The following is a 121,896-nucleotide window of genomic DNA, read 5'->3' on the forward strand; positions in this document are numbered from 1 at the left end:
GTGCATCTATCATGTGACCTCAGCTCTGGGTAAACGTGGTACGCAATGCTAATGCGTTACTGTTGCATGAATCCCATTTATTGAACTTCGTTCTTTTTCATTCGAACTAAAATGAAATATTAGATATATTCCAGTAGCATAGCAGGGAGCAAGGGGAGGGGGTCAATAGAGGGAAGGGATGAGGGGCTACGGGCGCATTAGCCCAGGGACCCCGTTTTTCTTAATCCAGCCCTGCGATGATCACCGCAGTATTCAGCGATAAGGGAGACCTCAAAGGCAATCGGCACAGGCAGATGCAAACGCAGAACGCCGCTCGTTTCGGTCTGTCCTTCAACCGTATCCCTTTGCGAGATCTCATTTCTTCGTATCTGGACAGATGGGCTCAAGGGAAAAAGAGGTCAATGTTTTAAGAGTCAAAAGAGTGACTCGTCCTAGCGTGCTTCTTGCACAAATCGATGAAGCTGATGTTCGTTAACTTGTCCATGTGAGGAAAAAGTTAAATACAAAGTCGGGCGGAATACTTCATCGTCGTCTCTACTCAACTCCTATTTTGTTGCAGGCCAGAGAACCATTAGGGGGCCTCTGGATTACGTTTTCTTTTGCGACATGGCGAGACCTCTGCGAAGGAGAGTGGTCGCTTAATTAAGAGCACCTTTATAGCTGCTTCGACGCTGTTGGGCAGAATTGTTGACAGCAATTTTTGTACCACAGTTTTGTTGCACTTCATCTCCCTTAAGCCATGAGGAATGAGCTATAATCTCTCGCTATTTTCAAAATCGTTTGCATATCCTGCGATAGACAAACGACGGCCTAACCTGAAGGTGGCTTCAGTATATGACGCATACCTCTTTAGGACTGGCAGTGGCGGCTGATTTCTGACCGTGTCATTCGCGCCACCTGCAAACAAGATCTAGCGTAGTGCTCGAGCACTTCGCCACTCGCGCAAGACAAGGAAGAAGACAAGAGAACAGCACTGCGATCGCCGTTGGGTAAGCGCTGATTTTTCCACTCCCATGGTCTAGCGCATTTTGAGGGCTTCTCGGATTCTGAGCGTCGCTTTTGCCACGGTTATCGCTAAGTTCCACGCACTCGCAATGTTACAACAACGCAAACATATGTGGCACTTCAAACGCACGCCAATGATCCAGTAGCAAGCTTTGCTTTCCTATGGCGTAGTTCCTAAATCACGCGTGATAGCCAGGAATGTCGAATAGCTCCTATGACGCCAAAGCTTCACCGCAGTGCGCAATCCACAGTCATTTGATGCTGCTCTTACTGGGGCGGTGATGAGACAAAGTACGATAAGAACCCGAAACAGGACTTAATGTTCTGCAATTCGCTGGATACATGTACCTCCTAACAGGCCTATTTTTAGCCGTTTATTGCAGAGTTCAGAACCATAAAAGGCGCGTTTGGACGGTTTGGGCAGAAACAACGGATGCATTTATCGAAGGAAGATTTTTTGAAGGAGGTGTCACATCCATCGAACCATTAAAAGGCGTATTCCTTCGCCGTTTTTGTAATTTGCTCATCTTGGTTGAACACGAGGAATACGCGCCGTCCGTTGTTGTTAATAATGGATAGACGAGGCGTGCTGGCTTAACTCTAATTTGGAAAGTTCTTGCTAATGAAAAAGAGACGAGCACCGATGGAGGGCGCTTGTGATAAACCAAGTGATTTACTACAGCGGCGATAATCATGCAGCACGCTTTGAGCTCCTAATTCTGCAGTGTGATAATTATTTCACGGACGTAAGTAATGATTCGACGCGTTCACCGATTTTGCAGCTTCATGCGCCCATTTGGGGCTTTAACAGTTGCGGTACTTGTCGAAGTGATCATATCATCATCATCATCATCATCATCATTATCATCATCAACCTTACTACACCCACTTCAGGGCAAAGGCCTCTCCCATGTCTCTCCAATTAACCCTGTCCTTTGGCAGCTGCATCCACCATTTGCCTTTGCCTTTGAAGTGATCATATAAGCAGTACAAGGTCACGCACACCACATTAAAATCCGGTTAATTCGAACTCGCTTAATCACAATTTGCGGGCATTTCAATGAGCCGGTACAGTCACGTCAACCTTACGCATTCCTTAAAATAGAATGCCCGATAATTCGAATGCATGACTGAATGGATCTGTTAATTCCAACATTGCGCGTAGCCGACTTACCTTACCGGTGGGGCGCGACTGCGCACTGCTTCCTCCTCCAACAGCGCAGTAACATGACTGCCCTAAGTACGCAGTTATCACTGCATTGCTCGGGATATGTGCATGCGCGAGTCGCCGCTATCGTCCGTTATGAAGTCAACAGTTGGACGAAAACACGCCTAATCGGGGATAATCATTTTAAATACTGAAATTAAAAAAAAGAAGTGCGCTTCATTTTGTGAACAAGGCTCCTAAACTTCAGCTGGCACTCATTGTTTTTGCTTTTCTTTATTTTACGGTCGGTGTCTTCATTTTCACGTTTTAATCGGCCTTCACCATCTTCAGTCAGCGCGCTCTGCGTAACTCCAACTTGCATGACATGGTTTACGCAAAAAGCGTACTGGCTCTAAAAGACGGAGACAACACAGGCAAGTCAGGACTGGCGCCAACTTCCAACTAAGTTTATTCATGAAAAAATCACTTAATAACCACACAAGCAGGCAAAAAGATAAAAGCAAAACAGATACAAAGGATCACTTAACAAAGGCACACGTGCCAAAAGACCGAAGCAATGATTTTAACGCTGACAATGACCCACTAAGAAAACTAATCTCTTCTGGCAGCGGCACAGATGGCTTCCTTATGCAGATATGGCCCCTCTGCTTGATGTAATGTGCTTCGATTATTTCACGCTCTATTCTGTCTTTGGACCTTGCAATGAATTTAGTGTTTTGAAAACAAGGAGGACGGCGTTTGCAGCTTTTGCAGTGAGTGGCCAGGTGGTTGGCATAACCATTTTTACAGCAATCTTGTGGTGCCTCACGCTGTCAGAAGATATTAGTTTTCGTAGAGGGCCATTGTCAGCGATAAAAAGATTGCTTTGATACTTTCGCGCTTGTGCCTTTGTTAAGTCACCCTTTGTATCTGTTGTGCTTGTATCCTTTTGCCTGCTGGTGTGGCTATTAAGTGGTTTTTCGATGAATAAACTTGGAAGTTGGCGCCATTCCTGTCTTATGTGTGCTGTCTTCCTCTTTTAGCCCCAGTACGCTTTTTGCGTAAACCATGTCATGCTACAACCAACTCGCTCCAATGAAAGTCTTGCTCCAACTTGCACTATGCACGATGTCTTATCTATCCGTCCGTCCGTCCGTCCGTCCGTCCGTCCGTCCGTCCGTCCGTCCGTCCGTCCGTGTGTATATATGTATTTCTGCATGTGCATGTGCGTGTGTATAGTTCGCGTTTTTCCGTCGTGTTTAGAAGGCAGGGCATCGCAGAGGATTTCTCCCTGTTACGCAATCGGATCTAATCCAGTCGAATCACAAATGAAAGCCATTCAACATTGCCCCGGTTCGCTTCGGAGCAGACCTTGAGTTCCTCTTTGCCATACAATGGCAGACATAACGCGTCACTACCTCCTCGTTTTGACTTGGAAGAGAAAAGGGGTGTACAACGGTTTCCGCTTCTTCCATGCTGAAGGAGTTTCGGCAGCGAACGCACGTAAGGCTCAAAACATGTAGGCTATAGTACAGTTTTCTCTCGCTCAGTTTTTTTTACCTAGGGCATGCACCTACTCTGCGAGACCATAAGGAGCTGATCGTACCGTTGGAGGGTGTCGCCGTATGGTTTCACACCTGAACGACATCGTCACTGAGGAGGTCACATATGATGATGTTATTAATGATACCTGATGCATGGCCATGACATGAAAGTCATGTATAACTGAGCGATTGATGACATATACCACGTGACGTCACCAAACGAAGTGGCGACAAGAAGAGACACTCGAAAGGGACGTCAAAGAACCGGAAGTTCTCCGACAAGACAACGCCACGACGGGCTCCTTGTGCTATCGCAACCCACGCTGCACATTGTCTAGGCGTCCGATATTTTTTCAGAGGGAAGTTTTCTTATTAATCGATGGGAGTACTCGTTAAACAATGGCAAAACAAGGACTTCATCGGGTGCTAGTGTGACGAATTTAGAGTAATGAGAAAAGTGCAAAACGCTTGTTTCCGCTGTATCAGCATTTGCCTTTGTCTTTGTGAGGAACACAGATTCGCTTCACATATATTCTGGTGATTGACTGGGCACGCTGAACAAAGTGTACCAACAAAGAAGAAAGTTGAGCTGGTTTGCCCGTGTCATACGCGGTCACGCAAAAAAAAGAGAGATAACATAGTTGATAAACACGCGGGCACCTCCGTATTGTTCTGGCTTGATGCACTCAAAAAGAAAAGAACCAAAAAGTACATAAAGTGGTTCCGCTTAGTTACCGCGTTTTATTGTGGATTGAATAGTAAAGCTAAAACGAGGCGATTTATCCTGTGAAGAACTTTTTTTCAATTCGTGTTCGTCAAAATATAGCCTATGTCGAAGCTTTTGAAATATTGCAAACTATGCATTCAGGAGCCTGATGCATGGAGGTACTTTTAAAGCATATGAATCGAAATATAACTTTTTTTCTGTATGTTCCTTTCAGGCTGACTTAGATATGAGGAAAAAGCCTATTTCCCACGAGGGCAGTGTTACTGCCGAGGAGTCGTGAGTATTAGTATTTTTGATTACGCTGTTAAGAATATATACAGACACACTGAGAATTCTGGCAAGTAATATGAATGCATGCTGCACAACGGTTTTGTGGTGTGTAGTTTTTATGGGAGTTAACGTCCCAAAACGACTCAGGCTATGAGAGAGGCCTTAGTGGAGGACTGCGGACAATTTCTACCGCCTGGGGGTCCTTAAAGTGCACTGGCATCGCACATTACACAGGGCTCTAGCGTTTCGCCTCCGTCGAAATGCGACCGCCGTGGCCGGGATCTAAGCCGCGTCTTTCGGGTCAGCAGCGGAGTCCCATAACCATTTCTCGGGCTCACTGAACCAATTTATTTGACATTTAGATGGAGCTGTCGGAAACTAACCGGCTTCTTTGTCTCCATATACTTTGTTTTTCAAAATCAGCCTTTCAGCCTAGAATTTTGAGACTGAACTGTGCGCGCATTTGCGGACATCTTGGGTAACACAGGAGTTTTTTAGCTTTCACTTCGTAGAAAGATCTTCCCGATGACCCTCGTGAAACGCACACCATTATAAGTGCTATTATAAGGTAACTCTCCTCACTTCAGTGTCTTGTGACACTTTATTTTCTCTGACGTGTGCTCAAAAGGGTTCCTTATGTGTGTAGCGAACGCTGAAATATAGGTGTAGGAACGCGCTAACGAGGCTACTGTCTAACATACATGGGAATTAAAGAGACCTGGAAAGAATCTTGGTTTAGGCGCCCATTTCACTTGCTCTGTTGTGTGATTGGCCGCTGTCAATCACTCAATCATTAGTGCCCTCTGCCGACGCGCTGCGGATGGTTGCATGCCATTGTTGCCTTCCCGTGGTTCGTGGCGTATTGCCAGAGCAGGTCACATTAATTCAAACCCACTCTTAGCCAAAGTAGTGAATATTTGGTGGTTTCATCTTACAAAAGACGAAAAATAAAGTTCTTACCATTCGGGCTGATCTGCACTGCGCATGACGCCAAGCCAGACATTTCGCAATGAGAGTAGGTACAAAAAAGTCGTCCTCCCCGGGCTTTGTCTTGTTTTCACTTCCTACCGGAAAAAATAAAGCCGCATGTACTCAAAACAACATCTACTTCCAAAAGCGCATTGTTTGCCGGACGTATCTCAAGACAAAAGAATTTTAGTACTTAAAGATCTTGCAGGCCAGGATAGTGAACCGCGTCAGATGTGGCTTTTCACTTGCTCAGACTACCAACGGAGCCAGCTCGAGTGTGCATGCTTTCTCGTCGCGCTGGTTGTGTTGTAGGGCGGCGCCGTACCAGCCAAGGCACGGCGGTGTTGGCTGAAGGGTAGGAGGGTCAGTCATTACTTTTTACACAGCTTTTGTGGCCGCGAGAAAAAGTTTCCGACTTTAAGGTGGAGAAAGGGAGATCGTGGTAGGGTGCACGAACAGTGAAGCGCTTATCTGCGCGCGAGGGAAAACAGCTTAAGGAAAGTGAGTAAAACCACAATTAATGAATAGTGCTTCGCGGGATACGGGATTAGAGAACTATCTGGAAAAGGGCGCTGCCGGGAGAAGAGGTGGGGAGATACAGGACTTGAAAAAGAGCGGGGACGGGGGCTGCAACATGTGAAAGCGGTTTGCAATTCTCGAGAATGAGTTATGGGCAGTTCATAAGGCAAACAAGGGCATAGGAAACGCGGAAGCGTGAAAGTATTGTTGAAAAAGTAGCAAGAAAAGCATCACGTTCGGCGCCTTAAAACATTCAAGCGAAAAACGTGGAGCTTCGAGATTGAGTTCGCGAAAACGACTTCAGACGCTCACGTACTTTGTGGGGCCGTGTGATGTGGCTTCTTTTAGTTGAAGGTGACATAAAATGCTACCATAAAATAACAAATATATAAAACAATCAATAAAATATTATGCAAAGAATACGCGCTCTTTCATAGTTTTATACACGGTACTTGTGGCAAACAAGATAGGTTAACATGTGATGATGCGTCTAAGGGCAAACAGGTTTATTTGCTGGTCGGCGAAGAATCCTGAAGTTTTTTGTTGCTGTGAACGCAAGAAAAGCAAAAACGAACAAAACCTGTTGAATTGTGATTAAAAACTGCTTCCGATGCTTTTCATCAATAAAGGTGATGTTCGAAAGGAAAAAAAAATCAAGTAAATAATCAAAGAGGTGTGCAAGAGCTATAGCCCTCAATGCAAATTACGTAATAGAACAGAAAATGCACAAAAAACAACAGTTTGCAACATTACGATTCGCAGAAAAGGAACAAGCAAATCGTAAACCACGAGGAAAGACGCCATCACAGAGCCCGACGTACGCATGAGAATTTCTCAGCAGCGCGGGGCCGCGTTTTCTTATGAGGCGCCGGCCTAATATTTCGCACGTGCGCAACGTATAATTGTAAAGTACGAGGCCACTGCTTCGTTTCTGGACGCTTCTAAAACTGCACACAAAGTCGGTTAAGTGAATACATTTGCACTAAGCTATTACGTTTGATTCAGGATCTCCATCAAGCCGACACCCGCTGCGCAGTGTGGCAGTGAATTGTTTAAATTTAAGCAAAAAAGTGCTTTTTTAATTAAAATTTATCGAAATGAAAATTAGTTACTTTTTTAATAGAAGGAACCGCCTTTAAGCTGGTTTTCAAACATTCGAGCGAGCAGAGCGTGCAAAAACACTTTGAAATGCACAATGTTCTCTGACAAATACGCGGGTTATTATGCCCAGAAATAAAACAAAGAAAGCAGTGTGAGCTCTGTGTGTGCACTTCTCAAAGAAAGAATATATTTTGTTGGTTAACGGCTTGGCTAAGTCATATATAATTACACGAATCATTACCACTGGGTCATGCTCGCACGCATTCGTTAAGTACTAAATTTACGCGAACATTTAAAGGAAATATTAGTGGTTAGTTGCAGCCGCTTCTAGTTGCCCAGTATTAACGGTAGAATTCTATAGATCTGTGGTCGTTGGTCTGGATTGTGTCGTCGTAGGTCGCATGTGACAGACTGGTTCCTCTGTGGCGGAATATGCACAGCCCACTGACTACCACTGAAGTTGTCGTCACATCGTTGTACCACTGAAAGTCATTGAACGGACAAAAACAAAACTCGACGGCAGCAGAGCCATTGCGTTTTGAATTCTTCTGAATGCGTTTGGAAATTGTTGTGAAGCACTGCACAACTGTATTGGGTCCGAATGCCATTCGCAGTGTCGAATACCATTTCACTCAAATTCCAACTTAGATTTCCGCGTAGCACGGGCATTACGATAGAATTGCAGTAGTAGTAGTAGACTAATAGCGCAGCGCTGCTACTCTAACACTGCTCGAATGGTATAAGAGGGTTCAGGAACATGTTTTGATCTTAAGGATCAATGTAAAACATATGTACTTGGACAACGTATATTTGTCAATTATAGTTAAACTGAGATGAGACAGACCTATACAGGTCTCAAGCCTCTTCAGTCAGTTTTTACGAGTTGAAGAATTATAAACTGTCTCCCTCTGTTGTGACAATATTGAACGTTGCCATGTATTTTTAGCAGATGGCACAAGGTTTTCCAGCGTTTGCCAGTATACGTTTAACACTGGATGATTGATGACAAGGCTAGGCCAATATAGACAGCTTTCTAGAATGCCATAGCCAATTCTGGGAAGCAGTGGACCGTGATAGACAGAATTTTACTGTGGAACAGCCAATAATAGGAAAGCGACGGAAACCAGGGGAATCATTGGATGAATTAATGAGTGGTTTAGTCAGATACTCATTTAGAACTCTGGGCCAACTTAGGGCCGCGCTTTACCAAAGAATTGTTAATATACTGGCCTGCTGTCATGTGCAACCTGAACTTGGGAGAGCGCTGGCGTCCGACCTTGTAAACGACGGTGACGTGAAACTCCTCGAGGCGCAGGCTCCACCGAGCAAGGCAGCCGGAGGGGTCCTTCGATCTGGCAAGCCAGCACAGTTCGTGGTGATCGCTGACCACTTTGAAAGATCGTCCTTACAGGTAGGGGAGGAATTTGGACGTAGACTAGATGATGGCAAGGCACTGCTTCTCAGCTGTCGAAGAGTTAGACTCGGCCTTGCAAAGGGAATGGCTAGCTTATGCGGTTACTTTCTCCAGCCTGTCGCTTTTTTGAACGAGGACGGCGCCTAGGCCCACGCTGCTTGCGTCGGTATCAACTTCAGTATCGGCGGTTTCGCCAAACTGCGCGAGTATCGATGGGGACTGTAAACGACGCTGAAGTTCCCTGAAGGGTTATGCTTGCGGCGCTTACCATTTAAATGGCACGTCTGTCCTCGTCAGTTTTGTCAGGGGCTCGGCGATGCGCCAAAAGTTCGTGGCAAATCGTCGGTAATACGCGCACAGTCCAAGGAGTCTGCGCAGTTTTCTTATCGGCTGGCGGTAGAAGACGTGCATGTCACATGTCGAAAACGTGCTTGTGATCTTCCTTAGTTGAATCTTCGGAGACTCGATCGGAGAAGGTGAAGTTGGCGAAGACGCCCTGAACGTCGGATAGTTCGTCGATGTAAGCAATCGTCGTTCCTTTGTTAACATGCCGGTATGTTCGTGAGCATCAATCATTTCAGCTTGCCCATTGCTGAAATATGCGATTCCTCTTGCGATGTCGATTCCTCGCTCTGGAAGCAACTCAGTGTTCCTCTCGATGAGAGCTTCCTTGTTTTTGGCATTCGTGGCATCTGCGGTGGCCGTGACGCCTGGTAGGGGTGGGACGCTCACTTGTTCATACAGGAGAGTCAGGGCAGCATGCTGCTCTATGGTCGTCATTGAGGGGATGGCTTCGCCCGTCGAAAGCGTGATGAACTTGGAACGCAGGTCGATGATCGCCTCAAGCTCATGCAGGTCGATGATCACCTAGTATCATGCACTTAGGTCGCATCTTAGGTATGTCCCTTGACGGTCACTCGCACTGTGCATCGCCCTGGTGGCGTAATGGGGTGGCCTCCGGCGGCGCGAATTTGTGGGCCATCCCAAGCGGTCGTGACGTTCCTCAACTGCGCAAGGAATGCTGCATTAATCGCCGAATAATCGGCGCCCGTGTCGACCTGGTGTAGTGCACTGCCGTACATGGTGGAGACGCCACCCTTGTGGCCGCCATTTTCGGGCAAGCGCAAAAACACCGGGCTATGAAGCATCGGCGGCCATCTGCCAGTATTCTGGTTCAGCATGCTTTCGCGTTAGCAGGCTCATATGTATAAAGATTTTGCGCTTATACTTACAAATGTGAGCACTCTTTGCTCACGGACAAAAGAGAAAAGCGTATGTTTGCACGCATGGCTCTCAAGGAAAAGGAGCACTGTGCACCTAGGTCAGCACGTACTCTTTGGCTCTCTCAGATGCTCAAAGCGGTTATTTTGATTTGCGACCGCTTTCTTAAGCAATGGCTTTTGGTATAGCTGGGTATGAATAAGTTTATGAGGTGCATAACATGCAGTAGGCTTCATCTGCGTCTCTTGCTGCGTAACTAGCTTACATTCGAGTGAGCCGTCTATATCGAAAATGCATTGCATATCATTGGTATATCGTGAACTGTAAAACAGACACAGCAGGAAGTAATGAACCTTAATGAGTAGACCAAACCTTGACAGGTGTCTCACGCTAAAGTACGCGGCACTTTATTTCAAAGCAATTCTCAGCAGCCTTTTGAAGCTTCCTCAGGCTGCACGCCTGGAAGGAGCATTTCCTAAACCGGCTGTCTAAGATTGGTGCCAACTACACTTTTCTTGTCGTGCAGTTTTAATACTGACATGAAACAGGCAATTTTAACTTCACTCGAATTTAGCTTAACCTCAGACGGGCACTTGCATGCTTGAAATCGGCGCAATTCGCCTCAAGACGTGTCACAACACGGGGAAGAAAAATCTGCATTCACAATGAACTATTTTACTGCACTGGCAGCTTGCTTCTTCACGACCGCTTTCGCAAGGTGAAGCCACTGCACCTAGCAGTTGACGACTGAAGTTTCCTCGCGACTACTCGAACTGCGAGCCATATACTGTAAACGATTCATTTGCGCGAGGACCTAGCTTTCGCGTTTGGGCCAATCACAGAGACCTGGTGAGAAATTTTTCCCAAAGTAATTTGAGAAAAAGCAGGTATGAGGGAACTATCACCTGTGCTCCGCGTAATTTAGTACTCGCTAAAAGAGCGGCTGTGGAGCAACTAACCAAGGCGGCGGTCACACCTGTGACGTAGCGGAGCGGGCTAAGAATCTCTGGCTCCGGACAGGCCGCCATTGGAATCTGAACCAGGCAACGTTTAACGCTAGAACCTTATCTAGTGACACCAGCCTAGCAGTGCTGTTCGAGGAACTAGCGGGCATTAAATGGGATGTCATAGAAACGTGGAGGCTAATGAAAAGGGTTCAGCTTAAGTTAAGGTCAACGCAGCGAGCCATGGAAAGAAAATGATAAGTGTAACGTTAAAAGAACGTAAGCGGGCAGAGTCGGTGAGTTAATGATGTCCTCGTCGAAATCAAAAGGAAGAAATGGGATTGGGCAGGGAATGTAATGCGAAGGCAAGATAACCGCTGGTCCTTAAGGGTAACGAAGGGGATTCCAAGAGAAGGCAAGCGTAGCAGGGGGCGGCAAATGGTTAGGTGGACGGATGAGATTAGGAAGTCTGCAGACATAGGCTGGGCGCAGCTGACAAATGACAGGGTTAATTGGAGAGAGATCGGAGAGGCCTTCGCCCTGCAGTGGGTGTAGTCAGGCTGATGATGATGATGAAAAGAGCACTTGCTAAATTGCAGGACGGCTGGCTTACAAGGCGGTTTTTTGCAAGTGAAAATGCTTGTTCAGAGACTGCATTTTCATTTCCTACTCTGCCCACAAACGGGATCAGCGCGAGGGGAGGTGCGTGCGACGCCCTCTATCATAGTCTTTCTCGCAAAGCAGAGAGGGAGACGCCCCTTATTTTGCCTGAATTTGAATGCGCGATGGTTGCCACCAGCTCTCCAGATTGAGTGTCAAGAGCAGTTGTCGAAGGGGCACACCAGTGCATTCCTTTGACAAATACCAGGCTCGACTTGCTTCCCGCGTTCGCAAATGGGAGAGCGCTTGCACATGATTCTAAAGTCGAGAGTCATTCATTGAAAGGTATGTTAAATTTTATCGTCTTTCAGGGATATAGCGGGCGCAATTGTCCATATATTACATTATAAGCCTTCATACACCTCTGAATTCAAGTTCTCCGCATCGAAAACAAAGCGCACTACCCCACACAAAATAATTTGATGCAACGCATTTCACATTCACGTTTGTAACAATGCTTCAAACTGCTTCAACGTTTAAGAAGGGACACCAAAATCCTTGTTGTGCACAGTGCGCGATTAGACGGGTGAACAAGCTAAAAAGTTATTCAATCGACACAAAGCAAGTGTGGTAAGGGAATTGGTGAATTGTCATTTTATAATTTTATTGCTACCGGAAGCGCACAATTGCGTGTGACATGTTCAGAAAGAGAACAGGTTTTATGGCTTACTTCGCAAATCTTCACATTCTCATTTGCCTTTTAGATTCATCGCTTCACTTTCGCCTCCCACACTTTTCTCCGTGTCTCATCCCGTTGGAAACGATAACATCGGGCGCCGTCTGTACCGAGCCGGCACACAAAGAAACACAACAGCCCAGCATGATAGTTTTCGCGATATCAAATTCATTTGCCCAGCCTCCGGTGCACAACACAACAGTTTCGCACCTTCACAGCCATGGCATCAAAAGCGGCTTGCCCCAAGATGGCGACCGCGAAGAAGGCGGTGGTGGGGGTCTTGCCAAAGCTTGTCACCACCCTGTACGGCGGCGCTGGCATCGAGGCACCCTACTAGAGAGATAACTTTCTGGGCGTCTGCAGCCTCTTCAAAGTCGGATGTCCTGGCTCTTGCGTTGCATGTCGTCCTCGGCGTCGGGTCAGGGCTTCGCCGGGTATGTGTTCCGTGGGCAGTTCGTGTCGTCGGGGCATTTCTGTTTGGCGGAGTTATTCTGAAGCCCGTTCCCGTTGTGGCCGAGCATGTGTTTGTGCGCGGCGTCGGCATAACGGGTGCACTCTCTTCAGGCCGCGTGGTCGGTGGGGGATCTTCGTCCTTTCCTCGACAAGCAAACTCACCCCAATGTTTACTTTATTTAGTTTTCCCTGCCGAGGCTGGGGGACCTTCCGCTAACAGCTCCTTCGAACCTGCGGTCCGGCGACGCAAAACGTGTGGTGGACGGCGACGAGGAGCGGTACGGACGGCTTGACGGCACATACTCCCCTCTGCGCAGGTATTTGTCGATTTACTGTGGTCACTGGCTGGGAGCGGTCGTGGGGCGTCGATGGCGAAACCGCGCAGGCCTAAGCGTCTCCACGGGCAGTGGCGAAGTATGTGGCCGGCATAACCGCAATGGAAGCACAGTGGCCGGTTGCCCAGAGTCCTCCACTCGTCGCATTTCCTACAGCCGTTGCATCTCCCTTAAGGTGGGCGTGCGGGAGCCAGGGGGCGTCGTTCTGGTAGAGTTGATTCCGGTTGAAGAGGGCATGGGGTGTCTCGTCGGGGCGCATGACTGCTTAGTGCGGCGACGTATGTCATGGCCTGTCGTTCTGTGGTCGTCGGAGTCGTGGTGCCAAGTGCCTCTTGCACTTCGCGTACCAGAGCCATGAGAGTCACTGCTTGCGGCTGTAGGGAGGATGGCAGCAATCGTCTTATCTCTTCGCAGACGATCTCAGGTTGTTGTCCCGTAGGCTGTCATCGATGGTCGTTGAGCTCTCTGCATGGCTCGTGATGAAGGCTGGTAGTGTCCGGTCGTAATGCCGAGCCTTGATGTCGAGGGTCTTTTGGATAGCAGACGTTTCGGTTGTGAACTCAGCAACGGTCTTGGGTAGGTTTTGGACCAATCCGGCTAAAAATTCTTCTGACACCCCGCATCATGAAGCGCGCCTTCTCCTCTGTCATTTATTTGAGGGTCGGTGCGTCGAAATAGGCGGCACATCATTTCGACGTAGACAAGGATGGTGCAGTTGGATGCGCGTCTCGAGCTGTAATTCGTCCTTTTATTTGCGGACGATTCTTGTTAATGTTTTCACGAATTCTTGAATAAATTCGTTCCACGTTCGTATGGAAGCTTCGTGATTCTCGTGCCAGATTTTAGCTGGGCTATTCAGGACGATAAAGTCGTATCATAGTTTTTCTTGGTCGTCTTATCCGTTAAATATCTCCACACGCTCAAACTGGTTCAACCGTTCCTCGGCTTCTTCTTGGTGTACCCGACTTAATACAGGAGGATCACGTGGCTGCTTAAGAACCAGCGGTGAGGATGCAGCGTCGACCTCCATCTTCAGAAGCGTTGCAGGTCCCCGGCATCCAGCACCTCTACCAGAAGTCACGTAGTGGTGACGGCAGTCTAGGCAGTGAGGAAGACAACGAAAGAATGCTTCCAAACGAAACTTTAGCCCACAACAAACTGAATGACTCGGCGGCGGTGAAAGTAACAAGTGTGCTCGGCGGTCGTCGAACAGAATGCCTGCCGCTCTAGGCCGTGGTCAATTTAAAGCTGATAGCGAACTTTCGAGATGCGGCGTACAAAGTAACCACAACTTTCTGGAGCAACTTAGAAACGGCTCCGCTTGGATGCGATCAATCGAGATAAATCTGGTCGCGTCTTGCATCATGAACAAATTGCTAAAACCGCGTTAAAGAATGAACAAATAGTGCAAAGATTCGCGGCAGCACATTACGCTCTGGGATCCAGCCTCGCATTGTGTACGTTTGACACCTTTTCGATTTAGCTGTGCGGTAGCCAACAAGATGTGTGTCCGCATGTTTCGAATAGTTCCGGCATCATGAGCTATATTTTGGTTTGACAAAATATAAGTGAGTTACTAACGATCCCAGAATACTGGTATTGAAGAGAACTTGAAGGTTAACAATCAACCAGAATTATATGCTTACATTCACAGCGCAAAGACGAACACGGACACGAGGGGAGACACCACAAAGCGCCGTCTTCAACAACGTTTATTGCTGCGCGCAGCGAATACATATACAGTACAGCGGGCATGCGCAGCAACGAAAAGGAAAGTCATGTGAGACTGGTAGCAGCGCCAAACCGCAAGGGAAACACATCATCATAAGTACAAGGAAGAAAACATAAACCTAAAACCTAAATGTCAGGACGCAAACAAGAACAAACATAATACCCTAGTTGGAAATTCCTAAGAGACGACCTTCTTTATCACTTAACAACACCGATGGGGTGCTGACACAGTAATCTCCTTTTTCAGCAATCTCACCAGCCTCAGCTATCTCTCTGGCAGTTTTTCTGCCATACTTATGAAGGACTGTTGTTCTTCCAAGAAAAGGACCACGTTCCTTACACTGTTGGCAATCACGGCAGTGTATGCCTAGATGACGGGATGCCCCGATGACGCTATTTATGTGTTCCATGAGCCTCTCGTTTAGACATATGCCAGTTTGGCCAATGTAGGCTCGGCCACAGGGCAAAGGTATAGAGTAGACTACGTTTTTTGCGCACCCTACAAATGGTTCCCTGTGCCTAGCAGTGCAGAAAACGCTCCCAGTAATGGTGGAATTTACCCTCTTGCACAGTTTCGACAGCCTCTCTGGTGCGGAAAACACATGCACACCTGCTCTTTTCCCAATTTTTTGAGCTGGTGGGCGATGGTCTGCATGTAAGGTAGTACCGCCACATTTTCCCTCCAATTTGTGTCAGCCCCGCCGGTGTCTACTACTTCGCTGCTTTCTTTGAGCATGTTCTCGGCAACCGGCGCTTTGTGGTGTCTCCCCTTGTGTCCGTGTTCGTCTTTGCGCTGTGAATGTAAGCATGAAGTACCAATTCGCCCAGCAACTGATTTTAAGCAGAATTATATGCCCGTGGATTATTTTGCACATAACATATTTGGTCCTAAAGAAGTAGAGATTAGACGTCCGACGGCCAAAAAAGTCGTGTAGTAAATAGGGGACCCTATTCCTGACCGTCAAGCCATAAGCAACGTCTACGAATTGCGCCAAGGCGTAGATTAATTTAAGACGCATTGACACGCCAAATGCTCCGTAGCGGCGTCGCTCCCGGTGGTTGTGCTACAGTCTTGAGCTGTGCTGGCTAATATTTTTAAACAGGCTGCCGAAGCAGCTCAAAGGTTATGTCGCAGCTACGGCTTTTAATGGCATAGTGGTTCCAGCGCTCAGGCGCACAAGCGTCGTGGTTGAAGCGGGCATGAACACTGCGTGGTTTCGCTGTCCTTGCATGATTCCTTGGGCAGCAGTGTAGCGGGAAGTATTTCTTCTGCCTTGTCTTCTTTTCTCGCTTTTTATCTCCTTTTGGAATGCGATAGCATTAGGAAGGTGAAAGCTGTTCGGCGGTGTCTGCGTCTATGCGAGGCCTCCGTCCGCCATAGGTGGTGTTTAGGCGGATTTGCCTGCATCCACCTGTCATCAGCCTCCCTGTCCCCGCCGCCTTTGCACTTACAGGGAAGAGGAGGGAGACGCAGGACGACGATTGACTTAGCGGGAATCAAAATGCCAAAAAAGAATATGACTCAGGCAACAGCAGGCCTCCGTGAAAAATATACAGCCTCCCGAAGAACTATCTTTGCAAAAAATTAGCTGGGGTTTAATCTTTGGTTAACCCTGGTGAGAAGCGAAAGCTTCCATTGCATGGCTACGTTCACAAACGCCACACACACTGCCGAATGGATTGTCTGTAAAGCGTCGATGAAGTGCCCGATGGGGCAACTGCCACCTGCTACGGTGCGCAGGTTGTGATGACGTCAGTAGGTCACACTACCTGCCACGTGACACCTGTCACGTAACTGCACTGACGCTGTCCTCTTGAAAGCCTAGCGTAGTGAAGATTTAGCTTCAAAGTGAAGCTTACGGGAGCTATTTCTTCTCGCATAGCTCGGAAAGAATAATCTGGGTCTTACAAGCACCACCTGTGGCTGTGTTTGAAACATCCACCTTCTGAGGCAGGGGCTCATTGCTTAATTGCTGCAACACTGCGCCAGTAGGGGTTTGAATACTCCAAGGGAACTATGCATTTAAAGAATTGCCTATTCCACATATACGAGCATTAGCTACAAAACAATCAGGAGGAGCAGAAAATGCCAACGCTTTGAAACGATGCACAGAGAATCGCCTAAAAGCTTTTTCTTGTGCGAGGATGCTGAGCACAAACGGTTAAAATGTATAGCTTTTTTTCAAATTTATTCCTGGAACATGAAAGCAGTAGTGGAAACTGTACGCCCTGTTCATAACCCAATAAATAAATTTTCTGTCTCAAACCCTCTGCCCAATATCACAGCTTCGTTCTGCCAACATCGGTTTTTAATGAGGATTTCTATAGCGGATCAGTTTAATAAATAGTACAGTTATGACTTTCATTGCAGGTTAAGGAGCCATCATGACACGCATACAAAGGACAAAAAGGGGACAGACAAAGCTAATTCTGACTGATTAATTAGGAGACTTTAAGCAGGTGGGAAATAGCGCGTACAACACGGACATGGAAGGGTTTGATAAGCAACTAGGCTGACTACCAACATTTTTTCATTGCCACAGGCTGAGCAGCGATATATAGGGCGTTCAAAAGGAGGCGTTCCGTAATTTTGACAAAAAGACGGAACTAGTTTTTGTGCGTAGGGCATGTGTCCGGAGGGATACAAAGAGAGTATTAATATCGTATTCGCGCCATAATTGCCTGAAATTAATAAACTTTCCAGATATCGCATTTAGCGTTTGTTTGCATTGGAAAGTTAAGAGACTCGTACTAAAGCCATCCCAAGGCACCCGTAAATTGTAAAACTTTGAGAGCACTGTACCTCGCGTGATATCGTAACTGAATTCACAGTTTCTTTAATTTGTCAACGCTGTACTATCTATTACTGACTGCACCGCGTTGTAATACTGAAGAATTTGCTGTCACTCTTCGCAGAGGTGATGATGGAAGCAGGACAACAGGGACCGCTGCCGAAGACACCGAGAAGTCCCACTCGGAAGATAAGTACGTGCCTTGTCAGCTACGGATTTAACGTGTTCCATATTCTGCATTACCGCGTTCAAAACATGAGCGTCTAATGGGTTCGCGAAAGGCTAAACGGCACTTTTTTAAGAGTACGTGACCTCGTAACCTCGTAACAAACATAACCTCGTAAGAAACGGGGGCGTGAGTTCGGGCGAGGCAAGTTCCTGACAACTGGAATTCCATTTTACAGAACAGAAATACATTTATAGCATGCTAATAGTCGTCCCATGTGTGTTCCGACCAGTTTTGTTGTCTTTGTTATGGCGCATAGGTTTAGGATACAATTGGCAATTATGCCTCAAGCAGCTTCGCTTCCCGCGAAGAAGAAAGTGGCCATACGCCAAGGACGGCTCCTGCTCACCGGGTTTCCTGACTACTCAAAGTCACAAGTAGGGATGAAGGCCTAGTGCGTGGCATCAAATGCTTTGGGACCGCGGGCTAATAGTGCTCGCGACGCGCCATAGGCGGGGTTTGGAAGGTTTCATGTTCGGCCGTCACATGCAGGGTACGGCAAATAATTGTTTTCGATTTTTAATCCTTATTTATCGCACATGTTCAGGTTAGCATTTCCGTGCGCTAACACTCAAGCTGACATTCGCAGAAAAACCCTTCTGTCGTTCTTCGGTTACCAAGTGTTTGCGACCTTCCAGAATGGACAGGCTGCGATGATGTCACGAGGTCACGTGACTTGGGTGGCTAGTAGGCAACCCACTTTTCCGCTCACAACGCCAACGCCCGCGAACCCGGATTTTCTGCAGAACGGGAGCCACGAGTTTTATATCCCTGTCAAGCGCGCAAGTTAAGTGCACTTACGGGGAGTGCGCTTCGGCATCTGGACTGACACTTTAGGCTACGCGGTGCTGAGTGGGAAAGCAGAGTGCGCTCATAGGAGAAAAATGGCGACAGAAAATGAACGGAATTTTTTGAAGAGGTAGATGAAAAAGAAAAGGGATGGGGGACTCTTAAATATTGTCTGTCTGAAGTGATAGCTCCCCAAAAAACAAGGTTAAACAGTTTTAATCAATGAAAAAAATGATAATGAAGGAAAGCCATGATCAGCCAAGACTATCCAGAATTTTGGCAACTAACAAGATGGCGGCGTGCGACAGAGTTGCATCTTGTTCTTTTGCTGTTCTACTTCGATTGTAGCTCTAACGAAGAAATCGTTTTTTAAACAGTGTTAGAACAAGTAAGAGAAACTGCTGAGTACGTTTTATGCACTCACGTTTGTGCCTTCGAAGGCGCTGCTGGCGAGGCTATGCAATCGGCCCACAAAGTGTTCTGTGAGCGCACTTCGACCTGAGTGCGCATTTCGCTGAGTGCACTTTTGTTACGTCGTTTAGTTCTGCTAGAGTGCACTTTTAAAAAGTGGCACTCTTGATAAGTGCACTTGATTTTGCGCGCTCGACAGGGGTGCTTATAAAAGGAGTGTAAGAAACATCGTGTTATGTGTCTAGTGTGCTTCATCCATGCCGTGCAAAAGCATATAACACACAGAATACACTTGATATGCTACTTTAATCACGCAGCAATATCATGAATAACTAAAGCACAACTACTATAAACAATGCTAATCCAAGATAAACAACGGCCACACAGAGATAGGGCACCTAACTTGTATTTAACCTAATTCCGCAACTTGACCGTCATTTTTTTTCTACGTCATTCTCTGGGGAGCGCAGTAGCCATACTTGCCTGATGTGCAGGGGGCTGAATACGCGCTGGAGAGACTGACCTTATGGAAATGCGGACGACCGAATTCAGGTTAATTAGTGTTCTTATTCGTGCTTCCACTTCCCAGGGATAATGCAGCGTCCGGAACAGGGTCCACGACAAAGAAGACGACTTCCCTGCAGCCAAATGAGGCACCGGGTGCGGCCAGCTCTTCCCACCGTTCGACCAGGTCTGGCTCCAAGGATGAAGGCAAGGTGCGAAGCTAAGGTTCACGAATGAGTTCGCACGGTCGCCTTTTTTTGGAGAAATAAATGAGACAGGGTGGGATGTCAGCTGCAGTACCTCCCGTACATATTAACATGGGTGAGTACATTTTTTGCAAGCTGAGACAAAACTGAGACATGCTGAGACAAACGTCTGTTGCGCAGTGTTTCTATTAAAACGTTCAGCCCAAATTTTGTGGACTCAGGAGCCACACTATACTGAAGGCGGAGTGCAGGAACACCTGTGTGCCGATACTTCTTAACTTTTTGGAGTGTGCTCTTAGCCGCTTATTGATATTCGAGAAAAATGCTCTCGGCAACAGTGACAAGCTTCGTTTGCAACCGAGGACTCGTGCCATTGCGCTAGGCCTCAGTAAAGCTATTGGAAACCCAGGTCAGGCATTAACCATGAACTCAGATGGGAGGAGTAGCCGCGAAACTAACCCCAAGAGAGCACTATTGTCTACGAGGGCGAGGTGGTGTCGCCTCCCGCAACATCTACCCATTGCACCTCTGAATTATTCTCTTGCAAGTAGGGAATTGCATCGTCATGGCCGCTGACAACTGCACAGCCAAAGGTTGCGCAGAGCTTCGGCATGGTGAATTCTCTACATCACACGTATTCTGCCTGCTTGCACTCCCAAACCATCAAAACACTTAAGCTTTGGAGATAAACAAAGAAAAAGCCACTCTCAGCTGATCATGGTGTTGGCTGAACAGCAGACAGCTATTTATAACGTCACTTAGCTGGTTTGAATTTTTTTCCGCCTCCTCCGCCAATGAAAGAAATCTACAGCAGGTGTGCCTTTAACCGCGGGACGTGTGTGGGACTGCTTCGACCCGCGCTCCATGCGATTTGTTATAGAGTTACGCTAACAGTTCATTGTCTTGATAAACGCGACAGGTTACAGTCGAACTTACTTATAACGAGCCTGATCCTCACGCGCATCGAATTCGTTCTATTCGACGTTCGTAGTAAATGGACTTCCCACTTTGCAGCAAAAAATATGAAGTCGGACTGTGTGAGTCCCTTATGCGCGCCTGCTTATTCAAACTACAGCTTATTACAGCCCTCTCCCAGCTCTCCAGCGCAGTTACATGCTACTCGCCGATAGCCTTGCTGCCAGTGAGCTGTTTAGGGACGCGGTATAACTAATCGTGGAGGAAGCACTCGCGACAGCAGGTGGTAGTTTGACCTCTTCGTCATCGTCCTCATTAGATTCCTGGCACTGGGAGAGTTCGCGAACTTCGCGTACTATTATTTTCGTCAGTGTATGGGAGGCTGTGGCATGTTGCAAGTTGCGCGTCTGCGCCGTGGGCGCCGCCACGGTCGAAACGATTGCAGATCGGCGGTAAACGCGGCTGAAGTTAAGCCTAATAAAAGTAATATTTCTCGACCCCAAGCAACACATGCACTAGGAGGTACGTAGTAGTAGTGGCTGGCATGTTATATTGGACTACGTGGGGTCCTTTAACATGTGCGGACACTGTACAGTACAAGGACCACTTACAATTTACCATTTAGTAAATCACCCGACATTGTTGCAGATACAATATTGTTACGTGGCGACCAGCCGACGAATGAGGCGAGATGAACGATGGCAGTGAGATGATGTTAATGGCTGCTGGGCTAGCGCGAGCGCCCCGTCCCGCGCCACTGCCAGCTTCGTCGTCTACGTGAGATCGTGACACTACCCGGGACTGCCGAGCGATCGTCCCGATCGTGAATAGAAGACACCGACGAAGAGATGCGCTCGATGGTGATGGGTTCAGAGGACGGTACAACAGAAAGGGCACGGGGCGAAGTGCTAGCCGCCCCGATGAAAGCTATGGCCGAATGAATCCTGGTCCACGAAGCTTCCGGGCCGCAGGTATAGCCAGGAGCCGACGCCCGAAGCCCTTGGACGCACCGAACGGCAGGGGCAGGGGGGCCGTGTCCTCACGTGTGGGCAACGTCTCGGGTCGGTCGGGCCATGGGGTCGGGTCACGGCAGCGTCGTCAAGTCGTTGTGTCTTGTGATCAAGGGGGGGGGGGGGGGGGGGACTGGGCTGGGTTGAGCGGCGAGGTCGGTTCGGCCCCGTACGCCCTCTAATCTAATGGCTAGAGGCACACTGGTAGAGTAAAAAAAAAACGACCCGCATCATTCAGGTTTGTGCCATGCTTGCAGCGTACGAGAACGCATCTTCCAAAAATTGTTTTGTTTTAGGAACGGAAATGGCGCAGTAACTGTCAAATCTCGGAGGACACCTGAACGATGCCTTAAGGGAAGGGATAAAGGATGGATTGAGAGAATAAGGGAAGAAAGAGGTGCTGTAGTCGTGGGTTCTGGAATAATGTCGACCCCCTGGAGATCTTTAACGTGCTCTGACATCGCACAGGACACGGGCGGATTTTGCATTTCGCCTCCATAGAAAGGCGGCCGCTGCGGCATTGTTCAAAGCCGGCAACTCCTACTCAGTAGCCGAGCGTTGTAACCACTGAGCCACTACGGCGGGCAAAGCATTCGCATTGCGGGTCTTCTCGATGACCAGGGGCGACTGCGATCGTCGCCACTCACGCTTGTGCGCAGAGAGTCGAGCTTACTGCAATTTCCACCAGCGCTGGCGCCTCCTCTCAAGACATCTATTGTTGACGACTGCATTAAGTACGTTGTTTACTCCTTATTTGTTATCTATTTTCACCATGCTTGCTTTTTGGGCTGCCTCGTTATTTCCGTACTAAGCGGGTGACAAGGTGGCTAGGAGACGCTCGTCGCTGCTCGCTCCTCTAAGGAGCGATGGTATTCGACTGCGAGGCAAAGTTTACAGTGCCTCCTCGTTTGCTGTAACCGAATATTGCGGCCACAGGTGTTCATTGAATCTGAGAACCAATACCATTGCCCCAATACACAGTTAGACGGCAGCACTGCCCTCGTTCGTAGTAACCGAGCGTTCGTTATATCTGCGACCGTTTTAAGTCGCTCGACTGTACCTCGTTGATGAACACATTATTTGCATGGCAGTTCGGCATTTGTCACATCATTCGCCACCGATGCGACTTCGTGTGCAAAGAGGCTGGCATAACGAAATAACTGAAGTATTACAAATAAATCATCATCATCATCATAATCTTCCTGACTACGCCCACTGCAGGAATAATGACTCTCCCATGTTTCTCCAATTAACCGGGTCGTTTGCCAGCTGCACCCACCGTGCGCCTGCAAACTTCTTAAAGGGACTATGCAATGAATAAAAAATTGCTTGTAAATGTTTTCAATGCTTAGAAATGATGCTAAGAAGCATTCACATCAAGTATAAGTCTTCAGAACTGAGCCGGCAATTTATTATGAATTTTTAAAAACCGTGTTTTTTACAGTTCGCTTGCCGATTGGTGTGCCCGTAGTGACGGATTTTTAAACTAAAATCGTGAAAAAAGACGTCACTATACCCATGATGTCAGCAGGCCACCAAACGCTGTCATTCGCTGGAGCCATGGCAGCCACGACGTCACGGGAACACTTCCGGTAGCCGGGAAAATCGTCTGCTCGTGCCGCTGCGCGACCCTCTCGGGCAAGCGCGAGCCAGGGCTTTGCCTTCGCGCATATAGATAGATAAAGAGGAGGAGGGAAAGGCAAGGATGTTAACCAGAAAGGGGTTCCGGTTGGCTACCCTGCACTGGGGAAGAGGGATTAGGGGACTAAAATGAGGAAGAGCGGTTTCAATTTTCCTCTACCGCCTCCTTCTGTCGGGAGTTCCGGAGCCACTCGCAGTGGCTCCCCGAGTCGCTACTGTCGTCGCTGGCGTTCAGCCGGTACGGCGTGAACGCGTAGGGCTCGCTGCCCATAGCGGCTGTAGGAGCGAGCAGTCGCGCCTTGAGGGCCGCGTCCATTACTGCTACCTACAGGAGACGACAAGCAAAGAAACCCGACGCGGGCCGCAATCACGCCGCCGACGCTGCTGGGGGTACTAGGAGCGACAACCGGAAGTCGCGAAGCGAACGTCAGCGGATGACGTATTCATGGGCGGGGCCCAGTCCCAAAGCTGTTTTCTTTATTTTCGTCTGGTGCCCCGCGTGTACGAGTTGAAGGGGGAGAGGAGGAGCGTAATTTTTAATCGTCTATATCTTGGCTGTTATTGACGCTAGCTCATAATTTCTTGCACTGGGGTGACGAGTGATCGAATGCAAATCTCTCGTCTGCTTTACGTAATTTTAATTATTTTCTGCCGCTCCCTGCTACGCTTACTTTCTCTTGGAATCCACTCCGCTACCCTTAAGGACCAGCGGTTAACTTGCCTTCGCATTACATGCCATGCCTAAACCCATTTCTTCCTTTTTGATTCCGAGTAGGATGTCATTAACACGCGTTTGTTCCCTCACCCACTCTGCCTGCGATCTGGTCTCATGGGTTGCAGCTATGATAAACTGCCTACATATGTTGCATTTTGGCAATGGATCCAATACTAGCCTTTGGCTAAGGATTTATCTTCCTCTATCAACGTAAACATTCTGTATCTTAATTTTCTCAGTGCATTGAAAAATGTATGTATGTATGTATGTATGTATGTATGTATGTATGTATGTATGCATGTATGTATGTATGTATGTATGTATGTATGTATGTATGTATGTATGTATGTATGTATGTATGTATGTATGTATGTATGTATGTATGTATGTATGTATGTATGTATGTATGCGCCTGTGCGTGTGCGCGTGAGCGCCTATGTTAGTGCGTGTGCTCGCGCGCCTGTGCATGCCACCGATAATGTTTTCAAGAATTGTGTCTACTGCAATGTCCACCATCGCCGACTCCCGACGTATTCTAACGAATAACAGTGTACGTAGCGGCGATATAAAAACGGACAGTCACTTAGACGAAAATAGCAAAATTTCGCTTTACCTTACATTTAATGTGAAAATTTCTTGTCGATATCATTCGTCCGGATAAAGATCATACTCAAAAAAGCAAAGCTGTGTTTTTGTCAGCGCTAAGAGTGAAACGTCATTTCATCCAGGATCAAACACCTTACCAACGTAGTACCCGTTTTAAACTGCACATATGATCACAACAGTACAAGTCACTCTGCTAGTGAAACACTCATCATCATCGTCAGCCTGACTACACCCACTGTCTTTTGCCAGCGGCACCCACACTATGCCTGCGAACTTCCTAATCTCATCCGCCCACCTAACCTTCTGCCGCCCCCTGCTACGCTTGTTTTCTCTTGGTATCCACTCCGTTACCCTAACGGACCAGCGGTTATCTTGCCTTCGCGTTACATGCTCTGCCCAAGGTCGTTTCATCCTGTTTATTTCGACTAGGATGTCATTAACCCGTGTTTGTTCTCTGCCCGCTTTCGGTCTCTTAGCGTTACACCTATCACATAGCTCGTTCCGTTGTCCTTAACTTCAGCTGAACCCTCTTCGTTAGCCTCCGCGTTTCTGCCCCGTATGTGAGAACCCGGTAAGAAACAGCTGATGTATACTTTTCTCTTGTAGGATATTGGTAAACTGTCATCCATGATCTGAGAGAACCCGCCATATGCGCTCCGCCCCATTCATATTCTTCTAGTTATTTCCCTCTCATGATCCGGATCAGCTGTCATTACCTGCCCTAAGTAGACGTATTCCCTCACCACTTCCAGCCCCTCGTTGCCAATTGTGAACTGCTGTTCCGTTGCTAGACTGTTGAACATTACTTTGGTTTTCTGCATGTTAATTTTTAGACCCACCATTCTGCTCTGCCTGTCTAACTCATTGATCAAGATTTGCAGTTCACCTCCTGAGTTGCTCAGCAAGGCATCGTCATCAGCGAATCGCAGATTATTTAGGTTTTCTCCATGTACTCTTATTCCCAACTGTTCCCAATTTAGGTCTCGTAATACCTCCTGCAAACAAGCGGTGAATAGCATTGGCGAGATCGTGTCCCCTTGCCTGACGCCTTTCCTTATGGGAATTTTATTGCTGACTTCATGGAGGACTATGGTAGCTGTGCCGTTCCTATATATATATATATATATTCTAGCATTTTGACATAGGGCTCTTCTGTACCCTGATTCCGCAATGCCTGTATGACTAGGTTTCTACTGAGCCTAACGCTTTCTCGTAATCAATGAAGGCTATATATAAGGGTTGGTTACATTCTGCGCATTTCTCTATGACCTGATTGATAGTGTGAATATGATCTATTAAGAGTATCCTTTACTAAAGGCTGCCTGATCATTTGCTTGATTGAAGTCTAGGGTTGCACGGACTCTATTAGCGATTATCTTAGTAAATAAATTTTAGGCAACGGCTAGTAAGCTGGTCGACCTGCAATTTTTCATGTCCTTGGCGTCTCCTTTCTTATGAATTAAGATAATGTTAGCGTTTTTCCATGCTTCTGGTATGGTCGAGGTCATAATTCATTGCGTATACAGGGTGGCTTGTTTTTCTAGCACTATCTCCCCTCCGTCCTTCAACAGATTTGCTGCTACCTAATCCTCACCAGCTGCTTTTCTCTTTTGCATTGCTCCTAAGGCTTTCTTGCTAGTGTCTCTCTCATTAACGTTCTGATTACTTTGGCTACTGTATAGGTTTGAGTAAAACTCTTCGGCTACTTTAACTATCTTATCCATATTGCTATTGGCATTGCCCTCATTTTCTCTTAACGCATACATCTGGTTTTTACCTATGCCTAGTTTCTTCTTCGCCGCTTTTAGGGTACCTCTGTTCTTTAGAGCATGCTCGATTCTCTCCTGATTAAAATTCCTGGTGTCGGCTACCCACTTGCGCTTATTTATTAACTTCGATAGTTCTGCTAGGTCTATTTTGTTTCTTCAGCTAGACGCCCTCATGCTTTGGCATTTCTTAGTCAGATATTTCGTCTCCTGACATAGCTTGCCGGTATCCTGTCGAACCATCCTACCATCTACTTATCGGGCGCACTCCGTAACGATAGTAGTGAGATTATCATTTGTTGTTTGAACATTAAGATCGTCTTCCTCAGTTAAAGCCAAATATCTGTTCTGAAGTGAAATCCTGAAATCCTATACTTTCCTTCTAAAAGCTAATCCGTTAATAGGCTTCCGCTTTACTAGTTTGTTGCGTTCCGTCTTGAAATCCAGGCTGATTGTAGACCTTACTATTCTGTGTCGATACACCGCAGCTTTCCGACGACCTCCACATCCTACAAAATGCCAGGGTGAGCGCATAGCATGAAGTCGATTTCATTTTTAGTCTGACCATTGGGGCTTTTCCAGTACACTTCTTGTTCTCTCGTTTGGGGGAAGAAGGTATTCATGATCCGTAAATTATCTCTATCTGCGAACTCTACAAATAATTCTCCCCTGCTATTCCTAGAACCTAACACGTAGGCGCCAACCGTCCGGTCGCCAGCCTGTTTCTTTCCCACCTCCGTATCAAAATTGCCAATAAGTACAGCGTACTCTGGTTTTTCAACCTTTCAACGATGTGGTCACCATCACTGGATGTAGGCTTGAAGGCCTGGACCACCTCCAGCTTGTACCTCCTGTTGAGCTTAATTACGATAGCTGCCGCCCTCTCGTTAACACTATAGAATTCCTCTATGTTCCCAGCTATATCCTTATTGATGTGGAATCTCACACCTAGTTCTTGTCTATCCGCTAATCCGCGATAGCGATATCACCCTCCTGTTAGTGCTGTGTACGCCTCACCGGTCCTGATAACTTCGTTAAGCACTATGACATCCCATTTAATGCCCGAAAGTTCCTAGAGTAGCACTGCTAGGCTAGGCTCACCGCATAAGGTTCTAGGGCCCGTTTCACATGCTGCGACTGGACCGAAAATATCCGGTGTAGTCGGTGAGGTCGCAGTGCGATTTTCGGTCACTGCTTTCACACGCGACACCGACACAACGAATTCGGTCAGAGGAATAGGCAAGGTTCCTTGATGTTTGCATAGACAACCCATTATTAAACGCGACAGAAACATCACAAAGAATGTGTTGATGATTTTATGACCAGCGTATTTTTAGATGCAAGGCATTATTCCGTATGTTTTGATTAGAATAAACACTTTTGCTTCCACCGCGGTAACAGTGCCCACGTGACCGCACGTCGCACGCCGTCTCGGCGCTCCCCAATGGTCAGTCGCAGAGCGAACACACCGACGCTGCGACTGAGTTCCAACCGGACGGAACTCGATCGCAAGCCGTCTGCGACTAGACCGAAGGCCCTCCCCAGTCGCATACCGACAGAATTCGCAGTGTCGCAGGTGAAAATCGCATGCATGTGAAACGGGCCTTAAGCGTTACCAGGTTTCGGTTCCAACGGCGGCCTGTCCGGAACCTATTATTCTTAGCTCCCTCTGCGGCGTCACAGGTCTGACCGCCTCCTTGGTTAGTTGCTCCGCAGCCTCTGGGGACTGAGGGCCGAGGGTTAATTGGTTTGTTCATAGAAGGTTGTGGCCAAGTAATACACCAGGGTGGCCAAATCCTGTTCTGATGAGGGAGCGCGTTGTCGGTTCTGGTCCCCGGGATAAGGCCGCACCCCAGGCCTGCATATGCAATTCCATCGACACGCGGAGTTTTTTTAAAAAACCCGGTCGAGAATTGCGCAGCCCCGTGATTCAAGCCCTGGTCCTCTTGCACGCGAGGCGGATGTTCTGCCTCTACGCCCTCGTTGCACCAAAGAAATATTGGTATGTATTTAAGCCTTGTGTTCGTGCTAAATACACTTCATGAAGCAGACAGGAGGGGAAACCAGAGCACAAGACGGAACAGAGTGTCCTGTGTTCTGGTGTCGTGCACACTCAGTTATCTGTCGTTTATTTATCGTTCATGCAAGCCGAAACTCGGCCATGTTTCTTGTTCTTCAGTCTTTAGGTCACATACAACTCTTCGTGACCCTATGTACCACAGCACACATACTGGTCCTCCCACTGTCTCTCGGAGTTCACACGAGTTCATCTTTGCATCACGGATGCCATCAAAACATCTCATCTAACCGTTTACGTTCCACCCTTAGTTGCGCGGATCTAAGTGTGAGTGTGGCAGCTTCGTCCGTCGTCTGCCACCAGCGATAGCTATAGCAGTACCGCGCACATCCTTCACCTTATGCGTGAACTCGCTCCCAGTCCCACCTGCACGACACAACTACATGTGACGCGGTTCTCCGCACCTCGCACATTAGAAAAATGTACTGGTGCTTGAGTTAAAAGCATTTTTGCCTTAAAACCATCCCTCAGGGTTCGACCGGAAGAGTGAATTGCTGGGCCAGTTGGTTCATGTCTACTAGGAAAAAGAACCAGCGAAAAAAAAAACACAGGACTAGAAGTAGCATACACACGCACACACAGTTGCCGGCGACTGTGTGTTGCGTTTCCTGTAGTCCTGTCTCTTTTTCTCGCTGGTTCTTTTTACGAGTAGAGTTTGACCGGAGGCAGCAAAGTATTTCGTTCTTGTAGCCACTGCGAGATGCATATAGAATATGAGACAGTTGTTGTTATTTCTTACGAAACTGTTTGAAAGCTACTTTCACTCTGTCTCTCATCTTGATGATGGTACCAATCCTCTTTTCATTCATAGCTCGGAACACCAGTTGCCCAACCTCGAAATAAGTTACGCTGAGGTTCACAATCTGCTATTAACAGTTGACACAACTAAAAGTGCGGGACCAGACGCCAAACCTAATATGTTCTTAAAGAGGTACTCGAAATGGAGTGCCCGTTATCTTACAGTCATTTTAAATTAATCACTGAACACGTCCTCTGTTCCCCAGGCTTGGAAAATTGCCAATGTCATCCCGGTGTTTAAATCTGGCGATACACAACAAATCAGAAATTACCGACGGATCTCCCTAATTTCCACTCGCTGCAAGCTTCTTGAGCACATTATTTACAAGCACATTGTTCAGTACTTAACTTGTGATAATCTACTGTCACACTGTCAGCACGGTTTTCGATCTGGTTTTTTCACTGTTACACACTCGAATTTACTCACGACATAGCTTCCGCATTAAATAACCGGGATCAAATCGATGCATTATTTATAGTTTATTTCAAAGCATTTGACATGGTCTGCAATAATAAGCTTCATTGTCAACTACGTACCATATTTAACGGCAATAAGTTACTCGATTGGATAACTGACTACTTATACTTAAGATCCCAGTTCGTCACTTCAACCATGCACTGTCATCGTCAGTCACTGTAACTTCATATGTGCCCCAAAGATCGGAGCTCGGGCCTGTATTATAATTTTCATTAATGATGCAGCAAATGTTATTAATGACACCGCAGTGAAGTTACGCTTATGCGCCGATGACAGCGTGCTTTATCGCAACATTGCTAACGCCCATGATCAACAGCAACTAAACAAAGTGTTTTCATTGTTCTGTGAATAAAGGAACGCATGGCAAATAAAAATTAATTTCACTAAAACAGTTGCGATGGACTTCGGTAACAAAAAAAAATCCGCTGCATTTCTCTTACAGCAAAAACGGTAACTGCTTGACCCATGTCAGCGAGTTCACATATCCTGGTGTTATTTTTTCTTATAACGTAAAATAGAATGCTCATATTAACAACATTTCTAAGAAAGCATATCGCAAACTTGGCTATTTCAAACGAACCTTAAAAAATGCCCCGAAGGTATGTAAATTAACTGCTTACAAATCACTAGTTCGACCGACCCTGGAATACGCCTTAACTGTTGGTCCCCTCAACACACGCGAGACATTGACCGTTTAGAATCAGTTAAAAAAAAAGCAATACGATTCATCTTCGGCCGGTACGATCGCAACTTTTCAACTTCTTCACATGTGCACACTTTATCTTTGCAAACATTAGACCATAGGCGCGCATGTGAACGCATCATCGTGTTGCACAAGGTCGTTCATTCGTCATCTGCATTCAGGCACCTTTCTCATTTGTGCCCTCAAGCGCACGTGCAACGCGACAGAACCACCCATTAAACATTGTTCCTTTCAAACCACATATAGATTGCTTTAAATTTTCCTTTTTCCCGCTAACTGTTGAAATTTAGAATCGACTGGACGGCTCACTTCGCCCATTGTTAATTGAAGAGTTCGTTAATCAGTTGCCTGAGAATTTGACCTGTTGATCTGTTTTTAATACTTATATGTTATCTATTTCTATGCTAGCCATGTTATTTGTTTTTACTAATGTATGTACCCCCCCCCCCCCCCCCTGCTATGTCTCTCCTCCGAGACAGCGGTATTTGTAAATAAATAAAATAAAGCCATGAGTATTCTCCTAGAAGAGGTAGTATTGTCCCCAGTTTGACTTTCGTATGCAGCCTGTGTTTGTTCTTCAGATACTGAGACCTCGCTACAGTGGCTAACCTCCTGTGGCGTTCGACTGCTCAGCCTAAGCAGGCGGTATTAAGTTCGGGCAACGGTTTCCGCATTTCGATGGAGGCAAAATGGAAGAACGCTTGGGCACTGTGCAATATCAATGCTCCTTAAAGAATCCTAGGTGGCCTAAATTAATCCCAAAGCCTCCACTGCGGAATCTCTGACAGTCCATCTGACCTTAAGCCCAACTTCCATACCGTACCGTACCGTACCATGCCATACCATGCCATCAGATCACGAGAGGTGGAATGGAAGAACTCTGACAGTAACCTAACTTTACCGAGGAAGAAACTCATCTTTATTAGTGAGTGCCCATGTCTAGGTTTGAAGTGACAGTATGATTCAAAAACAAATATATGCCTTTTAAATGTTCATACTTGAGTAAAGACCATCACAACGAGCACCAATGCCACTGCCGGTTTCAGTTAGGCTTTAAAACATCTACGAGTGTGGACAAAGCTCCAACGTGACCTAATGCACAATTGCGCGTCCTCCTTCAGGGCACTGGCAGCGGTACCGCAAGCAGGGCGGGCAGCGTTCCCCACGAACAGAAAGTGAAAAATCTTGAACAGGAGAGCGAAGAACTGCCTCCCCATTTCGATGTGCCGCCTGCTTTCGAAATGGACGTGGCTGTTCCGGCCGAAGCAGTGACTACCTCCGACTTGCCTCCACCTCTTGACCTGGACATGCCGCTGCCTCCTCCTCTCGACCTGGACATGCCACTGCCTCCTCCTCTCGACCTGGACATGCCCCTGCCTCCTCCTCTCGACCTGGACATGCCCCTGCCATCGTCACCACGCAAAGGCAGCGCACCCGGCGCGTCCCCTCGTCCAGTGATGGACGAGCCTCAGCCGAAGCCAAAGAAAGGATTTTTCAGGTTTCCCTTTTTCAAGAGTGGAGGAGAGCCGCCACCTCAGCCCCCACAGCCAGAGGAGCCTGCGTGAGTCAGCGGCGTTTAGCTTGCCTCTTTGTTTGTAGTCAGCAGTGACCGCCCTTCGAATCAGGAGTAAGCAGTAACTGCGGTATTTGGAGCTACAGTAAAACTAAAAAAAACTCTTGGGCGATCCGAAAGTACGCCGAAAGTACAGCAGGAGGTAGTGCTTGCCTAGGAAGACAACGGAAATTCAATCTCGTGGGATGGTTACCGCTTTGTGACGCAATATTCTGCGACCGCTGTTGAGGTATTGTTTTTCACAATTTATTGAGGTAATACATTTTAAATCAGAATAAATAAATAAATAAATAAATATAAAAATAAATACCAGTGCAGACATTGTTACAGATATTATTAGAAGGAAGGCCTGAAACAAAAAGGTGTTGGGGAACGGGCCATGAAAAACAAAACAAGAAAATCGGTTCACTATGTGATCAGAAGCGATCGAGGGAAAATTCTAATGACGCAACTAAAAAAAAAATCCACCGATCCACTGCAAAGACCGAAAGAAAATGCACAACTAACTTTATTAAATAGTAGATAAGAGGTATTATTCATTTTTTGGGTTCAAGAAGCATGAAGTGTTTGAGCATTTGATATTATTGTCAGGTGTGTTCCACAGGCCTATGACTGGACACGTCAACGCCTGCATTGCATATTTTGCTTTATATACAGGAAAATACAGGTCATTATGAGATGAAAATGGTGCAATATTTATGGTTTATTACAGAGCGCTCTATTTAGTTTTCCACACATGCCCGTTATTCGATGAGCGCTGCTTTCCAGTAAGCCAGTCTAGGTGCGCCTCTTCTCGGGTGGTGCGCTTCGCAACAGCCGTTGCGGACGGACACAACTACATTCCTCCGCTCTACTCTCCTCCCTCTTTCCACGACCGCCACTCTTCGGATGGCTTCCGTGGCAGCCACACTACGGTTGCGCCTTCATACGCTCTCGCCATACCGTACTCCTTCCACGGCGGCCAACCTCCGGTCACGCATTCGTCCACTCTCGCCACAATTTCTTCCTTCCACAGTAACCACACTATGTGTGGCTCCCGTGGCAACCACTTCCCGGTTACGCAATCGTGCGCACTCCTCCATACCCTACTCCTTCCATGGTAGCCGTCCTCTGGCCATACGCGCCTCCTTCTACGATAGCCACATTCGGATGACTCTTGTAGCAGCCATCCTCCGGTTGCTCATTTCTCCGCTCGTCGTATCCTCCTCCCTCTATGGTAGCCACCCTGACAGTGGCTACCTTGGCAACGCACCCCCCCGGTTACGCCAACTACTACTAACTACTAGTACTAACAACAACAACAACGATGACGACGACAACGACAACGACAACAACAACAGCAACAACAGCAGCAGAAGCAACAACAACAACAACAATAGGTTAACACCTGTCGTTGTAATAATGTCCTTAACTTTACGATCACTGTGTTGACTAAAGGTGCCAGTGCGTAAAAAGTTTTGAAATCCTCAAACAACACCAGCGATCAAACAACACCAAACAATCAGCGTGCCACAGTGGCATAATCTGAATGAATGTCAACGACATTACGCTTTTTCAGATGCATCGAAATGTCCTCACATGGGCGTTTTTTGGGGGGGGGGGGGGGGGGCTATACAGTAAACCTATGGCACTAATAGATGTTTCCTGTCGTTCCGGAAATAGCCAGCAGCAGCGAATTCGTGTTGCAGCAGCAGCAGCTATTTAGTGTTAGCATAGCTCTATGAAGTTTGCTCATCTTGATCTAAGCCACTAGCATGCTGAATTTCATTACTGCTTCACCCGAGCGATACTACAATCTCCTTTGTCTAGTGGAGTGAGGCTCCCCCTCAAACCAGGTCCACTTTGCTTCGTGCTGCCCCATGGTAGTCTGCTATCATTGCTCGCAGTGCGAGAGGTGCTATTGTCTGCGCTTCTGCCATTTTGTGTTTTCCTTTTCCTTTCTGAGGCGAGGAAACAGCAAAGTGTACCAGCTCCGTGGTGCGGGACCTTCGTCACGGGAGCGCGCCAACTGAAGCTATATATCCCCTTCACAGGACGACGACGGGTGAGCCTGTGACGAGCTCCCAGAATCCCGTCGCGGTGTTCAAGGACCAACCTCCTCCGAAGCCCTCCCTATTCTCTCGGTTACGGGGCTTCATGAAAAAGGCGCCCCCCGAAGCCAACAGGTGCGTGCTCTCCAATTTTGCTCTGTTGCATTTGTATGCAGGGGTGGGTACCCGAGCTGTGGGGCTCCGTGCTCGAAGGCTTGACCTGCGGTTAAAAGTATATGAAGGAACCAGGTTTTGCTAATTTGGATCTGCACTTGATTTTTCAAATGGCCGCAGGCCCCGATGTGCACCTCATGCAGCCAGTGGCGAGCTGGAGAACATCTGGGTGATTCGTGAAAAATTTATTTCTGTCGCTGGCCATGTCATTTTTGCGAACTCCTCGACTTGTGACTGGCGATAAATTTGTTTCTAGCGAGCATGTCTAGGCACGTTGAAAGGAAAAGCGAGGACTTCTGGCGCGAATTTGTTTTGACGGTTACAAAAACCAGTTTCGTGCTATTGAGGAGGAAAAACGTACAATTTAGGCGATAATAATAATAATAATAATAATAATAATAATAATAATAATAATAATAATAATAATAATAATAATAATAATAATAGTTGGTTTTTTGGGGGGAAAGGAAATGGCGCAGTATCTGTCTCATATATCGTTGGACAGTGAACCGCGCCGTAAGGGAAGGGATAAAGGAGGGAGTGAAAGAAGAAAGGAAGAAGAGGTGCCGTAGTGGAGGGCTCCGGAATAATTTCGACCACCTGGGGATCTTTAACGTGCACTGACATCGCACAGCACACGGGCGCCTTAGCGTTTTTCCTCCATACAAATGCAGCCGCCGCGGTCGGGTTCGAACCCGGGAACTCCGGATCAGTAGTCGAGCTCCTAACCACTGAGCCACCGCGGCGGGGCTAGGCGATAGTGCAGAAGATGAAATTAAAAAAAAGATGGTAAGCATGCTTCCGCTTCTTGCGTGCAGCGTTGGCGCAAACTCACTTGCATAGCTAGGGGAACGTAATTATAACAGCAACAGTTGATTGCATGAAGAGTATCATTTTTTTTAATTACTATATCCTAGTGTCAGACGTACTATAGAGGCAGAATGCAGTTGGCCTCGAAGGACAGACTACCGCTATGTGCTGACAAAGAGGCTGTTTTGAAAGCTTTTGTAAGCTAGAAAGGAACGAGAGGGAAGTTTAGCAGCTGCCACCACCAGCCTTTTCCACGAGTACGATTTACGATGTCAGTAAAATGTTTTTGAATAAAAGTTAAAAAAAGGAACTATAACGAGTCTTAGTGTTCGGCAGCTTTCGCATTGCTATCGCTAATGCACTTGTATGTTATAAGGAAGCCAAAAGTCACCGGAACCAAGTCAGATAACGGTATGTTTCTTTTTATTTTTAGTTTCGGTTATCTGAGGTAAATTAATAGTGCAACTTTTCCATTGCTGAAAGTTCACTTTTTAGAAAGCAGTAGATTAGGCTCTCAAGGTTAGGTTACACGCAAACATAAATACCCCCCAATGCAGAAGTTTCAACAGCCGCCACCGTAGCTCAGTTTGTAGGACAGCGGACGCGAAATTCGAAGGTCGTGGGCTCGGATACCTCCGGCAGCTTGCGCTTATTTTTATTCTGTTTTCTAATAAGTTAACCTTTTGTGATAAGTTAACCTTGAGTCACTTATCATAGATCCCCACAAATGTAAAAAACAAAACACAAACATTTTCTAAAGCTGCTTGGTTTCGGTGACTGTTCGCTTCCTTCGTATGTATGCCTTAATGAGTTCCTCATCTTTCTTCCGTTGTCTGCTTTTATCTAATAAGGAAGACAAAAACAAAAAATTATGAACCTCATGACGCTCGGCTTCACTGGCGGCGTCCCAAGTTTGATGCGCACACGCGTGCGAAAACATTCCAAGTTGGACTCGAAGTTTCTCTACATTCAAGGCATATGGTAACTAGCGTTAAAGACAAGGACAGAAGAGAGGCGGACACCACGAACGCTAGACTGGGAAAACGTCTTTTCAAGTTTAGAAAACGTCTGCGGAGGTATCAAATGCCGAGTTGCTGGAGTTTAGCAGCAGGAAGAGCCTGGCGGGGTTGTCCTCATTGTTTGTTTGAGTTTAAAATAGTGCGTGCACACAATCGGCGCCCGAATGACATTCAGAAAGCTTAGATTCAGTCTGCATTGAAGCCTATATTACTCCTCAATATATATTGAGCGTTCCATCGCTGCTATATATCTCCAAGCGGTATTTTATGAGAAGAATAAAGCTCTGGGCACACGAACCTCACCATAATAAAACCATCAATGTGAAATTTATGCAGAAGTCGTTTATTTAGTTCGTGAAACGTCCCCTTAACTGATGTTCTCGAACAGTTTGTACACTTTTGAGGAAGAAACTTGAGGGGTACTCTGGAAGACTGCCTAGCGAACTTAAATCGGGGGTAGGTTTTTATCATAACATTAGAAATAAAATTTCCAGCCCTTCTTAATTGCGGGCACCCTTCCTACGTTCCGAATGGAGTGCATTCAAATCTGCACGTACTGCGCACAATCGACTGCTGCGGTTTTCCTATGAGGATAACAAAAATTAACATCGCAGAAAATAATGTACCAAATTACCCTGACATCATCGTGTGCTTTCAATTTTGTGGGAGCTGCATCAGCATCGTCGGCGCTATCACTTCTGCTACATCAGGTGGCACTGCCGCAATCTGGAAGCCATGTATGTCGTTAAATTTAAGGCATTGGTTTGCGACATTTTTATGTTGGATGCTCATTTTCGTCATGTAGACGTTCATTAATCCTAGTCTCGAACTGAGTTTATTAAGTAATGAATGCTTCCTTCATAGAGCCGAAGGCCGGGAACAATATTTATTAGGTTCTTTGCTCGCTGAACTAAGACAATATATCTTTTTAAGTGCTTATTACGTCGACCTTTGCGTTGCGATTGTATTCGTCTACTGATTTATGCACTACCTTTTTGCGCAAGACATCTCTCTATATAAGTAATTATAAACAGGCATAAAGTGACACTCCGCTCGCTCTCAGGGATTCCGACCAGACTCAGGACCACATGACGACCATACCCGAGGGCTACCCGGTCACCGAGACCGTCCAGGCAGCGGAGGTAGCGCCGACCGCGGCGGCACAGCCGGTCCCCGAAGAGCTGCCGTTTTCCTCGCAGCCGCCGGTGCAGGTTTACCAGGCCATGTCCGGTAAGACTGAGGCTGACTGCGCAAAGGACGCTGTGCTGCGATCGAAAACTAAGCGAACACACGTACGAAGAAGGCACAAGTACAGAACACAGGAGAAGCTCCCTCTACTTGATCTCAGCGATATTAAACTACATGTTCTGGCGCAAGTTCGGCTGGCGCATCGCGCTTCTGGGTGCAGGAAGCCGGGATAACCCATGTGTCCCTCGCTTGGGAAAATGACCAGAGACCCCTCTCAGTTTTCACAAAAGCAGCTGGTTGGATAATAAATATTCCAAGTTATGTATTTGCGTTCTGAATTAGTTGGACAGCGCTCGCCGGAGTTCTCCCCGGCAAAAGCAATTCCAGAATTTTTTCAATGTATTGAATGGGTAGCGTTGAGATTGTACTAAGACTTCTGCTGACTAAGCACACGCTGGGCTGTGCTATGGCGATCATCTCAATTTCAAGATCTGTAAGCGAAGTCATACGAATTGAATTTGTATTTTGCTTCCGAAATATTATTATTCACGGTACAGCTTAGAGGCCTCGTAAGGGCTGAATATATTTAGGGCGGGGTGAGAATTATAAAATATACAGAAACTGAAAAAGAGAAGCAAGGAAAGGTATGCTGTCAAGGGGGCTCGGAAATAATGAAGCATAAAAGTGCAGCACAAAGGAAAGGTTGTGAAAAACAAGTGATGGTACATAAACGTCAAACATGGCGGAAAACGCAGCCTTAAATGCCAAATTGTGCAGAACAAAAAGTAAATAAAAATGGTACAAATAAAAAATAAATATCCCCCTCCCACCCCCCACCCCCCTAAAAAAATACAAGTAACATCCCGACGAAAACGAACCCAGTAAGAAATAAAGGCAAAACATGATTACGGAGCAATAAGGAGGCGATTGTAAGCAATGAACGAAAATATACCAAGGAACAATAATTGAAATAATAAAAACGAAGTACACAATCCCAGATTTTCGTTAACACTGCGCGACGTTCAACTGCGCGGCATGTCACCGCCGTATAAAGGCGGCAAGCGAAGAAACAGGCGAGATTTCGCGCAAGCCCTCAATCCTGGCGTCTGCGTTCTCTTCTACGCTGTTCTTTTCGCTAGGACACCCACACTGCCAGACGATATGTGTCTAAAAAAAACGGTAAAAAGTAGAATACGTGCAGGACTAAGATAAGTCACTGTGACGCGCGTTCTCTTTGTCTTTTGTATTCCTGCAGCTTACGCACGCGAAACGCAGTTATCATAAAAATAGCAACAAGGAGATTTGTCAACATGCGCCAAGTATTGCCTGGAAAGTGAACCATTTGGTTTCCACTAGCCTGCTTTGAAGATAGAACACAATAACGGCGGCATGAATTGCTTTTGTAATTTTCGAGTTGCTAGAAGGCGTAAAATATCGGAATCTTTCAAAGGCGCTTTTCTGTCTTTCTGTTTTCCACTTAAGACCTTTTTTGTTTTGCAAACAGTGTGTTGCATAGCGTGTGTCCTTGTGAAGAGAGCAGCGTAGCAGACGACGCTCGTACTGGAAAGGACTTAGTGTGCTTGCGCGAACTCTACCTATTTCCCCGCTTATCGCCGCCGGTCTCAGTGCGTTAGCAAGCTAAGTTGTTGACGGCTGCGCGATATTAGTTAGTTTTTGAATACGAGGACTCTATTGATTAGGGGGATAGGGAAATTGCGGGGCGCAGTGCGCATAGGCAGAACAATAACGCCCTTCGAATTATTGTCCCGCGCATACGCACTGGTGCCTCATTGTTCACCTATCCCTCTAAACGATAGCGTCTTCCTGTTTTAAAGGTCCCTACTAGCGCGACGGCGTTAGGGGTAGCGTTCAGCGGAGAACCCGGCGTAGGTGACATGGTCGCCGGTGTGTGCAGAAAAGCCGTATTGGTCGAGATGGTCGTGATGTCACATGCAGAGATGTGGAATGTGAAGTGTTTAGAAGTTGAAAGACTGATTGTCGCAACATGACGCAAAAGTCATTAGGACATGTAAGTACACACAGGAAATGAACTGCGCTGAAAAAAAATTGCGGTTATTAGTCGGGAATCGAACCCCTAACGCTTGGGTCGCAACTTACTCTACCCCTAGGCCACGCAGGTATGTTCACGCCACTCAGTTAAAGCGGGGCTTTATATTTATTTCACGTAGTCTTTCACATTATGCGGAGACTGTGACCGTGCCCACGTGTGCAAGAGGAGCAGGACGCATTAACGATATCGCGTCATACCCTTGACGACGAAGTTTAAGCGTCCCACAAATATTGAGTACAATCCGTAGGGCTGTGCAAAAGGAAGCCGTGCAAAGGAATACAAAGATAAATAAGTACCTATATCCGAGCAGAGGAGCTCGCGGAGTCGAGATAAGTTTATTTGGTAAGAAAGGTTCGTGTCTTCAGCTGAGAGACTAGTATTTTAAAGATGAAATTCCCATGCACTTACTGTCACATTTTGAATTCGTGGTGTCGAGCTTGAAGTCACAAAATTGCGCCGACGATTCGGGCCGGTTATCTGTGACGCAAACACAGCCGCCTTCGTTTTCGCCGTTTTGACTGTGTTCGTAATTTGCGCGTTTTTATTCAAACAGAACTTCAGAAAAATATATCGAAGCCAAATAATTTCTCACTTTAACACGTTCTGAGTCGTGTTCTTCTTGACAAGTAATGACCCAGCATTTATACCCTATAGTCACAAAATAATCCTAATTTGCATAGAAGAGCACTGTGAGTGGCACGGGAACCTGACCGCATTACGAATTCTCTCTCGTATCGAAACGTTGCTCTTGGCTTAATCTGCATAACCGACTTCCTTGCACGCTAACCTATTACACTATAAACAGGAATATGCCTATGAGGGACTAAAAAGGGGAGTAAACTGTCCTCTATTGCACTCCCTTTCATAAAAAATAGAGTGCGCTAGAGGACAGCCTCTCACCTCTTTAGTCTTTTCTGTTTAGAGTGTAGACATAAACTCGGCTTTAATTGAGGTCAGTCCCATTAAACAAGCCCCTAGGTGATTTGCGGCGAAGAACGCCCGGCTGAATCAGAAGCAGTAAAAATTACTATTCCTGGATGACGTCTTTCTTATTTCCGTGCCGCGTATCGCTGTGTTACGCACTGTACTTTCAACAAACAATTGGCACCACAACCCTTGCAATGATTTCCTATGCAGCGGTCGTTTGAAATGATTTCTTTTATGAGAGGTAAAACTACTTTTATATTTTATGTTTCATTTTCTCAGGATTCTATATATATGACAAGCGTACTTTTCCATAGCGCGATAATATGTTCTGAAACGCGGAACACTTTAGAATACAGAGAATAAAACTTAATTTTGTAGGGGACTCCATTTCCAAGCACGTGTCTACTTTTCAACTTGGCAACGTCATACGTAGTGACAAAAGACTTATGTCCGAGAAATTTTCTCTCAAAATTTCGAAATTGTTTTCGAAGCAATGAAAATGAAACGTCTAATTTTTTTTATTATCCTGTTAAGTGGCGCCCATAGGGAGACATAAGAAACACATGCATTACATTGTTTTCTTTTGAGCAACCTGTTCAGTTCATTAGCGCATGATTTCGTAAGCAGTTTGTGAAGAGAAATAATTGAAAAAAGCAAATTCAACTCCAATGCTTTAAATTCTTCGTAACCGTATCAACTGTGGCGTTTTAAGTAATCAGAGGGCGTAATAAAAAGAAATTTTTCACATAAACCCGGGTTGAGACTTTTGGCTTGCGAAAAAAAAAAAAACAGTAGGACTCCAAAGCTGAATTTAGAACTGCATGTAGTCATTGAAGTACCCAGATCGCCGTGTGGCTAACTTCTTCGAGAAAGTAGTTAAAAAGTTTTGTCCTGCTGATTCAAGAGTTCACAGTATGAAAAGATGACCACGAAACCATAGGGAACGTATAATACGCCCAACTTAGAACTACACTTTCAAATTGGCTTCAAACGGCAGTTCTAACTGGGTTTACAAAAGAATTATCTGATATACTGAGTTGTAAATGGAGCTTCTGTCCTGCGCTTTTCCTCATTCTACATCGCTCTGTGCTTGCTTAGTATAACGAGTCCTAACCAAACTGCCCAATCAACTGGTATGTTCCGCCTCTATATGTAAAGCAGGATTCTTGCTGATTCTTTCTAGTTCACGTTTAATTTTTGCAGGAGAGGCGAAGAATACTCGCATTAACTTCCACTGTACTCACGTACCTGTCGGGTAACTACGTGGTGGACTGCAATCTATTTCAGAAAGATTCGGTTGTTTTCAGCAGCATGCTTGCAAGCTGTTTGCGCCTTTCGAAGCGCCGTCTCGTTGCCATGCGCCAGCGCGAGTGATCGTTCCGTAAATTTCGTGCGCTCCAGTTACGCCATTCCTCCGGAGTTCCTTTAAACTGCGAAGAATGGGGAGAATTGAGGTCTGTTGTTGTGTGCTCGGTCGCGACGCGGTAACATTCGAATCGGCGAGAGCTTGAGCTGCAAAGATGCTGGATGGCCAGTTACGAAACGTGGTTGCCGACGAGGCGTTCGAAGGGCTTCGGTGGACAACGTGCGAATTATTCCAGGCCCAGAACCACCACTGGGGTGGAGGAAGTCGCCTGTCGGGTCCCGCAGGGGCTCTGGTCGGGGGTCTGACAAGGTATCGGGGCAAGAAAGCCCCATCTCTCCTGCTTCTCGGTCCGGCGCTGGCTCCGCAGCCAAGTCGGGCCAAGAGAGTGGGTCCACCCGGTCGAAGGAAACCAGCAGCCGAGACAAGTCTGACCGAAGGTTCGTGGCCACATTTATTTTTTCTTGCCCAATAAATATCTTGAGGACTGGTGTGCACCTTCGAAGGTGGTTCGTTGTATATGCATATCTGAGCATAGTGTCGGCTGGTGGATCCAGACTGTGCTGACGCGTGCAGCATAACAAAACTTAATTGGGCGTGCTTACACCACGTCGTTAGTCTCGTTCCAATCTGCGGCATTATATAGGACGGAAAGCCTCGAACAGGATTGTGGTTGACCGAAAAGCCTGAATCAATGCACGCTTATGAGGGGAAGCTCCCGCAACATAATCGCAGATGCATTTAAAACTAAATTTAACGAAGTGAAGAGCAGGCACCAAATGTTTCTTTAAACACGGAAAGCTGTGAAATCGAATAAGGCGATTTTTGCGCCCTTCGAAACCTAAAATTGTGTTGTAGCAGCACCCAGAAGCTACCGCGGCTGATTAGCTAATATCCGCGCCTGCGCATATGAAAAGTCCGCTCAGGCGGCGTGAATCACTCGTGCATGAAAACGCCAACTGATAAAGCGGATTCCAAGCCAGCTAGGGAAGTGTCGCCGACTGCCGAGTCCGTTATTCCATGCAGCGGCAGAGCTTGGAGCCACGTCAAAACAAAACCAGGGCCGTGACTTGGGTGCCAAGATTTTACTGTTAGCACGCTGCCAATAATCTGAGACATCGTGGGCAAAATAAGAGAGAAATCACCCGCCTTTTTTGTTTGCTAATTTCTTCCCGGGAAAAAACTTGGCTAAATCTGGTTTAGTGGTCGTTTGTGCCGGTATTTCGGCTGATTGAGAACATCGAACCCTACGGGTATGTGGAAAAGAACTCCAGACACAAATCGTCGGGTCTCCACATATATATTTGACGGCACCCGCTCAACCAGACGGGAGCGGGACAGCGTGGCGAGAGCATTTGGTTGAGCAGCCACGAAATAAAATGTTGGCAGGTGTGCTGGGGTGTGTCATCATCTTCTGCGGCCGACCACGCTACAGGTTCTTCCCAGGGACTCAAAATTTGTTCGTTTGGTTTGCAACGTCGCAAAAGCCGGGTTTCGTTAGATAGAGTTTTAAATCTATTTCCGCAACTACATGTGGAAGCTGAATAAACTAGTAAGGCATGTTGCTGGGCTAGTGGTTTAGCATTTTTTGAAGCTTGGAAAAAAATCCACCTTGGCGCAAATAAATTCACACAGACAAAACAAAAGAGGCGCCTATCCGTTGTCTCCTTGTCTCTTTTGTTTTGTCTGTGTGAATTTATTTGCGCCAAGGTGGATTTTTTCCAAGCTTCAAAAAATGAATAAGCCAGTTTTTTTAGCTGTAGGAGTAGTAAGTGCAAACACTCCTGGAAAAAAAGGAATCAGTTTTATGTCATTCATACCTAAGGAAAACACAAACAGTGAAAAAAGGTGACGAAGGCACTCGGCGGCGATTGCTCGCATTCGATAAAATTACTCTGAAAACATTGATTAGAAGATCGCTGGCGTGCTCTCACTGCACCTGAGTTGAGTTTCAGTCAATAATGCTAACACTTGAAGACGGTTGCGGTTTGTCCTCGCGGAAAACAATAAGCGCACCCAAAAGAACGGCTGAGTGCGAACGCTTCAGCAATTCAGAAATGCACTGTTCCGGAAACATAGTCTTTTTGATATCTAAGGCCCACAAATGTTAGAGGCTAAGGACTGCAAATGTGAGCATAAACCACTTCTGCGAGATTTGCTTCAAAAGAAACTCGGTGGTGGGATAATGAAAAGCTTGACAATGCGCCGTTGAGTGCGATTTGCGGACAACTGTTTTTGAATGCGTTACTATGTACAATAGAGAAGTCGGCCGTTGTCAGGAGAGTCCATGGGAGGGGCCATAATAGCTGAGGCTGAGGTAGGAGCTGAGAAACTTTTCAAGCGTCTTTGGCAGAATACATGGTAAACACAGTTCCAGGGCGACCGACATCTAAGAGACTTTGAGGCGGAATGAAGCGCTGTCCTGCTCTGCTGCTTGTCATACTCGCAAGGGTGAAAATCAGTCACGAAACCGTGACTACACCGCCTATTTCTCTCTGCATCCTTTCACTCCCGCATTCATTCCTTACGCGAAGGCGCGCTTCAGGCGACCAGCGAGGGTGGCAAGAAGGGCAGCTTTCCTCTCTTGAAAAAATTGAAAAACCTGTTCGTCCGTTCTTGCGTTAATGAGCCTCGATTGTGTGCAAAGCGAGCTGTCATGATCTTTTCCGTATACACGTTGTGGGCACTGCGAAGCGTCGGGACTCGCAGGTGACGGCGTGAAACACTGAAGCTATTGGCAACCTACACAAAGTTAGCCGTACCGATCGCAGCGCCGATCACAGCGCAGATCACAGCAGACCGAGAGGAGCAAACAATGTTCGGTTGCACCCTTAGTGCGTATCTGCCGCACTTGTTTGCGCTCAGAGGTGTGCGTGCGTGTGTGTGTGTGTGTGTGTGTGTGTGTGTGTGTGTGTGTGTGTGTGTGTGTGTGTGTGTGCGCGTGTGTGTGTGCGCGCGCGCGTGTGTGTGTGTGTGTGTGTGTGTGTGTGTGTGTGCGTGTGTGTGTGTGTGTGTGTGTGTGTGTGTGTGTGTGTGTGTGTGTGTGTGTGTGTGTGTGTGTGTGTGTGTGTGTGTGTGTGTGTGTGTGTGTGTGTGTGGCACCTTAAATGTACAATTGCATCAGCTCACTGGACAGCGTTGAGAGGGGCTAGGCAAGGAAATATGCGCCGAGCACGCGCTTTTAATGATCTATAATTTCGTCTGGCGTTTAAAGGGAGCCAAGCAGCTGATGGCAGCAGGTTTTAGACGCCCAGTGGTACAATTTCAGCACCGGGGGACAGCAGATGGCCTGTATACCTCTGCACGATAGCTGAGCAGGGCTTTCCTTGTGGTTTTGACAGCCGTGTTGTAATTAAGTAGGCGTCACAAGTATGTCCGCTCAAAATTTGTTTCGGCAGACACCATCGCGCGCCGACCAGTGTTGTCGTCTGAAACCGGTGAAGCGAGCAGCGATGGCGAGAGGGAAAGAAGGCACTGAGTGGGTATGGACGAGCACGCTGCGTTAGCATGTTGTCCGAGGCGATCAGCACACCGGTGGACACCGAGGAAGCGTTTTAATTTATTGAGATTGACTTGAGTTTAGGTGCAAATACGCATTGGTGAACAAATTGTTCAAGCATGTGCGCCTGGTTGCCGTCAGTGTCACAGTGTAACCGAGAAACTCTTCAGAACTGATATATGGGGGGCAGATGACAAGCGTTTCTCCATCTCTCTTCCTGCAGCACCACAGGCTCTAGGCAGCGTCCCCCTGTACCTGGTTTCAAGAACCCGGATAAGGATTCGAAGTCCAGGTGATCACGTCTATCTGAATATTAACTCTATAAAATGTTTCCATAAAGTTTACTAGGCCAGAGCATCACTGTACAGATAAACCAGGAAGACGGGATTCTTGACAATATAAACAAAGTGAACAAGGGTCGAGGTGGTGCCTCATTCCCCTAGTCAACGTCTCGAGAAGAGATCTTGTCTTCGTCTGGACAAGACGAAGGTATATCCTCCTGACGATACGTTGGCTAGAGGGCTGAGGCGCCCCCTCGACCGTTGTTAACACATTTATTTTCATCTAGGCTAATGCTGTTAATAGGACAAGCGCTAACTTCTTTTTGCGTCAAGAACGAAAGCCGTATACAGATGTGGAAGTTTTTCCTTTATTCCTACACACGCTGTGTCACCTAAAGTGTTAACCATAAATAAAGACAACAGCATCTATGTAGATTCGACTAGTGCAGCTGTTTACGCGGTCATCTTGACAAGGTCCGAACATTTCTAAACGCGCCAGATTTTCAGTCGTAAACATATATTAGGGAACTGTTCTCTCCATCTTACAGCAAATTTTTTTATGTGAGGTTGTAGATCATGTGGAGAAACACCTGATTTCAATTTTTTCTTGAAAGAGACTTTAGCGTGCTTAATCTTTAAAAAATTATTAAAGCCCGCAGTATTTAAAAATTAATCCGTGATTATGCGTCCCCGCACCGGGATGCTAGCAAGCAAGGCGGACCGATTGAAGCAACACAATTGTACAAACCCCCAAAGACGCGGGTTCGATCCCGGCCCCGGCGGTCGAATTTCGATGGAGGCGAAATTTTAGAGGCCCGTGTACTGTGCGACGTCAATGCACGATAAAGAACCTCAGGTGGTCAAATTTCCGGAGCCCTTCACTACGGCGGCCCTCTTAGCCTGAGCTGCTTTGGGACGTTAAACCTCCATGGACCCATAAACCTAAACAATTGCACAAACCTGCAATGAACACGCAGAGACAGTTCTGCGGTTAGGGTACGCGGTCCTTCAGTTTGTTCGTATCACAATGCTGCAGACAGAGGGGTGAACGTTGGACGGCACGATATATTGCCTCGAATTCTGGTATTAATTGTCTGTTCACGCTCAAAGCCAACGGAACGCGGATTTATCTCTTTGTGACGTGATATGCAACCACACTTATCTCGAATGATCGCAGCCACGCTCAACTGCTTGCGCTTTGTTCCAGTATGTTGAAGTTGCCGTTTCGCCTTTTCCCGATGATTCGTTGCCAGCTCTGAATTGAGAGCGGTCGAGAGCGACAAGCATTATGTTCGACGTCTGCCGAGCATGCTTGTTTCTGTCGCCGCCGCCGAGTCGTATAATTATTTGTGCGCGCAAGACCGGCCAACAAACAGCTTTTTTTAATTTTTCGCTTTCTCCTTGACTTCCGGTCCGCCGTTACCACTACGTGACATTTGGTGGAAATGCTGACCTGCTGTTCTGCTTAGCCCGCCAAGATGGACCCTGGTGCCCAGTCAATGTGCGCTGTGCTTCGCCAGCCTCGTGAGCCCCCGATGTTCAATGGACAACCACACGTAGATGTAGAGGACTCGCTGGAGGTGTTAGACAGTGTGGCTGCGCTGAACGCTTGGGATAGCGAAGCAAAACTTCGGAATGTTTTTTTTTGCATTGGACGGCGCAGCAAGAACGTGGTTTGGAAATGAAAAGCTTTCCCTCACGACCTAGGAGACCAAGAAACAGCTACTATTGACGCTAAGGAGCGTCGTCCGGAAAGAAAGAGCAGATGTTCTGCTCCAGTCACGAATTCAACATCCAAATGAGGCCGTGACTGCGAATGTTGAAGAAATAAAACTTCTTTTTTCACTCGCAGGTCCCATCACGAGCGAAGAAGGTGGGTTTGCTAATGTAGGTTGTTAAGGAGGCTTCTTTCATAGGTATGGTCCTCAGTTCACCGAGGACCATCACAGAATTCAAGACAGAAGAGGCCACCATCGAGAGGATCCTAGATGCCAGAGCTCGGCAATGCAACTGGCAGCTACACATCTATGGCAGCTACCCCAATATAGTGTCAGCGACCAGTGGGAACTTACAGGAAGTCATCCGCGAGGTTGTGCAGGAGGAGCTTCGCCGACTTCTACCTTCCTCACCCCATGCTGCTTTACTAACGAACCTCGTTCGTGAAGTCTATAAGGCCTTGGGCGTCCTTAAGGCAAGAACCTCGACCGCACTGCCACATGCCATGACTTGTGCCGGCACGGTACGTAGCCAAAGACTTCCGGCCAGCCTGCGCCAGGGGCCCTACGTTCTTCCCGAATGACAACAGTAACCCGCCTGTCAGTCCATGTTCCTGCAAGCTTCGCCAAGCAAATAAAAACACCGGAAAACCCCGACCAGCGTCGCCCACTCTGCTTTCACTGCGGTCAGCCCGACCGTATCCTCCGGCACTGTCCATAGAAGCAAATAGGGCTTCGTGGCTTTTCTTTTGACACTCAACGACCACGCCTCGACCAAAGACTTCGAGAGATAGACAACTGCTTCCGTCGAGAGGAATACGCGCCAAGCTGTTGGCCCCGCTCACAGTAGCCACCAATCGCACGCTTCGTATGCCAAGCCGCAGCCACGCAGAGGCCATCCATAGATCCCCCAGACCTCGCAGAAGAAACTAAAGACAGTAACCTTTGGAATGATGTTGCTCACGAGCGAAGCGTCGAATATCCTCCACCGACAGTGCACGAAGACGCCGTCCTCAATACGCCGACACCGCATACAACGATCACCTCAACCACAACGAGACCCGTCTTCTGATTGATACTGCCACCGAGCGAATTCACGACATACCCTAGCTACGTTCACAGCACCCGAAGAAACTAAGACCAGAAATCAAGACCAACTTTTAGTGCGTGGACACGAAGCACCGACCTTGAAGTGGCTGTCGACAGTCGCGCGGTAATTGTGTTAGTGAACGCAAGAAAGTACTGCTCTGTCATCAGTGGCACCGTTTGCAGCTCAGCTTAAGGACGGGACGACCACTTGGAATGGCCTAAAAATCCGCACCGCCGAAGGCCACCTTGTTGCGTCGTCAGGAAACTGCACCGCAAGGCTAGCAGTCAGCGCATATACTTATACCCTGTAACTTTCATAATCCGGCAACAGTGTTCCTGAGCCGTCATCTTACGCATTATTGGCGCCAGCAGGTCTCGAGGATTGCCACCAAGACAGAATCGCTCGCCAGGTGTCTGCGGGGTGCATTTACTGCGCTCGCCTGGTAGTTGCTGCGTAGGACAAGCGGGGAGCAGGGTTCTCCGAAAATCCGTTTAAGGAGTCGCTGTCGCCGGCAACGAAGTGGTTCCGGCTGTCTTCCGATTCTCCCCGACGCCTCCACTGACCCGACTACTCCTGGGTTCACGGGCACATCACCAGCGTGGGAACGGATTGCCACAGTGGCTCATCTGCAGGCTTCGCCGGCCATCGCTGGCAGAACCACTGGGGAATTTCTCCCGACGGGACGCTCCGGATTTGTGCCTTTGCTTCTTCGAAGTTCACCGATCGGCGGAGAGCGGGCCGAACACCTGACGTCTCCTGCCAGCTCGGCGGGGTCCTAGCCGCATACCCCTCTCCCTCGGGCTCAACTTATGCCAGCGGCGTGTCCATGTGTGCGGAGGTGTCTGTTTGTGTGTGATAGTGAAAGTTTTGTCCACACCCACCACGGCGAGGGCGTCCCGTACCTGGGGAATTTAGGGAAGACGCAGTCTATAAAACTGGTCTGTAGATGCAGTTGAAGCAGCTTACTTCGGAACTCAAAGCCTTGTGATTATGTAAAATAAACCAAGTCTTCTTTCTCCACTAACGAACCCTTCACTCAGCGGCACTCCTGTCCAGGTCGGAGCGGGCGTCATATTGACCGAGGTTGTGTCGAGAAGGGACTCCGATCCCCACCTTCAACAGCATATACTTTTTGACTGAGATTCGTTCGGTAATCGGCCTTCAAGCCAAATTCATCACTTTTCGACAGAGGAAGCCCTACCTTCGAAGACAGCACTAGAGTATCCCGTCAGCTTGAGTGTGCTCGATGAAGAAGTGAGCGTTCCACTCCGGTCATGCGTCATCGTGCCGGTGGGTGCTAGGATTTCCGAAAACATCCAGGGCATCATCGAGGGAAACACGCAGTTGCTCTTAGATCGAGAACTGGCCATCACTCGAGGCATCTCCCATTTTCGAAGTGGATGAGCTGATGTGCTGGTGTCAAACTTCAGCGAATAATACTGATACCTCGACAGAGGAACGACAGTAGCCTTCATAGACGAACTATCCGAGGTTCGAGACCACACAGCATGCTTTGACCGATCCGCAGAAGATTTGCCTAACCAATCGAACTCGCCTACCTTCGGCATCAACACAGCTCTACTACGGAGCCGGCAGCAGCAAATCAGCGCTCTTGTACAAAGTTACAGCGAGTGTTACGTCGTCATCGAAGGTGCAACAAACGCCCATTGCCGAACATCGCAGTGTAATCGACAAACACGCCCTAACTCCCCGCAAAACACCGAGTCATCCGGAACCAAGTGGAAGAAATGCTTACTGATGACGTCATCCAGCCATCGAAAGAAAGAAACCTGGGTTGGGTTACGACCTGGGTCTCAAACCAACCCAAGACGCCCAAGTTCCACCCATGGCAACACCATCAATAGCACCTGCCTTGTTACACCAGCACCAATAGCACCAATGTTCCAATAGCACCTGCCTTGTTCCACTCACCTGCTTACTTCGGTGGCTCACTTGCCAAGGTGTAGCCAATCATAACCAGGCGAGAACCTGGGGTGCTAATCAGGTGGCACCACCCCTAACCGCACCGAGCTAAACGGAATGAGCAACAGCGGTTAGGAGGAGCACGTGATTCGTATGATGCTTGCACATCGGCTAAACGAAAGAAGTTGGGGTGGTTCCTTGCTTCTAGTGGGTGATATTAACAAAGACATCCACAAGCATCCCAACTTTGTCAAGGCGTTTGAAGACTACTTTAGCCTAAGACTGGCTAATAACAGTGGCATGCTTACGACGCAGGAGGGGGGGGGGGACATGCATAGACTTAAATCTACAACAAAACCGTGGTGTCCAGCATCAATGCCCTCTCCAACTACTTTACGGACCACAAGACTGCGCTTATAACCTTAGATGAAAACGGATGCACCGAACACAGAGCACATTTCTGAGCACAGTGTCCAATATTTGTCCAAATACCCCCTTATATTTGTCCAATTACCCCAAAACAAAGCCTTTTGCGCCACGGCGCCTCAGAAGTCTCATCATGGAGAGGGGACGGACGCGCTTATCCAAGCCATTTTGTACAGCCACACAAGCCACCGACGAACTACTGCGTATCATCCGCATACCAACGGACTTACGAAGCGTCCGAACAAAACTATCACTGACATGCTCGCTATGCATGTGGACAGTGAACACAAGACCTAGGATGACATACCCCCTTACGTCAGTGTTGCGTACAACACCGCTGTGCGGGAAACTCCGCAGATGACACCGTTTAGGCTCGTCCACGGCAGGGAAGCAACTACCACGCTTGGCGCCATGCTCCCAAACATAACCGAAGAAGAGAACATAAACGTCACTGCCTATCTTCACTACGCAGAAGACGCGCTATGGCTTTCCCAGCTACGGGCAAGGACCACCAGAGCACCGACGCCCAACGCTACAATCTACGCCGACGCCACGCGGAACACAAGCCCGTTGAGCGTTTCTGAGTGTGGATGCCCATTGTGCGCGTCGCACTGGGAGAAAAACTACTGCACCGCTATGTCGGCCCGTACAAGGCTATTCGGTTACTAATTGAACTAATCTATGAAGGAATGGGAGCATCCCAGCGACGCCGTTCAAAACCAGAAGTTATCCATGTCGTCCGTAAAATACCGTATTACGAGCGCTAAAGGACACTGCGTTTCAATTCTTCTCATGTTTATTTTGTACTGTCCCTCTTAACTTTTTTTTTCTGCTGGGGCTCGGGTTTTCTTAAGCTCCTGGTTGACGCTTTTTCGAGCGGTAATGCCGCGAATATTGCATTGCTTGCTTGTTCACGCTCAAAGCCGCCGGCAGGCTATTTTATCAGTTTGTTTGTGATGCTATATACGATTAGACTTATCTCGAATGTTCGCAGCCACGCGCAGGTGCTTCCACTTTGTTCTCTTTTGTTGTAGTTACATTGGTGCCTCATCTTGATAGTTCCTTGCCAGCTTTAAATTGAGCGCGGCCGAGAGTGGCAGGCATTCTGTTCGACGACCGCCCAGCACGCTTACTGATCGCCGCCACCGCGTCATTCAGTTGTTTGTGGGCGCCGGTCTGTCCAATAAACAATTTCTTTTGGAAGCCCTTCTCGCTGTCTTCTTGCGTGCCAGGCTGCCGTCACCGCTACGTGACAATATTTGCCATGATCACGGCCATGCTGCAGCATTATGAATTTAACAAAACTAAGAGCCGACGCATAAGCCAACGGTTTAATCATCCAATATTTGTAGAAACCAAATACAGCGTTGAGATGACCCTTCACTGTTAGCATCCTGGTCACTCGGGTTCCCTCAAGTTGGAAACATATGTTGGCGAACGGGTATGTTGTAGAATTCACCTGCTGAGGTTGCTCCTCAGTCTAGATTAGGAAGAAGAGGTGACACAAAACAGTGGCTCAGTACAAAATGTGACAACGAAGCGGTTACGAATTCCGAATGCTGACGCAGGTCTTCTGAACGTGGGGAAAATATTGCATCAAGATTAAATGGGCTTATTTCAAAAGTACTAGCTTGTGGGAAGCCTGATCGAATGTTTCCGAAAATCTTGAAAAATGCAGTTTTCAAGGGAGCGGTGGTCGAGGATTGGAAGGGCACGTTAGATGGATTTCCTGATTTATAGTGTGGAACTATCTTTGTTACTTTCAAGCGAGTAGGAATTTCACCGATATTAATCTTACTGCATTAACTGTTCTTGCGGTTAAACAGCGCCCCGCTATCGTGTTTTTTTACCAACCACAATCATAGGCTCTGACCGAACAGCGCTACACGATATGCCTTAAATCGTCCACTCTCGCCTGATGCATTTCCGTCCAATTTTATTAATGTTTTTCCGGCTCAAGCGCCATGGCTGCATAGCTAAATATAACCTGAAGTTCTGTAAGATAACGCCGCTTTTTCTTCGAGCAGTTCCGGCGCCGGGACGCTGCCAGGAGGCCTCAGGAAGCAATCGACGGGATCCAAATCAAGGTGACGCTGGAAATTCCTGGCTTTTAGAGGAAGCCTCTACGGCCCATTAAGGCGTTTTAAGCGATAGATTAAGCAGCTCGTCGGCTCACTAAGTTGAGATGCACCGTAACGCTTGGTCTGGCAAAACCTACAGCTGCACCAGAGTTCCCCGCTAAATTTAGCGGACGTGCTGGTGCTTTGTAGCGATGGCTTAGGAGCTCGTTGGCTCGCCGGAGAAAGAGAGAGAGAGCTTTATTTGTCACAGGTGCCGGGAATTAGGGCAGGTGGGTCCTGTGTGGCCCCCAGGGGGGAGGGGGGCGATGTCGTGGGCCCAGGAAATGAGTGCAAGTTGAGTGGTCTACCCAGAAATAGGTTGGAGCGCCGAAAAGAACAACACACAGCAAGTGAGACTTGACAGGCACAACTTTCAACTGTTTTTTTTTATTACCGCAAATGCGAATGAATACAAGGACAACAATCAAGATCGGTAGCAAGAACCACACATGCGCGTGTGGGTTTTACAAAAAAAGTGGATAAAGATAGGTGAGGCACACCGGTATCTCACCCCTGTGTATCTAAAAAAGCAGTATCATTCTTATAAATGGTGATGGATGGGGCACTAACACAATCACTACAGTTGCTTTTAATATAGAAGGCCTCGAACAGTTTACAGGCTGTCTGGTCCTTACTTCTGTTTAAAACTTTCGTTTCTTTCAGCCTTTCTTCACACTTAATCTTTCTTGCGTCTCCGCTGGCTTTACAATGATGCGGCAAATCTGAACCAGTACCATTTTGTAAATCCCTATTATGTTCTGCTCATCGGTCGTTAATACAGCGGCCGGTTTGTCCAATGTATTTCCGCACGTGAAGGAATCTGACAGACGACTGAGTGGCCTTGTCTAGCTTGTTTAGGAGTTGGTCCTAGCTTTCCGCAAAGGCTCGCCAAGATGACGTGCGCAGCAACTAGGCTATACTGTAACACTTGGGAAGTCTACACGGGTGCTGCGACGACGCGGGAGAAGGCTCGCCAAGATGACGTGCGCAGCAACTAGGCTATACTGTAACACTTGGGAAGTCTACACGGGTGCTGCGACGACGCGGGAGAAGGCTCGCCAAGATGACGTGCGCAGCAACTAGGCTATACTGTAACACTTGGGAAGTCTACACGGGTGCTGCGACGACGCGGGAGAAGGCTCGCCAAGATGACGTGCGCAGCAACTAGGCTATACTGTAACACTTGGGAAGTCTACACGGGTGCTGCGACGACGCGGGAGAAGGCTCGCCAAGATGACGTGCGCAGCAACTAGGCTATACTGTAACACTTGGGAAGTCTACACGCGTGCTGCGACGACGCGGGAGTCGGCGTCCTTGAGCCAGATCGGCGCCATTGATGGCAAGCTAAAGTTTCTTGTAGCTCGGAGAGGTAGTGGTCGTAGTTAGCAGCCCAATGAGGGTGCTAGTCTTAAACGAAACCTGTCTTTGCGACATCGCGAAAGAGAGGCATTGATTTCTTTTTGTCCTACATCAGGTGTTGGTCACCACAAGAAATTTTTAGCAACTACTTACGCTCTATGCATTTGAGAGAACTGTAAATCAAGTGTGTTTTTAACACAAATCTTTTTGGCCACCATGTTTTTCCAGAGGCCAGCTAGGTGCTAGAAGATGTTGGCTTGAAGTCACTTTTAGTGTTATGAAATTAATACTTTTATTCGAGATTCTTTTCACGCTTATGTTTTCAGATTATTTTAATTTTATTTGAATCGTATGTCGCATGTCGTTCGTTCTTTGTGGCTTACGTTTGGAGTAAGCATGCCATGTTGTAACCTCCATTTGAAGGAATTCCCTCGAGTGACGTAGTTACCTTGGAAATAAAATATGCGGAATCTGCCGTGGTGCTACGCTGGATGCCGTATGAAGACCAGCGCCTAAAAGAGGTAGCAGTGGCGAGGAAAGAAAGGGTGCTAGGGGAGTAGATTGTTGGCTACAACAAGTAGGCTTCTTTTTGTTTGGTGGCCGTTTCGTAATTTCGATGAATTCTGCTTAGGGAGCATTCAAACTCTACGTTGTTTTAAGGTCGTTACTTGGAGGAAACGCTTAGCATAATGACTTTAGGATCCTGCATAGCTCAAAAGCTGCACCGAAAACTGCACTGCTTGCGTTAATGACGTCTACGAACATGAAAAAAAACCACATGTTTTTGTATGTGTGGCGGAATGTGGCCTAAAGTGTATTGCATTTAGAAGACAAGAGTGGCGTGGCAGCCATTTAGACACTCATACAAAGTTTATTTCATGGATATTTATGCTCAAATGATCAGAAATATGCGAAGAAGCACAATTTCATTTTTTGGTCGTATGTGCGAAGGGACGTCTATATCGAGAGCAAAGATTTGATGCTGTGAGCTTTGTTTATTGTTACGTAGCTACAGTCCTGAGGTTTTTTTTTGATCCAATGATTTCCTCTTCACATCTGGGAATGAAAGTTTAGGACAGAGTCATTGAAGGCAGAGTCACTGAAGGTGCCCACTTGCAGTGATAAAGAAGCCGAAGTTTTCCCTGCTGGCATGAAGGAGAAGACCAGCAGTTCCAAGTCAAGGTGGGTGAAACTGCAAGTTGTGCGCAGTTATGACACTTTTCCACATGTTTTAGTCTTAATTTGTAGTAGATAACAAACAGTTGCCAGCACCCGCGATGGAACCGAATAATTTCCCAGCTGCGTCTGCTGAGTGCTGAGCTTCCCTTAGTGCACATTTTCCTGTTGAGTTCTCAGCTCACTTCCTTTTTTCTTCTTCAGCAGCTTGTTGGTTTGTTATAAATTTCTTTCCTTCATAATTTCTTAGCAACTGGAGTTGCTTAACAACGTATATAAGGAAGTTTTGCAGCTTTGTGTTCTCCGGGCCGTCTCGAAGCCTGTACGCATGATCAAGCGCTAGGCAGCGGCTTTCACAATTCTTTCTTCGCATTCGCTAGCTAGTCCGTATTGTAAGCCTTAATCCGTTGTTCGCATCGTATACACCCTCGTAGTACGAGCTAGCTGTTATGCAACAGAGCTTGTTTTCTGGAAAATAAGCAAGAAAAAACAGTGTAATAATCTAGGTCACTGTCTGGTGGTGTGGTAACGCTTAGTCCTGCTGCAAAAGGCTTAAATGAGATTTTAGATGTCTACGTAATAGACGCTTCAGGCATATCGATGTAACTTGGTTGTTACGGAACGGTTCACTTTGTTTTTATAGTGTAGCTTTTATGGGACAGATCATATAATTCTGTTGCGCGCATGTGTCAAAGGTTGCATAAGTATGAGTTATGAAAGCACAAGTTATCAGCAACGCTTCAGGGTATTTCCACTAGGATGTGCATTCTAACAGGTGCATATACGGTCTCTTGGCAGAACGAACTGAAATTCCGCCTCCATGTTAGAAAACATTAGAATAGTGATTATGTTAACCTTCCACGCATCAAAACTTAGAATACGCATTTGGTGGCGCTCTGTTGCAAGGAATAACCACCCTTCTTGGCACACCAGAGAAAGAGGTCTGTACTGAAGTTTGCTACTTCTCCTTTTTTATTTTAGTTTTGTTCAAATGAACTCCATTTGGTTAGCGGGTGCGAATAGGTTTCTATTGAACAATAAAAATATTTCCGCCGCATCCCCGCCGATATGCGTACATGCTGTGTCTGCTTTCCTGTTTCACGAGATGTCGAAAAATAAACGGTGCTCACCGCTTTCTGTCGAGTGTGGACTGTTTTACTTCTGTGCACTTATGCATGATCCATTGGTTGTATGCTCTGGTTTTGCCCATGTTCACAGTGGGCAGCGCAGTGGCGGCAGTTCACGCCAGGAGGGTCCACCTTCCTTTCCGATCATCGGCGACAGCCCCCGTGCGGCCGGACGGTGAGTGCGAACTGTCCCTCAACGCTCAACGTCCCATCACGTACACCCAAGGATGCAAGTACTACGATTATGGCGGATGACACTGCACAAAGCACGACGATATCAATGTCGCTCACTATGTCTGCCGCAACACCTTTCAAACTGAGTTCGCACTTCTGAATATTATTATTATTGTTTTAAAATTTGCTGGGCGCTTGTCATGTCGCCAATTCAATGACCTAATGTTTGCCCACCAGAGCCAGTGTTACCAGCCAAAGCTAATACGCTTTGGTGCGGACTTGAAGTGCCGTGATGAAGGCTAAGGATTTATTTCTGAATTAGAAGCGTTAACCGAAGACAATTGAGGTTGAACGGCGGCCTAGATATTTAAACGGCCAACAAAAACTGCCATCAAAGTACTGTCAACGCCGTACTGAAACGCGTTTCAGCACATCAATGTGACTTTCATTGAAGGAGGTTCGGTGATTTGGTTCTGACACTTTCTGTCGGGTGCCCACTACGTACACGGAATCCGAATATGTGACAGTGTTACGATGCTCGATCACCTGAAAGACCTCGGACATCGCGTTGGCTCTCTGACGAGGAATGCATGGCGACTTCACCGGATGCATTGCAATTAACGCCGCGTTTAGTTGTAATTGTTTCATCCAAATCGAACGGTTGCGCAGTAGTTATAGTACCTGCTTCAAGGAGCCGTGTGGGCTAAGAACACGAGTGGGCATGCTCGTTGGCACGATCATCCTACTGCGACCTTGACTTTGACAGTGTGACCTTAATTCTACATTTCCTTCAGTGTTTTTTTTAGTAAAATAAGAGGCTGTATAATCGAGACACGCTTTTAAAGATTTTGTTGCTAGTGATGCCATTTTACTTTTTGTTAAAGTGTCTTTTTTTAATTGCGCAAATGTTCCTTCGGCACAAGAGAGTCATATATAAAAATTCACCCCTGTGTCGGCTATAAATGCCAAAAGACTCGGTGTTTGGGCCCATGAATATAAATTCGTGTGTCTGGGGGTCGGCTTTGGTGGTAACCCTGACTGCCGAAATGTCGCTTGCGTGCCACCCAAAGTCCGGGGGAAAGTGGATTAAAATTATTGATTTGTTACACGTACTTTAATTAAATGCTTAGGCATCACAACTGAAAGCGATGCGCATCCGTGTATTCGTTTCCTGAAGCTGGAATTCAGAATGTCTGGAATTCAGCCGCTTCTTTTCGTTTTCTTGCTGTCTCACTTTCTTGACAGAAAGGTCTTCAGTGTAGTCGTTTGGGTTCACCGCGATGTAAGATTACCTGTGACGTCGCTCATGATGTAAATAAGAAATTCTGGTCGTCTAGTTTTTAGCAATTCTCTTTGTGATCGAAGCAACCAGCTTGACAGGTTAGAATACTTACTTAAATTCATGGAGAGCTTGTTAACGGCAATTAAGTCAGCGTGACAAAAGGAAAAAAAAATACAGCGGTTAACGTCGCGTAAGACAAGTGCCAATAAGGCGTTCTACAGACAAATTATAAGCTGCGGGCATCAGCCTCGATGTCCGTTTTTCTTTTACATAGAGCTGATTGTGAGCACGTAGCAATGACCTTGAACCGTCTTTTGTCCTCCCGTGATCACCGAAGTTGAGCGCGTGCACGAAATGAAATCGGCTAGTCCTCTGCGGAGCTTTTCAGGGCAGTCCGTTGGACGAACTCAGTGACTTCGGACATGCACTGTGAGACGTGAAAGGATCAGAGCGAAATTTTTTACCGCAAGATTTGCAGAAATGAATTTTCGCGTTTCCTGCGCAATTTTATTTCGCAATGACGCTTCGATTTTTTCTATTTTTCTCGAGTATGCGACGCTTTCAGTTCCCATTCTCGGCATTTTGAGTCAAACATACCAAGATGAAACTGAAAATGGCACTGAAGAAGAAACTGAAGTTAATTTATTCCGCAAAGGTATAGAAGAAAAAGTTACCACGGCCCACGCTGAATTGAAACTGACACCGGAGTGATGCCAGTAGCTTGGTCCGCTGGCGCGTTAGGACACTGGGTCGTCACCGAACCGTTGAAAGCAGCGTTCTAACAGTTAGGGAGTTCCAACTTCACGAACACTCTAAACACAAATATATCTATATGGGAGTAAAAAGGGATTACGCTCTCTTCTAGCTTACTCCCTTTTATGAAAACGAGTGTAGCAGAGGACAGCTCAATCTCTTTTTACACTTTTCTATTCAGAGTGCAACGTTCCATAAAGCAGTGGACGATTGGAGGACAAGCGCTGTGGGCCAACCTGCTAAAGGCATATGGAAAGCCCGTGCGGTCTATCATGTGCTCACGTATCGTGCCATCGCAATCGTGATCACATCTCTGAAATCTTCGCAGCGACGACGGTTACGATGACCGGTATAACACCTGGGCCATAATTTTCGATGCAGGGGCACACCGCCGCCTCCTGGAGTGAAGGAAAAGTCGGCCTCTTCCAAGCAAAGGTATGCGCGGTCACGGAGCGAGAAATCAGCCTCGATAAAGGGTCGACTTCGCGATGTCTCGAAATTAAGGAGGTACCCCTTGCGCACCTTCGGTTGTTCAGCATATTTGACTGAGAAGTGTTCAGTCTTACCACAGACGCTATTACCTGCAGTCAGTATGCTTATGTTACGCTTGCTTATACTTAATTGGGTAGACTTCCGGGCATCGAAGTGCAATATCGACCGGAAAACGCCGGGCGCAGAACGGTTTCGATGAATTCATAGCAAACGACTGCAGCTCAGTAATCATGCTCGCTTTCCTAAGGCCGCGAACATTAACTTCCAAACAAAACAAAAATCTTTCCGACAAGTGTCAGGATGACCCTCTGGGGCGCCTTGCTCATTTTGCGGTAATGTACACGTTGTTAATAGCAGGCCGGATGCTGGCTGGACTTTGCACCGGTGGTGTTTGTTGGCATCGCCGTATGAAGCTGCGGCGACTACGGTAGCATTGTGCACAATTTCTCAGACTATATCACAGGTGACCGCTCGTAAGTTATCACCATCGGTAGCCATTGAATCGCGGTGAATTGCCGAGAGCACTTGGAGTAGTCTTTCGAATTGGTAGGCTCGCGTCTGCAGGGTGCTCTCGATAGCTGCCGCTTCGGCGGCGAATACAGTCTAAGTAGGTGGTGTGCTGCGTATCAAATGGCGCCTTTTGCTTCTCGCTTGAGGGCTACTTTTTATCTGCCGTGTAACAATCAATGCCCCAGAAACCACCTATTTCTGCCACCTATAGTCGTGGACAAAAATTTGCGGGATGCGAATTTGCAGAAAAAAATTGGCGGTGGTTTAGCTCTGGTTAAAGCTGGAGTGACGCAATATCTACAGCTGGCCGAGTGTAAATTGCTCAGTTGAATCGCTAAGTCAGACTTTCGCCGCTCCGTTTCGCTGGGCGTTCCTCCCTCATCTTCGTCCCACTTGACACGGCGCATGCGCACAGCTGTGGCAGCTCGGTTTCGCCGGCAGCAGCAGCTGCTCCGCACCACGTGATTAGCCACGGCGCCGCGTCGCCTGAAGTTGCTCCGCACCACGTGACCAACCACGTGACAGCGTGGCGGCGCAGCCACGCTGAAGGCTCGAAGTGATACCCTAATGTAGCTATCGCTACAAAATTATTTTAGCGTAGCCTCGCTAGTCAGTAAGATAGTATTCTGCTAGCAGATGGAGAACGCATGTTCCCCCATGCTTTCATGCATTTCATTGACCTCATACGCCTGACCTGGCCACAATGTTTTTTTTTTGCGCGAATACCCATCCCGCATACTTTTGTTCATGACTGTACATGCTGACCATTTTGTTTCAGCTTCGGAGCATAAACTATAGGAGTAGTTCAGCTCTTCGCTCACATATAATGTCCGTAAATGTGTCCAAGCGGTGTATTTTAAATGTGATGTCTACAGAGAAATATTCTGGTTAGCTTACATTTCATAGCCAAGCCGTCCTTCACCAGGAATGTCCATCTCGGTTTATGAACTTCGGAGCATAGAACAGCCTTTACATCTGTCCAGTTCTCCTGGATTATTGCCAGAGGACCCATTGAAGGCAGCAAATTTCCTGCGCTGAAGGAAGGTGATCGGACTGGGATCGGATATAGAGTGACGGTCGATGTCGCAGTGTCCTTGGGAATCGAGTACGTAGGTGTCCGGGGTCACGGGGAAGCTAGTGGAGACGCAGGCTGTGCAGAGGCTTCTTAATGGTATGGTCGGCTTCGGTGGCTTTTCTGGTGTGGCTTCCTTATGCGCGATTTTAGCAACCGCGCTTGCTGCAGTGTATGGCGCGCACTTTCGACAGATGTCATGCTGTGCATGGTGACAACACGGAGACAAAAGTTTGCGTATGGCTGTGACCTGCTTATTCAGGCTTTATTTAAAGAGGGGGGGGGGGGGGGGTCAGAAAGAGTTTGAATCGCTGAAAGGAAAATGTAATGCGCCGGCTGTACCGACAAGTGCACTCTCGAAGATCGCAATGACGGAACTTGTTGGACGCTCGCTATTTAAGCGGAACTTGGAACATGGATGATTTTGTTTGTATATAATTGTAAAACTATCGTACAGCAGAGAGTCACCCGTAAGTTATTACGAATTTCAAATAGAATGTAGCGATGCGAAAACTGCCGTACGAGAAGTATTTCTTTTTGTCTGACAAATAAAAGGATGACGATGCGACGAACTGGCTTCAAAGAAGAAGGCAGGCATTAAAAAAAGATAACAGATCTTGCGGCAATAATAAAGCTGGCTGGAAACGTCTCAGTGCAATGGGCAAGCACAAATATTTGAGAGAAAGAAAAGTGCAGAACTAAGTGTGAGATCATAAATGAGATAAAAGGCAGAATCAACGAACATGCCCTTTTTGTACCTTTCACTTCACGTACGGCTATAGATTCTCAGAGTTCCCAGAAGTAACAAGAAACTAAAGAATACGCGAAACGACTAGAATTCAAGAACCAGAGAGTAAGTGGCACTTATGTGAGCAGAGGCTTGTAAGTCAGCACTTCTGCGCTATACGACTGCGCATTACACGCTGAAAATTGTCAACGAAGACAAAGAAATACGAGTTTTCTTCAATGAGGAAGCACTGCGCAATGCAGGATTCACAATCTGCAACATTGTCGGACCAAAATTTTGAAAATTTGAAAATTGTAACATTCTGCCATGGAAATATTGAATTATTCTGATGTGTAGCGAAATTTTTACCTTAAAATGTTTACATCGATAGCATGGAACACTTAAGACTGCCATAGAAATCCAACGGGGAACGCCTGTGACGATAGCAAAAACTTTAATAGAAAAATATGCAAGACTGCCGTCGGGTGATTTGTGAATATATTGATTGTTATAGTGAAATCTTACATTATATGAAAAAATTGCGTCCATCAAAGGTTTCCTGTTCAAAAATATTTTTTTTCAGAATTGTTGTGTATGCATAGCAGGCAGAACCTGAAAAAGAATATTAAGATCAAAAAAGGCCTTTTGACCAAATAACTGCTGCAGTTAGCACCCGGAATCTCGAGGAAAACTGATTTTCAGGAGTTCCACTGCCTAATTTTTTCACAGCCTTGTTCAAAATTACGTTCGCAAACAAAAAACCGGTGGCTTAGCTCCGGTTAAATCTGGAGTGACGCGATAGCTACAGCTGACCGAGTGGAACTTGGTCACTTGACCAACCACGTGACGAACCACGTGATCAGCCACGGCGCCGCGCCGCCGGCAGCTGCTCTGCACCACGTGACCAACCACGTGACAGCGTGGCGGCGCCGCCACCACCAAGGCGCCGCCATGCTGAAGGCTCGAAATGCTACCGTAATATAGCTGTCGCTACAAAATTTACACAGATTGCTATGTGATGAACTTCCTTAGGGGTGGCGTGTTGTGCAAGCCGCTGTCGAAAATTTCATAACAGAGTATGAAACGCAGACGCGCCCAAGAAAGGGAACAGTGGTAGCCTTGTAGTAGCTTGACCATCGGCCTCGTATGTCGGAGGCGCAGTGTTCGATCCTCCAGTGCCGCCGTGTACGCAGTGGTGTTAAAATGGGCTCAAAATTTCCTGCCTTGGGTGAAATGATTGAAAAAAAATTGGCGGTGGTTTAGCTCTGGTTAAACCTGGAGTGATGCGATAGCTACAGCTGGCCGAGTGGAAGTTGGTCACCTGACGAACCAGGTAATCAGCCACGGCGCCGCGCCGCCGGCAGCTGCTCCGCACCAGGTGACCAACCACGTGACAGAGCGGCGGCGCAGCCACAGGGTGGCGGCGCCGCCACGCTGAAGGCTCGAAATGCTACCGTAATGTAGCTATCGCTACAAAAAAACACTCTGTTTCCAATGACATGTTTATATAAGTTGCGTGCGCTTAATTCCACTATTTTTCGACGCAGCGGCAGTTCAAGCGGCACCGCTGGCGGGACCGGGACTGGAGCTCAAGACGCTTCAGGCTCTGTGAGGGGGACGGGACCGCGCATAGTCCCCGAGTCAGAGGCTGACGTAGCACAGCCGCCGTTCATGGCCGCTGCAGATGAAGCCGAAGTCGTGCCGCAAGGAATGGAGGAAAACCAAGCTATGGCGCCCGCAGTAGCTGCGTGAGCTGCATCTGTCTAGCGTGATGCTGCGTTGGTTTCTCCAATCGGCCTACGTTAATTATTAATGGCCTAACTGTGCGCAGCAGGAATTTATGCAGCAACCACAGTCCTCCGAAAGAGAGGTGAAAGGCTATAAATAAGAAATGGTGCCAGTCAAGCATACTCAATATATCCAGTTTTTATCAGCGCAGATTTGCACGCAACACTCAGATGAATTGGGAAGCACACGCCATAAGAATTAAAGAGAAGTACTTCGTAATCTTCTATTCTCTGGACGCATTAGAGCTTTAACCAGCCAAGCGCAGGAATAGCAGCACATGATTGAACATTCAGAACACACTCAGTAGAACTTCAAACTTAGGTGTGATATGAAGAAAACTAAATAAATTATCAATAGCACCGGGAGGTAGCAACAGTGTATGTAGGGTTGCGATGTAATGGAAGTATTAAGGAAGAAATTACGCATGTCTAGGTGACTTACTGACCACAGGTCCAAAATTTCCAGTAGATTAACGAAAAATTTGTGCACATTTTGCACGCAGTTGAAAGTTATGGGCAGCGTTTGCTGATAATTCCTTAAGAGGAAAGTAGCCAATAGCTGTGTCGTGAACAAGTGCGTTGAACTGCTCAGGCAAACGGAAGGACTTGAATGTGAATTGTGAATAGCGCTGCGAGGTACGTGAAGAAAAATTCAAGGCTAACATTATTGAACAGACTGCAGCAGCGTTGTCCACACACACAAAAAATTTGGTTCAATAAAATCGTAGCAGAAATGAAGAAATAAAGAACCTGGTCGCGGTCGCGTCCTACGCAAAGGAGCATAACAACCGACTGACTCTCAAATTAAACCATTGCATTGCAAGGACCGGAAAACGAGAGCCGGCGCTGGCAGAGCGTCAAGTGGGCAGATGGGACGAAGTTCGTAGAAATAAGGGGCCGCTGTCGGCGCAGGTAAGGCTCAAAGCAGATGGTTAGGAGAGGCCTGCTGTGTATGTAAATGGGCTGATAATTCCGATGGGCATTTTCACGTGCAGACATCTGACAACGCCAAAGCGCTCACTGCAGACGAAGCCGGACTTAGAAATCAGTTTCGTAGAACAGGAACTCATTAGCTATATCGTCATGGACGTCTTGATCCAGACGAAAATACGGCGTGAGACCGCGCGGCTGTACCTGAAACAAAGACTAGGCAGTAGGTGCTTCGTTGAGAGCTGGGTGAGGCGGGTGATGCCAAATGAGTGATGCCTCGCATATGGGTTGAAATCACCGGTGTGTTTAACCGGAATCTCAAAATTGGAAATTTTGCTACCGGGGCGTTCACGTGCCTATGCCGCATCTTTTTCCCCTGGTGTTTAATGGCGCTCTACGCAGCGGTCATTTTACAAATGCACTGCGGAAGCGTCACAAATATATTTCCATGATACCTCCTTAGCGCATCCAATTAAAAATGGCTATGATTTTGATTTGATGGCTAATTTCTGATTCATTGAGATCTGTCGCGTAAAGACGGAGGGGATAAAAAGGGGACCAAGCTAATAGAAAGCTTAGCTTCGTTGAGGTGCTTTAAATTGTCTACGTTGATTGAGATCTCTTTTGTTCTATCGAAATTTGAAGGATTGGTACAAACGCCAGCGCCACTACTTGAGGGTAGCTTGAAGTATTACCTAGAGCGGCGTCTTCTTGCTTGAGCGTATTAGGGGGAGGCTAACGACTGAACGGCACGGGGCTCAGAGCGGCGCACTTAAACCCTGCACCACCCTCCAGGTCCGGGGCGGGTGACGGCCAGGGTCCGCAGTACTCGCCGTACGAGACGGACTCCCGCGTGACCAACCTGCAGTGGCAGGTCCGCTGCATCCAGCTTGTCCTGCTCGGGCTCATCGGTTTCGTGATCTTCACCTTCGTGCTCTGCTACCTAAACGTATTCGGTAGGCCCTGATATGGTCATTACTGCAGAGCGTGCAAGCAGTTGGTTGGCCAGCCTATCAGAGAGGCAGCATTGGTCGCAAGCGAATGCACCCTAGCATGCCTCTTCTGACCTTTTAGGGCTAGCTAAAGCTTTTCTCAATGAGCTTCAGATGGTGCTGATGTCACGGCTGGCACGATGTTCTCTCGTCATGAAGCTGGTATCCGCATAACATTGAGTTCAACCCTTTAACCTTCAAGTTTTTTGAGCAAATGTTACAAAACTTTCTACGTTCTTTATTTGCTCACATTTTTTTCCATATCATCCTGATTCTGAAAATATATCGCTTGCTTGCTTGCTCAATATAATTAACACAGAAATTTGAAACGAAAACCATTTGTTTAGGGAAACTTCATTTCATTCTATGGAGCAGTTATGAGGTGAAGTTCTGAAATGCGCAGTATTTGGTTTACCAGCCGCGCGCTAACAATATTACAGGAAACCGAGGAGGTGCGGGCGGCGTGCTTTGAGCTTTCACGCGTTGCCACGCACGAGCAGTACCTAGTGCGTCGGTCTCGTTGTTGTCGGTGTCCGTCGTGTATTCAACGGTCATGGCAGACTCACTGTGGGAGACAAACTCGATATTAGGCTTTCGACGCGAAACCCAGTGTCTGTGGGACCATAATTCCCCATTGGGCGAGAGGTTCGTGACGTCGCAATCACATCACCTCGAGTGGGTAATTCAGACACCCCACATCTATTACAGATTACAACAATTACGACGTCACCACACACTTGCTATTGCACTCAAAACAAAAATCGTCGAGCTGAGGCTCGAACCGCTGCAACTTGGATCATGAGCATAGCGCGCTGCCTGTGGACCACTAAGGAACGTTTGTTTGATTTGGTGCGAGGGAGCCCTTGTGTCTGTTATGACAAATGAAATAAACAATAAAAATAAGTACTAAATAAAGTAACGCAAAGAAGAGTGTACGTGTCTGCGAAGTGATATGCAAAGGAGACCCCAGGCCTCTGACGTAACCCATAACGCTTTCGCGTCATACACTTAATGCGGAGCTTACGTGTCCCCGCGAATATTTCACAATCGTGGTTATTTGAACTGCTGCAAGAAACTGGTCGCTTCCGAGAAATATGCGCGCCACCGGCACCATTAAAACGTGCTGAAAATTTTGAGTCCCCGTCGCTAGGGAAGTGGAGCTTGAATGGACGAAACCGCAATTTGTTTTTTTATCGAATTCTAGTATCTTGTACGGTTAAACACAGAAACCGAATTACGGTCTTACGTCGGCTTCGGCAGTGCATGGAAAACAGCTTCAGGCTCGACGAATGCGACTCGCCATTGGAGACGTAGGTACAACGTCCCATGAAGAGTACAACTCGGGTATAGGAGATGAAGGTTTAAGTTTCGCGACGCATTCGGACAACCGTCTGTGCCATTGCTGCTTTCGATTTCGTAGTCCTTCGCCATTGCTTGCACGTGTGTGTGCGTGCAAGTTTATTTAAACCTCGAGCTGATGTGGACGTAGTTAGTGTAAACGCGCAATGGTGGAACCAGCGAAACGGACGCAGGACAAGAGCAAGTAGGCACACATACAACACCGCTGGTATCATCTGTCTTGTCATAATCAAATGTAGCTTTTTGTAATATATTCACTGTAGCTGCTGGTAAAATGGGAAATAGTCAAATCAGCTCAACTGAAATTTGCGGCCTTAGGGGTCTGTTTCGGTCAAAGTAAATAGTTAGCCACTAGGCAGTTCTTTTAAGTTGAGAATATCGAATACAATCGTGCAAATATTGGTCTAATTTGGCTTGTCCGCAGTTAGTGGTGGCGACTTTTTGCGCTAATTTGAGATATCCAAGAAACGCTATCCCCTGCTTTTCTATTGCCTTTTCTAGAGAGTTTTCTGTAATCTGTGTTTTTCTCGTTTTTGCAGGTTGCCGGAATCCTCCGTCGTTCCCAAACATTTATATGATCAACGAGACAACAAACTGTATCTCAGATGGCTGCAAGGACTTCGGTGAGCACGGCTTAATGTTTCATGACAAAGTGCTGAATGCAGTGTACTGTGCCAAAAGCGTGTGGCAGAAAGAAGATCCTTTAAATTCTTAAGGTAAAATTCTTCTTGTTACATAGAGCTTGTCATTAGCCACAAAATATACGAGTGACACGCACTGTACACGCTACAGCAAGCGCATCCTCGCCTGCATGTCCCCCACATATCTAGGAGTGGAATTAGGCGGGCTAGTAGGTTCAGAACACACATAAATAACAGCGCGACAGGCGGTACACTAAGGAAGAGACACAAACAGGACCGCAAATATTATTTGAAGCTCATGTCATTCATAAACCAGGAGTGACGTGCGTCAGCACACAACCTATCACCTTTAAAAGAGAAGAGATCAGTTTTCTTTATTGCTAGCAACAGAGATAATCTTGGTGTTTGGTATTGAAGTCTTTATGTTTTTATGCTGTGGGCGTGGCCCGGGGGTATATATTGAAGTCGCGGCAATAAAATTTCTTTCAAATGCTAATTAGAGCTCGTGTTTTTGTATCGTCCTTATTGTCCCGTCTGTCGCGCTATTATATGTCCCATATATCTGTTTGTGCGGCAGTAATCCAGTGGTGGGAACGGGTGAAAGGTACAAATTAGGCAAGTCGATTAAGGAAAGATCCGAATGGTTATTGTCAGGGGTAGTCTTAAAATACCTCTGCGCAGAGATTAAAGAAGAGGAAAATCAAACCAATCTCTCGCTTTATTAAGTAAGCTGGGTGGAGGTGTGAAGCAAGTAACACGACGCTGTTCGGACAGTCATTAGCGTACCGGCAGAGAGAATTGTGACAATTGTTTTCACATGAAGAAATAGCTTCGGAATGCCAAAAGACTAAATAACTTAGCTACGGTGCCTCCAGCGCAGCTATCTCCGTTTCGAGTGCTGAAACAACCATTGGGGAATTGTGGTGCCAGAAGGCATTCGTGGAACACTTAGAGAGTGATGTAATTGAAAGCGATGGCTGAACTGATTTCTGCTTTTCTTTTGTAGCGCATTACTGGTTGCAGCATGCTACCGAGAGATGACTCGCGTTTAGCCGACGCGGTGGCTGAGTGGTTATGGCGCTCGGCTGCTGGCCCGAAAGACGCGGGTTCGATCCCGGCCGCGGCGGTCGAATTTCAATGAAGGCGAAATTCTAGAGGCCCGTGTACTGTGCGATATCAGTGCACGTTAAAGAACTCCAGGTGGTCTAAATTTCCGCAGCCCTTCACTACGGCGTCTCTCGTAGCCTGAGTCGCTTTGGGACGTTATACCCCCATAAATCAAACCAAACCATATACCAAACCAGATGACTCGCGTTTATTAGAGGCGCAACTATGGGGCTTCGATCAGAAAGATCTTGTTGTAATGCACAGAAATATGTGATTGTTCTCAAAGCTCTGCCAACAGCAGTGTTGATTTCTTTTAATGCTTGAAATTTCCGCATTGTGTAAAAATCAAAATTTAAATTCATTTTAGGGTCCACAAGTCGAACCCAAGCGGCACGCTACGTTCTTTCCGTGGTCATCGTGTGAGCCGTAAAAGCAGTCGCGCTGTACCGCGGAAAAGCATGGAGTGCTAATCTCCGAAAGTAAAACCAATTCTTCCTCTTCTTCTTCTTAAAACTTGGCACATACCCACATGGGGGGATAAGCCAAAGTGTAGTGGCATAAACAAGGAAATTTTCATAGGAGATTACGACAAAATTTCAGCACGAAGCGTGAATTTTGAATTATGTATCAATAAAAACGACAGATGAACATTCAAACTAAAGTAACAGGCAGCATTTTTGTGAAAATAGAAGAGCTCGAAGAATTTAAAAGAATTATCAAAGGAACCTATCAGCTGCAATTATGTAACCATGGAGAATCCTCAAATCGAACCCAGTGCAAATCCTTGGGCGCTCGCACCGAACGATGACAACAATGGTAGAGATAACGGGAGCCCTAACCTGGAGAGAGGGACCTCCAGATAAATCTTTCTCTGAAGTGCGAACATTGTACGGTAGAGGAGAAAATGGTCTACAGATTCAACTTCCCTGCATGTGTCACATAGGTTTGTCGGTGTCGACCTACACCTGCGTAAATATAAATTCAAACTGGTAATCCTGCACCGCACACGTGTCATTGTTACCTCACAGACTGGTTTTACACAAACAGACGTTCGAATTATATGCTAAGTGGTGATAATCACTGGTATTTAGTAAGAAATCACGTAACCTGGCTGATATGTGTTGGAACCGCTGAAACCTGGAAATCGCCAGCAGGCTGAAATTCGGGACGGCATGTGTCACTGACCCGTCAAGAGCCGACCTTGCTAAGTAATCAGCCACCTCATTTGAATGAATACCTGCATGACCAGTGACCCAGACATAACGGGCCTACTTCAAAGTGCATGGGAGAAAAAATCGCAGGAAATGGGTCAAAAAAGTTTTTCGTGAAGTTTCAAGGGAGAACAAAACTGACAAACAATTTGTGCAGGGCCATTCTAAAAACCAAAAATTCCGCAAAGAATATAGGATTATAATCTGGCATGCGGAAAGAAAAGCTCCATGCGAAATCTTGCGAAAAGATGCCATCTGCAGCTTTTTAGCAGCAGATAGAGGCATCGGTAGAAAGCACCGTATGATGGGGGTATTCCTCTATGTGATCAGAGAGAAGACCGTTTAAAATGTTTGCGGACATGTGTTCCGCATGAGATGGGAAGATATGGTCGAAATGGAATTCTACTGCTCCCGGTGTGTCATCAACCCACTGAAAAGAACTGAGATCAACACCAATCGGTGTTAAAAGGTTCTGGTTTACGAAATTTGGGGCATTTGATACTGTCGCCAATGATGACAAAAGAATAAGGCCGGCTCAGACACAAAAATAGGAGTACTGACATCATTCACCGATTCCAACGACCTCAGGAAAGTTCTCACCGCGAGTATTTGAAAGCAGAAATTTAGATTAGGGATACGGGCTTCCAGATAAAGCAGGGAGTTTGAAACTGATTTTGGGAGACCAAGGCAGAGGCGTAGAGCGCGCCTTTCTAGTAAGATTAAGGGTTGAGTCGTGTAGTTTTCGCTACCAGAGAAGAAAATGCAACCAAATTTAAGCATAGGTCTTCCATTGGCTTTGTATAATAATAATAATGTGTCACGGCACATCCCAAACTTTTTATTGCCAACTCATGCAAGTCGGCCTAGAGCGCGTTCTTCTTTAAACACATTGGTCTTTATATGAAATCTCCAATCTAATGCTGGGTGATAAGTAACACCTAGATATTTAACTGATTCCACTTATGGAATCTGGTTAGAGTGATGGACTATTGATATATGCAAAGGCGTGTCTGGAGGAAATACCGAAACGCCGTATTTGTCAACAATCAGGGAAAAATTAATACCATGCAACCATACCTCAAGAACATCAAAATATCCCTGCAGAGTCTGGTAAAAGAAATGGATATCCCTGGCCGAGGAAAAAAAAGCCATGTCATCTGCATGCACAAAGACTGTTATATCAGGACGAATAGGGATGCCACTGACCAAAATATTAAAAACCAGCAGGTATAGCACCGATCCTTGCGGTACACCTCTTGACTGATATTCTGTTTTAGAGCATTGGGTTCCCACTGTGCAGCAAAAGTATCTGTACTTAAGAATTCAGATATCCGCGTGAATATGTTGGTTGTAGGATGTAACTGACACGCTGGCAGCGGGCGTGGAGGCTAGCCCTCGAGCAGACAAGCCCGTGTCCTCCCACTTTCTATCCTTCCATCATCCACAGAAGAATAAGAACAAGAGTCACCATAGCTCAAACTACCCTTCTGCATAGCGAGAGCCGGATTCTGCTCTCTACATCCAAATGCGCGGACAATATAGCGCGTCAGCGACAAAAGCCAATCTGTGCTGAGCTGAGACCATTGACGTCATGAGCATGTTTTTTGAGGCGACTGTGTACTATTGTTTCTATTAATCGGACTAAATTTGCAATTGGCCGAATGTTATCTAAGACGTATCCTTTCTCTGCATCTTTCATCAATAAAATAATTTTCGGTGTTTTCCAATTACTTGGAATCCATGCATTTACCAACGAAGCACTGATCATATCTGAGAGGTCGGTTCTAAATTCTGGGCTAAAATTTTAATCATACCAACAGTGACACCATCTTGTCCAGCAGCTGCAGGATGCAAAATTGCCAGGACTGAGAGAAGCTCTGATGCCTCAACCTCTGTATAATTCGAATAGGGTTATATTGTGCACAAAGCGACGTTTCTCTGCGTTTGGAAACGTAACGTCAATCCTTGAGAAATACGCTCCAGGGTTTCCTGAGCCTTTTGTGGTTACGTTCCATGAATCTATAGTCTTCCGATTACGAGGATTTGAAAGATAAGTTTAAATTTTGGTTATGCTCCTCCTTGGCTTTTGGCATTGTTCTTTTGAAAGATGCAGAGAAGAATTTGGAATTTAACCAATCAGCTGGACTCTGATTGCACGATAGCCTCTTCCAGGCCTCTTTTCTGCAACGATAGGCCTTCTCGCATTCTCATGTCCACCAAGGCGACGACTGTTTATTAGAGACTGCCGCGGCACAGTGAATATTGAGTGGTCTACTGCATTTTGCAAAAATGAAACCATCTGCTGAGCTCTGTCTTCCCGGCTTGTACTAACTATAGAGGCAAGTGAGGTGGACATCAGATTTTTATAAATATTGTGGTTGACAAATTTATGGGGTACACAACTAGTTTTCAGCGGAGATAACCGGATTGTGAAAGTTATAGGAAAGTGGTCACTAGATGTACCCGAATCCTCTGTCTACCAATCAGTCACCTCTAGCCTACCTGCTGATAATGTTAAGTCATTGGCTGAGCAAACGACCCCTCGCATAAAGGCTATTTCTCTAAAATTGCCGCAGCGTACAGCATTTGCAGACAGCCACGACCAGTGAAGCTGGCCGCAGGAATCAGTACGACTTCCCCAGTCCCTATGGTGAGAATTGAAATTCCCTGCGAAGACTACACCACAGTCAGGGAGAAGAATTTTCTTGAAGTTAAATGCCTGATGACATGTATGTTTAGACAGCATGGTTACCAATCCACCTCCCATGCCAACATTTCGATCTGAACTCGAAAGGTCCTCATTGTAAATGATTTATACGGTGACAACCATGTTTCTTGTAAACGCACCATATCGGGTTCAGGTTTTTAAATAAGTAGTTCTAGGTCAGGAAGAGGAAAGAATGCGGAGCGGCAATTACATTGTACCACTTTGATACCTGCCATGAATACTGACCAATTGAATAGGCAGAAACCGCCTCTATAAAAATATAAACATGGGGAAGAAGTTTGGGTGGTTCTTTTTTAGCTTTCATCTGTGGAGAACTAGAATTAGATGGTGACGAGGAAGCACGGCGCTTCTGCGTTGGGGACGACATTTCGACATCTGGTCTGCAGATGTCAGTGCGACATGCACTGCTGGGAACATAGATGTTAGGTGGGACCTGGGGAGCATCAGGAGGTGATGTTGAGCGGCTAGCACTAGCTGCACAAGCTGAAACAAATGCAGACGTTGCTGACGGAATGGATGTTGATGGTAACACAGATTGAACTTCAACAAACTGAGCCAACGCCTCAGAAAAAGTGTTTGCCATTCGGTCTAACACATTATTAAGGGATTTTTCTACTGTGGTCACAATTGAGGCAGTAAAGTTGGACTCAATGTTACCAACAGTAGCGTGCACACGACTGGCATATGAATCTTTTTTTTGCTGTTAAGAACAGCGCAAGCATCCACTCTTGAGCACCGCTTCTCTTTGATAATATCCAACAAGCTACGCTCGTCACTACGTTTTGCGCAATCGGCATCATCAGCTGAGTGGATGTTCCTGCAGAGGCAACAATGAGGCTGCTCTGAGGTGCAGTTATCAGCAGAATAGCCTGCTCCACATAAACGGCAGCGGGTGTCCGACTTGCAAGCTTTGCCGCTATGCCCGAGCCGCCAGCAGTTGGTGCATTGAAGAGGGCGGGGCTCCAGAGTGCCCACACGGTATACAGTCGGGCACATTTTTTAGTTCAGCAGAGCAGGAAGAGCCAGCAAAAGTTGTTATTACAGACTCAGTAGCAACACGCGAGCCGTTTACCTCTCTACTGCAGCGGTAGACTTGAAGGACCCAAACTCCTGCATCCTGAAATTCTTCTAGAGTTTCTTGCGGGCAAGAGCTGGGTAGACACCACGTACAATACCCTTGACGCATGCAAGCTGTTCGGGAATGAATGCTTTAACCGGCAGTGAGCTTAAAATTTTGCACTGAAGCAAGTCTGCAACACAAGCGAGGTCAGAGGACTTGCACACAATGCCTCTACGGCCAAATGGGCGCATTTCAGAGATCTGCAGATAGTGGGTTGGGAATGATCTTAGCTTCTGTTGAATTAGTTTGGGGGGTTTTCATTTTGATCGCACCCTCACCGATTGGGATGAGAGCCACGGAAATTGCATCAATGCCATTTTTTGGAAGGACTCAAGCGGCAGGCTTTGGGCTGACAAGCTGGCAAACCAAGCTGCCGACCCTCCACCTGGGGAGGTCAATATCTCTCAGAAAAACGCATTCTCACGTTCACAAGTCTTAACCTACGCCTTGGCCAAAACCCACCACGTAGTAAGGGCTCACCAATGATGAGCAAGCCGGAACCACCAGGAAAAGCAGAGAACAGCAGCCAGCAAGGAGACGTCAGCGAACCAGCTTTCACCACCGTCCCTGCTTGTGTGCTCGTGCTCGTGCTTGTGTGCTCGTCTTTTTTAGCGCTGCGGAACTTTTCCTTTATTCTCCGAAACTTCCTTCGTAGCATCATTTTAGTTTGGTTCTGTGCGCAGTGTCTCGCTTCTCGGACACAGTGCTGCCCATGGTGGACCCTTGCGAAGACTTTTATGAACACGTCTGTGGCGGCTGGCTCCTGCGTACGCACGTGCCACTGGACTCCTTCGCCGTGAACGTCTTCTCCGAGGCGCAGGCGGCTCTCACCGAGGACGTCATGGGTAAATGCCGCGGCCCATGAGCCATGCGTACTGCAGGGCCCGTCACTGCGGTGGTCTAGCGGGAGCTGGAGCCGTATTCATACGGTGGATCATTCGTGCCTCTAGGCAACACAATTGCGTGCAAAGCGTGACAATGTCTGGTGACCTCAGAAGAACGTTCGAAATTTGCCCTTCATTAACCAACCCGACTCGGAAATTAGCGGTGGTAGGTCACGAAGACCACAGATTGCTTTACGAGGAGATATTGTAAGCGGAGGTGACTGTTAACCATTCCATTACGATGAGAGTCATCGCAACGAGTTTTGCGGAAAATATTTTAGTGTTAATTTCGCACAATGTGGTGGTTCGTTCGTGCATGTGTTGTTTCACTATAAGAAAGCAGCAGAATTACGTATTTACGTATTTCCGCGCATCAGATACTTTAGATCACAGCACAGTTCATTGTGCTAACGAAGAAATACAAAAGTAAAAGCATTTTTCGTGTTACTTGAAATGGCAAATGCTGCGCTGCTCAGGAGGACACTTGCGCAACATGTAATTTTGTTATTTGGCTTCGTTCAGTGCAATACTTTCTCTACAAATTTACTTGAATCCTGTAACTAAATTTCGCTTTGAAAACTTTCGAAAGCGCTGCGACAGGGGACGCAAAGAGAAAGACACGGAGGACAAGCGCTACTATCAACCGAAGTTTATTTGAAAAAACGCAAGGTTAAATAGCTCACAAAAGGCAGCCAGCAGCGCATACGCCTACCCCCAAAATGACAAAACGAATCACTGTGCTGAACCAAGATACCGAATTTCACAATCATGGATTACAACAGATGGTGTACTGACGCACATCAAAGCAGGTCCAGAGGCTAAAGTCATCAGGTTTCCCTAAAGACGTGATTGCACTACCCTGCATTGAACTCCTGAAAAAGCTTAAGTCATTCGGAAAACCCGATCCACCAAAGCCTCCCAGTAATGAGAAAAGAAAGTGGGTAGTAATTTCGTATGTTCACAGATTATCCCACCGATTAAAACAAGTAGGCACTAGATATGGTTTAAGGGTGCTGTTTTCAGCTGCCCAAAAACTTAGAAAAATCTGTGCTATGGTCGATAGAAGAGCCAGATCAGAAAAACAAGTCAAGAGAAAGTAAAAAACAGTGCAATTTAAAACATGAGTTGCTGTTTGCACCTTGTGCCGAGGGAGTGGTATATGATGTACCGTTCACATGCGCCAAGAGTTATATGGGCCAAACAGGTAAATGTGCAAACACATAGCTACGCCAACATAATTCGTCTTTAAAGGGGGCTCCTACCTGTAATTTGGCCCTGCCTTACAAAGACTGCAAACTTAACAATTCTAGCTCGTTGGACAAAAATGCATGTGTACCTCTGTTCAATAGAACAAACATTCTGTATAGGCATTCCAATCAGCTAACAAGGGATCTGAGGCATATCATATTCACAAAAACTCCGACATGTGCGTCAGCACACCATCTGTTGTAATCCATGATTGTGAAATTCGGTATCTTAGTTCAACACAGTGATTCGGTTTTTTTTCCATTTTGGGGGTAGGCGCATGCGCTGTTGGCTGCCTTGTGCGAGCTATTTAACCTTGTGTTTTTTTCCAATAAACTTCAGTTGATAGTAGTCCTTGTCCTTCGTGTCTTTCTCTTTGTGTCCCCTGTCGCAGCGCTTTCAAAAGTTTTCAAAGATGTACCAACTAGCTCAATTGTCCGTTTTACTCCAATTTAAATTTATCTTGCATTAATGATGCTATTAAACATCGACATGAATGCCCCATTTTAACAAAAGACTTAGTGTTCGTGCAAAGACGAGTAAATAGTTGTTTGGTACAAGAACTGATTGCTGCTTAGTATATATAGGGAAGCCAGGACTTTTTCAATACAAGAACCTAACAATAAAACAACAAAATATAGATGTGAGAAAGACATTAGGAGATTTTATGCGGGCAATATATAGAAGAACATTACTTTTTGAAAGCGGTGAATGAGGCCACGCTGCTGCTAAGTGTTTCATGGGTGAAAATCGTCTTTTGTGCAAAGAACCCTCTATCTGTCTGTTATTCTTGATATTCTCTGGAAATATATGCTTAGTAGCTAACCAACCATCCTGTTTTCCTTTCTCTCCGCTTATTCTTCTCTGAACTTTAACTTCTTAAGCACATTTCAGGCAGAAGATGCTTCGGTCAACCATTTTATTAAGGGGCTGAATACAACTTATTTTAGTTCCATGTTTTGATATCTGTAATGACGCATATGACATTAGCATACACAGACCGCGACGTGGTATTTGCTCGGGAGCATTAATTTCGTTAAAACTGAATTTCTTGACCCGCCACGGTGGCTGAGTGGTTATGGCGCTCGGCTGCTGACCCGAAAGACACGGGTTCGATCCCGGCCGCGGCGGGCGAATTTCGATGGAGGCGAAATTCTAGAGGCCCGTGTACTGTGCGATATCAGTGCACGTTAAAGAACCCCAGGTGGTCGAAATTTCCGGAGCCCTTCACTGCGGCGTCTCTCAAAGCCTGAGTTGCTTTGGGACGTTAAACCCCTATAAACCAAACCAAACTGAATTTCTTCTGTGATTCTCTTTTGGTTTCGGTTTCATCGACCGGATGATGGCGTTGTTGTGTAAAAATGGTCACAGGAGGCAGGAAAAGAACTTTAATACAAGCGCTAATATGTTGATTTTGTTATTCCAGCTTGTGAAGCATGTCGGCTTAAGCATTTGTAGCTAATTAAAACAACGCATCAGCGATTATGTAGAGATTTGTCATGTATTATCTGACCTAATCCGCCTTTACACGTCAGAGCCATCTTTTGCTTGTGCAACCGAAACCGAATCAGCTTAAAGAGGAAATTTATTTGCAAAATATTTGGCGGCAATAGGGAAATATGACATGGTCATTCATGTGTGCCAGTGTCTAAAACATCATTTCAAACAAGAATACACGCAATTAAAAATTTGATCTCTATAGAAATTTAAAGCAACGACGAGTAAAATATTCCGTCATTAGCTGAAGGCGATGACTGCGGATGCTTCACAATGAATGTAATAGTTACCGACACTATGGAATGAGTATATATATCTTGGACCAATTGATGTACCACGAGCTTTTTCGCCAGTGTATCAGCACCAGAGAGCAGATGAAGGGTGTTGGGCGATCATGATAATGAAACCGAGGGCATCGGGTTATGTATTTTGCTTTTTCCAGACAAACTGAACCACACCATCGTGTCCTACAGAGGCCAGACTGCCTTGCAGAAAGCTGCAGCGTTTTACTTGGGCTGCATAAACATAGGCAAGTTTGTCGCACAATGTTTCCGGAGCATGGCGTCATCGTGCGATGTTACATGGGGCAAAATACGCGTGGGATATAGCTAATGGCTATAACACAATGATAGTGGCATAAGGAGGCTCCAGCTATAGGTGGAGGAAGTCAAAGACTTGGTGTATAAATATTAGGTGGTTTTTAGCACCGCCTGCAGTCTGAACGGGGCAAATGAAAAGGACGAATGCTACGCCGTGTAGATATTAAACTAAAAAAAATGATGATTTCTAGTCTTTCAGATTTTTTGAGCGATTCTAATACTTATTTCGCATGCCCAAAAGGAATGATTGCGCTGCTACGATTTTCATCAGCAGCAATACTAGATAGGCTGCAGCGTTCTCTTCAGTCAAGGTAAGAAAGTTCGAAGAGAGACGCAAAAGCCGTGGTGCGTTGGCGACTCCGTAAGGAGCGAAATGGTCAGGGTGCATAAGGTTTGCCGATGGGTGTTTCAAGACAGGCCGACTTCACTCTGTGCTGCAAAAGAACTGCTAAAACCTGTGCGATTTCGCGAATTTTATCCCCTTCAAAGATGCAGTTATCCTGATCATTGCAGTTTTCAGTGTAAAATGCAGTTGGTGTACTGGGCTGAGCGACCTGAAATCGTCATTTTTTGTTTCGCCAATAAAGACTTTCTGCACCGCTGAAACCTCTGTGCTGAACTTATGAGTGGTCATGAGCTATGATATATGAACGAACAGATGGGTTATCAAAGAGCAGGTGTATATGCGGCACTGGCAGCGGTAAGAAAATGGTGGCTTTATAAAATATTCCAGTAGCAAGCCAGAGTTTGTTCATTTAGCTACCTTAAGTTTTGTCAGGATATTAAACACTGGAGGAGACGCATCAAGCGCGCAAAGAATCAGTTTTGGTTTGATTGTCGATTTAAGGGGGTAGTCCTCACGTACTTTATTTCTGTAACCGTTCTGTAAAGGTTTCTGTTATTGTCTTCTGTGAAATTTCATACAGGCACTTGTAAGCGCCACTGTATCCCAGGAGAAGCATTTACATGAAAAAAAGCCCTCAATAAATGGTGGTCGGTGCCACGAGGTGCCCCATATATAAACACCTCCTTCAGACTTGTCGTCACTCTGCCACAGAAAGATATTTCTTTATTTCATTGTGCAATGCTTTAAAAAAATACACTTGACATCCGAAGAAGACCATTAGTCAAAAGCACATTTCCCTTGCTCGCACAGCCTAGGAGGAACGGTTTGCACTGTGTTCCATTGTATATATATACGACATGCGGTCGAAAAGGTGTAGATGGCGGCTGTGCACGTGGCACCACCAACTGTGCAGAGCGCGAACAGCTCTCTGAAAAGTATCTAGAGGAAAGAAATATTGTACCGCCCGTAGCAAAATCTTGACTGCTGTGTCATTTCTCTACGTCATTGTACTGCGTTCTCATTGTTCTGAAAGACAATAGAATTGCCTGCAAAAATAAGCACCGGATGAAAACGAAACTCAAATTACATCCGCTGATGTATTAGCCTGTCCAACATTCAATCGCAATCAAGAGGCAGTTGTTTTACACTTGTGGAATCCGTGCATGCAGCATTTTGGTTTGGGAAGTGTGGTACGGGGATTGCCGTGCATTACGGGGAAAGAAATTTCTTTGTCAGTCCCTATTGTCCCAGCAACCGCACGCTCCCTTTATTTCTTCCATTAATTACCATAAATGTTCACTTGAAGTGTTACATAAAAGAAGGAGATAATTGTGTTATCAAGGCTAAATACAAGTTGGCCCGGTGACTTGGCTTTCAACGTGGGTATAAAGAACAATTCATATGCGGTGGCAAATGCGGATTGCCTTTTTTACTCCTGGAATGCTATGGCGAAACTTAACCCGTTTGATTTGAGGTGAACAGGCGTCGCGTCCCAATGTTGCGAGGGGGTAATGAAGCTTGGATCGGACGTTTGTAGATGGCTTCCGAATAAAACGTTGTTAAAGAGAAATAGGGACAGCACAAAAAAAGATCAGATTTCAAAGGTGCTTCCTTGACGGCTTAATTAGAATGCCTATTGAAAGGAAGAACTGGTAACAAATAAATAAATAAATAAATCGATCAATCAATAAATCAATGAATCTTTCATTTTCCCTGAAATAGAGAAAGGACTAAAAGATCGGAACCATCACAGAGGCCTCGTCCGGCTTTACAACTTGGCAGTCCAGCATAGGAACGGCAAACAATATATGATTCATTTAAAGCATTTAGAGTTTTCACGCTGCTGCGACCCATTTCTGTTTGCACCCTGCGCCCTGTGTTACGCAGAGATGCGCAATACCAAGGGCGTGAAGCCTCTGCTGGACGTACTGACGAGTCACGGCATACCACGATGGCCAATGCTTCAGGGGCGTGTGACTGAAGATGTTATGATAACGCTCGGCAACTTCATTCGAGAGGTGGGCCTCAACGCCATCGTCTCGGTGCGCGTTGGAGTTGACCAAGCGGACAACCAGAAACACATTCTTTACGTGAGTGCGGCTTCACGAAAGAGCGCTGTGCACGTCTCGACCTAGGCGCACTGTGGCGGCTTTACAGTCAACGTCTCGCTCTATCCTCGACCTTACTGCCCTGCAGATTGGCCAGCCAGAGTTCGGTGTGGAGCGCAGTGTGCTTCGGGGCCGCCACAAGAGCCCTTACTTCCGCATCTTGCACCGCTACAAGGTGTATATGTACCGCTCAGCGCTCATACTCGGTGCGACGGTGGCCGCCGCTGACCTGGTCAACGAGATTGCCGCCTTTGAGGGACGCCTCGCCGCGGTCAGTGACGTCCTTGGCTGAATTTGTGAATGAACGTTGCCTCAAACAGCGGTTACTTTGGGGCTAAGAACAAATGAGTTGTGGCGTTCTGGTAGTTACTAAGCGTACTGTCGGCAGGCAGCTTTTTCAGAAGTAATGCCAGGGTGACTCGAGGAACCGCTTAAATTGTTTAAACGTTATCATGGTATCAGTTGTGAATCTGATTTAAACAATTGTGCGCAAGATGCCACTAAAATCTTTTTATTTCTGGGAGAGAAGGAAGGGTTCAGTTGTGTAGGTTTACTATTTTTTTCTTGTCGCAAGCTTACTGGCTAGTGGCCGAATGAAGGGGCTCAATTAAAGAAGGTCCTCGAGTGGAAATGGATAATAATTGACAGTAAAGGAAGCAAGGATTAGTGTAGGCAGCTGGTCGTAATTAGTCGCAATTAGGACACCGTGGGCCCAACAACAGCCACTCGTTAACAAGAAAGGCGAGTGAGCCTCATGTAGCTTAACGTAGTTTCGTGTGAATACCCTGCGGAACAAGGTAGAAATAGAAAAATCAAACTTGCAGTGCTAATTAAAAGAATGCTTTTTTTAGTTTCTTGAATTGTGTGGTACTTGAGAAACAAAACGGAGGGCGGTTTATATGAATTTACAGATGATTACATCCTTGGCTCGCGTAAATCTGCAGCCACTTGAGAAAAAAAATTATAGGTCTATTATATCTGGAATAACGCGAGTTTCAGCGGCAGTTTTCCCGCAGAAGCCAGAGCGGTTAGATCACCAGAGAATCACAATCGGCCGCAGGCAGGGGAGCCAAGCCGATTGGATTTTCTATAATTAGGAGTGTGAAGGCGCTGTTTGTATTGTAGCCTTTCCACGCGTCTGTCTGCGTTTCGCGTCGCTGTCTGCGGCTCGAACGCCGGAGTCTTTTCGGTCCGGGCGTTTGGCTTCCGTTTCAGCGACCAGCATGGTGGAACCCTTAACGTCGCCTACGTTACGCTTGTGCCACGGCCTCTTGAACTGTGAAGTCTTCAAGCGTACTGCGTTTTGCCTTAGCTTTGGCTGCTTGCACGGCGGGATTTTATCAGCGTTGATGGTGCGCTTCAACTTTGGCGTCTCGTTATGCGGTTTAGGCTTGTGGATTTGAAAAACCACGGCGCCCATAGCTGGCAAGCAGAACAAAAGTCTCATAAGCAGCAAACACATGGGCGTGGTGTATGTGTGTGGTGTGTGTATGTGTGTGGCGTATGTGTGTGGCGCGATTCCTCCAACCAATCCGCGTTGCACCCAACATCCGTCGCTCGGTGCCCTCTCTCTCCACCTGTCCTCTCTTTGTCCAGCCGCCTCGCGCTTCTTTGTTGCAGCGTAGTGGCTGAAGCTGCCTGGAGCACGGCAGTTCTCTTTCTTCTGCCGTTCTCTTCCTCCTCACACTCCTTGGCGGTTACTCCGACGTCGATGTACGCGGAGATATCGGTTAGCGGAGCAATGACCACTGCGTTGTAAAGCGTAGGAGAACCTGACGTGCGTTTGATGGCCATCGTGCTGTCACAACTTCGTGCTCTATGTGTAAACCACAGCTTACGATTGATTGGCGAGCCTGAGTTCGTTCGCAGTAGCAAATCATCCGTTAGTTTTGATGCAGAATTGGGACAGGAAGCAATATTGGCAGAACGGTGCAGGTCACTTGAGAAGCAAACGAAACATCTAACTCGAAAGTGCAGCATCTGAGCAGTAAGGATCATGATAAACAGGCCCATGAGATATCTTTGAGACGTGCTTTTTGCCCTTCTTGGGCTGGCCATGAAAGACCGGTTTGTGGCGCCAGCCAGAAGGTCGATCCAAGATTAGCGGTGCTTCATTGTCGTCGGCTGCGCGAGGCCTGCCTTGGTGCTACAAAAGTACCAGGACACTTCATCCCTCAACATTTAATGGCCATGCTTCAGCGAAGACTTCACTGCTTTAATGTCAAATTTGTGGGCTAATTCTATGAATTCGAATATGCATATCTGGAGACGGCAGCTCAGTTGGATAAAAAAATCACAGTGTTGCCGCAGTGGATACGTACGCCAAAAAAGATTTGGAGAAGCAGCTACCACACTGAAAGCGTATTAGATCTTGCTTTCACGAGCTGGCTGGAACTGGTTCAGTAAACATTTCTGATGCGTGAAACCGTGCAGACCTCCTCGGCCATATATTTGCCAAATGCCTTATCATGGCTCAGGGCTCATTAAAGAAGAGGCCGTGGGGGCAATTGGTGTCAAAGAATCTATCATCGACGAGTACAAAGATGAGTTGACCTCAAAACTACACGAGTCAGTCGGGCTCTACTGTCAAAAAACCAGCACTCGACTGTGCCCGAGAGTTGTGTCGTCGGATGGAGCTTTCTGTTAAGATCGTCCATTACATCTCACGCAGTGGCATAACTAGACTGGGAGCATATTGAAGTATTCGGCCGGGGCATTAATTAAAACCTATTCGTAGTTTCCAAAATATATGGGTGTGGCAGTGAGGGAGCGCGATGTTTACGTCAGGAGCAATGTTTGCTTTACAGGCCGTGCCGGACCCAACGCCAGTGAACAATCCCCACAAGCTCTTCAAGACCATAACATTGGAGTCACTTGAAACAGCGATACCGCTGGTGAGTGCATCCTGCCCTTTCATTGGTAGCGTAGCTTAGTCAGTGCGGTTCCTTAGTTGCCTCTCAGGAAAAGTTCCACAGTGCGCGTATTATTTCGAGCGGAACTGATGCAATATTATGAGACTCTAACGCAATATGTAATTTTGCTCTTATTTTGCGCATGAACAGTAGGTGTTGCATGCTCACACGAGCGCTATTTTCTGGCTGAACCTGTACTAATCTGCTTCCTTTCATTTGAGTGAAGTTACCCTGACATATAAAGACATTCGCTGTCTCAATGCTCTGTGTGACATGCATGTAGAGCTATCATTCTACGAACTCCAGTGCGCTGTGGCATCACCCCAGAAAGAATACTTTTCATCCAGGAGGAACAATGTCATTGACCAGGTGGTCAGCATGGTATTCCTTCATTATCCCAGCTTGGAAAGGGTCACCGTAGTTGGCAATACCATATATATATATATATATATATATATATATATATATATATATATATATATATATATATATATATTGACTGACAAACAGCTTTTAACGCTCTGTGGAAGTTATCTGATACGGACCTCACCAAGCAGTAAACGCGGGAGCAGAGACGGCAACGTCAAACCGAGCCTTACTGCTCCAGGTGAAGTGGACACTCTTCCTGAACAACATCCTCAAAGACACGCCGATGACTCTGGACCTCAACGACAAAGTGGTGGTCGCCGACCAGGGCTACTTGCGACGGATGTCCATGGTCTTGAAGGACGAGCCACCGTGAGCACTCGGGTGGTCACCGCGCAACCCCTATGAGAGGCGGGGAGGAAGGGCATATATTTGAGTTGCTGAAATGGCAAGTAGAGCAAAAAGATGAGTCAAGGGCAGGCACCTCATTTGAATATTGTTCCCCTGCCACGGTGCGCTTGAGTGGTGTTTAAGGAGCGGGGGGGGGGGGGGCATATAAAGAAAAATGGCAGAAACTGTAGTCCATTTTTGTCGTGAGCATACTTGATCCAGCTTGATTAAGTGTCAGCGGGTTACTTTAAGAGCACGAGAATATTCATTCACTGGATTATAGATATTATTGAAAAAACTTAAGCAATCATTTATTTTTGAGGCGAAAATCTTCACTACGCCAGCTTTTCGAGCAGTCAGCGGGGCCGCAAGTTTGACCTGGAATGTAGCTAGAGGTCACGGTGGCCGCAAGTTTCACCTTGAATGTAGGTAGAGGTCAAACAATGAAAATAACTGGTGGTAGTCAGGTTCGAAACATGACTTCAGCTACAGCAGCGACACCAGCGGCAGTTACACCATCTATGTAGACTTTGACCGTGACCTTTGACATTTGACCTTGACCACTGGTCAAGGGGAGAGCATCTGGCGGCATCGCGTGCGCAGGTCATGAAAGTGGGTTGTGCATAAAACGCCGGTGAACTTTGATGCGTTCAGCGGAACGTTAGATGTGATCGATGCGACGCCTGTCGCGGAGACCGACACCCGAACCGCACCCGTACGGGAAGGAAAATGAAATAAATTTGGTTAAGGAAAGGAAATTACGCCTGTCTCACATATCTCGGTTCACACCCGAACCGCGTCTATGGAAACCGCCAGTCGCTCGACCACAAACGTAGCCAGGGAGATGCAGCTTTTCGCTTTCGACCGGGCTTAACCAGAGCTGAACCACCAGCAATTTTTTGTGTGAGCTTTGTAAGGTGCGTGCATGGTTCTCAAATACCACCTTGTGGCGCGTACATGGGGTCGACGATAAATGCGCTTTAAGGAAAGAATCCACGATTTTTTTTTCTCTGCAGGTAGTTCAGCTGTTCTAATACTTGTTGACAACACCTCAAGACGGGTGTCTTTCTGTGAGTTTATTGAAACAAAACAGAACTTGGCAGAGAACTTCTACCCACAACTGGAGAAACCGGCTGGCGGCAATAGCACCATGCCTACTTGTCTGTGGCCCCAATCGCACTAACACTGGTCCTTCGGCTTTATTTTCATTCAGAGTGGGGAAGAAAATAAGCAGATAATAAGTAGATAAGCATCTAGAAGATAAGCAGATAAGAAGAAAGAAGAAGATAAGCAGCTATCGGCCTAAGCAGTTCTCATCTTTGCGTTGTCGGTATCGATCAAGAAAAAACTAGTAGAGGTGTAGGAGCTAAATATTATTCTGTTCAACTCGATGTATTCAATTAGTTATGCAGTATATTACAGGGCAATTGATGCCGATAATTACTAATGCATTAATGCATTAGTAATTATGCATGAATTAATGCATTAGTAAGTATGCATTAGTAATTCCCGCGCCTCCACGAAATATGTTGCGGGAAAGAATATATTTACAGTTATTTGCAAAACGAATGAACAGCTACGGGCGGCACTCAGAACACAGCCAGAGATGAGTTCTCGTCTTCTTCCTCGTCCACTCGTTCACTCGCTCAATGTCGTCGTCGTCGTCTTCCCGCTGCAATATACGATTGCTGAGACCATGTTGAACACTACCGATGGAGAAGTATCAGCGAGTACGCGATTACATTATCAACGCACCTCGTCAAGCGGAATTGAGAGCGAGGGAAACGTGCATTGAGAGCGATACAAGAAGAAAACATATTTAAAAAGAAGTATTAATACTCCCGGAAATATTGACTTGGCATATAATATTTCGATATAATATCAGATGCAGGCCCGACCTGGTACCATTCTGGTGTAGTTATTAGAGTGGAAAGTCGCCTTGCTTTATGTTCTTTCTGCGAATGGCATTGAGTGTAGAGAGCAAGAATATTATTTTCTTTTGTTATTATGATAGTTCTTTCTTTTGTCTTTAATTATTAATTACGTATTCGCTGTTGTAACTGTCTTGGGAAAATAACGACTTGAATTGCTAAACTATGTACTATTTGTGGGTTAACGACGAGACATGAAGAGCTGAGCGTGGTGTCGCTGGTCAAAGGTTTTGGCGTTCTTTCCTCTGCGGCGCCTCAGGAGGCGTTCCTCATCCGCTCTTTTTGTCAAGGGTCGCGGGGGAACATAGAAGCGACACGAACTGCTTGCTACTGTTTACAAACCAAGTTGCCGCTCTTGGTTTCGCGAGGCCGTCTTCCTCTGCCAGGTGTCCCGCTTATGTTATATATTAAGCAGCCGCTCTCTATCATGTTTTGCTGGTTTTGCTTTCAATATTTTGCCAAACTCCACTGACATTCACCTATATTCTGGACGGTCATAGTCACTATTCGCGGTTCACTTGCATTCGCGCTCAAAAATTGTCTACATGAACACCGGCGCCCAAAACAGAAGGTGCGGCATGTCCGCGCCTACCCCGTATTTGAGGAGCGTTTAAGGGCGTTCGAAAGAGAAGGGAACGTGCTGAAGATAGAGCTGGCTTTATTGTTTCACGAATTACGTGATCTCGAGGGTCTGTCGCTGTCATCCTGGGGATTCGTGGTCTCATGGGTTATTTAAACACATAGCGTTTTAAACAGGAATCTGAAGAATACTTACCTCTACGCTTAAGCCATGGCTGAGGGCGCTGTTCTTACACACTTGGTGCAACATAGGTTGGCTAAAGAAAATGCGCAGTTTACTAAAGGAACTCCTTGCCATGCTCTATGCAGGTACGTCGTGGTCAACTACATCGCGTGGCGCGTAGTGCAGCTGCTAGGAGAGCTTTCCATTGACCGCCTGAGGCGGGCCCACTTTCGTTTCGACCGTTACCGGTACTCGCTGGTCCAAATACAGCCGTTATCTCGGCAGTGCTTCGACCTAACCGCCAAGTACATGCGCTTTGCCGTTGGGCGCATCGTCTATGACCGTGACACGCAGCGCCCCATCGAACGACACGCGAAGGTAAGTGCCTGCGGGCATCTTCGACGGGAGCGGCTGTGAGGGGTTGTATGCGTGTATTAATGGCGTACTACTCTTTACAAAGCCCTACTTGTGTAGACATTCTTTAGAACAAAAACTAGGCACAAAAGCATGTCTTTTAGGGCTTTTGAACAATGGGATAACAGTGGCATATAGCAAACTAACGATGCGTTTCGCCAATTGGTGATTCTTCTACCGAAGCTGAATAAAATAAAAAAAAACAGCTCATGAGCTGTTTTTCATGAGCTTCAGATGTCACGCTGTAGCCTCAGCTTGTGCAATATATCTGCTTACTGGCCTTTTCTAAGCTGCTGTTTTGAAGGCCCAACTTTTCAACCATGCATCGAGAACCGCTGGAACGGTTAAATTTCTTTGAGAACTACCCCGCGCTCAATGTATTTTAGGTATGTTATTACTCACAGCAACTGTTCTTGACCTCTCTGTGAGAAATCTTCAGGCAGGCGCACCATATAACAGAAAAGTTGATATTGTCATTGCTACGAACAAGCACTTAGGAAAATATTTACAGACAGGGAGTAGAAAGCCGGGTGAGAGGGTAGGTGGGTAGCGTCAGATTCTACCACAGTGAAGGCGCAACAACAAGTGGCACTGCAAAAAGATTTGAGAGCAAACACCTCAAGGCCGCTGTTTCATTCCAAGATTGCGTTATAGCCGCTACTTCCTTCTCATAAAGTTTGGTCTTTGGCAACTCAACGCTAAGAAACTTTGGCCTTTGGCAACTCAACGCAAAGTGGCGCACGTCTGCAGTTTGGACGAGAGTTTCAGCTGGTCGGAACCGGAATCTTTTTCGGAGGATTATCAGCACTGACCTTAAATTAACCTCTGTGCGGTAGAAGTGACCGGGAAGTGAGAAGGGGTTTCGGCAGGCGTGAGAAGTGCGACCACGCTCGTCCTCACTTCGTAGCGCCTCGTTGTTTTCTGTGGAACGTCATGACTCGTTGAACACTTAAGTTTGCGTGATGAAAGGAGCGCGAAATCAAGACGACGGACGAAGACAAAACACACACCACGAGCTCTTTTCGCGCTGTTCTTGCCATGGGTCGACACCGAATCGCCCAACTTTCCACCCTTGTCACTTAAGTTGACCCCGTGTACTGTGCGATGTGAGTGCACGTTAAAGAGCCACAGATGGTCTAATTAATTTCTGAAGGCCCTCACTGCGACATGTTCCGTCGGGAATGCACAACAATACTTGTCCAGTCTGGGCCCAACGACTGCACCCAAACCCGGTGTATCCGGTCGTAGTGCTGAAAAATGCATGGACTCGACAGTTGCGCAAACTTATTTATACAGAAAGGCAGGTAGAAGGCGTGTTGGAGTTGCGTGCTGCAGCGTACGCATTCCGTGCAGCCGTTTCGAAGCCGTACAGTCGTAAGCATTCCAATGACCCGCCAGAGCCAATCGCCGCCTGTTGTCTGTGGGAAAGTTGTCGGCACCGTAAAAATTGCTGCTGACGTCACTAGCAAATCTTGGAGGTAGCGTATGCTGCTATTCTAAGCATTCAAAGTAACCTTTTCCTGTTCGCAAGCAAACTTCTATAATACAACACGATGCTGGTAAATGGGGCTAATACGATGGAGCACTCCTCTCACAATGCTAGAGTTTACGGATCACCTGATGTGGTATTCCACCTACATGGTACAGTGCAAAAAAGTCAGGATGATATGGTTGTTCTTAGAAACAGCTGTGTGACAGTACGCATATCATATGTACAGGCTTATTTTCTTTAACCATTAAAGATTTTTATTTTGAAAACTATAAAAGATATGTTGGTGCGGTCTGTTCAGCAGGATTTTACTGCCAGGCGGACGTTATTTATTTATTTAATTATTTATTTATACATACTGCTAATCCAATTTGGGATTGTTGCAGGAGGGCAAAATAGGGTAATAAGAGTTGAAAAATACATCATTTTGGTGAAGATCGTAAAATAGACAACTAATAGTAAGGGTAAAGCAAAGGCACTGGAATTAACTGTGGAAATACAACCAAAAATACAACAACGCAGAATAACAATACAACGAACTGTATCATAACCATATCGAAACAAGGCAAATTAATCTCACAATAGTGGTGATGACAGAAGTTGCATCGCAATAGTTCCGAAAACAATACTGGTAGTCTGTGTATACCTGAACAAAGTTAACATTAAAAAGGCACACAGAATAGGAAGCAATATTAGCAACACAGAAAACACACATACAAAAATATTTGCTAGTTTAGTACCGAGCTCTCGATAGCAGCGCTGAACTTTCCTAACGATGAGCTGCTAGTTATTGAAGGGTTTAGACTGTTCCATAAACGAGTGGCAAACGAAAAAAATGTGTATTTGAAGCAGTTAGTATGGAAAGGGTACTCGTTAAGTGTATCAGAATGTTTGTGACGCGTCGATCTTGCTTTAGAAAAGAAAATATATTTAGTAACGTCAAGTTTTATTTGCTGGTGAATTAGTTGATACATCATCTTTTGTCGCGCGAGTTTACTACTTCTTTGGAGTGTTTCTATCTCCTCACGTTTCATTATTTCTGTTGGTGAGTCAGTGGTTTGGTATTTGTTAAATATAAATCTGACAGCTTTTCTTTGAACTGCTTCGAGTTTGGCAATATTTTGATTAGTATGAGGAACCAAACGACGTTACCATATTCTAAGACAGATCTAACCAAAGTGTTGTACGCTAATAATTTAGTTTGGGCAGGGGCTAGTCGCAGACGTCGTCTAATAAAAAAGAGTCGTTTTAGAGCTGTTGATGTAATCGTGACCACGTGGGCGTTCCACCGGAGGTCATCAGTTATTAGTAGACCGAGATATTTATGTTTCGTGACTGTAGTGAGTGGTATGTTATTTATGGTGTATGGAAAATTTGATTTATGTTTCTTCCTCGTTATTGTCATACAAGCTGATTCAGTAGCGTTAAGGGTCATCTGCCAGTCCGTGCACCATTTTGTTATAGGTTTCAGCTCATTGTTAAGGGTTTGATGGCCATCAACTGTGCTGATTTCCTTATAAATGATGCAATCATCTGCAAAAACTCGTATGTTGACATTAGTATTAGCGGCTAATCATTAATCAAGATTAAAAAGAGGATGGGGGCCAAGACACTGCCCTGGGGAACACCGGATACAACTTGGACTATGTGGGAAGTTTGTTGGTTAATTTCTACTAACTGGTTTCGATCTGATAAATAATTTCTAATCCAGCTAACTATAGGCCCTTGACCTAGTGTCGTCTCAAGCTTATTAATTAGTTTGTTCTGCGTAACCCGATCAAATGCCTTCGAAAAATCAAGTAGTACTAGGTCGGTTTGTTTTCGGCTATCTATGCTTTGCGATAAATTATGTATTAGTTCTATTAATTGAGTTACCGTGGAAAGCCCTTGGCGGAAACCATGCTGAAATGGTGATAATATACGTTAATCTTCGAGAAAAATTGTTATGTGCTTAAGAATAATATGCTCAAGTATTTTAGGCACTGAGCAGGTGATGGAAATGGGCCTGTAGTTAGTAACATCAGTTTTGCTTCCTGACTTGTGAATAGGGATGATTTTTGCTTTTTTCCATTCCTGTGGGAGTGTACACATTATTAATGATTTGTTAAAGATTATGCATAGATACTTAGCCATACATTCGGCATATCTTTCAAGAAAAAGATTTTGAATCATATCTGGTCCTGGGCCCTTTTTTGTATAGGGATTTCATAATAGATTTAAAACCCCGCACTCAGTAACAGTGGTTCAATGTGTTTCGTTCCCGAATATCTGAAGGGAGGAAGAGTAACGATGTCGTTAGTGAAAACTGAAGAAAAATAATCATTCAATGATGTGGCAAACTCAAGCCTTTCTTCTTCCGAGAGTGTATTATCAGTATTTTTCTTAGGATTTAAGTAGCTACAAAATTTTGTTGGGGACGTCCTTATAAAATTGTTTAGCGTATGAGTAAGATAGTGTGATTTAGCGGCCTTTAGTCGACCTTTCATGTACTGTATTGCTAAGGTGAGGTTTTTCCTTGTTTAAGTGCAAGATTTTAATTTGAGAGCTTTTTTGCTTCTACAAGGCACGAATTTCAGAATGCAATGCAATACAATGTTTTTAAAGGATTCCATAAAGTGTCAATGTCAGTTGTGCGACATGCAAGATTATAAAAGGAGTCAAACTCGAAGTTATGTATCTCATCTGGATCAATAATATTTAATAATATAACACAATAACATAAATTACCTATAAAGTCTTCACTTCTGATTTTACGGGGAAGGTTATATTGCGGAATCGATGGCTGTGAGTCCTGTTATTAAGTTTTCTTCTCTTTCAATGTGAGTCTAACTAACGCAGGTCAAATATACGCGATTGAAAGTTTGTTAAGTTGGCTTTTATGAATAAGTTAAACGAATAATAACTGAATATAAATTAAATAATAAAATGGCTTGGTATCGTCGCCGAAATCAATTTACCTACTTCTATACAGAGTTGTATGTAACGGACCACTTGCAATCGATTACTTGTATTTAAATACATTGTTTAAATTTGTAAAAAAATGAAAAAAGACTACTCTTTTACACGGTAACGTTTCGGGTATTTAAGTTATTGTTTTTATGTAATCGGTTATCGGTAATAAATTACCTCTTTTCAAAAAAAGTCTACGGGGGCGAAGCGTTCGTGTGGATTTGATTGCGACGAACAGTTCAGTCGTGCACGAAGGTGCGCATGGCTGCCTGACGTGTTGCGCTTTCCGCGGTGTTCGTAAGGGCCGAAGCTGGCGCCATCTATAGATGCTTCTTGCAATATGTCGTGCCTAGCTAATTCCTTCTAATAAAAACTGCTTTTTCTTGAACGGTCAGAAACAGCTCAAGACTGGCGTCGGCGATAAGAAAGAATACTTGCAAGACAGGCGCTGACTACCAACTGATTCATTTAGCTTTCAAGGAATACAGTTTATGGACCTCCTTCACCCCGCGACGTCACGAAGATGCGGTGGCGCTGATGTTAGCAGCGACTTTCGCATGGTAGGCAAAACAGGTTCCGCTTGCCCGTGCCTACCGCAGCTGCCGCAGTTACCGGCGGCTGCTTCAAGCCTGTGCACTGCAGAAGCAGCATATATTGACCAGATGCGTCACTGCTGCATCCGCGTAGTAGCATAAAAAATATTAAATTAGCCTCGATAGGTTTCTCGCGCATAAATGCCGCATTTGGAAACTGGCTAACAGGCATTGGGCCACGGTAGTAAAGCGCGAAGTCTGGGAGTCGATAGGCACTGCCACTCAATGCACTTAATGCATGCAAGTTACTGCGTTCATTCACCTGAACTTCAGGATAGTAGGCTGATAATTGCTCAAGGAAAAAAAAGACATGTAGCTGCACACGTACTTATCACCTTGAGCCGGAATGCACGGGGCGCCGACAGGTTCACTCGCCCCCAAGGAATGCGTTTTTTTGTTAATAGCACACCATGTTTAAATGGCGCGTTTTGTGACATTTAATAGTTACTTGAAACTGTTTCTTGATATGACGACGTAATTATTTCATTCGAGTAGAAAGAAGTCTGGTAAGTTGTGTCAATCTTGCGCGGTCGCGTTGGTGTGCTTAGAATAGCGTACCTTAAGTGTGCTGAACGCCATATGCTTTTTCATTGCATCATGCATGTGTCATGTTTCATGAGGTAATACATGATCGCGAAGCTTGTTTGGAAAGAAGCAGCCGCAGGCGTGCTACTAACAGACACGTGGCGAGATTGAGAGGGGACGCGGCATGAAAAGTGTTTTCGTTGTAACTAAACTTGGTGTAAATATGAAATTGCTACGCTAGTTTCAGTCATTCCTTTTATTTATAGCTATACCTGGCGCAGTTCTGGGTAATTATAATTAACACCGTCGTCAAGTCCCCCCAAGCTAGGTCTCTAATTGAGTAGATAGTGTGCAGTTTTTTTTTTATGCCAGCATGTGCATAAAGCCCTGTTCTGTATGATGACGCGATTAGTTGTTTTTCTATATGATCAGTACTTATGCATGCATAGTTACATGAAAACGTTTCTTACAAAAAATAACTAACACAATACTGCACGTGTAGGGAAAAAAATCGAGAGATTTATTACGCTCCTCAACGTCTCAGGAATAGATTGCGACAAATGGAATCATATGATTTTCATGCGAATTACGAAGGTGAGTGATCCAGTCGCAGAAAATGTGAGAGGTCAGAAAACGAGCCTTAAAGTTTATTCCCTCGTTTATGGCATCTTCGCTTTCGCTTTGGTCAAAGAAATGCGGCACTGAAATCAAAGAAATTACCTCACAATTTTTGACGACCACACTTCTAAAAAGCGTAATTTATAAATTTGTACTCAATATTTTGCTATAATTTTTCGTCACGAAACTAGACTTCAGGGCTAGGAAAGGAAATAATTCTAGAAATCAAAAATTTTCACCAAATCGACCAGCTTAACAAGAGGACAAGTCGGCCTGGCTGGTGCGTGGTCATGCGGCTAAAAACAGCGCTAAGCGAGACAGGAGATCGGGGACACGACTCTGTCCCCCCTTTTCGCGCAGCGCGACACGTACGTATGTCAGCAGACGATGAGCGCATGTCTGCTCCGGCGAAACAACGCCAGCACTTCCCCTCACTAGTGTCCTGAAGTAAAATCATTCCGGCTAGTGCAGAGTGTCAAAACTTGTTTTATTCAATGCCTAGCGCATAAATAAACGGCAGGAACGCTTTCTACATGTTTACTACTAACCATATATACAATACACAGTGGCAAACTATTTCTCTTTATAGGCCGCACGTGGACAACGCGAGCTCGTGTACTTCGACAAATTACTAAGTTGGAAGCATCGACCATTGCTGTGATTCGCAGAAACTGGAAACGCGCCTACAGGCCTTGAAAACCCGCGCTCAACACCTATCCGCGACGCCACTCCCCGACCTTTTGCCTACCACGAGCTCGCTAGCGACTGCAGCGCCACCTCGTTTGTTTACAAACATGCAGGAGGTTCATAGGTGCAACGATCGCCAGTGCACAGAATCTATCACACGATCAAGCGATAAGCCTATATTTCTTTGTGCAGTCATTGCTTACTGAGAGCACCCGCCACAGGTTTACACAGCAAAAAGCAAGAAGTGATACGAAACCGGATATAACCTGGAATAGACAGCAAATAATCAGTGTTTATCAACGCAGAATTGTATGTCTCTTAGCCAGGCTGCGTCAAAAGAGACAAAGAAAAAAGGCGAAAACAAAGAACCAGTGTCGACAGTTAAAACCGTTCGATGCAAAGCAGTGTCAAAAATGAAAAAGCAACCCCAGTCAAAGGGTATTCAAGGCTTATGAAACTCGCAGAAAAGACCGCAGGAATCACCACCCACACAAACAAAAAAAAAACAGCCTACACGTGTCCGTCCAGAAATCGCAGCTCCGGAAATAAAAAAGAACCTTGGATAATCTCTTGTTCTAGAGAGAGAGCGAGAGAGAGAGAAAGAGAGAGAGAAAGAGAGAGAGGAGAGACAACTTTATTCGCCACTGGTGTCGGAAATTAGGGCAGGTGGTTTCTGTGTGGCCCCAGGTGGGGGCGACATCCTGGGCCCACGAAATCAGTGCTTATGCGAGAAACTTGGATTTGCTTAAAATCGGTTTACATCCAAAGCTGCTACAGTCGTGTGATGAGAAACCGCAGTATTTATTTTGTAGCGGTAGCTACATTACGATAGCATTTCAAGCATTTAACGTGGCAGCGCGGTGGCGGTGCCGGCGCCGCCACCCTGTGACTGCGCCGCCATGCTGCCACGTGGGGCGGAGCAGCTGCCGGCGGCGCGGAGCCGTGGCTGATCACGTGGTTGGTCACGTGACCAAGTTCCACTCGGCCAGCTGTAGCTATCGCGTCACTCCAGGTTTAACCAGAGCTAAACCACCGCCAATTTTTTAAAACAAAAATCTGTAAAGGGTAAACAAAATCAGCCTGTATATTCTTGCACCGTTAAAACGATCCCGTTATTATCGACGACTCGTATTTTGGACAATTTTACTGGGCACCAAAATGTTTCAGTGTATTTACGCTTCGTCAATGTGGAAACCACCTGTCTGGACAATGGACACGTTGAAAATGTATGGAGCCCTTTGGAGCCCTTCTATTTTTGTCTCGTTAATATGGACAACGATGAGATAGGATAGAAGAACTTTATTTAGCTCTAGCGCAAGTGCATTTATGCGGTTCACATGAGTCCATCTTCGCAATGGTCGGAGACCCCTATTCCAGGGCTCCGCTGGATGCTGCCGCCAGCCGAGCTCGCCTTATTAGACCGATCTGGTCATCGCGGCAGTCGCTGGAGAGCATACCATCCCACTGCTCCGCACTTTGTTTTGCTATAATTGGAACGATGTAGACTTTTTAACATGCCCATGTTATGTGACATAGTTTAGGTTTTTCATGGCACCACGGACACTTGATTTTGTAAAGTGCGGGGTGGATTTCACTTTGTTTAGGTTTGTATATGACCCCGTTTGTAGTTGTCCCCATGTGACAGCCTCTTCTTTGCTTAAGGATTTGTGCGGTGGTGGGTACCGCATCCTGCTGCCTTTGTAGTTGTTTAGTATGGCCGAGTATTCCTGAGGCACTGGCAGGGATTCCTCAAGGTCGTTGACGTTTGATGCTCGGTAGTTAGTATATCCTCGAGCTATCCTCTCCGCCTCTTGATTTCCTGCCACCCGCGTGTGCCCCGGTAACCAGCTGATCTTAGGTTTGGTCGGTTCTGCATCTGTCTGTTGTGTCCTGCAGTCTACAGAGCGCAGTATGCGGAGCGCTCAGTGACCGACTCTGCCGCAAAGTTAGTTGCGGCAGGCTGCTTGTGAGTCAGTAAGAAGTGTCAGTGACCGCCCAATCCGATAGCCCTCCGCTGCCGCTAGAGCGACGGCCGCCTCTTCAGCCTCGGCTATGATGAGAACAAAATGATGATGAGAACAACGATGAGAACTAAATTCCGAGCGACTGTGCCAGATTTTCCGCTCTTGGTATTTTGCGTGCAGAACACGAGCAAAAGGCAGTGCGAAAGTGCGAATGCCCCAATAAAGTGCTTTTTGCATTTGAACGGTTTCATGAATTACAGTAGCACCGTGCCTTACCATTTGCCGCATTGCATGAACGGCTGCTAAAAAAAATCCTTCTATGTGCCACGTTTAGAACCACTTTCAGCAGCGGCCAGCCGAGTGAGTACAGAGTGCTTGGGATGTGAACAGTGTTAGGAGATATTTCTTCACTCCTAGAGGCGCCGTCACGCGTCTCATGAACCACTAGAAAATGTGCTAAAATTTGCACCACATGATTTTAGAGATAATGGCGACACAAATAATGTAACTGGGACTTTCAAAATTGCTCGATTTCCACTTGAGTGCCCGCCGCTACGCAGAGAAGCGTCCGTATATATAAAGCTTTTTTTCATATTTTTTTGGTTTCCTTTATGATTCGTCATTACGGACGACTCGCTTTATGGACACTTTTAGTTAGAAACCAAAGTGTCCATATTAAAGAGGCGCGACTGTATATACAGCCAGTATTTTGTCGAACTCCGCTTTAAAATTAAACTAACATGGAAGTTCTTGCCTATGGCACTGTCCATTAGGCGCACGAAAAAAAAAATCACCTTGTTGTAAGGGCTGGAGGCAAATGCGAGACCTAAAGCTTCGCCTTATGTGTAAAGGTCCGTTTAAATTTGATTCAAGACATGCAAGCCTCTGCCGGCTTAAAAAAAGTATCTTTCATTGTGCAAAAAAAAAAAAAACTCATCGTAGGCATGCGCGCCGCCTTCTATTTTTTTTTTTGTAAACGTAGGTGCAAGAGATCGCGGACGAAGTAAAAGATGCCTTCGCCATTCTTCTGGACCTGGTGGAGTGGATGACCTACGAGAACAAGAAATCCGCTATTTTCAAGGTGACTATTTTAGACTCATTTCTTGAAAAAAAGATAGGTTGTGGAAACAAAGGTGCTTTCGACATGGAGTATGATGTCCGTGATAGAGAGATGACAGGTAGGTGAGTTTCTTGCGAACACAAGGTGAACAAGAAATTGGGAAGCCTTAGGGAGCTCGCCAACGTTTCCACAAGAGGACTTGTCTTCGGCATCGTCTTTTGCGGCTGAGCAACGCTTTCTCTCGGGCTAAGTGTTTTCGATTTTTTGTGGCTTCCTATGATGTGGCTGAATACAACAATAAAACAGAATAAAAACAATATTGTGGAGTATTTGTGTCTGCTTAGCATTCCTGCTGTGTTTGCGCTGCAGCATGCCTTGACGCTGTTTGCATGGGAGATGAATATGGTCAGGGCTATCTAAGAGGCTACTGAAACAGCGAAGAAATAAATTGTCTTTCACATTGTAGGCAGCGGAATAATGTAGACTGGGAGTCGTTCAGCGCTGATTAATTAGGCGCTTTTTTTCATGCTACCTATTAGAGGTCGGTTCATAAAAAGGAGCATAGCTTCGTTGTCCGTAATTAGACCATGGACCATGTGCGACGTCTAAGCATGCTTTTGTTCCAAATATTGCAGCTGCGAGAAATGAAAGTTAACACCGGCTACCCACTCTGGATCAGGAGCGACACGGAGTTGAACGAGTACTACTCTGTGGTACGTTTGCTGCGCACTTGACTCGAGTTAACGCAGTGCGAATTGTGGTCACAGTATGGACTTCTTATAAACATTGCAGATACCTGACCTGAGGAAAGAAGAGTTTTTTGTATCCGCCCTCCACGTAATCAAAGCAAGCGTGGCTAATGACTTACGCAAGCTCAAGTTCATCGGCTACAGAAATGACTTTGGGTGAGGCGGCCAACATTGTTGGGGTGGCTAGATGCGAATACAAGTTCGCGACATGTGCGGAGTTTAGGTAGGTTTAAGGCATTGAACATGTCTTGGACGGAAAGCTTTGCATTTTGCAGCCACGGCTGTATGGAAAAATTTTGCCGAAATCGTGGCGTAGTCGTTGTCCTCCCACACAGGTCTGCTGCACCTTCAGACCCCTATCGCCCGACGCCGCACCCCATGACTGTACGCTGCACCCAACTACTCAGCCAGTGCCAACGACGCAACTCCACACCGTACCCTCACAATGCCCTCGCTGCGCCTGTCATGGCGGACGTTACTGTTGTACGGGTGGATGAGCGATCATGCGAGACCATGCGAAGTGCGTGTGTAACCTACTCCCCTACCATAACCACACACCTCACCTCCCTCAATGCCACACCCTTATCCAGAGTTACAAAACTTAGCTACTGACACCAGAATCTTTTACCGCACCAGCTAACGCTGCAAGCTGTTTTGGGGAATAATAATAATAATAATAACAATAATAATAATAATAATTGGTTTTTGGGGAAAGGAAATGGCGCAGTATCTGTCTCATATATCGTTGGACACCTGAACCGCGCCGTAAGGGAAGGGACAAAGGAGAGAGTTAAAGAAGAGAGGAAGAAAGAGGTGCCGTAGTGGAGGGCTTCGGAATAATGTCGACCACCTGGGGATCTTTAACGTGCACTGACATCGCACAGCACAAGGGCGCCTGAGCGTTTTTCCTCCATCGAAACGCGGCCACTGCGGTCGTGTTCGAACCCGGGAACTCCGGATCAGTAGGGGAATGTCCAGTGGATTTTATTTCGTTGTATGTGTTGCGCCTGCAAGCGATATGACGGCCGCGCCTCGATGCTAAGATGGAAAAGCTAGAAGTAATTTGGTTAAGTTAGGAAGGCATCCTTCTGAAACAGGAGTTAATTATCACGCCTCCCCTTTTAGAAGTCGTGGAATTTTTTTTATGCCAACATAAATATTTTTGCTATATCTGGTCATAGTTGTCATTCCGACAAACTCTTGAGCAGCACTTTTCGTTAGCCCTGCCTCTTCGAAGTCGCAAGAAAACTGATTTCCTTTTCGTTTTATAAACGGCTGTGTTGAAGAAAAAACGTTTTGAAACAATGTTCAGCTAGGGTGTGCGAACGAAGCCATGGTGAATTGGATTAGCGGGAAGAACAGCTGATTTGTGTTTGAAAATACTTCTGGCGAAACCAATTCTTCAGAAACATAGAAAGTATGCGTAGTCTTTCCTCTTCATAGGCATTCCAGTGGAAACTATTTCGTCGAGCTTCAGTGAGCGTCTTTTAGTAAATGATGATGCGACTAAAGCACTTTGTTAGTAAACGGTAATACTCTTTCGGGAGCCATCTTCTTAGGGCTCTCTCTAGCTGAAGGTTGGACATTACGCCACTGTGCAGGTGGGTCGAGATGCAGGACCAAGCGGACCCGAAATACCAGTACCTCGGCAATTTCATTAGTAAGTGCTGCCAAGAAGGTTTTCTTAGGCAATTATAGAATAGCCCCAATAATCGAGAGCTTTCAACGCCTGTGCAGTGCTGCCTGAAGCCTATCTTCACGACCCCTTCTTCAGACTGACGGCAAGCCCGTGAGTATTTTTTAACATTTCTTCTAAACTTTACAAGCGGAGCGCAAGCAGGAAAAGTAAGGGACATTTGGTTACTTCCTATGATTTGTGTTGTTTTTCGTTAATAAATGCTACGAAATTCAGAGAGGACAATTTCATCAAGCTAGTCATTACTGTGTTCACAGTTTGTGTAAGTCTTTAACAACACAAGAGGAACAAAATAGGCCGGTGTCTCTAGCATATATAATGTGCTTCATCTCCTTGCTTGTATTAGGTCCGGATTGCTATATATGTGTAAACTTGTATAGGCACAAAAGCAATATCCTGCGGCATGACATTGAAAAACGAAATCAGATCTAAAATAAGAATGTTAAGGAAAAAATACCGCATTGAAGCTAAAGGTGGTAAACGCCGGACAAAAGGCAACCAAAATTTTGGAAGGCGTTGGGATTCGATCTTGTTTAATATGTTTGCTTTTCAATCGACGAAGGCGTGATCAGCTGTTTTGTTCTTGTAAATCCTTGCGACACACATTTAGAACTGCGTTCGTTGAGAATTAGACGTTGTATTCTCTTTGAAATTTATGACACCCTTTGTCAAGGATCCTCGCATTCTTTGCAATAACGGCATCGCATGAGATAGGTGGCTTGTGAGGATCTTTTTGCGTTCACTTCTGCCAAAAGAATCCTTTTTTCCCTCGGCAGATATAGGTTTTCCATCACATTCGAGATAAGGTATCGCTTTTATAACTTGATGGTATTCCACGTCTTTACTTCTTGAGTTTAATAAAAGTTTTGGGCTGAGAAAATTTATACTCTAGCTTGGTGATATAACTTAAGCTGCCAACCTATATTATAGTGGTTTCTCTTCTTAAACGGTTATGCATGACACCGCTCCTGCGTGTCGTACTACTAACGATATTAAAAAAAAAACTTGTGGGAAGAGAGGTTACAACCGTTAGAGAACATTCCTGAAGTAATCTGTATTCGGTTGCAGATCCGTCAACTTTGGTGCCCTGGGGACAATGCTAGGCCATTACATGACGCTTGGCTTGTCGTCCTACGGTAAGGAGAAGGGCGCCACCTACCTGTTGCTTGGTTCCGTTCGAGCAGTTCTTCTCCATTATATTATTGCAGGTCACTGCTGTAAAGGACTCACTGCTTGGTGACGGCATAACTGTTACATTTTCGGGTGTACTCAAAGAGAACATTACAGTCTGGAGCTCCAAAGCATTTGGTTTCACCATCACAAATGTTTACTTCAGCCCTTAGTAGCGCCGTAGTGAGGCGCACCTAATAAGATTTAACTGCTGACGTATATTTTTGTGCCCCTATATATGAACGGGACACAGATATTTTGCTTTATTTCGCTGCCAGTGAAATGCGGGCCAGTGAATTTGTGCTCAGCACAGAGTGCTAACACTGAGACAGAGAGATCTTGAAAATTCAGTAAGCCTTAGGAAACACTGAACTCCGAATCTAGTTTTCACACGAAGATGGTTTTTCTGCGGTGTCCATAAGAAATTATACTCCACCATAGCAAGTAGGGGTAGCTTTACTGCGGCTACATCCCTGTAAAGTAGTTGATGGTGGTGGTAAAACTTTATATTCCATAGCAGGGGTCCTGAAGGACGCTCGGCTAGGCGCCAGGTGTAGAGGGCGTCTCCCACGTCGGCACAGAGAGCCCGAAGCTCTCCGCCGCCGCGCGGGCCTCCTGGACAGCCCGAAGCTGGTCGTGAACGGAAGCACTCTTTAGCACTTTGTCCCAATGTTCCTTGTTCTTGCTGTAGGCGTCACTCGATGCACAACCACACAGCATATGGTTCAAGTCTACACGTTCACTGCACTGTTCACACACATGTCCGTCGTAGTCTTGGTCGATGTGCTTCATGAACCAGGGGTTATGGTATGAATTCGTTTGGAGCAAGCGTAACGTGACCGACTGGCTGCGGGTTAATTTCTTAACCGGGAGGGGACACTCTCGTCTGCCTAAATAAAAGCGCTTAGTGAGCTCGTTGTACGTGAATAACTGATCCCTATACTCGATATGTGGGGTAGCGGAGGAAACCGGAGGGATGCAGTCGATGAGTCCTCGCGCCGCCTCGTGTGCGATCTCGTTGAGATTCCGCAGACCACCCCCGTAAGCTACCCATGTGCGCGGGGAACCATACGATGGAGTGATCGGTGATGTTACTTCCGCCTAAGATTCGTAGCGTCGTCTTGTCTATTCCGCCCTTGGCGAAAGCTCGTGTGGCTGCTCTAGAGTTGCTGTAGACAGTTGTGAAGCTCGAGTCTTTGAGAGCTAGTGCTATCGCTGCTTGTTCAGCTACCTCTGGCTTCTTGGTGTAAAGCGCGAGTGAGTTGCGCGTTCGCCCGTGCCCGTCGATTACTGCTACCGAGTAGGCATGCTTTCCCGGTATGGAGGCTGCATCCACGAAAGCTGTCTCGTCGGGAAACCTTGCTGCGTCCGCAGCGAGGGCTTTGGCGCGGGCAAGTCTTCGTCCTTGATTGTGGACCGGGTGTACGTTTCTAGGGAAGGGGAGCACTTTAATTGCTTCTCGCATGACTTCAGGTAGCTGCAGGACGTTGTCCCTTTCTGTTATGGTGTTCAGGCCGAGCTTGACGAGAATCTCTCGGCCCGCTTTGGTGCTTGATAGGCGTGAGATCTGTGCCGTGTGCTGAGCCTCGATGATTTCGTCAAGGGTATTGTGGACTCCTAGCTGTAAGAGTAGATCAGTGGAGGCATTATCGGGGAGCCCCAACGCTGTCTTGAAAGCTCGGCGTATGTGTACATCGAGCCTTTTCCGATGTTCTTTTTTCCAGTTAAGCATTGCAGCCACGTATGTGATGTGACAGAGTACAAAATCGTGGACCATTCTAATGGCGTTGTCCTCGCTCAGTTCCCTGTGTCTATTCATGATGCGCCGAAACATTCGGATCGCGTTCGCAATCTTGATCGTGATGCTGTCCAGCATCGCCCAGTTGGAGTCGTTACTTTGGATGATTACTCCTAGAATTCGTATTTTGTCAACCATAGTATGCGATTTCCGTCCATGTCGTGGAACTCTATGCACGGAGTGTGGCTTTTACGCCAGTCGTTGGACGGGCGCCTTGGTCTTGGGGCGTGGTAGATGAGCAGCTCGGATTTTCTAGAAGAGTAGCGAAGTCCCATTGGTGAAACACTGTAAAAGTTTTTGGCGGTGCTTGACTTTTATTTGCATACATACATGCAGTTGTCCTCAGACCTGTCTAGAGCGCTCGAACGGCGCACTGAGGAGTGCACTTGCGTCATTTACGAGTGGCGTACGGCTCGAAACAAGTTCTTATAGCGCGTGCTTATTGTCGTAGACCGCGTTTAACTATGTCTTTAAAAGTTATACTGGGCCAGGTGCGAGTGCCATAAATTCAGAAGAGCGCGCCGGTGTATCGCTCCAGACAGGTGGATGGACGACTGGAAACCTCGCTCGCTCGCTCGCTCGCTCACTCACTCACTCACTCACTCACTCACTCACTCACTCACTCACTCACTCACTCACTCACTCACTCACTCACTCACTCACTCACACACACACTCTCTCACTCACTCACTCACTCTCACACACACACGCACACACACACACGTCTATAGTAGCAGCCATGTAATTTCAAACTTTTCGAGGGGAAGACGCGTTTTTCTCACCTTCCAGAGATTGAGAACGTTGATGATAAATAACTAGCTATTCAGCGTGGCCCAGAAGAAACCTTCTGGGCTGTAAAATTTTAACAAATGTTGTACGCGTAGTAACATACATACATACATACATACATACATACATACATACATACATACATACATACATACATACATACATACATACATACATACATACATACATACATACATACATACATACATACATACATACATACATACATACATGCACAAATAAATACATATATACATGCATGCATGCATTCCTACATACATACATACATACATACATACATACATACATACATACATACATACATACATGCATACATACATACATACATACATACATACATACATACATACATACATACATACATACATACATACATACATACATACATACATACATACATACATACATACATACATACATACATACATACATACATACATACATACATATATACGTGAAGCCGCCGCGGTGGCGCAGTATGATATTGCTGAGCGTCTGACCTGATAGATGGGTTTTGATCCCGGCCATGGGGGTCGCATTTGAATGGCGGCGAAATGCTAGAGGCTCTTGTACTTTGCGATGCCAGTGCTGATTAAAAAACCCTAGGTGGCCGAAATCATCCGGAACCCTCCACTACTGTGTCCCTCATAGCCTGAGCGGCTTTGAGACATTAAATTCCATAAACCAAACCAACCATATATACATGAAAACATAATAAGGCAACCGACAGAGTCCTCAAAAATTGATTTAGTCATATAGCAGCTCGTGGCCAGTACTACACCAAGGTGGCCAAGTACTGTTGTGGTGAGGAGGGGCATTGGTATTTCTTGTCACCGGGATCAGGCCGCGCCGCAGGCCTTTAGTCAGTTTTATCGGCACTCGAATTTTTTTATAGTGCGATAGCACTACTAAGCGCGTTTTCCGATTTCGAGCATACGTACGTACGTACATAAGTACAATAAGCGACAAATAAAACTCAACAAATCAACTCAAACGGGAGGACAAAGAAACAAAAATATTAGCTGCTGCATAGGAAATACAAACGTGGCCTATGGACACTCCCAAAGAGTGGTCGTTAGGCCTTCGATACGAAAATCGGCTACTCTAGTCTTCTACCTTCGTTTTAAGAAATCCTCCATATTTGTAAGCCACTTCTAAATTCTTTTGTTGGCGCCTAATTTCACGCGATAGTACTTACGTCCCTGAAGCCTGCTTAATGGAAGGCGGCCCACCTTGCCATCGGTTAGGGGGCAACCTGCCAGGTTTGTACACCTGTCAGGCCTTCACCTGACTGAAGACCTTCATGGTAAAGGCTTTTAGAGTGAAGGACTTCATGGTAAATGCCTTCCGTGTAAAGGCGGCCTTAAGGTAGTAGGCGTTCAAGCCAAATGTGTTTATGGTAAAGGCCTTTAGGCCAAATTCCTCTAGCTCGTAAGGACCATAAGTGCACACAGTAACTAGTACTACCGCACGATATACCGTGGTTATCCATGCTATACCGTTTGTTATTTTTTTGTCTGGTGGGGAATTGAGCGGCATTCGAGCCGCGGTCCTGCGGTGCGCGAGACTGATGCCTTATCTCTACGCGATCCCTGCGTCTCTCATTACAGAACGAATTCTAGTTTATGAGATTACCATGGTAAACTAAAGGAAAGCAGTAGCCTTGGGCGGGATGTGTACTGCGGAGAGCAGATGGCTGTTGCAAGTGATTTCAAAAGAATGAAATTGCGGCTGGCTGTTGCATATGATTAGGTGAAGAGATCAGGTTAGCAAATGGGCTGGGGAAGGATGGACGTGGCTTGAGAAGGGTCAACGGCAGATGCGTTTGTCCTGTACTGGACAGTCTGGCTAATGATGATGACAGCTATCAGGGCCAAGCAAAAACCAACAATAAACTGCCAGCACATTTAGTTATAACCCTAAGAAACATTGTGCACTTGATATCCGACAACCCGGTTGATAAGTTGCTGATGAGATACGAAGGTAGTGCCGCGCACTGGAGGAAATCACAACCCATGCCCTGTTGTGCGCAGGCGCTTTCTACAACTACAAGGGCAACCTGGACGACTGGTGGACACCGAAGATGCGGCGTGGCTACGCTGCAGGCGCCATGTGCTTCCGAAACCAGGCCGACTGGTTCGTCAACCCCCTCACCGGAGAAGTGGTGAGCGCCGGAACTTCACACGCGGCACCTCTGTGACGCTTCCGTGTGACTCTTAAACAGTAGCGAAGATTAGGCAAAGATAAAGACCAGTCGGCCGCAGCCCGATTCACTCACTGCCCCAGTGTCGACTGTGATTTTCATGAGCTTGTTTCGTTTCATGTCCACATTTCGGTTTCCGTTTTGGTCTTTGTTATGCGACAAAGTCTACTAGCTGTAATGATGCAAATTTCCACTAATATTCACGCCTTATTGCCTTTGTTTTCTCTTTTGTGTGACACAGTGTTTACCGCGATGTCACTCGAGTCTACTTATTGAAACGGCCTATCGTAACCATATGTATCTTTCGTGTTCCGCTGTTTCATAGCTTTTATAACAGCTCGTTTTGTGTGAGGGCAGCCTTTTGGTAATTAGGAAGTGCCAATCAATCAATGTAGATGAACTTCAATTCGTTCTTAGTGTGCCATAAAGTTTGGCAAATATTTTAGGTGGCCGACCACGTTAGCAGTTTGGTTCATGTATTTTGTTCGAACAGACAACATACAACACTGTAGGGTGGTTTTTGTGGGCTTGTTGGTAGTACATAGCTTTGAAACACTGTAGCGCAACCAAAGACGAGGACAATAAAAGAAGAAAAAAAGAAGGAACCCCACCAGCGCTCGTGGTGTTTCCCTTCTGTTCTTTTAATTTTCTTCTTTTTTTTGTCCTCGTCTTCGGTTGCGCTATAGTGTTCTGAAGCTCAGAAATACTTGCGGTTGCTACAGGAGGCGTAAACACTCAATTCAAGTCTTTTTGTGCATGTGGTTGTTTATCCAAAAAAGCCGGCGTACAAGGAGTAATTTTTACTGCCGGACGATCATTATGAGGCGATTGTCCCGAATGTAAACGCTCTCGTCATCATCGTCGTGGCATGCCATAACGGAGAACTTCTCTTGTCATGTGCTTGGTAGTATGATAACGTTTTCCTGCTTCACAGGGGCCAAAATTACACAATTTCTGGGAACTGTGTGCAGCGGCCATAATGGCACGTCCGGGTAGAGCACTTACTGTGGGCAACGGGAAGTCAGGTGACCCAAGTGAATCTCTTAGTGGGTGCACTCATCGGTTGGTATTAATGTGAAGTACAGAGTGTGTTGTTTCTTCGTGGCTGCGGGAGAAGCCTAAAAGAGAGAACGCTCTGTTATGCTCAAGTTGCAAGTCTTTATGCGGTACTCGCATGAGTATATGAAGGAACGTTTGCCAGCATTTGCGCTTCCAACTTGGCTCCCTTCCGCCGCTTTCTTCGTCGTAACGCGCATGCCTCTTATCGACACTCCATTTGATCGTGTCGCTGTCGATATTGTCGGTCTGCGGGCGCCCACATCGATGAAAGGGAATCGATATATTCTCACTCTCGTCGATTTTGCCATGCGGTATCCCGACGCTGTGGCTCTGCCAAAGATAGATTCAGCGACCGTGGCAGAGGATTTGGTGGAGATGGTTTCACGAATAGGTTCTCTGAGAGAAATCCTTTGTGATCAGGGCTCCTCTTTCACTTCCAATATGATGAGAGAGCTCAATGATCTCTTGGCAGTGAAATATCTCAGTACGACCCCTTACCATCCAATGTGCAATGGAATGGTGGAGAAATTTAAGGGCACACTCAAGCAGATGCTGCGGAATTTCAGTCAGGAGCAGCCCAAAACTTAGGATGATTATATCCCTCAGTTTCTGTTCGCATACAGAGAGGTACCGCAGGCGAGTCTGGGGTTTTCTCCGTTTGAGCTGATATTTGGACGACATGTGCGAGGACCGCTCGCAGTCCTCAGAGAGCTTTGGACAAGGAAAGAGCTGGGAGAAGACATGAAGACGACCTATGGTTACGTTCTGGATCTAAGGGAACAGCTCGAGCAAACTGTGAGAGCGGCACATCAAAATTTGGTGCGTGAACAACATTCTCACAAGAAATACTATGACAGGAACAGCAAGAAGCGGCATTTAAGGGTTGGAGATCGTGCCCTCATTATTTTGTCGAGTAGCCACAATAAACTCTTGATGCAGTGGAAAGGTCCATTTGTGGGTGTTGGCAAAAAGAACGATGTGGATTATTGGATCGACTTGGGCCACACTAATAAGCTCTTCAACATCAATATGATTAAACGGTACGAAGAGCATGCGTCCCGAGACCGTGCAATCGTCTTCTTTGGTCGTAATCGAACAAGATGACAGGATCAAATACGTAGTCGCCGATTGCATGAGTCGTTTGTAAATTACTGGAGGGTTATGCCCAATGTACAGAGCTACTGTCCGGTGTGTTTGCAATGGTGACCTGTGCAAGCGCATGGGGTATTGTTTGGTGGTTGTTTTTCTTCTTTCGTTCTCCGGTTATGTGTTTTTCAGTGCGTACATCTCCACCTTTTTGGTACAGATGTGTTTAATGTTTGTGTATGATGTTTTGCATAGTTTTAGTTTCCCTTTTGCCAGATTTATAATTCTTGACCCCATGTTCCCTCTGCGCGCGTCTCCATGTGCCTCCATGTGTCGCTGTGTACAGTGCCTTCTGTGACTACGGCGGCGTCTAACTTGTCCGTTTATCACGTGAACATAAGTGTTCGTGCATCAACGGCGTTTGTCTACTTCTTACATGGACTTAAGTGTTGTGTGCACCAAAGGCAGCTTTTTCTATGTGAAAAACCTTTTCGAAGGGGGGGGGGGGGGTGGCATATGTGAGGTGCACAAAAGTTCCTCGGAGTATTTGTGAAGGGGATGCGTCGAAGGTGGTGCGTCGGACAACGGAGCGCTGCGCATGCCAGCCTATCGTTGCGCGTGTGCGCGTGCGAAGGGTGTGTGCGAGGCGATGTCGACAAAGAGCGTGGCGAGAGCTGACGTGTCAGAAAACCGAGCTGTGAAGGAAGACAGCGCAGCGGAAATCAGGTCCTTCGAGCGTGGAGGTGGCAGCCGCCGGACATTGTGTCCGTGCTGCCGTGGACCTCCCTTGGATCAGCGACGCAAGCCTCCTGCGTTCTATTCAAGCGTGGAGGTGGCACCCGTCGGAGGCTGGGTTCGTACTGCCGTGACCTCTCTTGGATCACCGACGCAAACCTACTGCGTTCCTTGCAAGCGTGGAGGGGGAGCCGATGAACTGAGGGTCCGTGCTGCCGTAACACATTCTTGGAAAGCCTGCTTGAAGCCTCCGGCGTTTCGTGCCACCGTAGACGGGACCTGGACACGCTTGTTCTTTCTGCTGATGTCAAGTTCTTCGGGCTGCTGACGGCAGTCTCCCTGTGCTCCTCTCCGCTCCTACCACCATTTGGGTTCCCTCCGCCGCTTTCTTCGACATAACACCAGCGACCCGTCGCACTAAAACCACCCGCGTCCACCCTGTCTGCAAGACATCCCCACTTCACCTGGGACGCTCAGTACCTGGTGAACACTTTCCTTTATTCTGTAGTGTTTTGGCGTGTTGAGCGCTTGTTTTTCTTGGTGTTTTGCTTTCTTTATGGCTCTTTTCCTTTAACTTATAAGTATGGCTTCGTTTTGTTTTTTTTGATCTCTTTGTTTCTTGTTCGAACCTGCACGCGATAGCGTTCCCCTTCGGAAAGTCAGTGACGCGTTACCAATTCGCGACAATCTCCAAGCACGTGCCCCTTAATTTCAGATCGACACGTATTCGCGGCCTCTCATCTCCCGGTCACGTTCAGCCTCCGAGAAGCGTTTGGTGTCCTTTTAAACGCACACTAAACGGGAACACCAAGTCAAACTGCACTAAAAAGCTACTGTAACCTCATAACAAATATGCACATTTCTCAAAAACAGAGCTCCGGCAAGCCAGAAACACCCGCTGCGGTGGTTCAGTGCTTGGAAGGCTGAGCTGCTGAACCGGAGTTATTGGGTTCGAATCCGGCCACGGCGTCCGCGTTTCTACGTAGGCGAAACGCAAAATGCGCCTATGTTCTGTGCAATGTTAGTACACGATAAAGGTCCCCAGGTGGTCGAAACTGTTGCGGAGCTCTCCACTACGGCACCTCTTTCTTCTCACACTCCCTTCTTTACGGCGCGGTTCAGTTGCACGCCGAGGCGTGCGACCGTTACTTCGCCATTTACGTTCCTCAAAATCCATTTTTTTACAAGCAAGAACAAAACAGCTTAAAACTGAAGCACACGTGGCGACACCTCTCGCAGGTTCTGGCAGGTGCGCCTGCTGACGTTTTCTTAGCCGGGCGTAATTTGGTTTGGTTTGGTTTCGTTTACCGTCCCAAAGTGACTCAGGCTATGACAGACACCGTAGTGAAGAGCTCCGGAAATTTATACCACCTGGTGGTCTTTAATGTGCACTGACATCGCACAGTACACGGGCCTCTAGAATGGCGCCTCATTCAAAATTCGACTACAGCGGCCGGGAACCAACCGGAGTCTACAGGGAGAGCAGTAAGGCGAGCCTACAAAGACGGTGAAGAATCGTTTAGTTAAATGAGCGCAAGCTAGCCGACGAAGAGATATACGAGACAAACACGAGCGGTGAGTGTTTCGCTTGCATTCTGTGCGCTTTGCTTCGGGTGAGGAGAAGGAGGAGGAGGTAAACTTTATTAAAGAAGAGGTCTTAGGCGCGGGTTGGGGTGACGTTCCCCTCCCCACGGTGTGCTCCTCTTCTAGTTGGTGGCGGTGAAAAACTTTATAAAGTAGAGCAAGCCTTAATTGTTACATCCTAGTGATGGGATTGCTCTTAGATGCGTGTCGTGGCCGGAAGGTGATGCTTCTCAGCGACTTCCAAAGCCCAGTCCACTAGCTGCCGTTGGGCAGCCGGGTCAGAACTGGACACCGCAGCCTCACATCGCTCGAGGTCTGTGAGTTGCCAATCGGCTGGTGCAAGGAGCTCAGAGCAAGAATAAAGAATGTGTGCAAAATCCGCTTTCGGAGTGCCGCAGAGGGTGCATACTGGCCGGACGCCAGGTGGCCGACCGACGATGTCGTTCGGCGACCTCTCGGCCCGCTCTGACTCGGAGTTGAACCTCCGGGTTCGAGCTGAGCAGTGCGGCCTCCCACTTCGATTGGGTAGAGCTGCAGACTTGTCTTGATCACATGAGTATAGGATGAGTGGTGTGTCTGCCTTATGGTGCCGACAGAGAGAACAGACGGGGCTGAACTGCTCTGGGAACCATATGGAGTACATGTATGGATTAAAGAAAGTGTCTGTTAGGAGCTGCCGCCAATTGACTTCTGTTTTACTTAGAAATCTATGTGGTTCTGGGAAGATATGTCTTTCTTTCTAGAAGTGGGTAGTAATTTATTTGTAGGTCGTCACTCGCTCCTCGGCCGACCTGAGCTCGAGGTAGCGCACCTCCCGGTTAACTACGAATCCTAGGACAACTTGGTGCGCCGCCTCGTTTCCAGGATGGCTCGAATGAGTGGGGACCCAAATCAATGTGATCTGGCGGGTATTGGAGATGTTTTGTAATATTTAGATGGCTGCGCAGGGGGCCCTACCTTTGACGAAATTTTGAATTGCGGTTTTAAAGTCGCTGACGATGTATTTGGCAGTGGTGGAAGTAATGGCTAAAGCTATGGCAGCTTCTTCGGCCTCCTTCGGAAATTTTGTTTTATCGATTGTCGCCCATGCGAGGGGAGAACCTCGATGATCGGCAACTGCCAACGAAAAGGCGTCTCTGTTCGTATGTTCTGCCATGTCCACTTGCGCCGTGTCTTTCAAAATTTAAAATATATCGTAAAGTTATTGTGCCCTAGCCTTTCTTCTGTGAGTATCGTAGTGTGGATACATGTTTTGGGCAGAGGATGGACTATTAAGTGTTCGTGCTCGTGTCTTGGGATTGACAAGGTGTGTTTACAGAATCCTTCATATTGTATTCCTGCCTTCTTTAAGATGATACGTCCCGTTTCAGTGCCTGAGAATCTTTCGTATTGTGGGGTGAGGCGTGGTTCCATCATTTCCGCTAAGGTACGTGTTATCAGTTCCTAACTGTAGTAGTTTTTCATTTGGGGTGTGACGAGGGAGGTTGAGCGCAATTTTGTAGGATTGTCGAATTAGAGAATCCAGGTCGTCTCCTTCATGGGGTCAACACCTGGTTGCATGAGGTCCGTGTATTGGATTAGCCCTCTTTGCTGGATAAAATCCAGTACTGTCTTTCCTTTCCTGGATATTCTTTCGTGTCCCCATTGCACGTGTTGAGCGTTGAAGCCGCCCACAATTATGGTTTGGTTTTGGCCTGTGATTTGTAGCGCTTTGAGTATAGCGGGTTTCAGTGGTTCAGCCTGTGCCCTGGGGCGGCTGTATGCGTTCAGTATGAACAAAGAACAGGAGTTTCTTTTGCTAGGTAAGATTTCGATTAATATACAATCGAGCTATACGTTTTCAATTTCGTGGTTAACCACGGTAAGGTTTCTATGTACCGTCGTAGTGGTTAAAGGCTGTTCTGCGATGTGACATGGCAGAACTGCTTGCGGTGTACGGACTGCCCGCGGCAAATTCTAAAACGCCCGCTCGCAACGGCATTCATGCTGCGGCGCCTCTGATTAGCCGAACATTTCCGGGTAACACGTTCAACATTTCTAAGCAAAAATTTTAATATCGGAAGCTGTAAGGTACTGTTATGAAAATATCGAAGATAATGGTTCATTCTTCTGATGTGTAGCAGAAGCGTTTTTTTTTAATTTGTCCATCGCTCGCATGGGGCAGTTAAGACTGCCATAGAAAACGAACGAGGGACGCTTTTGATGATAGCAAAAACGTTAATAGCAAAAATTAAAGCCTTTCGAAAATAGATCTGAAGATATATTGATTGCTTTAGTGAAATCGTAAAATATATGGAAAAATTATGTTCATAAACTCTTTCCCGTTCAAAATCGCTTTTATTAAGCATTGTGGGGTATGCAACGCACGCACATCTAGTAATCAGACAATCAAAGCAACCTGGCTAGCAGCGAAGGCATCTTTCCGCTCAAAAAACCAAAATAAAAACAGTAGTAGCGCTCCCGAGAAATTACCTGTCTCTAGCGTAGCGTGCTGCTTAGCTTGCTGTTTCAAGACCACGCGTCCCATCCAATGGAGATAAAGGTAGCAGGATGAACGAAGCTCATTGGCAGTGCAGAGGATGGTCATGTGAACACACGTGAGCGCACGAAGACGACCCGCAGGCGATGAACGTAACGCGAAGCGAGCGCCGGCGGTGGTGACGTCATCGCGGACTGAACGACGCGTGGATCGTCAGAGCACGTGCATATGATAGCTCTCGCTGCAAAAGACGCAGTGCAACATAAACGAAACGCTATGGCTAGTATGTAAAACCGTTTGTAGGCAGGTAGCGTGGATATTTTTTACTGACTTAACCTTGTGGCCAGGTTTTAGCTCGTGAGTAGTGGGCTGTGCTCACTTTTTCTGTCGAGAAGAGCTGACCACACGTAAGGGCGACAGTTGCTTGGAAGGGTTCTGCAAGTTTTAAGAAACTGAGCGTGTTCTCCGCCAAAAGTGTAATTTTGCTTTACAGATGAACACCACCCTGAGCGAGGATATGATTGTCGCTGACAGCGCAGCCGTCAAGGAAGCATTCAAGGTGAGTCGCAGTTTTCGCGGCAGAGCTATGGCTGCCAGCCTTGATTTCTGATTGCTGCAGCAAGTGCAGGTTTCTTAGTGCGATCAAAACCCGCGAGCGAGAGAGAGACACAAAATGTTATTTCGCGACCTAGGGAGAACATTAGTTTCAGGATGTCTATCTGAAAGGTGCTTTGAGGCGTTTCGCGGCGTCTGGTACGATCGCGTTTTCCGTCCGATGACAAAAGTAGCACGAGGTGCGAGACACGGGATGGTCACGTGGTCGCTAGCGAGCTTATGCCCTGGCTGTGCGTGGAACAATGTCGACGCTGACCACTACGTTAAACCGGGGGAACTACGCTAACACAGCTTGCGCTCCAAAGCATTTCGTCAATTGGTGGTGATGCCACCATAGCCACAAATGGTTGCTTCTGTCATGTAGGACACTGGGCACGAGTGCAGCAAGTTTATCTGTACTTCTTTATTTGCTTCTAGTGGTGAACGAAGGGAATTTTATAGTTTTCTTAAGGGACTCCGAAATATTGGTCCAAGCGCCCACAAAAGCATTTACGCAAGCACACATACCGTAGATGCAGCGTAGCATAACATTATGAAAGAAGAAAAGCAGAGGCTCAGCGAGAAGCCTGAGCGGTCGCCTCAGAAGTACGCAGGACAAAACAGGCATCACAAAACAGACGGGGAACTCTGAACATAACTTATAGCCTGTGAATAAGTTGTTTGATATTATGGATCGAAATAAAACAACGCAGAGCCTAACAAGCCTAATTTTCTGTTATTTCGTAATTTGAAGAAAATGTATGTGGAATATGGGTGGACAGATATTTAGAGGGGGGACATCTTAGCACATCAAATGCTTTGCGCTACTTCACAGTATGATCAAGCAGTGAAATCAGGAAGCGATAAGATGCATTAACTGGAGGGCGACTTGTGCGTCTCTGCTGCTTGCGGCATGGCCAACGGCGCTGCTCAAATACGTGTAACGCAGGGAAAACGACAGACGGGTAAAAAGGCAAACAATTTGGGTGTCTGTTATTTTCTCAAGTGACAGTTTACCGCCTGTATTTGGGTGTCTGTTATTTTCTCAAGTGACAGTTTACCGCCTGTTCTTAAGTAGAAAAAACTTTAATCGGCTAAGAGGAGGTATAACTATCGTTAATATAATTGAATGTACATTCATAATGAAGGTAAGTAATGAAATTTATGGCAAGGAAGTCGTACGGCTACAGCATGTTTATTTCGGTCATGGTTGTGCCTTCGTTTATGGTACAATGAGAAGAAATTGTGCAGCTTTTATCTTCAAAATAAAATTTTATTGAAAAAAGTTCAGTGCCTGTCCTGACATGCGTATGTCCCTTCCAGTCATGCTTTAAGCGGCATTTACGCCTAAGCATCAAGCAAGTAGGACAGGAAAACCAGTTGCTGTGAACGTAGACGGTGCCCTACTGCTATGAGAACTGTCTCGCACACTTATTAAATGATTAATGCCTGAAACTGATTTAATCACTGAAGGCTTACGTTGATGTAGGTGTCTAAAATGTGGGCATGAAAAATTGTAAGGACGCCTTTCACACCACTCTGGCCTGATAGCATCTTAAGGCCAGTGGCAACACTGGAGCAGGGCGGTATTCGAGCAAGAAAATACCGTGTGTCCCTCGAACTGAATCCAAGCACAATCGTATATGCGCAGGCGTACCGGGTGTTCATGACCAGGTACGAAGAGCTGTACAAGCTCATCGTGATCACGGGCATGGAGACGTACACCCAGGACCAGATATTCTTCGTGTCCTACGCCATGGTGAGTGGCTCTGTTTGGTACAAAAAATGCGTGTCGCCTAACTTCACTCGCAGGTTGTCCTGGTAGAAATGCTGATAAATGTTTTGACGACCATACGCACCCTGCTAAAGTGAAGTTTTTTAAATTTAATTAGATGCTCCAAGCTTTGAAAAATGACTGAAAGCTTAAAGGAATACAGAAAAATGTTTGAATGTTAGCAAATGGTACGATTTGGCTCATGAACGTAAGGCGATGCCCTCTACCAAGCTGAGTTGCAGGGGTTGAGTGGAACATAACGTAATAGGATTTTGAATTTTTTTCAAGGAGGCGCTCGGCATTTCCACCATGATGAGTGACGTCTTGGTGACAAGCCCCCGTTTTTGTGACGTCATCGTACTGCGTGACTGGTCACAGGAACAATCAGAACTTGCCGGTGAGGCCGACGTAATTAATATTGTGGTAGACTAGATTGGCCGGTCGACGGTGGCGTCAAGGTGCACTTCAGCTCTGGTGCCGACTCAGAACTAAACTGCCGGCATAAAGTCCTTTGTAATAAATTAATCACGGTGCGCACTAGTCTCATGACCTTATTTACATAACTACTAAGCCTGTAGGCCTCTTTCAAAGCAAAAAAAAATGACACCCAGGAACTTTATGTCGGTACCGCTTTAAATGCTCAGACTATCTGGCAACATAATTCTCTGGTCAAGTACATCGCATTCGTAAAAAATCTTGAAGCGTCTACTTCGTTTCGAAATAGTGGTTCGAGTACTCGTTATCTGATTCGACCTTGCCTCGAGTCACTTGGCTGAGTTTTCGCTGCAGCACCTGCAGAACCAGCAGCTGCTGGTTCACGTTGACTACTCGCAGGGTATGGCCGTGAGCGGCATGTATTTATTATTATTGGAGGAAGGCTCGAGAACAAGCGTCCTGAGGTACTTGCATGAGTATCTTCTCATCCTGCCCAAATTTTCGGGGTTATCGAAACATAGCTACGCGACAGCATGTATGACTATTGCTGTCCTGATTTATTCAGAGGGTTGCTTTGCTTGCAAACTTTTCCAAAGCGCATGCACTTTGGAGCGGCAGTAGTTTAAAAAATGACAGTTTAACCATGCGATATGAACGCGCAAAGTCAATTTCTAATAATTGCACAACCTCTTAGGTGAAACACCAGGTATGCATGGGCATGCTTGACTGAAGAGCTAGAGGTGTGGCGCTCTGGCGCAGCCGCAGAGGCTTACCAACGACAAAAGCACTAGAAATGTGCCCTTAACAGAGCTGTTGTGCTGATATTTCGCTCACTTGCCCTGAGTAGCATTCTTCCGGCGGTCTGGATCGTGCTCGCGTCTTTACTCAAAGAATACCTTTGGCAGTTGTTTCCCAGTAATGATTCCTGAAGGTTTTGGACGGAGTATTGTAACACCTTCTCTCTTCGTCGTACATTGCAGACGATGTGCGAAAAGAGTCGGCGGCACGCCGTTTACTACTACTTGTACCCGTCTTCTGCTATCCCAAACCACCACAGGTAAGGGCTCAGAAGTTCTCAGCGTCGCACAGGATGAGCGTTATCTGCGATTTCTGAACAGTAGTGAAGTTTTCAGTGTTCACAAAGCATTTTGACGCCATCAGCTAACAGAATACAAGATACTTCAGTGGTGGAAGCTATATAGTAAATGTCACCCAGTGGAGTTATAATGAACGCAATTTTGAGCGCAGACATCAGAGCGGTGCCCGAGGTGGCCGCAGTTTTCACAGGCGAATCTGGTGCATCGATGAAGGTAGCAGCGGCGTTATGTCCAAGCGTATCAGGCGTACAAGGGGGCGCGAAGTACCTTAAATAGAGTATGACCTGGTAAGACTGTGTTAATTCATGGTACTCACTCGCCGAGCACTTAGAATGGTGTGAGCAGAAGAATAAACGTCGTTGATGAGATCGTCATCCGTGGCGGTACGGGTGATTCCTTGCACTGCCGCTCCACAGGAATAGTCTGGATTGGTAGTATAGCCGTTGACCGCACAAGATTAGACTCCGAGATGTAGTGAACAGACGCGAACTTAGATAGTGGCTCACTTAGTTGTTTGACGTCGATAAAGATTGTGTATGAAACATCCGTGAGTCTTACATACAGGGTTTCTGTTAGATGAGTTGCATGTAGGGCTTGTTGGATGGAAGCCGCGACAGCTTCAACGCCTCGATCCCGCGTCCGAAGGTCGATCTGGCCCTTGGGGTGGAGGATAACTTGGTATTGGTAAGCTTTAATATCCAGTGTACTGGGGGTCCGTATCCAGGTCTTGTGTTTAGTAGGTGAGGTATAGCTCAGCACGGGTTGAAGTTGAAGTTCAAGTTGAAAGTTTATTAATTAATCCAAACAAAGTTACAGGCGTATACAGCGAGAGGTACTGTGCCGATGGAGGGTATTTGCGTCGACTGAAGCTACTGGGAACAGTCTTCCAGTACATAGGCCTGGGGAGTCGGCGGGCGGTTAGGATTGGTAAAGAAGTCTGAGAGGCGGATGAAATGCATGGAGTGATCTACGGGAATGGAAGCGAAGTCGCCGTGGCTCTGATTGTAGCCACGCACGGCAGAAATGTCGAAGAGGAGCGAGGCTTAGGCAGGTGCGCAACCGTTGGGGGAGGGGGGGTCTCGGCGCAGATTTTGGAGTCAGGCGGAGCGCAGCTGACCCCGCACGGACGCAGGGCGCGCAGCCCTAACAATGGCCAAGACGGCACAGTGCAAGGCCGGGATTAATGCTCTCCGTAAGGGACACAGATGGGGTACTCACGCCAAAATAGCGGGTGTCATTCGAGGCCAGAAGGTATTAGAAATCGATATGTGGTATTTCCAGAGGATGCTTTCAACGGTAGCAGAGGCTCGAAGAAGACGGAGATCAAGTGAAGCAGCGGTGCGCTCTCAGGGATGCGCTGTTTTTGTAGCGAACGCTACACCAGGCTAGTAGTAGTAAGCTGTTTATTAAAATGATAATAAAAATTATGGAAAAGATTTTTGCTAGCCCCGGCATCTGCCATTGATACCGAAACACCTGAGCTTGGGCAGCGGAATTAAAGGATAGCAGGCAGAATGGAGAAATGAAATGAAAGAGGTGAGGAGACAGGAAGAGAGGATAGGGGCCGGGAGAGGTAATATACACAAAACCTATTTACACAATAATAAATATGTACAGGTTGCGCACGTGATTAGTTCATGATGAAGCACACTAGGCTAGTATTAAAGAATCTCTGTGCCTGTGCAAGGCCACAGCTGCGCATGCGACGTTCCACAGGTGTTCCACCGCTGCGCCGCGCCGCGCCTTTCTTCAAAAACCAATTTTCAGTTTTCGATTTCATCTTTCTCGCTTTCTGCTTTCCTTCCTTCCTTTATCCCCTCTCTTACAGGGCGGTTGGGGTGTCTACCAAGATGTGACAGTTATTGCACCATTTCCTTTCCTCAAAAACCGAACAATCCGGCGTTCATTGAGTTCATTGGCGTTGGAAACGCTGGAGAGGCAGATCATTTTCACGAAAGGAAAGGCGCCAAACTCGCTCCTTGGGTCAGTGGACACCTCAGTATCACTTTTATGTACATGGCGTTGATGTGCAACTGCCAAAACCAGCTTTCATTGCGTCCCGCACACTGGATAAGCAGTGCGCTCACCCTTCCACCCTAACAGGTGGCAGCTGATGTTGCGTGGCCAGCGCTAATTTATGGAGCCCACATCTCTCTCTCACCAACGCCAGGTATACCTCAAAGCACGAATGAAGCGTCCAATGACCGCCCCGCCGCGGTGGCTCAGTGGTTAGGGCGCTTGACTACTGATCAGGAGTTCCCGGGTTCGAACACGACCGCGGCGGCTGCGTTTTTATTGAGGAAAAACGCTAAGGCGCCCGTGTGCTGTACGATGTCAGTGCACGTTAAAGATCCCCAGGTGGTCGAAATTATTCCGGAGCCCTCCACTACAGCACCTCTCTCTTCCTTTCTTCTTTCAATCCCTCCTTTACCCTTCCCTTACGGCGCGGTTCAGGTGTCCAACGATATATGAGACAGATACTGCGCCATTTCCTTTCCCCCCAAAAACCAATTATTATTATTATTGTCCACTGACCCAGGAAGCCAGTTGTGAGCCCTTCCTTTCCTCAAAATCATCGGAGCCTAGAACGTTGTCAACGCCAACGCCAATGAACACAATGAACGCCGACAGCTTTCGCTTTTTTTCCTCGATCTCGCCGAAGCCTGCGCGCTCTTGACGCGACTGGTCCGTGAGAACCGCAGACCGCTCGAGCTAACCTTCGATCGCGAATATTGGCTACGGTAACAAGAAAACTGCAATGGAACAGCCGCGCCCGTGGTGCCGCAGTTGCGCGCTAAAGGCGGAGAAAAAAGCCGTCATTAGCGCGCATTCTCTGGGGCGACTGGCCTAAGTCAAAAGCGCAGACAAAGCAAAAAGAGGTGCCCGCTATCATCAGGCGCCACAGACACAGCGGGGTGCAGTCCGTGGCGCAGGCGTCCCACCCAGCCAGAAGTTTGAACAATGGCGTTTAGCTTGCGGGCGGTGGTACTTGTAAAGGCATTACATGCTTGTGATTTAAACAAAGCAGCATCCTTTTACAGCCCCCAGTTACACAAAAACCAAAGTCCTCCCGTATTTCTTTGGCGCAAAGGCGAGCTTTCTTCGAAGACTGAGACTCATTCTCATCCGCTGAACTCTCGTAGAGCGCACTGATTTAAACATCATCGAACTCTCGAAACTCCGTATCTTGTTATACATCTCCAAGGGCCTAGCAGGGTAAACCTCGGTATCCAGATTTTAAGGGGACAGTCTTATTTTTTCTCTGCCGATTATTCTGGATAAAGGGATTTCTCATTGTGATGATGATGATGGCTTTTTATGGTGCAAGGGCCTAAGCGGCCAAACAGCGCCGTGGCACAATGTAGTTCCCTTCTACTCAAGGGGCGGTCAAGTGCCCATTTCCTAAGTATTTCACCCTAAATAAGCCGAGCACCAGACCAGGGGAAAGCTTGCACCCATTGTATCACCGGTGGGTACACAGCTGATTAAAAGGAATTAATCAAATTAAAACATCCAAGCGAAAGTTATTCCGCTTAACAAAAATTTAAAACAAAACATCAGAGAAAAAACATTTGGGCCGCTCGTTTCACTACCTCTCGCCGAGATTGAGTGCTATCAATCAGAACTGCGCCTTGCATACACGAAAGTGGAGCTTACAGGCAAGTGTTGCCTTGCCAGGGAAGCCTACAGGTGCGCGCGTTTTGGCGTCGTCGTCCAGCGCAGCGTCGCAGACAGGGGAGGTACGCCTAGCACTAAAAAGGGATGATTCATAACAGCGCGACAGACGGGACAGAGAAGAGAGGACACAACACAGAGCGCTGCGTGTTGTGTCCTCTCTTCTCTGTCCCGTCTGTCGCGCTGTTATGGATCATCGTAAGCACCAATTCGCCCAACACATTATATTGACAAAAAGGGAGCTCCCATATGTTTCCTTGTAAAACCTTCGGCATGAGAGGCTTCGAGATCTGCGACCGGCTTTTTGCTAATTTTATACCCCGAAAGGTAGCTTTGGTGATAGAATTTGATAGCAGCACTTTGACAAATTGAATGCCCACAAACTATGGCAAATTGATGGCCCTAGTGATGTAAATAGAACATAGAAGATAAAATCCCCTCGCGACCTCCTCTGCTAGGTGTTTACGTCGCGACTATGAGGTGAGTATGTTGGATGGGGAGGATGCACCCGGCAACAATTTACTGCAACGTGCTTCGCCATTAAAGGCGTTTGCGCGTAGTTCCCCTTCAGTTTCTTGACATCACGCTTGTCGTACGAAAGACTTGCAAAGCTACGAGGCGTTTTCAAAAAGTAAGAATACATCACACCCCACCCAGGCAGATACGAAGCTAGTCGAGAGGTGGAACACTGTCATGTACTTTGAACCTTAAGCTTCCATGCCCCCCCCCCCCCCCTTGGTTCGCAGTGCTCCACAAGCGCATGGCCAAATAGCGCCCTTTACTAATATCTGTGTTGATCCAGACTCCCGAAATATGAGGGGTGCAATCCGCGAAGACCTTTCTCCACGCACGCAAGAGGCGAACCACCGGCGGCCACTCACAGGATGACCTGTGCTATTTATGGTGATGTTAAGAATCGAACATTGTGTTGACGTGGTGCCATGAAATCTCAGAAGGCAAAGCCGATGTTCATGATGGAAAACCGAGCTGGAGCCAGTATTTTGTGACTGGCGACCTTTGCAAAATTGAAGATGGAACTCCTTTGCAAAGGCGCATGGCGGTGAGGCTTATTTCATGAACTTGAACTCCATGCCTCCGGGTTCTTGAGATAGATCGGCGAAACAAAAAAAACCTCCACCAAAGAATAAGGCAGCACAAAAATGACATCCGGCTAATGAATTCAGAATCCTACCCTTTCGCTGAACACTGCGAGCGCGCCGACCACCGGATCGCTTTCGAGGAGGTGAGCGTTTTGGCCGTGGAACCAAACCTGTTCAAGAGGCGACATGTGGAGTCATGGCACATCCGGCTCACAAAGGCGGCGATGAATAGGACTCCAGGAACGCTCTCCTCCGAGTACGTTAGTGGACTGCGCCACCTGCTAACAAACGGAGAGCGAAGGCAGCGACCCGCTGCTGCTGCTGGCACACTGCAGTCAACCCCGGGACCGAGTTGGTCCCGAAACGTTAGTTAAACTTAAAAATATTGGTTGGCGTCAGTTTTCTTTCAACTATCTCTTAGTTATTTGCCCTCCTTACTTCATCCGATGGAAACTATGGCTGGAAAAACATTTGCCGATAGCGAGTTCACAAGAAGAGGCATGACGTAGTTTTACTAGGCAGACTGGATGCTTAAATGATCGCGGCATCCAAATCTGATTCCAAAGCTGAACAATATTTTGTAAAATTGAGACAAATGTATGAAAAATTGGGAATTCAAGATGATTACTTCTGAGTTAAAGTTTTGTGGATTAAAGATTTACCACAGCCGTGCAGACATTTGCATCCTTACTTTAAGGACACTCATCGTAGTTTGTGTTGCCGACAGAAAATGAGCTCCTAGCTGCAGTGTTTTCATCCCGTAATGCTACTCGTGCTAGATTCATGCAAAGCTCCTTTCAATGTAGCCTTTCTTTTCCAGGACGAATATGGCCCTGATGAATTTCGACCGCTTTGCCATTGCGTTCAACTGCCCGGCGGGATCTCCGATGAATCCGGACACGAAGTGCGACGTGTACTGATCAGCGCGGCACAGACGCCGTTAGAAGTCACCTCTTTTAACGCGCCTTTTAATACTCAAGGAGTATTTAATTTAGACAATGCTGTGAACAAGGTTCATTTGCTATTTGTTTGGATCGCTGATGCTTGTAGTACTTTTTTTTACGATGCCCTGAATTGTACTAATAGAAACACTCATTGCGAGTTGAGAAATAATGGATCATCAACTTATGTATTGTGTATTTTTCAGTGCGATTATATTTTGAAGTATAACCCTGGTTCCCTATATTTAAGGGAAAATTCTTTGTAGCAGAATCGGCACTGCTGTCTACCTTCCTTCTAGGCAGCTACAATTCTGAGAGCTAGTGCCTTACTGACTGGCGTCTTCATGGCACACTCTTAGGTAAAATATTTATAAAAGTACCCATCGAGGCAAGTGCGCTTCCTCGGCGTCCAGCACTGCAATGTTAGCGCAGCAATATAAACGGAAATGATTGCGAAGAGCAGATTGCACGTTCGTTAATGAT

At 46.6% G+C, this 121,896-nt stretch overlaps 1 protein-coding gene across 1 annotated transcript; it reads left to right on the forward strand.

Moving 5' to 3' along the window:
• Positions 1–925: 925 nt before the first annotated feature.
• On the forward strand, positions 926–121,684 carry LOC144120132 (neprilysin-1-like). The gene is made up of 34 exons (XM_077652571.1): positions 926–989; positions 4,638–4,699; positions 17,633–17,701; positions 19,524–19,650; positions 31,475–31,914; positions 33,960–34,091; positions 37,023–37,189; positions 41,747–41,948; positions 45,231–45,299; positions 52,470–52,529; positions 55,041–55,103; positions 56,316–56,399; positions 58,815–58,868; positions 62,782–62,982; positions 64,747–64,907; positions 66,842–66,925; positions 73,793–73,954; positions 77,178–77,264; positions 79,568–79,770; positions 79,877–80,059; positions 82,596–82,682; positions 83,308–83,438; positions 86,276–86,507; positions 96,351–96,449; positions 97,064–97,141; positions 97,221–97,333; positions 98,779–98,837; positions 98,915–98,966; positions 99,942–100,009; positions 104,685–104,815; positions 112,291–112,356; positions 114,043–114,150; positions 115,581–115,657; positions 121,293–121,684. Exons 2-34 carry the CDS (start codon positions 4,650–4,652, stop codon positions 121,390–121,392), a joined length of 3,999 nt encoding a protein of 1,332 aa, XP_077508697.1. The 5' UTR covers positions 926–989; positions 4,638–4,649; the 3' UTR covers positions 121,393–121,684.
• The last annotated feature ends 212 nt before the right edge of the window (positions 121,685–121,896 follow it).

Source organism: Amblyomma americanum, chromosome 2, assembly GCF_052857255.1.
Source record: "Amblyomma americanum isolate KBUSLIRL-KWMA chromosome 2, ASM5285725v1, whole genome shotgun sequence".
Taxonomy (NCBI): domain Eukaryota; kingdom Metazoa; phylum Arthropoda; class Arachnida; order Ixodida; family Ixodidae; genus Amblyomma; species Amblyomma americanum.

Excerpts from the sequence above, each read along its gene's own strand:
- LOC144120132 (XM_077652571.1), top strand. The coding sequence starts at position 4,650 with ATGAGGAAAAAGCCTATTTCCCACGAGGGCAGTGTTACTGCCGAGGAG. Across the intron at positions 58,869-62,781 it reads TCGGCCTCTTCCAAGCAAAG|CGGCAGTTCAAGCGGCACCG; the intron begins GTATGCGCGGTC and ends TTTTCGACGCAG. Across the intron at positions 82,683-83,307 it reads TTGAAACAGCGATACCGCTG|GTGAAGTGGACACTCTTCCT; the intron begins GTGAGTGCATCC and ends TTACTGCTCCAG.